General features: G+C 47.4%; 5 protein-coding genes across 6 annotated transcripts in view; 2 read left to right on the top strand and 3 right to left on the bottom strand.

The window, feature by feature from the left end:
• The window catches only part of CERCAM (cerebral endothelial cell adhesion molecule), a 19,295-nt gene extending 547 nt beyond the window's left edge, over positions 1-18,748 (top strand). The window contains exons 1-12 of one of the 2 annotated variants that reach the window (XM_073640173.1): positions 7,944-8,187; positions 8,371-8,481; positions 9,110-9,227; positions 9,356-9,490; positions 10,013-10,217; positions 10,288-10,407; positions 10,710-10,786; positions 12,520-12,626; positions 14,004-14,136; positions 15,497-15,624; positions 15,702-15,905; positions 15,985-18,748. In XM_073640173.1, coding sequence (XP_073496274.1) covers positions 8,000-8,187; positions 8,371-8,481; positions 9,110-9,227; positions 9,356-9,490; positions 10,013-10,217; positions 10,288-10,407; positions 10,710-10,786; positions 12,520-12,626; positions 14,004-14,136; positions 15,497-15,624; positions 15,702-15,905; positions 15,985-16,222 — 1,764 coding nt within the window. In that variant the 5' untranslated portion in view covers positions 7,944-7,999 and the 3' untranslated portion in view covers positions 16,223-18,748. Of the gene's footprint in view, positions 1-7,943; positions 8,188-8,370; positions 8,482-9,109; positions 9,228-9,355; positions 9,491-10,012; positions 10,218-10,287; positions 10,408-10,709; positions 10,787-12,519; positions 12,627-14,003; positions 14,137-15,496; positions 15,625-15,701; positions 15,906-15,984 lie in introns of those variants that run through there. The other variant, XM_073640174.1, reaches the window with a different exon arrangement.
• A 2,776-nt stretch (positions 18,749-21,524) lies between these two features.
• On the top strand, positions 21,525-29,995 carry CFAP157 (cilia and flagella associated protein 157). Its single transcript, XM_073640170.1, has 9 exons — positions 21,525-21,752; positions 23,115-23,386; positions 26,044-26,197; positions 26,666-26,933; positions 27,222-27,352; positions 27,672-27,822; positions 27,936-28,120; positions 29,214-29,385; positions 29,839-29,995. Exons 1-9 carry the CDS (start codon positions 21,607-21,609, stop codon positions 29,932-29,934), a joined length of 1,575 nt encoding a protein of 524 aa, XP_073496271.1. The 5' UTR covers positions 21,525-21,606; the 3' UTR covers positions 29,935-29,995.
• PTRH1 (peptidyl-tRNA hydrolase 1 homolog) lies at positions 29,719-34,225 on the bottom strand. The gene is made up of 5 exons (XM_073640171.1): positions 34,071-34,225; positions 33,658-33,877; positions 32,904-33,003; positions 32,369-32,414; positions 29,719-32,280 (listed from the first exon to the last, which is right to left on the bottom strand). The coding sequence occupies exons 1-5, from the start codon at positions 34,164-34,166 to the stop codon at positions 32,071-32,073; spliced, it is 672 nt and encodes a 223-aa protein (XP_073496272.1). The 5' UTR covers positions 34,167-34,225; the 3' UTR covers positions 29,719-32,070.
• Positions 34,226-52,848: 18,623 nt separating this feature from the next.
• On the bottom strand, positions 52,849-63,059 carry LOC141154366 (torsin-1B-like). Its single transcript, XM_073640169.1, has 5 exons — positions 62,793-63,059; positions 60,008-60,273; positions 58,584-58,759; positions 57,760-57,887; positions 52,849-54,848 (listed from the first exon to the last, which is right to left on the bottom strand). Exons 1-5 carry the CDS (start codon positions 63,004-63,006, stop codon positions 54,604-54,606), a joined length of 1,029 nt encoding a protein of 342 aa, XP_073496270.1. The 5' UTR covers positions 63,007-63,059; the 3' UTR covers positions 52,849-54,603.
• A 12,291-nt stretch (positions 63,060-75,350) lies between these two features.
• On the bottom strand, positions 75,351-122,658 carry LOC141155480 (torsin-1A-like). The gene is made up of 5 exons (XM_073642347.1): positions 122,457-122,658; positions 120,852-121,117; positions 99,525-99,700; positions 85,638-85,765; positions 75,351-75,655 (listed from the first exon to the last, which is right to left on the bottom strand). Exons 1-5 carry the CDS (start codon positions 122,656-122,658, stop codon positions 75,351-75,353), a joined length of 1,077 nt encoding a protein of 358 aa, XP_073498448.1.
• Positions 122,659-144,179: the final 21,521 nt, after the last annotated feature.

Genomic DNA, 144,179 nt, shown 5'->3' with positions numbered 1-144,179 from the left:
GTAGCATCGACGTCTCTGCCCCGTTCTAGGCAGAGACGCCGTCCCTCTCACCTCCCCGCTCCTGGCGCGGCGTCCTCCAGCGCTGCTCTCCCCGCTGCTTCCGGCGCGCGCTCCTTCCCCGGCAGTGTGCTTAGGGCGCGCGCGCTCCCCCTCTCTTAAAGGGACCGCGCGCGCCGTCCTAAGGAGTCCCCGGCCAATTGCCGGAGGACCTCCCATATAAAGGGCACCTCCTCCAAAATGGAGGTGCCCGAGCAATGTTGTTTGCACCTGTGTCTCACCTGTGCTTCAGCCCTCAGGTCCCGTTGCCAGTTACCTGCCAGTTACCTGCCAGATTCCTGCCAGCTTGCTGCCTTTGTCCTGCCTGATATCCAGTCACCTGCCTGCTAGCCTGAGGTCCGACGGTCTGCCTTCCAACTCCTGTCAGTCTGTCTATGTACCAGCTTGCCCGCTCACCTGGGAGCGCACACCTGTTACCTGCCTGCTAGCCTACCTGGAGGCTCCGCCGTCACGTGCTGTGACCATCTGCCTTTCCAGAGACTCCTGCCCGCTCACCTGGGAGCGCCCACCTGTTACCTGCCTGCTAGCCTACCTGGAGGCTTCGCCGTCACGTGCTGTGACCACCTACCATTCCAGAGACTCTCGCTTGCTCACCTGGGAGCACACATCTACCATCTGCCTGCTAGCCTACCCGGAGGCTCTGCCATCACAGGTCGTACCTACCCTTTACCCAGAGACTGCCCCGGTCACTTGCCGTAACTCCCTGCCCGTTCATCCAGAGACTGCCCCGGTCACTTGCCGTAACTCCCTGCCCGTTTATCCAGAGACTGCCCCGGTCACTTTCCGTGACCTCCAGCCCGTCCACTCAGAGACTGTCCTGGTCACCTGCTGTGACTGCCTGCCCGTCATCCCTGATTGTCACCCGCTCCCTTACAAGGACCGCCCCCTTGTATAGTAGCTCAGAGGTTCCGCCTCCCAGACCCGTTACAGTTTGCTCGGGCCATGGAACCCGGTGGCACCCAAGCTCCCTCGCTCTCGGACCTGTGTCATGAACTGTCCCGCCAGAGGTCCCAACAGGAGTCCATCCTGGGTCACCTGCGGAATGTCAATTCTCGCCTGGACACTCTGACTGCTCCGCCAACAACCTCCGCCAGCGCCATGATTCGCAATCCGACAGCTCCGCTGTCCACCAACACTATGGTATCCTACCCCGGACCCCGGCTTTCTGCACCTCCTCGCTTCGGAGGCGACTCCGCTCAGGCTCGGGGCTTCATAAATCAGTGCACCCTGCACTTTGAACTCCTGTCCCACCAGTTTAACTCCGACCGGGCCAAAATTGCCTTCATCATGTCCCATCTCACCGGAGAGGCTCTGGCCTGGCTAAATCCTCTATGGGAGAGAGGAGACCCCCTGGTGTCCAACTTGCCTGCCTTTCTCACGGCCTTCCGGAAAGTCTTCGACGAACCCGGACGGAAGACCTCATCCGCATCGTCACTGCTACGCCTCCGTCAGGGAAGCCTCACCGTGGGCCAATATGCCATACGGTTCCGTACCCTTGCCTCGGAGCTGGCCTGGGATAATGACGCTCTGGTTTCAGTCTTCTGGGAGGGTCTGTCCGGCCGTATTAAAGATGAACTTGCCGGTCGGGACATTCCTACCACCCTCGATGACCTGATAGCTCTTGCCACCCGGATTGACCTGCGGTTCCAGGAGCGTGCCAAAGAGGTCACCCGTGAGAGGAGGTTTCCACGCTTAGCTCCTACTTTTCAGCAACCCGTCACTCCCTCCGTCTCTCCTGAGCCTATGCAGGTCGACCAGACCAAGATGGTCGGTTCTCGCCAAGAATCTCGCCGAGCCGAGGGAAGCTGTTTCTATTGTGGCAGTAAGAAGCACTTCATCCGTTCCTGCCCGGAAAAGCCGGGAAACGCCAGTGTCTAGGACCACTCGGAGAGGTCGTCCTAGACAAAAGTAAGTCCTCTCCGTCTCTGACCTTACCGGTCTCTATTGCTTGGGGAGAAAACCGTCTCTTCGAACTCGCCCATCTGGATTCTGGAGCTGCTGGAAACCTCATCGCCCAGTCTCTGGTAGAGAGATACCATATTCCCACCAAGTCCCTGGCGGAGCCATTGTCAGTTGCTTCCGTGGATGGAAGACTTCTCTCGGAGAAAATCCTGCTCGTCACCGAACCTATAACCCTACAGGTGGGAATGCTGCACTCTGAGGAGATCTCATTCCATGTGCTGTCCGGACTTTCTCACTCCTTGTTGCTAGGTCTACCTTGGCTCCAGACACATGAACCCGTATTGAACTGGCGGTCGAGTGAAGTACTCCGATGGGGTCCTGACTGCCATAGGACCTGCCTGGTTCCGGTCCGTCCACTTCGCCCTCAGCCTACTCCAGCTAACTCACCTGGTCTCCCGGCTCCCTACTGGCCCTATGCGGACGTCTTCGGTAAGAAGGAAGCTGAGACGTTGCCGCCCCATAGGCCATACGATTGCCCGATCGACCTGGTACCTGGCACCACTCCTCCCCGTGGGCGTATCTACCCGTTATCTGCAGCCGAGACCCGAGCCATGTCTGAGTACATTGAAGAGAATCTGGCTAGGGGATTTATCCGAAAATCTACCTCCCCGGCTGGAGCCGGATTCTTCTTTGTCAAAAAGAAAGACGGCTCGCTACGTCCCTGTATTGACTACAGAGGACTCAATCTCATTACGGTAAAAAACAAATATCCCCTGCCACTCATCTCCGAATTGTTTGACCGGCTCAAGGGCGCCAGGATCTTCTCCAAGCTGGATCTTCGAGGAGCGTATAATCTGGTCCGTATCCGTCAAGGAGACGAGTGGAAGACGGCATTCAATACCCGGGACGGTCACTACGAGTACCTTGTGATGCCCTTCGGTCTCTGTAATGCTCCCGTGGTCTTTCAGGAACTAGTCAATGACATCTTCCGTGACCTCCTGTACTCCTGCGTAGTGGTATACCTGGACGATATCTTGGTCTTCTCTCCGGATCTCCCCACACACCGGAGGGATGTTCGTCAGGTCCTGCTTAGGCTTCGGCAGAACCACCTTTACGCCAAATACGAGAAGTGCCTCTTCGATCAGACCTCCCTTCCGTTCTTGGGCTATGTCATCTCCCAAACAGGTCTGCAAATGGATCCCGAGAAGCTCTCTTCCATTCTAAAATGGCCTCGTCCTGAAGGTTTGAAGGCGATACAGCGATTCCTGGGCTTCGCTAATTATTATCGTCTTTTCATCCCACACTTCTCGTCTCGGACTGCTCCCATATCTGCACTTACCCGTAAGGGGGCTAACCCCAGGATATGGTCGCCTGAAGCCGAGGAGGCCTTCCTTTCCCTAAAGAAAGCCTTCGCCTCTGCTCCCGTCCTGCACCGTCCGGACTGTAATAAACAATTCTACCTGGAGGTTGATGCTTCCTCCTCCGGAGCCAGAGCGGTGCTCACCCAGAAGTCTTCTACCGGGAGAATGGTAACGTGCGGCTTCTTCTCCAAAATCTTCTCCTCGTCGGAGCGCAACTACTCCATTGGAGACCGGGAATTGCTAGCCATCAAATTGGCACTAGGAGAGTGGCGCTATCTGCTTGAAGGGGCTCTCTACCCGGTAATTATCTACACGGATCACAAAAACCTGGCATATCTCCAAAATGCCCAGAGGCTCAATCCTCGCCAGGCCCGGTGGTCGTTGTTTTTTGCCCGCTTCGACTTCACTCTTCATTTCCGTCCGGCGGACAAGAACGTCAAAGCTGATGCCTTGTCTCAGTCTTTCCTGTCCTCCGATCAAGAGGAGGAACCTACGCACATCATCGACTCCTCCAAGGTGATGAATGTGGCTCCCTTGGATCTAACTCATCTTCCACCCGGTAAGACGTTCATAGCTGTGCCAGATCGGGAGAGGGTTCTTCGCTGGGGACATTCTTCTAAACTAGCTGGCCATGCTGGCCAAAAAAAGACCTTTCAACTTATTGCCCGGCATTACTGGTGGCCTACCCTACGTAAGGACGTGGTAGACTTTGTCGCGGCCTGTTCATCCTGTGCTCGTAACAAAGTTCCCCGACATCTACCTGCCGGCCATCTCCTGCCCCTTCCCGTACCTGCTGCTCCTTGGCAACACATCGCTATGGACTTTATCACCGACCTTCCAGTTTCTGCCGGTTGTACCGTCATTTGGGTTGTCGCTGACCGTTTTTCTAAGATGGCCCACTTCATTCCCCTGCCTGGTCTTCCGTCTGCACCCGAGTTGGCTAAAGACTTTATCCGCCACATCTTCCGTCTCCATGGTCTGCCCCTCCACATCGTGTCGGATCGTGGGGTTCAGTTCACCTCTCGTTTCTGGAGAGCCACTTGTAAGCTGCTGGACATTACCCTGGATTTCTCCTCCGCTTACCACCCTCAGTCCAATGGTCAAGTGGAGCGGATCAATCAGATCTTGTCCAGCTACCTCCGGCACTTCGTGGATGCTCACCACTCGGACTGGGTGGATCTTCTACCGTGGGCCGAGTTCTCTTACAACAACCATGAGAGCGAGTCCTCTTCCAAATCCCCGTTCTTTATAGTTGGTGGCCAACATCCCCGGATTCCACTTCCTGTCTCCGTTTCTGTGGACAACCCTGCTGCGGAGTCTCTTGTCAGCGAATTTTCTACTATTTGGGAGAGCACCAGGTCCGCTCTTCTTCTCTCCTCTGAGCGGATGAAGAGATATGCTGATAAGAGACGTCTGGATCCGCCCCAATTCCGTCCGGGAGACAAGGTTTGGCTCTCATCCAAACATGTGCAGCTCAAAATACCCTCCTACAAGTTGGGTCCTCGATTCATCGGCCCCTTCGAAGTCCTCAGGCAAATTAACCCTGTGGCCTACAAATTAAAACTCCCGGCCACCCTACGGATCCCCAACTCCTTCCACGTATCTCTCCTCAAACCCGTTGTCTTTAACTCTTTTTCCAAAAATCCAGGTGCCCCTCCTGCTCCGGTTTCCGCTGATGACATCTTTGAGGTAGAGAGTATTCTGGCCTCCAAGAGGGTAAGAGGAAAAACCTTTTTTCTGGTAGATTGGAAGGGGTTTGGTCCTGAGGAGAGAACTTGGGAACCCAGGGAGAACATCAACGCCCCGCTTCTCCTTGAAAAATTTCTTTCTGGCCTAAAAAAGAGGGGGCCTAAAGGGGGGGGTACTGTAGCATCGACGTCTCTGCCCCGTTCTAGGCAGAGACGCCGTCCCTCTCACCTCCCCGCTCCTGGCGCGGCGTCCTCCAGCGCTGCTCTCCCCGCTGCTTCCGGCGCGCGCTCCTTCTCCGGCAGTGTGCTTAGGGCGCGCGCGCTCCCCCTCTCTTAAAGGGACCGCGCGCGCCGTCCTAAGGAGTCCCCGGCCAATTGCCGGAGGACCTCCCATATAAAGGGCACCTCCTCCAAAATGGAGGTGCCCGAGCAATGTTGTTTGCACCTGTGTCTCACCTGTGCTTCAGCCCTCAGGTCCCGTTGCCAGTTACCTGCCAGTTACCTGCCAGATTCCTGCCAGCTTGCTGCCTTTGTCCTGCCTGATATCCAGTCACCTGCCTGCTAGCCTGAGGTCCGACGGTCTGCCTTCCAACTCCTGTCAGTCTGTCTATGGACCAGCTTGCCCGCTCACCTGGGAGCGCACACCTGTTACCTGCCTGCTAGCCTACCTGGAGGCTCCGCCATCACGTGCTGTGACCATCTGCCTTTCCAGAGACTCCTGCCCGCTCACCTGGGAGCGCCCACCTGTTACCTGCCTGCTAGCCTACCTGGAGGCTTCGCCGTCACGTGCTGTGACCACCTACCATTCCAGAGACTCTCGCTTGCTCACCTGGGAGCACACATCTACCATCTGCCTGCTAGCCTACCCGGAGGCTCTGCCATCACAGGTCGTACCTACCCTTTACCCAGAGACTGCCCCGGTCACTTGCCGTAACTCCCTGCCCGTTCATCCAGAGACTGCCCCGGTCACTTGCCGTAACTCCCTGCCCGTTTGTCCAGAGACTGCCCCGGTCACTTTCCGTGACCTCCAGCCCGTCCACTCAGAGACTGTCCTGGTCACCTGCTGTGACTGCCTGCCCGTCATCCCTGATTGCCACCCGCTCCCTTACAAGGACCGCCCCCTTGTATAGTAGCTCAGAGGTTCCGCCTCCCAGACCCGTTACAGTATATAGTGTACTCACTTATTATGTATAGCACAGTCCCTTAGTATATAGCATACTCACTTATTATGTATAGCACAGTCCCTTAGTATAGAGGGTACTCACTTATGTATAGCGCTGTCCTTAGTTATATAGTTTCCTCTTTTATTATGTATAACACCCTCCCTTATTACCTCCCATCCTCTCTAGCTCTAGGGCTCACAGTTGGGGGATCATACTGTGTTGGGGTCACCATGCTTTGCCTTGTGAGTTGAGGTGGGGTACAGTGGCGTCATTATACTGTGCATGTGGAGGAATTCACCATGGGGGTATCATACTGTGCTTAGGGGACACTTTCATTGGCATCATACTTTATGGAGGCAATGAAAGAGGAATCTAGGACAGGAGGAAAATTACTATGTAAAGGCTGGAAGGTTGTGACATCTGCTCCTCTGTGACCCCAACAATTACTTACATTTTATTTGGGGAGGGGGGCCATTTAGCACTTCTGCTATGGGGCCCCATGATTCCTATGTACGCCCCTGCCCTTAGATTACACTGGAAATTGCGACAGCGGCATTTACAGCTAAGTTCCCACGATGAGTATTTTGTGCATTTTTTTTTCTATATACGTTTTTATCACATTTTTTTTAAGCTGCGTTTTTTTGGCTCTTTTTGGTATGTCATGTTTTAAATAAACTGTTTTTGATATTTCCTGGTATTTGACAAAACTTTATTGATACAGTCATGTGCAAATTAACATGCTTTTTTTAGTCTTTTTTTTTTCATTTTTTTTTCACGATCTCAAGTGTACGGGAAAAATCTGCAAAAAAAAACTCCCAAAAAACTATTAATTACTGCAAGATTTAAAAAAACGCACCACAGGTAAAACAAAACGGTGGACATGAGATTTCTATAAATCCCATCCGCTTTACTGGAACAGTAAGACGGTGCATTTTTTTTTTTTTTGCTGAGCAGAAATATGCAGCATCCGAAAACTCATTGTAGGAACTTAGCCTTAGAAACGCCTATAATAATAGGATTGTGGGGCATTGTCATGGCAGACAGGGGACACTGAAGGCCGCTGTGCCGGCCATGCTTATACACCTATACAGCCGGTGGCAATTTTCCAATACACTGCAGGTTAAAATATATATATATATATATATATATATATATATATATATATATATATATAGAAAAGTTATTAAAAAAATAAATATATATATAAATATATATATAATAAAAAATCTATATACATAAATTTGTTCATATTTCTCTTTTCCTAGAAAAATCTAATAAAAAACCCCAAATAAATAATAACTTTGGCATCACCGCCTGTGTAATTGTCCGGACTGATAACATATCCCAATATTTATCATGGACTGAAATGGAAAAAAAAATCTTTATGGCAGAATCGCTGTTTTACGGTTCCAAAAAAAATGGAAAGTCGTACGGACCCCAAAAAGGTGATGATAAAACTACAGCCCTACCGCAAACTAAAAAACAAGCCCCAATACAAGAGTATGGGCGGAATATTACAGGAGGAGGAAAATGGAAAATTAGGTGATGCCATATTGCAATGTTTATTAGCTTTGGGGTCCAACTTTCCCCTCTCTCTGTGCTGTCTGCACCCACTTTGGTCATGCAGAGCTGCAGGAAAGCTGGGGATGGCGGCCAGGACGGTGGTCGGAGTCAGATATGGACAGGAGCTGCAGGGTGCAATGTCTCCAGGCTTTGCTACATATCACCCGGGGGCTGAGGTAGGGGGCTGAGGGGTCCATGGCCGCCCCCTGCAAGGCACAGCCCTCCCTCCTCTCCTCCTCCGCTCCCCGCCTCTGACACGTCCTCCATGGCCCCCGCCGCCGCCGCGGTCGTGCTTCTTCTCCTGCCGGGGCTGCTGCTCCCGTCCTCCGGTGAGGAGTCCTCACCTCCCGCCTTGGTCATTGCGCTCCTGGCCCGTAACGCCGCACATGCGCTGCCCTACAGCCTGGGGGCGCTAGAGAGGCTGCACTACCCCAGGGAGAGGACCTCCATCTGGTGAGAGGCCATTGTTGCAGTCACTACAACTCCCAGCATGCACAGTGCAAGCGAGTGGGGTCACATTGCTATCAGAAAGTTTAACTTTTCTGGGTGTGACCCCATTCGCTGGCTTTATATATGCAGCCATCTTTAGCTGCCCTTGACCTGTAATTTCCTATGTTTTTTTTGTCTTTTGCGCAGGAGTGTGACGGACCACAATGAGGACGGGACGCTGGAGGTGCTGCGGGGGTGGCTGGAGTCGGTGCGGCCCTCGTATCGCTCCGTGGTGTGGAGAGCGCAGGAATCGCCCAGGTGACGTCCGCACGCCCGGGCTTGTCACATACTTCGCCATATAGCTGAGGGGTCCTCGCGCCGTGCCGGAAAATTCCTTCCCTCTTGTCCTGGAGTCATTTTTTTCCAAAGTCGTAGAGGAAAAAAAAGCGTGACATGCAGCAAAACCCCAATGACTGGGTCCATTGGGCGCCATTGTTAATGGATCCGGCGCCGTTTAGTGTATGCAGGTAGCAGAGCGCAGCAGAGCCATAGACCTAGAGTGGAGCCACAGGGCACACGCTCTGCCAGCGGCTCCTATAAACCCCTCCTGCCCATGGCCTTGCACCCAAGGGGGCTGCTAGTAAATCTAAGTGACCTGCACCGATCTTACAATTATGTAGGCTGGAAGACCCTTTTAATTTTTTAATACAACTCAGTAAATCGGGGTGCATGCTCAACCACCGCTGCAAACTCACCCCCTAGCCCTGGGGGTCCTGGTGGTCAGACCCCAATCACTCTAACATCACCAACCCAATGTGACAGCTCCTATCTAACCACTTTCTTTCCCTTTGGTTCTGAGCACTGTTTGGCGGCATTATTTGGGCAATGCATGGCGGCAGTATTATAGGGCACATGTTTATTCTTGCCTCTATTCTTTGCTTTACAGATGGTATCCTGAGGAAACTGGTCCTAAACACTGGCCCGTGGAGCGCTATGAACATGTGATGCGGCTCAGACAGGAGGCCTTGGATTACGCCAGAGAGAACAAGGCCGACTATATTCTGGTAAGGCCTCATTCACACGTGGCTTTTCCCATACGTTTTCTACCAGATAGAACGTGGGGCTGTTCACAAGTCAGTAGCTTTTTGCGGACTGAAGAAAAATGGCGACTTGTCCTATTTTGATCCTCCAGTTCACAGATGCAGACAACGTCCTGACCAATGTTCAGACCTTGCAGTTGCTCATGGCTTTGAATAAGACCCTGGTGGCGCCCATGTTGGATGCCCAGACTGGATTCTCTAACTTTTGGTGCGGGATAACTCCGCAGGTACGTGACCAATAATGCAAATGTTTTCGCTTGACCCTAGTAGGGCACATGGACCTCATAAGGGGAGAGGACAACCACCTGGGACCCCCTTATGTAAACCAGAGCTGATAATCGGCTCTAGCGGAACCACCACAGCCATGGCTCCTGGGATTCAGACCTGTGGTCATCTGCAACAGGACTACCCCTTAAAAGGGGTTGTCTAAAGTTTGGAAGTTATCCCCTATCCATTCTGGGTTGATGGAGGTCCGACCACTGATCCAGAGGATCGGGGCTCTTAATCAGAGCGGTGGTTGATCACACGCATTCATCCTTAGTGGGTCTTCCGGAGATAACAGTGCAATGCTCGGCTGTTGTCGGCACTCCCATTAGAATGAATGTGCCGACCACTGCTCTGATTCAGAGCCCCTTCTAAGGATCGGTGGGGGTCCCAGCGGTCGCCCCTCCCGCAGCAATTGAGGAGTTATCCCCCCATCTCTTTGACAAATTGGTATTGTCAGTAATTATCTTCATTCCTGTTGTCAGGGCTTTTATCGCCGGACGCCAGATTATTACCCCACAAAGAACCGCCAGCGCGTCGGCTGCTTCCCTGTCCCCATGGTGCACTCCACCTTCCTGCTGGACCTGCGCAGGGAAGAGAGCAGCAGGCTGGCGTTCTACCCCCCTCACCCAAATTACACCTGGACCTTTGATGACGTCATAGTTTTTGCATACTCATGTTTGGCGTCCGGTACGTATAGGAAGACGTCGGTCTTTTCCATGGCTTTGTCCCGGTGGTTGGTAACCGTTCTTTGTTTCAGGAGTACAAGGTTACGTTAGCAATCAGCATCGTTTCGGATACATCAATGTACCACCGCTGCCGCACCACGACCTGGAGGACGACCAGCTTAATTTTGTACACCTCCTACTGGAAGCGATGGGTGAGCACCGACACATCCAAAGAGGATCGTAATAGTGTATGTGGCCATAGATACACACACATACGCCACAATAATTGTGCTATAGTAGGGAACTGCATTCACAGCTTCAGAGCTGAAATCTACCAGCATCCCCTGCTCATTCATTGTTCAGATTGTAGGGATTTGCAGCAGCGGGAATCTTTCTGAAGGAATCACCTTCTGTAATGAGGCAAAGAAGGAAAATCCTCTAAGAGCGGTCTCCTGTTATCCGCCCCGGTCATCGCTCTCTGCCGTACGTTCACCTTCAGCTTTCTGTCTTGCAGTGGAAGGCTTCACATTCACTCCGTCCACATACGTGTCCCTGCCGGAAAAGCAACCAGACAAGATGGGATTTGATGAGGTTTGTGTACATCATATATTTTGGGTGTCCATGTCCGGGAGGAGACCTCTTCCTAAGATGCTCGGTGTATTGGACATAATTTCCATTAATCTGATGTGATAAAAGGATGAAGATGACGGCCCCTGAGCTAACAGCAAGGATCTGGGTGCCTTCATCCTCTGCACGATACGCCCGTCCAGCCCCTCTCCTGTAATGCACCCTCCTCTGCACGATACCCCCGTCCATTCCCTCTCCTGTAATGCACCCCTCCTCTGCCCGATACCCCCGTCCATCCCCTCACCTGTAATGCACCCTCCTCTGCACGATACCCCCGTCCATCCCCTCTCCTGTAACGCACTGTCCTCTGCACGATACCCCCGTCCATTCCCTCTCCTGTAAAGCACCCTCCTCTGCACGATACCCCCGTCCATTCCCTCTCCTGTAATGCACCCTCCTCTGCACGATACCCCCGTCCATTCCCTCTCCTGTAATGCACCGTCCTCTGCACGATGCCTCCGTCCATCCCTTGTCCTGTAATGCACCGTCCTCTGCACGATACCCCCGTCCAGCCCCTCTCCTGTAATGCACCCTCCTCTGCACGATACCCCCGTCCAGCCCCTCTCCTGTAATGCACCGTCCTCTGCACGATACCCCCGTCCATTCCCTCTCCTGTAATGCACCCTCCTCTGCACGATACCCCCGTCCATTCCCTCTCCTGTAATGCACCGTCCTCTGCACGATGCCTCCGTCCATCCCTTGTCCTGTAATGCACCGTCCTCTGCACGATACCCCCGTCCAGCCCCTCTCCTGTAATGCACCCTCCTCTGCACGATACCCCCGTCCAGCCCCTCTCCTGTAATGCACCGTCCTCTGCACGATACCCCCGTCCATTCCCTCTCCTATAATGCACCGTCCTCTGCACGATGCCCCCGTCCATCCCCTCTCCTGTAATGTACCGTCCTCTGCACGATACCCCCGTCCATCCCCTCTCCTGTAATGCACAGTCCTCTGCACGATGCCCCCGTCCATCCCCTCTCCTGTAATGCACCGTCCTCTGCACGATGCCCCCGTCCATCCCCTCTCCTGTAATGCACCGTCCTCTGCACGATGCCCCCGTCCAGCCCCTCTCCTGTAATGCACCCTCCTCTGCACGATGCCCCCGTCCAGCCCCTCTCCTGTAATGCACCCTCCTCTGCACGATGCCCCCGTCCAGCCCCTCTCCTGTAATGCACCCTCCTCTGCACGATGCCCCCGTCCAGCCCCTCTCCTGTAATGAACCCTCCTCTGCACGATACCCCCGTCCAGCCCCTCTCCTGTAATGAACCCTCCTCTGCACGATGCCCCCGTCCAGCCCCTCTCCTGTAATGCACCCTCCTCTGCACGATGCCCCCGTCCATCCCCTCTCCTGTAATGCACCCTCCTCTGCACGATGCCCCCGTCCATCCCCTCTCCTGTAATGCACCGTCCTCTGCACGATGCCCCGTCCATCCCCTCTCCTGTAATGCACCGTCCTCTGCACGATGCCCCCGTCCATCCCCTCTCCTGTAATGCACCGTCCTCTGCATGATGCCCCCTTCCATCCCCTCTCCTGTAATGCACCGTCCTCTGCACGATGCCCCCTTCCATCCCCTCTCCTGTAATGCACCGTCCTCTGCACGATGCCCCCTACCATCCCCTCTCCTGTAATGCACCGTCCTCTGCACGATGCCCCCTTCCATCCCCTCTCCTGTAATGCACCTGTTTATCTGCTTTAGGTATTTCTCATAAATCTTCTCCGTCGCCCTGAACGTCGCGAGAGAATGCAGAGATCCCTGTATGAACAAGAAATATCCTGCCACGTGGTGGATGCCGTGGATGGAAGGTAATCTCATATCGGATCCAACACTGGGAATAAAACCTAAAAATAGCGGCTTCCTGTCCAAAATTAATTGATTAGTATTAAGCACCAATGTCCTTTCATAAAGACCGAAGCAGCTGAGGTGTATTATGAGGTTCTGCAGCAGCTGAGGTGTATTATGAGGTTCTGCAGCAGCTGAGGTGTATTATGAGGTTCTGCAGCAGCTGAGCTGTGTATGATAGTATTCTGCAGCAGCTGAGGTGTGTATTATGAGGTTCTGCAGCAGCTGAGGTGTGTTACAAGGCTCTGCAGTAGCTGACGGGTGTATTATGAGGTCCTGCAGCAGCTGAGGCATATTATGAGGTTCTGCAGCAGCCGAGGCGTATTATGAGGTTCTGCAGCAGCTGAGGTGTATTACGAGGCTCTGCAGTAGCTGACGTGTGTATTATGAGGTTCTGCAGCAGCCGAGGCGTATTATGAGGTTCTGCAGCAGCTGAGGTGTATTACGAGGCTCTGCAGTAGCTGATGTGTGTATTATGAGGTTCTGCAATAGCTGAGGTGTATTATGAGGTTCTGCAGTAGCTGACGTGTATATTTTGAGGTTCTGCAGTAGCTGAGGTGTGTATTACGAGGTTCTGCAGTAGCTGAGGTGTATTACGAGGCTCTGCAGTAGCTGACGTGTGTATTATGAGGTTCTGCAGTAGCTGACGTGTGTATTATGAGGTTCTGCAGCAGCCGAGGCGTATTATGAGGTTCTGCAGCAGCCGAGGCGTATTATGAGGTTCTGCAGCAGCCGAGGCGTATGGCGAGGTTCTGCAGCAGACGAGGCGTATGGCGAGGTTCTGCAGCAGACGAGGTGTGTAATCATGTCAATCAATGGTTGTAGAGCGCACTTTCCACACAAGTGAATGTATCTCAGGTGCCGCTTATCTCTGTACAATGGACAGAATGTGGTATTTGCACACAATTCTCGCATACGTCTATAGATATGCATCATATGAGTATTTGAAATCAAAACATTTCCTGAATTATATTCATGGCGTTCCCCTACGGTCCCCAAAGAGGCTCGGCAGCTGCTGCACAACCTGTCCATACTGGGAAACGCGGAACTTAACGTCAATCCATCAGGTTCTGCAGCAGCTGGGCTGTGCACTGTGCAATAGAGGAGTATCCCGGGGGGAAGCAAGTGTTGGACCTGATGGTGGGGGGGGCAGGGATGGATGCTGTGAGAGCTGTCAGCGGCACAGACTGAAACCTGCACTGCTCATCAGATCAGACAGCCGCGCTGCGAGGTCCTGTAGACCGCTGCAGTCTAACGTCACAGCGCAGCAGTCATGCTGATGCCACGTGTTTATATCTATGGCTGTAGATACATCGCCGGGTGTTTTACTCTTCCTATAGGGCCCTGAACAGCAGCGACATCAAGCGTTTGGGCGTGAACCTGCTGCCGGGATTCTATGATCCGTTCTCAGGTCGGACCCTCACGAAAGGGGAGGTGGGCTGTTTCCTCAGCCATTTTAAAATCTGGAAAGAGGTAACATCTAATGCTCTCTTCTGTCACAATGTCCATAGGGGCGGGGGGCTTATGGATTAACATTTGAAGTTATCACAGATCCACAGGACAGATGGATAGCTTGCAGATCGGTGGGGGTCTCAGCCCTGGGAACGATGCTCACAAATGCCCTCATCAGAATCAGTGGCTGTATATGCGTGACATTCATTCTCTATGGGATTGCTGAAGGGGAGAATTTGCAATTTTTCAGCAGTCCCAAAATGCAGAGAGACAAAAGAGCCCCCCACTCCTTTTTTTTTTAAATCGGTCAGGGACCCCCATTGATCTGCAAATTGTCATTTATCCCATTCGGTGCGAACGTGAAATGTTGGAAATAACCCTCTGAGTGATGGGGGTGCTGCCTGAGCAGAGACCTCTGATGTTGCACCACCTCTGATTGCATTGTAGCCCCCAACCCATTGGCTGCTTTGGGTGTATATTTAAAGGGGTTGACTCTTCTTGAATGGAAGCCGCCGTAGGGGGCAATAGTGTTAGATGGCAGCCTTGCAAATCACTGTTGGTACAGGCAAGTCCGTCAGAGTGGGGTACCACGAGTATCGGGCGGCTCTCTACTCTCCATGCAGGGGATATCCTGAACACGACCCCCTCCATGAAATCTGTATGGAAATGGGCTGTCATTTTCAAATTTACCCTTTTCAAAGGGGTTTTCTCAAGATATTAAGTTATCCTATAAGTAACTGTTTACTTGGGGTCTGACTGTTGGGACCCCCAGCGATTCCAAGAACAGGGCTTTGGCAGAGCTCAAGGATATTAGTTTCCGGTCAGTCATGGTCTATGGCGCTGTTGTAAGTAGTTGAAATCAATACACCCCCTACTACCAAATTACCCAAAGGGTAAATAAGCCCAAATAACGGGATGTATTAAAAAATTAACTTTTATTATATTCTCTTTTAACTTGGTAAAGATTTAAAATTACAGTAGTGAACCTGTATTTTCCTTTTCAAACTGGACTCATAGGTGTTTAGAGTCTTGTCCTTTCTGCTGATAATGCATTTGCACTATAAGATATATACTATCCTAACTATACACCATGACTGCAGTCCATGGAACAATACAGCATCATTTGGATAACTATCTTTTATAAAATACACAATAAAGCTGATAGGATCAAGACATATCCACCCCAACAAGTTTCGCCTATACAGGCTTCCTCAGGGGGGCTGGGGCTATAATATAGGCCTGTATAGGTGAATCTTGTTGGGGTGGATATGTGTTGATCCTATCAGCTTTATTGTGTATTTTATAAAAGATAGTTATAGCAGCAGAAGACAATGCACATTTGTTTTATCTCCTGCAGTAAAATCTAGCCTCCATGTTTCAGATCGCAGATCGGCGTCTAGAGGTGACTCTGGTGTTCGAGGACGACGTCCGCTTTGAATCCTATTTCAAGAGAAAGATGATTCGACTCCTGGGTGATGTCCGCAGTGCGGAGCTTGAATGGGACCTGATGTAAGGTGCCGTCGGCGTATTGCTGGTGGTCTGTGATGGCGTCTGTGGGTAAGAACTGACGACTCTTCCTATTACAGATATATAGGAAGGAAACAAGTGACCATAGATCCCGAGAATCCGGTGGAGAACGTGCGGAACCTAGTGGAGGCCGATTACTCCTATTGGACCCTGTGTTATATGATCTCCCTGCAGGGGGCGCAGAAGCTGCTGAATGCGGAGCCGCTCTCTAAGATGCTCCCAGTAGATGAGTTCCTGCCCATCATGTCAGACACGCATCCAAAGTAGGTGCCGCCATGTTGGGACCCTCGGTATCTTCTGTGTCCATTCCCCCTTGACGTCCTTTTTACCTTAATTTTGCAGCAAGGAATATAAAAGTAATTTTCCCATCCGAGACCTGAAGGTTTTCTCCGTGCATCCTCTTCTCGTTTACCCCACTCATTACACCGGGGATCCCAGCTGGGAAAGCGACACCGAGACATCCACACTCTGGGATGACGACAACGTGCGGACCGACTGGAGCGGATCCCAGAAGACCCTGAAGGATTCTCGGGGGAACGTGCCTCATGGACTGCGCTCTGCGTCACGGGATGAGCTGTGACCCTGAAGCTTTACTGCCACACTGGGCACAACCTATCACCCATGGAGCCTGAACATTGGAGAACGGCAGAGGCACACTTCACATTAGTGCCCACCTGCCAGCAGGGGGTCGGCACCATGCAGTCTTGCAGATAGGAATAGAATCCACATATTAACTCTCAGCTGTCAGAAGTGAATGTAGTATCCGTACAACAAACTGCTAATTAAAGTGCCAGTGTTATTAATGAGACCCATATGGGAAAATGGCGGACTACCCGCTACCCACTGTCCTGCTAAAATGGACGCCACAGTAAGGAAAGAGCTTCTCCTCCATAAAGCATCGGGGGTTGTCCAGGAATAAGATGGTGAGGACCTACCCTCAGACACCGATCAGCTGGGTGCAGGTCCTGATGTGCAGTGTACGGAGCACAGCGCTATGCACTGTGTAGTGGCCGTTCTTGGTACTTCAGCTCAGCTCCAATTGAAATTAAAGAGGTTTTTCGGTTTTGGAAACCCCCAAAATACAGCTTCTTTTGATTAAAAAAAAATCGAGGAAAAAGAGCCTAACTCACCCTCCCTGGGTCCAGTACTGAGTCTCCATTGCTGCTCCCAGTGTCTGTCATTATTCACAGCGCTGCATCCAATTAGAAAGCTCAGCGGCTCTTACCAGCAACTTGGGCAGAGCCTCAGCGCCCAGTCACTGGCTGCAGTGCTCTAGTGCTGCGGAGACTCTGCTGGACCCAGGAGGGTGAGTAAGGCAATATTTGATTTTTTATTTTTACTAAAAAGTTGCAGTCAGGGAACAGTGGGTTTGCAAAACAAGAAAACCAAGGTACCTAAGGATAGGTCATGAATATCTAAGTCCTGGACAACCCCTATTGACATCTTTAGGGTAGGTGGTCCGCACAGCAGGGAAAAGCTGCATATTTCACCTGGACATTTGTGCAGGTAAAATCCGCAGAGTATTACAGTATCGGGCATGAAGATGAGATTTTACTGATCCTCACGATGCAGAATTTTTCCACATGGAAACTGACCCGCGGAGCTGCTCTTAGCTCCTTCCCTGGGTAGGACGTACTGGTAAAAAAAGAAAAAAAAAATTGAAACACCAGAATTTCCATTTTTTGGGTTGTTGCCGCATCTCCCTCAATAAACATTGTACGTCGCCCAAAATGGTGCCAATAAAACAAGCTCCGCCGACGGAAAAGTAAAAGAAAAAAAATTATGGCACAAAACTATTTTTTTGCAAAGTTTTGTACCAGCCCCTATTCTGCTGTTGAGGGAAAAATAAAAAAAAAGAGGAAAAGGTTAAAATCCGATGCAGATTTTGTCCCCCTTTTTTCAATGTATGGGAGGTGAAACTTGCAATGGAAAAATCTGCAGCATGTGAACCTGCCCTTAAAGGGTCACGGTTACATGACAATGGTACTTTAAAGGGACTCCCATCTCGTATATTTATGTCGTATTCTTAGTATGGGATATAAATGTATAGTAGATGAGGATCCCACCAATGAGGCCTGGGAATATCCCTTTAATCCTACACTTTTTAACATTTCCCATTTTTTCTGGGTACAGGCCTCATAGGAGGAGATGGAGTCAGAACCACAGACCCAGACTGAACTGTTTACAAGACTCGCTGTGGCATTACTGTATATAGTAGACGGATTGTATGCGGGGTGCGGGCCGGGGGAGATCTTATTTTACTTACAGAACTTTCTAGCTCAGGGGGGGTCTGATGTGAACATTTTCTATAAATATATTTGGGAATTATTAAAAGAGCTGTTTTATAATTATATCTTATTTCTGGATGAGGCCTTCTGCCGTAAGGCTTCCTCTGTTATTCTTCCCTGGAAATGTATGAATAAATCGACAACTGGGTGTTACCACCTTCTTGTCGCTACACTGATTGAACAGTGTCAAAGTACATAAAAAAAAATATATTTCCAGGAGGAATAACAGAGGAATGACACAATGCTTTCTTCTAAGAGAAGATGATCCAGGATGATTGTATTATTTACAGGAGGAGAGAGGACCCGTCCACTTTAGGAAACGCTGGGTTTCCTTATCCTTATGGGGGATATGACACAAGTCACTCCCAGCTTTTCCAGAAACAGATGGAAATAGACTTGTAGTCAATGGTGTCTTTATTGGGGGTGCTCTAGAACACCCAAGATCTTCCAATAACATACATAGGATCGCTGATCTGCTGGGAGTGATTGTTCTTGATCTAGGATAACTACAGTATTGTCCACATTAATATAAAGGATCATCCAATTACTAATGTTAGTGTTCTGCAACCTGGGGCTGTCCAGCCATTGCAGAACTACAACTCCCAGCATGTCCTGAGACCGTTGGATGAACATTGACTTAAAAGGATCTTTTTTTTTTCTGTAAATCTAGAACACGACACGGTAAATGCTGGACTGTAAAGTGATTATCTTATGACTGGTGATTAGACCTTTCTGTAGGAGTTTGCTGGTTACATGTAACGTCTCAGGTCTGTGATATAAATAAAGTTTACGGTGCAGAATCCCGCTCTGTCTCAGTAGGAACATGTCGGATTATTGGGGAGCTGGGCAGCTCTGATTGGAGGGCAGTCTAAAATCAAACATTAAAGAGGTTTCTAGGATGACTGATAACCTCTCCTTAGGTAAAGTCATCAGTATCAGATCAGTGAGGGTCCGACTCCCTGCACCCCCTATAATCAGCTGATTTAAAGGGGTTTTTCCCATTGTCATAAATGTATATTTTTGGATAGTGCTTGTAAATATAAGTACATTTACAATTTACTGCTTATTTAAATTTTCAGCCGTTCTTGGGATATTAACTCACAGTGCATGTTTTGCTGTCTGGCAGCAGTGGTCGGTCTTCTAGGCAACCAACTGTAAACAAAAGAAAAGTGTTATTATCTCTGGAACGGCTTCAAATTTTATTAAGCAGTAAATTGCAAAAGTGCTTGTTTTTACAAGCATTATCCAACAATGTCCATCTATAAAGATGGGAATAGCCCTTTTAAGGGACTACAGTACAGGACTTTAGCAAGCCCAGCTGCCTTTTCAGGGTTTGCCAGGCTCAGCTCTGTACATTTGTTAGTGGTCGTGCCTGGAACTGCTCCTCAGTCCCATTCACTTGGACAGAGCTGCAGTACCAGGCACTGCCATTAGCAAATCTGCAGCGCTGTGCCCTGTAAACGATGAAGAGGCCACTGTACTTGTAAGAGCAGCACCACAACTCCTTCAATCAGCTGATGGGAGAGGGGGCCGGGTATCTAATATGGATGTCCTAGTCTAGAAAAAGGTCATCAATATTAGTCCTGGAAAAAAGCCCCTTTAACACAAAATCACACGTAGTGCAATTCCATTACTCCAGAGTCTTTTTTTTTTAGTACTCTACCAGAGGCAAAAGGCTTAGCAGTGATAAATTCCTCTAATTAAAAGGCTATTTCCAACTTAGCCAGTCATTGCTTGAGACCCAGTGATCCTGAGAACGAGGCCCCATTACAAGAAAATGTTTTTTCTTTTTCTATGGGGTATTTCACAGCCCCTTTCTCACGATCTGTAGGGATCCCCCCTGAGATACATTAATTATCTGGCAAAACCCCATTTGCAACAATATAACGTAAATATACATCATATAGGTACAGGCGGTGTATGGAGCGGGCTCAGGAACTAGGACAGCTCCATACATGGTGGGTATCAGCTGTGTTATACAGCCGGCACCTGCTTCCAACAGCAATGACCAGAGCTCTCCGATTGCTGCTGTTATTAAATACAGTGGCATTTAAACGGTGCAATGGCTTCTGCGCCCATCGCCACCACGCAACGCAGAACTGCAGTCTTTTGTTCCGTGAACCTATGCCTAAAAATGTACTAAAAAGCTATCAATCCATCGAAGGTACCAATAAAGACTATAGCTCACGTCGCAAAAAATAAACCCTTACACAGCTGTATTGATGGGAAAATAAAAAAGTTGAGTCTCAGAAAATGGCGACAACATAAACAAAAAATAATATAAATATATATATATTACTTTTGAAAAAAAAAAAAAAAAGGATAATTTTTTTTTTTTTTTTTTTTTTTACAAAAGTCTGAATTTTTTCTTAACCACTTAAATACAAAAAAAAAAAAAAAAAACAACTCAAGTTTGGTATTGCTGTAATCATACCGACCTGGAGAAATCATATTCCCAGATTTTTTTACTTTTTCATCCCACTTGGAATTTTTTCCCATTTTTCCTAACATTGTATGGTAAAATGAATGGCGTCATTCATAACTACAACTTGTCCTGCAAAAAATAAGCCCTCATACGGCGATGTCAGGGACATGTAAAAAAAAAGAAGTTATGGCTTTTGGAAGAAAAAAACAAAAACTGGTCGCATTGCCGAGGTGTTGTGGTTATAGCTGCAGTACCAGTCACAGCCTGTAAACAAGGGTGGCGCTGATTCTGGGGAAATAAAAACGTATCTGCCTCTATTTTCACTTGTTTTGTTTGTGAAAGTCAAAATGTTAAGAAGTTAAAAAAAAAAATTGCTGAAGCAGCGCGTTTCTGGCTGGGAAGCATTCTGCCTGGAAACGGAGCCGCTGTGCCGACGTTCATTACGGTTTACATTAATTATGTACTAATTAAAGCAGATGATAAATCTGGCCCGATTCCATTCCTCTAGAGCCACACTTGGCTACAGACACGCCATGTGCAGAAGGGAGAAGATTTACTAATTGGGGAAACCATGCGGGGCGGCCATGCTGTTCTGTATAACAAGAGGCCTGTCAGTCACTGAGAATCCCAGAACCCGGAGCTGGAGGCCGTTCTGCTCAATACTGCTGTAATCAGACCGTATAAAAATGCATGCATTAAAAAAATCAGGCTAATCATAACTGGTATATTCCAGAAACAACGCCACCTCTGACCACAGGTCGTGTCTGGTATTGCAGCTGGGCACCATTGAAGTAAATAGGGATCAGCTGCAATACCAGACACGACCTGTGAACAGGAGTGGCACTGTTCATTGCTGCATCATGGCCCTCCTGTGAAGCCCAGACATAGACTGAGGTATTTAAAGGGGAAAATTAAAGGGTCACAAAAGTGAATATTGGCTCCTATGGGAATTTTAGCAACACTTCATTCTTCAACAATATTTCCCTAAATTGTGCTCCTGTCAGTACAGAGGCGACCACTGACGTCACCACTGAGCAGATATAAGCGGTGACAGATGGAGCACACGTGTCTCCACTGCCAGCCTGGCGATCTGATGCCTGAAACCCCGCCCCGCTGCCTAGACACGCCCACTGACGCGGGACCATGGAGTGGGCGTGGCTTAACTGTGCTCCATCCAGTGGGCGTATCTCAGGGCGTGGCTTAGTTGCTAGGTAACAGGACGCTACACTCGGTGACATCGGGAGAAGCAAGATGCCGCCCAAGAAGAAAAAAGGAAAGGGAAGCGCGGCCGGTAAGAAGACGACTCTGCCGGAGACGAGCAAACCGGAGCCGGTGTCTGAGGGGAGCAAGGAGTACTACCAGCTGCAGATCCAGGACCTGGAGGGCCGAGTGGACCGGTAACTGTGACGTCGGCTTCCTGTAGTACTACAAGTCCCAGCAATGCTGTTAGTGCAACTAGTCAAGAGGTTCAGCATCAGCAGCGACCCGATATAGTCTGTCTGTATCTTTATAAGTAAAGTTATTGCATTCCTGCCAGCACTTCCCCTCCTTCTTCTAAATAACTTTATTTATAAAAGACAAAAAAAAAAGCATTAACCCCTTCCTTCCGCTTGTCAGAGTCCTAACTTTTCTTATTGTTCCGTCCCCGTAGCGTCCAGGACATCATTTATTTCACCATATAATGGACGGAAAAAAAAATTCCAAGTGTAGTAAAAGGGCGAAAAACCATTTGTGATTCCACCAGTGATTTTTGTAATAATGACCCGGTGACGTGACTCTCTGGGGCCGGGCGATTACACCCATACCCAACCTCTAGAGGCTTTTTTTATATATATATTTTAGCGGTTTAAAAAAAAATCTAAACTTCGTAAAAAAAAAAAAAAAAAGTTTTGTCGTTATTTTCCAAGACCCATAAAGTTTTGTTTTTCAGTCGATGGAGTTGAGCGAGGGTTTTTTTGGATGGCGAGTATTTTTTATTGATACATTTTATTGGATCATTGGGGGAGAGGAGCAGCAACCCTCAACCCCCCCCCCCCCCAAAAAAAAAAGACAAATTACTATTTTTTTTCGATTATTTATTTTGATAGATGTGACCCTTATGGACGCAGCGACACCACATTTTTTAATTTATTTTTTTATACATAAGAAAAGTGGGGTAATATGAACTTTTATATTATTTTTTATATTTTTCAATCCTTCACTATATAGCACCACAGTCAGGATTTCACAAGAGAACCAAGGTGGTGATAATGAGGGGCCATGGCACCTCGCGACTGCACAGACAGCTAAGGGGCAGATGGGGGCCCTTGTCAGCACATACCGCCAGGATTGCACCATTTAAAGTCAGAAATTAACAGTGACAATTTAGTGGTTAAAAAGCAGCATTTGGAGCGCGCTCTGGTCGCTGCTGATAGAGGCAGATGCAGGCTGTAGAAGACAGATGGTTCCCACCGTGTATGGAGCTCCTGAGCCCGCTACATACTTGTCTGGAAAGAGTTAAAAGGGGAATTCAAGCCCAAACTATTTATCACTAGATTGGTGTTGGATCGGTGGTGGACCCCCAATGATTTCTAGAATGGAGACCCCCATCCTTCTAAGCCACACGACTGTGATTGGAAACTATGGAGGTGATGGTAGCAGCCGAGGACTGAGCTCCATAGTCTGCGTGCCGCGCCCAGCGGGGGTCCCGGTGGTCAGATCCCCTCCTGTCTCTCATCACCTGCCCAGTTGCATCATTTTCTCTGTGGTTTCCCCGTTAGATATCAAAAGAAATGGGATGAAATTTGCGCCAAGGAGACCTTCTACCAGGCGCAGTTTGAGCAGCTGACGAACGATAAGAAGGAGATTGTGTCATTTCTGAAACGCATGCTGAACCAGCGCGTGGATGAAGTCGCCGACCTCAACGACCAGTTGTCCGGTCTGCAGCAGGCCAAGGAAGCCGAGAAGGCCGCCTACGAGACGCAGCTGGGGCAGATGAGGCACGAGTTCCAGGAGACGAAGGACAAGCTCATGGCGGAGAACATGCTACTAGGTGAATGCTCAGGGAATCTGTTACCAGGGTCTTACCGCCAAAACCAACATTACTACCGGACTGTTCTGCTTTGCAGTCCAAGGAGACACTTCATTGTAATAAAAAACAAACTTTATTGACCGTGCATACAGGAAGCTAATGGAGTCCAGGAGGTGGAGACGATTGTAAAGAGTCTAGGTGGTTGCACCCTGACTTCTGAATCTGGCAGAGTGACATCTAAGTAAAGGGAACATCAACATTGTGAAGCACGGTGCAGGCCGCGCGTGCACTAGAAGGCAGGTGCGCGCCGCGCATGCGCTAGAGGCTTTACTGTGTACACATGAGAAGTCGCCAGGGCTTGTGTCAATGGTTTTATTTTCAATAACATCAGTCAAGCCAAGTTGGGTAGAATTTGGATTACAATTAGTTTTTTTTTATCATATTTTTCAGTTACAAAGGATAACTTTGGAAAAAAACAGGTACAGACTAGTCAGTTAGTGCTGGCGGTTTTGGATGTCAAAAACCTGAGACAAGTTCCTATTGATAGACTGCACTCAAACTGCTCATTCATCAAAGCCAAGCTGCACAGCAAGGTTCCTGGGGGTGGGGGTGGGGGGGGGGGGGGGGGGAGTTAGGAGTCAGGATTACAGAAAGGATATTTCATGTCACTATGCTGGCTCTGATGAATTTCTTTAAGAGCAAGAACAAGGGTGTATAGGGCAAGTTATAGTGTAACCCACAGGTTGGCACAGTATGGGGAGATTTTTAGGACACAATGGCATCTCGTATTCAGCTTTGATTTTACAGGGGGTTGCCTCATGAAGACTACTACAACCCCTGGCAAAAATGATGGAATTACCGGGCTCGGAGGATGTTCATTTAGTTTGATAAATGTTGTTGAAAAAAAGCAGATCACAGACATGGCACAAAACTAAAGTCATTTCAAATGGCAACTTTAGGGCTTTAAGAAACACTAAAAGAAATCAAGATTAAAAATGTGGTACCCAGTAAGGGTAATTTTTTTCAGACCAAGCAGAGGGAAAAAATTATGAAATCACTCAATTCTGAGGGAAAAATTATGGAATCACCCTGTAAATTTTCATTTCCAAAACTGACACCTGCATCAAATTAGGTCTGCTCGTTAATCTGCATCTAAAAAGGAGTGATCACACCTTGGAGAGCTGTTGCACCAAGTGGACTGACAGGGATCATGGCTCCAACACGAGAGATGTCAATTGAAACAAAGGAGAGGATTATCAAACTCTTAAAAGAAGGTAAATCATCACGCAATGTTGCAAAATATGTTGGTTGTTCACAGTCAGCTGTGTCTAAAATCTGGACCAAATACAAACATGGGAAGGTTGTTAAAGGCAAATATACTGGTAGACCAAGGAAGACATCAAAGCGTCAAGACCGGAAACTTAAAGCAATATGTCACCAAAACAGGAAATGCACAACAAAACAAATGAGGAACGAATGGGAAGAAACTGGAGTCAATGTCTGTGACTGAACTGTAAGAAACCGCCTAAAGGAAATGGGATTTACATACAGAAAAGCTAAATATAAGCCATCATTAACACCTAAACAGAAAAAAACAAGGTTACAATGGGCTAAGGAAAAGCATTCGTGGACTGTGGATGACTGGATGAAAGTCATATTCAGTGATGAATCGCGAATCTGCATTGGGCAAGGTGATGATGCTGGAACTTTTGTTTGGTGCCGTTCCAATGAGATTTATAAAGATGACTGCATGAAGAGAACATGCAAATTTCCACAGTCATTGATGATATGGGGCTGCATGTCAGGTAAAGGCACTGGGGAGATGGCTGTCATTACATCTTCAATAAATGCCCAAGTTTACATTGATATTTTGGACAGTTTTCTTATCCCAGCAATTGAAAGGATGTTTGGGGATGATGACATCATTTTTCAAGATGATAATGCATCCTGCCATAGAGCAAAAACTGTGAAAACATTCCCTGAAAGAAGACACATAAGGTCAATGTCATGGCCTGCAAACAGTCCGGATCTCAATCCAATAGAAAATCTTTGGTGGAAGTTGAAGAAAATGGTCCATGACAAGGCTCCAACCTGCAAAGCTGATCTGGCAACAGCAATCAGAGAAAGTTGGAGCCAGATTGATGAAGAGTACTGTTTGTCACTCATTATGTCCATGCCTCAGAGACTGCAAGCTGTTATTAAAGCCAGAGGTGGTGCAACAAAATACTAGTGATGTATTGGAGTGTTCTTTTGTGTGTTTGTTTTTCATGATCCCATAATTTTTTCCCTGAGCTTGGTCTGAAGAAAAATTACCCTTACTGAGTACCACATTTTTAATCTTGATTTCTTTTAGTGTTTCTTAAAGCCATAAAGTTGCCATTTGAAATGACTTTAGTTTTGTGCCATGTCTGTGATCTGCTTTTTTTCAACAACATTAAACAACTGAATGAACATCCTCCGAGCCCGGTGATTCCATAATTTTTGCCAGGGGTTGTACTAATATGCTGAGGCGGTCCCTCTGCTGGGACTTCCCTTTAGGAGTCATGGAGGACTTAAACCGTCTTTGTATCCCACCGATGAGCGCCGAGTTGTGTGACCGCCGTGTACTACATTCTGTAGACTCCCCCAGCAAAAGCAGGACCCCAGGACAATGACCAATTCCTTTGCTTTGTTGCCAGCGGGTAAGTTAGCCTCTTTGGAAGAGTTCAGGGTGCAGAAAGAAAACCTGATGGCCAAGTTTGCTGCATTGGAGGAGAAGTTAAGAAACCAGGAAGAAGAACACAAGGAAACAATGTACAAGCTGGAGAAGAAGGCAGTGCTGGACAAGGACAGGTCAGTGCTCTGCCAAAAGTAACAGCACCGGAGTGGAGCAGAAAGATTCACAGGTCCTTGGTGCAGCGGCCACATCGGTAGGCCATGGCCACCGGACCAGAGCCCTGCTAACCTCCTCGTACCTGCAGGAATTTTCAGCTTCTCTTCTGATTAGTAGGCCCAGTGTAAGGTTCTCATTGCGGCATCATGCACGTGGAATGCAATGCCGGGTCTGATAATCAAAAAAGGTGCCAGAATGAGGAGGTTTGCAGGCTCCAGTCTAGCAGCTGTGGACTACCTGACGGCTCCACTGGAGCAGGCTCCTACAAATCATTTTGCTCAACCCTAAGGCAGCCATACATGTGAAATGAATGCTGGCCAAACCCGTCAACCTTCTAATGAGTAGCTGCCAGAATATGGGCAATCCCTTTAATACTCTGGACATTAGTCGCACTGGTTGTTAGTACTTTCACATCTCCTCTTCCTCAGGTTGAAGAAGGAAATGGTGCAGAAGGTTAACACCGTGGCAGCCGAATTCCGGCGAGTATCCAACGATCAGATGGCAGAGACCACAAAGCGCGCAATCAGAGAGAACGTGGCCGTCAGTTCCCAGCTGGCCAAAATGTCCGAAAAGAGTTTAGTGCTGATTCAAGAGAACGACCTGCTGAAAGAACACAAGGCCGAGCTGAGAAAACAGCTGGAGATGCTGGAGGAGAACGAGAAGGAGCTGGCGAAGAACAACGTCAGCAACCAAAAGGTAAAACGCCCACAAGGGAGGTAACGGGCAGTGGTCGGGTCATTGACTTTCATGGCGTAGGCGGGATTTATTGGCAGAAGCAATGGAATCTAGTAATAAGGGGAACCTGGGGCTCCTGTCCAGGCATATGCGATTACTTAATATTAAAGGGCTTTTCTAATCTTAAAGGGGTTTCCCCTTTCAGAAAATAAAGGTCATTGGCACTGTTTGTTATTTCCGTGGGTGCAGTGATGAGTCTCGGCCACGGGCAACCCCTTTAAGAGCTTTTCTGTTATTTCCATGTGGCAGGTGATCCGTATGTTGACCGAGCAATGTCAGCAGAAGCAGGAAATGCTGGACGAGGCGATGCAGAAGGAGCAGGAGCTGAACCATCTGCACATGGAGCATCAGTCTCTGCTAGAGGAGGCGCAGGCACTTAGGTGAGCACGGCGAGAATACAAAGAGGAGTGTTTTGTATTTCTTGATATAAAAATTTTTGACCATTTTGTGCATATAGTTCACGTTAACCTATGTGTCTCCATGGTTACAGACTACAAATAAACCCTATATGTAGGCTGATTGTGCAGTAAAGTGCTACTACATGTCACACACAAAGCAGAGAATGAGCGTGGAGTGATGTCATCCCCCACTTGTAGCCACACACCGTGGGCCACTAGTCACACAGAGCTCAATGAGGCATCCTAGACCATGTAGTAACTCTACATGACCGATGTAGACAGCGCTGCTTCTCCCCCATAGGCAGAGGATGACGTCCCTGGAGGAAGAGGTGCAAAGACTGATGGAGGGGATGAGCACAGCAAGCAGGCAGGCAGACGACGAGGTGAAGAAGAGGCAATCGGTGGAGAAAGTCCTAAGTCAGGCAGCGTCTTCTCTGAAGGACATGCTCGTGGTAAGACACCGCCATACATTTCATACACAGTCATCTGTTCATGTGAATAGGACCATGAAGCGCCACATCGCTCCTGTACTGGCCATCTATAGCCCATTCACGTGTCCTTACAGGAGAAGTCAGTGGACGAGGAAGGTGAAAGACGAGATAAGTCCCTAGAAAGACGGAGTAACATGCTGCACAGTCTCCTGCTGCTGCTGAACAGTGCAGCCGCCCTGGGACTGGGGCCCGGGCTACATGACTTCCAGAGAATAGACCCGGACTATGTGGACCACTATGTGGTACCCAAGGGAAACAGGTACATGAAGATCATCACCGAGTTCAGTATATACTTTATTTTATGGCTTCATGCTTCCACTAAGGTCCATGCATTACACAGACACCGTATATATATATAGTGTTAATGCTTCATTTTCCCTGCGGAGGCGCTGCAGGGAAATCAAACAATTGCTTTCTGATTACAGGTAATCACTGGTTTCCGACCAGAGAAACAACCTGTGATCAGCAAATCATTAGTGGATGATTTTAAAGGGTTATTCCCAGAATAGCAAGTTCTCTCTTTTTCGCTGATCTCTGATGTGACCACCCCCTTTGGGACCCCCAGTGACCTTAAAAAGGGGATTCAAGATCCATAAGAAGAGACCCATCCTGAATGCATGCTTTTTAAATTCATTGTCTATGGGGCTGCCAGAGAAAACAGAGTGCGGCGGCCCCCCTATTCCTGGCAGTCCTGTAGGCAATGAATGGAGTGGAGGTGGAGCATGGACACCTTGTCCTCCATTCAGTTAGGACCTCTGCAGAGCCCCATTTTCAGGATCGTTGAGGGTCTCCGCGATCAGCAAATTATTCCTATTTGGGTGGGGATAAAGAGTTTTTCCTTAAAAACAGTTAACAAAAAAAAAAAAAAAAAAAAGAGGATTGTCCAAAGCAGGCAGCCCATTTACCTTCATTGCAAGCAGAGGTTTGACCTCTGGGGCTCTAACCGATCTCTCGAAAGGAGGCAATATGGTGCTAGTTAAAGCAAAATGGTCCCTCAGGACTTTGTCCCACGTAGCACTGGTCAGAAACTGCAACAGAGCTCAATTTTCTTAAAGGGACTCTTAAAATACCAGCCACCAAGCCTGGCCCGGAGTGGCTCCTGAGGAAGGGGCCTGTGACACGCTACAAGTGCATTCACGGAACTTTTTCCCCTTCTATGTTATGGCTGCCAACAGCGAATCTCCTCACCTGAACCTACAACCTCATATCTGCCTATGAGGCTATTAGTGCAGGTCAGGAGATCCGCGGGGTGCAGGGGATTGCGGCCATGACACGGACAGTAAATATAAAGGTTGTGTGAATACGGCCCATGTTTAAGAATCCTGACATTTGGTGTGTGATTTCCCCTATAGGCAGACAGTCTCCCCCATCTTAAAGGGCCCTGGTGTAATCCCTCATTATTGCATTGGAGATCTGGGACTGGTGCCAAGACAAGACGTCTCCGATGCCATCCTCAGCAAGATCGGGATGCTGTCTAGAACAACAAAGCTTGGTCCAATTCAAGCCAACCCTGCCCTAGCTAAGGTAAACCTCCACCAGTGAGTCAAGAATAAATGCACCCCCATACTTCAAGGATTATATACATAAAGGGGTTGTCCACTTTTGGATGCATGCATTTGCGGCCAAAAATCATTTTTGCAATTGGGCTTCGTTAACACAATCACATAATTTCTCTTCTATAGCCTCTGTGCTGCACTGTATTATTGTAGAATGAGTTAACTGAGAATCTGTCAGAGAGCTCATAGTAAGTGACCGAAGAGTTTGTATCTCTTTATCGGTCTTTGTCTAAGCTCTCAGCTGATTTTCGACCACATTAAAGTTGACTGTAAAGCGAAATAAAGAGCCTGTAAAAGCCAAGCAGTGCAACGATTTTAATAAAACCCATTATTTTTGGTCTCAAATACTACAGATAAAAAAATAATAATAATTTCCCCCAAAGATGGACAACCCCTTTAATATAATCTTGTCTACTTTCAGGACCTTACAGGAAGCCCAGATGGAAAACTCCCAAAGCAGAAGCCATTACCCGGAATCTCCCCCTCCTCGGCCGGCAATGCTCTTCTAATAGCGTAGTGACAGTAAATGCTTCTAGATACATAAGATGAACCGACTATAATAAAGATGGACGGACGAGGCCGATCACGTAGTTCCATCCCCGCCCGCAGGAGCAGTCAGGGGTCGTGTGATCAACGTGCAAATGTCACCGCTCCCTTACCACCTTAGGAGGCACATGTAATATTGAGGTCTATTCTCAACGTATACGGTGTGAGAAAAGCGACTATAACACGACTATAAACTCTTCACATTTATTCAGAGAGAATTGAGATTATTCTTCACAAAACCGAGCAAATCTGTGATAGTGTTATGCCTGGTACAGGGCGGGCGAGACAATGTCCTGCTCCAGGCATAAGTGTTCCTTTAAAGGGGTTGTCCCGCTCCCACAAAAAATGATCTTTTCGTGTGTCAAAGATAGAAATATGTACAACTTATTAATATACTTCAATTAGGAAAGGTAAGTGATCTGGAGACATCAGTGCCGGTCCTGACACCTCCACTTCTGTCTGCATGGGAGCAATGCTGTGTGTGTGGGTGAAGGGGGCTGGCTGCCTGCTCATAGCAATAGGTAAGCCAGCTCCCTTCTTTCTCAGTCATGGCTGACTCAGACAAAAGGGAGCACGCTTAACTATTAAATTAGTCATCTAGCACTGATGATGAACAGATATAGGTCGTTCACTACTGGGTCGGGCACAAGTGGAGCTGCCGGGACCGGAGCTGGTATCTGGAGATTGGGACACGTTTATTAATACAAGTATATTGGTAACTTGTGTAAATTTCTAATTTATACATTTTTTTTCAAGCTGGACAACACCTTTAAGCATATGATGAATAATTCATAGTATCTGTGCACTGTATTATTAAAGGGGTTTCCCAGATCATTAAAGTCTTTAGGATAGGATATCGAATTTGGGAAAGGGGGGGTCCCTGCCAATCAGCTGTTTAACGGGCGAGGACCATGTCCCCATTCAATGCCGTAGGCATTGTTTAGGGTCTGGTTTCCTACAACTTTGATCCATTTAAGTGATTGGGCCTGGACTGCTTTTCCAATAGTAAAAGTATGAAGGAGTGTAACAGGTGACTACAACCCCTGGCAAAAATTATGGAATCACCGGGCTCGGAGGATGTTCATTCAGTTGTTTAATGTTGTTGAAAAAAAGCAGATCACAGACATGGCACAAAACTAAAGTCATTTCAAATGGCAACTTTAGGGCTTTAAGAAACACTAAAAGAAATCAAGTTTAAAAATGTTGGAAGTTGAAGAAAGTGGTCCATGACAAGGCTCCAACCTGCAAAGCTGATCTGGCAACAGCAATCGGAGAAAGTTGGAGCCAGATTGATGAAGAGTACTGTTTGTCACTCATTAAGTCAATGCCTCAGAGACTGCAAGCTGTTATTAAAGCCAGAGGAGGTGCAACAAAATACTAGTGATGTATTGGAGTGTTCTTTTGTGTGTTTGTTTTTCATTATTCCATAATTTTTTCCTCAGAATTGAGTGATTCCATAATTTTTTCCCTCCGCTTGGTCTGAAAAAAATTACCCTTACTGAGTACCACATTTTTAATTTTCATTTCTTTTAGTGTTTCTTAAAGCCCTAAAGTTGTTATTTGAAATGACTTTAGTTTTGTGCCATGTCTGTGATCTGCTTTTTTCAACAACATTAAACAACTGAATGAACATCCCCCGAGCTCAGTGATTCCATCATTTTTGCCAGGGGTTGTAGAAGAGGTGGCAGACTCTCACCATTATGATAGTGATGAATGAATAGGTCAACAATTTTTTTGGTAGAACAGGAAATCCCCTTTAATACATGAGGCTTATGAAGTTCAAGAGTTTAAAGGGTTGTCCACAATTTTGATATCAAAGACCTATCCAGATCAGTGAGGGTCCGACACCCCTTGCTGAGAACTGCATCCCGGCTCTTATTGAGCTGAATAGGAGCTGATCCACATTACCTATTATGGCCACTATACAGTGTGTGGCGCTGTGCTGATCCGGCTCCGTACACTGTGTGTATATGGCCTGAGCTGGTAACAGCTGATCGTGGGGGTCCATGTAATCCTGTGATTACACCAGATGAGAGGTGACGGCCCCCGCAGGTGGTGCTGTGTCGCGGTTTTCGTCTGTGCAGTTCAACATGTATTCTAGCTACCTTCATATTCTATTTTCCACCGGCCTAGCTATTGGCGTAGTGGTCGTGGCCGGAGTCCTTTTTTGGATATGTCCAAGTAACAAGTCCAGACCTTTCTCCAAAACTAAAGTCAGCGTCTCCTGCTCATTCTTCGTAAAGCGTCCTAGTACATAGGGAGTCACTGAAGACTTGTTAGCCGGGCGCCCGATGCCAATCAAGAGCCTGATCATCGTCTGCCAAGGAAGAAAGAGAAAAACACAAAGTCTTTATTACAGAATCCCGGTACATAAAAGGTGGGCATATGTCTGCTGTAGGACTTACGTCTGATTTCAAGTGGTCAATGCAGGAACGGACACCATTGTGGCCCCTAGAAAATACAGAGAGCAGCTGAGGTCAGAATACACAGCAGAGGATCTGTGATTAGCTTAGATGCTACCAATAATCACCAACTAAAACAGGGATCTGACACTTAAAATAATCAGTAAAGAGTTATTGTTTGCTGTTAGCAGCCATGTTTTACTAAAAGTTTGGAGATTAATAGATTTCAATGATTTGATTCAGTATTTTTATATAAAAATCTGCATAATTTATCAAAGAAGGCTGAGAGCCCTGCTCCTCCCACACCACACACTAACGAGTGAGCTGTCAATCACTGTCTGGGTGGGTGGAGCAATCAGGACTCACACGCTTTCTCTATCAATCCTAAAATGAAAAGTATTAATCAAATCACAGAAGAATATAAAACCTCAAGTTCAGCTTGTCTATCTCTATGCTATGCTGCCCTAAATAGGGAGCAGGAAGAGTCCTCTAAAGTTGGCCGAGTGATCAGCGTTTTACTCATTATCGGACTAGTTACCTTGCGCTCCCTCCGAGCTTCAGAGTCACCTTCCCCAGAGACTTGTCCAGTTCATCATGCAATAGATAGATATTCTCAGGGGTCAGGTGGAACTTTCCAGCTGGAAAACAAAAATCCATAGAAGATTATCCATCCGTAATTATTAAATTATCCCAAATAATAATAAATGTTGCAACCAAAAAATGTCAGATGCTGCAGAACATCAACACTTACACTAAGCCAGAACAGAGCTAGTCTATAACCATGCAGGCCGGCTGCAAGCAGGTCTGTGGAGTCGGTAAGCAAAACCTCCGACTCCTCAATTTCCATGACTCGGACTCCATGACTCTGACTACCTCATATATGGCTCATGATTAAGTAATAAATTTACTGTAGCGCTGATTCATCTCAGCTAAAAGTCTAGACCATTAGATCAGGAATAGGACATTTCATAACTTTCCCAAATTCTTATGAAAAAATATTCCCCACAAGCTGCATTGAACTACAGTACCCAATTTATTATATATTTTCGGAGTCAGTCCATTTTATACTGACTCCACCAAAATGGGCTCCGACTCCACAAGCCTGGCTGCAAAGCCCTCTATGAGAACCAACAGTGATGGATTTAAAAAAAAGAAACAGGATGCAGTGTTGCCCCGACAACTGGATCGGCCATGGGGGTGCCGTTGACGGCTCGATCGGTCATTGGGGCGCCGTTGTCTCTCATATAAGTGACAGGTACCCCCTCACATGAAGCCATTATTGCCCTCCTCACCGGCATTGGCCACACTAGTCCCATTAACATTCATAAACTGCCGAGGTTTTATCAGGACGAGATGGACGCCATCAAGTTGGGCGGTGACAAGATCGGCTCCTGTCCGTCTGTCTGTCTTCCACTGATCGGCGACATTGAGCCTCCGCGCCAGCTGGTTAATGGCAGTCATGCCCACACTGTGCCTTGTGCCTGACATGCCATGATTGCCCAGTCCGACCACCTACACATAGGAGACAGTATAAAACGTTACATTACAACAGAGTGTAAACTCACAGGTGATACAGAGATACTGAGGGTCCATGTGCCCCCCGGTACACATCACACTGGGAACAGCTTCCCATACTAATATGGCAGACAAGTTTGGTCACAGTATGTAAAACAAAAACATGGTGAATATTAATTAATGTAGTCACCATAAAGAGCCTCTCACTGGTGGGACCTGCACTGGCGGCCTGACTCATACACCGACCCAAGCGGAGACAGCACACGGCTCTCACCGACTGCAACATGCTCCTCTACCAACATGGTGGAAAAGAGCAGATAACTTCCGGGTCATGTGACTGTCAGTCAGTGATGAAGTTTCATCATGTGATCCCTGCATGCAGGACTATAGAGAAGAGTCTACTTTGCAGAGAGAACAGCGTAGTGTTGTGTGTCAGAAGGGAGAGCGAACCCTGCTGGTGGAAAATAGAATTACATCTAAAACGCATGATGTGACACAGATCAGAAATCGTGATAAACTGGAGACAGATTATTAGATAGACATAAGGATGGGGATCGGAAAGTGGAAGGAACCGCAGAAACTCAGCCACAAAGTGGAGACCCCCGTAATGTTACAGAGCAGGGAGGACCAAGTGCTGAGGAGCAGAGGGCAGAAAAGTCACCACCGCTCTGCTGACCCCATAACTGCAGAGTCCAGACCTCCTCTGGTATAACATCAGCACAAACACTGCGCCCCCACTGGGAGCTTCATGCATACCTCACAACTTTTGAAGAAGAGAAAGAGGGATAGATCATGTGCATAGCATGGCACTGCAAATTTTGGCCATGCCCCTGGCCACACTCCAATCCACACCCATTTACCATTTCTTTCTCCCCTGGCAGGAGGAGTTGTCAGAGGGGCGCTGGTAATGAGGGGCATTCAGCAGACAGCCCTCATCCCCAATCCTGGTATGCATGGGCCCCTCACCTCCAATCCTGGTATGCATGTTACCCCTCATCCCCAATCCTGGTATGCATGGGCCCCCTCACCCCCAATCTGGTATGCATGGGCCCCCTCATCTCCAAACCTGGTATGCATGGGCCCCCTCATCCCCAAACCTGGTATGCATGGGCCCCCTCATCCCCAAACCTGGTATGCATGGGCCCCCTCATCCCCAAACCTGGTATGCATGGGCCCCCCTCATCCCCAATCCTGGAATGCATGGGTCCCCTCATCCCCAATCCTGGTATGGATGGGCCCTCTCATCCCCAAACCTAGTATGCATTGGCCCCCTCATCCCCAAATCTGGTATGCATGGCCCCCTCATACCCAATTCTGGTATGCATGGCTCCCTCATCCCCATTCCTAGTATGCATGGCCCCCTCAGACCCAATCCTGGTATGCATGGCCCCTTCAGACCCAATCCTGGTATGCATGGCCCCCTCAGACCCAATCCTGGTATGCATGGCCCCCTCAGACCCAATCCTGGTATGCATGGCCCCCTCAGACCCAATCCTGGTATGCATGGCCCCTTCAGACCCAATCCTGGTATGCATGACCCCCTCATCCCCAATCCTGGTATGCATGGCCCCCTCAGACCCAATCCTGATATACATGGCCCCCCATCACTGCACACATGAAAAAAAATAAACAATTCTACTCACCTTCCTTCCTCCCCTCTGCTCTAGCGCTGCATCCTGTCTGCCAGCAGCTCATGTCAGCATCTGAGCAGCGCATGACATCACTGCCATGCTCCCTCAGACGCCGAGGTGAGCTGCGGGGATATTCACTCCTCTCCACGCCGGGACTATGGGTGAGGAGAGGAGTGACTAGTCATTCTCCTTAATAGCGCACACAGCAGCGGCCGCGCTCCTGCTGTGATTCCACGATCCTCTGTGCCCGCTACTAAAGAGAATGAATATTCTCTCTTCTCCACACCCATGGGAGTGGAGAACAGTGAATATTCATTCTCTCTAATAGCGGGCACACAGGATCGCGGAGCCACAGCAGGAAGCTGGCAGCTGCGATTCACAGTGTGAGCTATTAAGGCGAATGAATATTCACTTCTCTCCACTCCCATGGGCATGGAGAGGAGTGAATATTCATTATCTTTAGCAGCAGGCACACATGGTAGCTGCAGCTGCAGGCTACTGCCCGTGCCCGCTGCTCCACCACCGCAACCCGCCCCACCACTCTCCACAGAACTTCTGAGCCGTGACGGGACGCGGGACTCAGCCTTCAAATAGGGACAGTCCCACGGAAAACGGTTGGGAGCTATGCTTTATGGCCGAGCAGCTGCATGCAGCCTTACATCACCAAGCACAATTCCAAGCGTCGGATGGAGTGATGTAAAGCTGCCACCACTGGACTCTGGAGGAGATGTGTTCTGTGCAGTGACGGATCATACTTCTCTATCTCGCATCTGATGGAGGAGTCTGGTGAATACCCGGAGAACGTTACCCCCTGACTGCATTGTGCTCTCTGTACAGTTTGGTGGAGTAGGGACAGTGGCATACTGCCGATGGTGGCAGGCCATGCCAATGCTATGGGGCCTGTGAACTGGGGAGGTCCAGTGTCAGCGCCCGTACTGGGGCAGCCCATCCGCCCTGCAGCGCCCGCCCGCACAGAATGAGGGCTCCGGCTGTCAGAACGCAATGTTGATGGAGGAGGAAGTGTTAGCAGACTCTTCCAACCCCATCATTTTCCTCAGCGTCTGACGTGCCAGAGCAGCACTCTTCTGAGATGTGCGGCTCTTCACACCACATGCTCAGCAGACCGGAGCATAGGGTGGAATGAGGAGAGGTGAGTATTGGAGAGGAGGTGCATTATATTTTATGGAGGACCATGGGGAGAGCATTATATTTTATGGAGGACCATGGGGGTGCATTTTATGGTATGGAGGACCATGGGGGGTCCATTTTATTGTACGGAGGACCATGGGAGGTGCATTATATTGTATGGAGGACCATGGGGGGTGAATTATATTGTATAGAGGACTATGGGGGGTTAATTATATTGTATGGAGGACGATGGGGAGTGCATTATATTGTATGGAGGACCATGGGGGGTGCATTACATTGTATGGGAGGTGCATTACATTGTATGAAGGACCATGGGGGGTGCATTATATTGTATAGAAGACCATGGGGAGTGCATAATATTGTATAGAGGACAATGGAGGTGCATTATATTGTATAGAAAACAATGAGGCTGCATTACGTTGTATAGAGGACAATGGGGGTGAATTATATTGTATAGAGGACCATGGGGGTGCATTATATTGTATGGAGGACCATGGGGGTGCATTATATTGTATGGAGGACCATGGGGGGTGCATTATATTGTATAGAAGACCATGGGGAGTTCATAATATTGTATAGAGGACAATGGAGGTGCATTAAATTGTATAGAAAACAATGGGGCTGCATTATGTTGTATATAGAGGACAATGGGGGCTGCATTATGTTGTATAGAGGACAATGGGGGGTTAATTATATTGTATGGATGACCATGGGGGGTGCATTATATTGTATGAAGGACCATGGGGGGTGCATTATATTGTATAGAAGACCATGGGGAGTGCATAATATTGTATAGAGGACAATGGAGGTGCATTATATTGTATAGAAAACAATGGGGCTGCATTATGTTGTATAGAGGACAACGGGGGCTGCATTATCTTGTATAGAGGACCATGGGGGGTGCATTACATTGTATGGAGGACCATGGGGGGTGCATTATATTGTATTAAGGACCATGGGGGGTGCATTATATTGTATAGAAGACCATGGGGAGTGCATTATATTGTACAGAGGACAATGGAGGTGCATTATATTGTATGGAGGACCATGGCGAGTGCATTATGTTGTATAGAGGACAATGGGGGGTGCATTATATTATATGGAGGACCATGGCGAGTGCATTATATCCCATGGAGGACCATGGCGAGTGCATTATATCCCATGGAGGACCATGGCGAGTGCATTATATCCCATGGAGGACCATGGCGAGTGCATTATATCCCATAGAGGACCATGGTGAGTCCATTATATCCCATGGAAGACCATGGCGAGTGCATTACATCCCATGGAGGACCATGGCGCATGTATTATATCCCATGGAGGACCATGGCGCGTGCATTATATCCTATGGAGGACCATGGCGGGTGCATTATACTATATGGAGGACCAAGGCGAGTGCATTATATTCTATGGAGGTGGGGGGGCACATACTTTATCCTATATAGTGTATACTGGACTATAAGTAACACTTCATCTTCCTTGTGGGTGGCTCGGAAGCAGGTGACATCTCAGTTACATTATGACATCACAGCTCCATTCTATTCCGCACATTTCTGCTTCCTGCTCACAATGATAAGTTATGGAGGAGGAATGTGCCAATCCAGATAAGAATGAGATACGTCTGGGCCGAGATTGCCATCGTCCTCGTAATTTTAACAGTCTGGATACCAATAACTGCAAATAACATAACAACAGGTTAAAAAATTAACAAACACACAGGGGCATGATACATTATAAATTTGTCTCATCCATTGCTGTTCATGCCTCACAGGTTTAAATCATTTTTGACAATTTCTGAGGAACATATAGTAGTAACCTGTAACACCATGGCTGGCCATGTTCTTCCCATTTACCAAATTTTTTAAGTGGGGTAAAAAGTCAGACATTTTTGCACACAAATTGTGTGTAGTGAAAATTGCTATTTCTTGATGTTATTAAAGCATAAATGGCAATCATAGAATGCCTGGGGCGCCATAGCGAAGGTCTGATCTGGGTGCCATGACAACCACTTAGATGCCATGTTGGCTGGTAATCACGCCATCTAAGGGGTTTAAAGTTGCTATGATCAGGGCTACCGCCCTAGCAACAGTTACTGACGGGTGACTGCTGTGAAAAACAGCCGACTCCCACTATGTATGGAGTGGCCTCAGATTGTGAGCTTACTCCATAAAACCCTCCTGACTTTGTGGACCCCATAGCAGCTTAGTGTTCTGCCACCATTGGAGGTTGAGCGCCAGTGAACCAGCTATCATGTATTTTTTGGGATTGTCCAGGAATTTTGGAAACAGAGGTAATTTGCGATGTTCGGAACACAAACCTCACCCACAATTTTTTTGGGGGGTGACATTTGGACTAAAGCATACCTAAATTGCCAACGTCAATGTTGGTAACCATGTAAAAGGGGCCTAAAGCCCTTCATAAATTCCCGTTGTGACCCCATAAAACTAAAGAGGTTGGTAGTTGTAGGAGGACATAGACAATTACCAAAATTTCAGCCCCCAATCTTAAAGAGAATGGTCTCTACACATGGGGGAGATTTATAAAATTGCTTAGGAAGGTCATATTTGTTACCTATAGCAACCAATCACATCGCAGCTTTCATTTTTGAACAGTAGTATATTGCATAAAAGCGGAGCTTTCATTGGTTGCTATGGGCATCAAATACACTCTTTCCTTTAGGCAATTTTTATAACCTTCTCAGTAGGCGATCTTAACCCCTTCCTGACATCCACCGTACATGTCGTGCATGGAACAGGCTCAGGAGCTGAGGCCGCATCATAAATGATGGATGCCTGCTGCGTTATACAGCCGGCCACCTGCCTCGCTGCTGTTTTTGCCACAAGTGCCGCAGTCAATATCTGACAACGGCATTTAGTAGCGTTTACCTATTGTGGCTTTGGTTTAGGTGCCTGTCGCCCCCGATCTGGTTCCCCGATGTTATCTACTCCTATGAAGTCATGTCTGTGGCTGGACTTCATAGGAAAATCAATAATTTCACAATATTCTGGAATTTTGAAGTATTTACAGTATATAGTATAAGTGATCAAATCATCGCAGGCTCAAAAAAAATAAAATGAAAAAGATAATTAAAAAAAAGTTTAAGGCGGAGTTCACACGATGCGTTTTTCATGCGTTTCCGCGGCGTTTTTGCAGTTGCGGAAACGCTGCGGAAACGCATGAAAAACGCATGGTAGAAGGGCAGCAATGTTCCCCAATGGAAATCCGCATGTGCTGTGCCCATGATGCGGATTTTTCCGCAGCGTAAACGCTGCGGTCAAAAATCCGCAGCATGTCAATTAATTTTGCGGAAACGCTGCTCTTTTGCCGCCATTGACTTGCATTAGACCGCATAGAATCCGCATCACTGTATATGTTGATGCGCTTTTCATGCGGTCTAATGTGCGGATGGTACCCGGGTGTGGATGAGAGGACTCTCATCCAGACCCAGGTACCATTAAAAAAAAAAGAATAAAATAAAAAATATATATATACTCACCTTCTGACGGCCCGCGCAGCGCTCCTGCTGGCTTCCCGCGCACTTCGCGGTTGAATGAAGAAGGACCTTCGCTGACGTCAGAGTCATGTGACGGGTCACGTGACGCTGACGTCGGAAGGTCCTACAGTCTTCACTGCCGGCAGCCGGGACCGATGAAGCAGGACACCGGGGGCCATCAGAGGGTAAAGTATAGATTTATTTTTTATTTTTTTACATTTACACACTACATAAATCCATGCCGGTTGAATGGATTTATATAGTGTAAAGTTGACAAGCACTTTCCAAGTGATGCTAAAATCGCTTGGGAAGCGCTTGTCAACCCGCATGCGGAAATGAAAGTGAAGAACGCTTCACATCTGCATGTCCCTGGCAGGAAACCGCATGTACAATCCGCATGCGTTTTTTCCTGCCAGAGAGATGCAGAAACGCTCAGGAAAAAATCCTGAGCATTTCTGCATCGTGTGCACATACCCTTACAATAGTAAAAAAAAGATAAACAAAAAAAAACAGATGTCTGAGTCATCCTCTTTTCCCAATACAAAAATAATTTATTAAAAAAAAAAAAAGTAGTTTCGTCACGTCCGCAAAAGTCAGATCTGTTAAAATATAAAAGGTAAATGCCATAAAATACAAAAGAAAATAAATACACCACCATTTTTTTTTCTGCAAAAAAATGATCAAAACTTTCTTTGTATTCCAAAATTTTATCAATTAAAATGACAGCTCGCCACGCAAAGAACAAGTCCTCACACGGCTCTATCAATGGAAAAAAGTTACGAGCCTCAAAAAAACACAAACTATATAATTTTTAAAATTATAATTGTTCTATTTCATTTTTAACCGCTAAAATATAAAACAAAAGCACACAGACCTGTAGAATCATGTCACCAGGTCATTTTCACCCCACAATGAACACCGGAAAGACAAAATTGAAAAAAACAGAATAAGGTTTTTTTCACCATTTCACTTCGAATTGTTTTTTTCCTGTTTATCACTATATCATATAGTGAAGTGAATGGCGTCCTTCATTACTACAACTCGTCTTGCAAAAAAACAAGTCTACGTAGACGGCAAAATATGAAAAAAAAATATGGCTCTTGGCAGAAGGGAAGGAAAAAGCGAAAAAGTAAAAATGAAAATAGTCTTCTGCAGGAAGAGGTTAAAGGGGTATTCTGCTTCTACAAAGTTATCACCCAGATTGTAATTTATTTTTATATTCAGCTATAGATGGGGAAAATCAATCCACCATACAAGTAAATGGTGAGTGCATCCTGGGCTTAAAATATACCGTTCAGCAAAGTGATCGGTTCAAGTCATTTATTACTTTTGACCTTTTCTTAAAGGGATTTTCCAGGAAAAACATGGCTGCTTTCTCCCAAAACGTCGCCAAACTTATTCACGGGTTAATTATGGTATTGCACTGAAAAATTGAAGGACTGCAATACCACAAACAACCCCTGGAGAGGGATTACCATATTTTTGTAATTCTGTACAATCCCTTTAATTAACTAATATTTCTCTATTTTCAAAGGATCTACAGCAACTTCCCATTATCACAAATTGGTCAAGCGATGCTGGAATAAAGGTATATATTCTTTGTCTGCAATTTCCATCTTTTTATAGTGCCATAAACTCAATGGTTTATTACGGCGTAGCATCCAATATGGCTGACTATGGTTGACACTTCCTGCCCCAGCTTACAACAGAAAGGGAAGTTATGGACTGGGGCTGTCGCCAGCACGTGGCAAGCTTGGGGAAGTGCTGGGGCCCACTGGGCCGGGGGAGCTCTGTCTGCCAAAGTTTCGGTTTGCGGCATCCGACAAACAGGTGCTTGTCACAAAATTAGAATATCCGCAAAAATTTAATTTATTTCAGTTCTTCAATACAAAAAGTGAAACTCATATATTATATAGAGTCATTACAAACAGAGTGATCTATTTCAAGTGTTTATTTCTGTTATTGGTGATGATTATGGCTTACAGCCAATGAGAACACAAAAGTCATTATTTCAGTAAATTAGAATAATTAACAAAAAACACCTGCAAAGGCTTCCTAAGTGTTTAAAAATGACCATTAGTCTGCTTCAGTAGGCTCCACAATCATGAGGAAGACTGCTGACTTGACAGATGTCCAGAAGGCAGTCATTGACACACTCCACAAGGAGGGTAAGCCACAAAAAGTTATTGCTAAAGAAGCTGGCTGTTCACAGAGTGTATCCAAGCATATTAATGGAAAGTTGAGTGGAAGGAAAAAGTGTGGTAGAAAAAGGTGCACAAGCAACCGGGATAACCACAGCCTTGAAAGGATTGTTACGAAAAGGCCAATCAAAAATTTTGGGGAGATTCACAAGGAGAGGACTGCTGCTGGAGTCATTGCTTCAAGAGCCACCACACACAGACGTATCCAGGACATGGGCTACAAGTGTCACATTCCTTGTGTCAAGCCACTCATGACCAATAGACAACGCCAGAAGCGTCTTACCTGGGCCAAGGAGAAAAAGACCTGGACTGTTGCTCAATGGTCCAAGGTATTGTTTTCAGATTAAAGTAAATTTTGCATTTCATTTGGAAATCAAGGTCCCAGAGTCTGGAGGAAGAGTGGAGAGGCCACAATCCAAGCTGCTGGAGGTCTAGTGTGAAGTTTACACAATCAGTGATGGTTTGGGTAGCCATGTCATCTGCTGGTGGAGGTCCACTGTGTTTTATCAAGACCAAAGTCAGCGCAGCCGTCTACCAGGAGATTTTACAGCACTTCATGCTTCCCTCTGCCGACAAGCTTTTTGGAGATGGAAATGTCATTCTCCAGCAGGACTTGGCACCTGTCCACACTGCCAAAAGTACCAATACCTGGTTTACACACAACAGTATCACTGTGCTTGATTGGCAGCAAACTCGCCTGACCTTAACCCCATAGAGAATCTATTATAGAGAATCTATGGGGTATTGTCAAGAGGAAGATGAGAGACCCCAGACCCAACAATGCAGACGAGCTGAAGGCTGCTATCAAAGCCACCTGGGCTTCCATAACACCTCAGCAGTGCCACAGGCTGATCCCTCCATGCCACATTGCCGCATTGATGCAGTAATTGATGCACAAGGAGCCCGACCAAGTATTGAGGGCATTTACTGAACATACATTTCAGATTTTAAAAACATTTTTCAAGCTGTTGTAATAAAGTATTCTAATTTACTGAGATAATAACTGTTGTGTTTTCATTGTCTGTAATCCATAATCATCAACATTAACAGAAATAAACATTTGAAATAGATCACTCTGGTTGTAATGACTCTATATAATATGAGTTTCACTTTTTGTATTGAAGAACTGAATCAAATACAATTTTTGATGATATTCTATTTTTGTGAGAAGCACCTGAACATGTTTGGACGATATGTGCACTGCATGCATATCCTGATGGGTGTCGGCTGTGTTATACAGCCAACTACCTTGTCTAACTGCTGGGATTGGAGCAAGCTCTGATCACCGCAGTTTAAACTCTTAGGTCACGGTCCCACTATCAGTATTCGGTCAGTATTTTTTCTCAGGAGTGGGAGCCAAAACCAGGTGAGGAACAATCAGAGAAAAGGTATAATAGAAACAAGTCACCAATTCTGCATTTATCACCCACTCCTGGTTTTGGCTCCCACTCCTGAGAAAAAATACTGACCGAATACTGACCAAATACTGAGAGTGGGGCCATGGCCTTAGATGCTGCTGTGAATTGTGACAAATGCATTTAAGAGGTTGGTAATGGAGGAAAGGTGATAGTGGAGTGCAGATGGCACTGAAGACACCCATGTCTGCCTAGCTTGTGTCTGGGCTTCATAGTAGATTGGCGATTTTACAATACACTGCAATATTACAGTATGAAAACTACAAGTGATTACAGGTTCAATTCCCCAAGGAAGACCAATAAAAATGTAAAATAATTGTTTAAAAGCTCATATCCAGCAATTTGTTCTATAAAGCAGATAAAATCTAAAAAACATAGTTCAGTATATTCGGTATCTCTGAGTGCATAACTTTATATGGGCTTTTCGTTATTTTAACGCTTTTATAGTCTTTACAAGGGAGCCTGGTTCACAGGAAAATAATGCAGATCAGCCTAAAGACACGCCCCTGAGGAATATGTCACCCCGCCCCCCCTGTAAAGACTATAAAAAGACCCCCTTCCTGATTTCTTATTCTTTGGCATGTTTGTCACACTTAAAAGTTTCAGTTCACAAAACAAATGTAGATATTAGACAAAGTTAACACAGGTAATCACAAAATGCAGTTTTTAAATGAAGGTCTTTATTATTAAGGGAAAAAGAAATCCAAACCTACAGAGCCCTGTGTGAAAAAGTGATTGCCCCCTAAACCTAATAACTGGTTGGGCCTTTAGCAGCTAGAACTGCAATCAAGCGTTTGTGATAACTGGCAATGAGTCTTTTACAACTTTCTAGAGGAATTTTGGCCATTCATCTTTGCAAAATTGTTGTAATTCAGCCACACTTGACGGTTTCCGAGCATGAGCCGCCTTTTTAAGGTCATGCCACAGCATCTCAATCAGATTAAGGTCAGAACTTTGACTAGGCCACTTCTAAGTCTTAATTTTGTTTTTCCTAAGCCATTCAGAGGTGGACTTGATGGTGTATTTTGGATCATTGCCCTGCTGCATAACCCAAGTGAGCTTCAGCTTGAGGTCACAGACAGGTGGCAGGACATTCTCCTTCAGGATTTTTTGGTAGACAGCAGAATTCATGGTTCCATTTACCACAGCCAGTCTTCCAGGTCCTGAAGCAGTAAAACAGCCCCAAACCATCACACTACCACCACCATATTTTACTATTGGTGCGATGTTCCTTTTCTGAAATGCTGTGTTATTTCTAGTCCAGATGTAAGGAGACATACACCTTCCAAAAAGTTCAACTTTTGTCTCGTCAGTCCACAGAGTATTTTCCCAAAAGTCTTGGGGATCATCAAGATGTTTTGTAGCAAAAATGAGAAGAGCCTTTATGTTCTTTTTGCTCAGCAGTGGTTTTTGTCATGGAACTCTGCCACGCATGACATTTTTGCCCAGTCTCTTTTTTATTGTGGTGTCATGAACATTGACCTTAACTGAGGCCTGCAGTTCTTTGGATGTTGTTGTGGGGTCTTTTGTGACCTCTTGGATGAGTCGTCGCTGCAGTCGTGGGAAGGTTCACCACTGTTCTATGTTTTCACCATTTGTGGATAATGGCTTTCACTGTGGTTCGCTGGAGTCCTAAGCTTTAGAAATGGTTTTGTAACCTTTTCCAGACTGATAGATCTCAATTACTTTCTTTCTCATATGTTCCCGAATTTCTTTGGATCACAGCATGATGTCTAGCTTTTGAGGATCTTTTGATCTACTTCACTTTTTCAGGCAGGTCCTATTTAAGTGATTTATTGATTGAGAACAGATGTGGCAGTAATCAGGCCTGTGTGTGGCTAGGGAAATTGAACTCAGCTTCCCAAAGATGTGATAAACCATTTATGTCTTATGGGGGGTGTGGGGTGGGTTGGGAGGGAATCACTTTTTCACACAGGGCCCTGTAGGTTTGGAATTTTTTTTTCCCTTAATAATACAGACGTTAATTTAAAAACTGCATTTTGTGGTTACTTGTGTTATCTTTGTCTAAGATTTACATTTGTTTTGTGATCTGAAACATGCAAAAGAATAAGAAATCAGGAAGGGGGCAAACACTTTCACACCACTGTACTCAGGGGAACAGTGGGAATAAAATAAAAAGTGCCCACTTTTGACCTTGTGACAGGTCCTCTTTTAAAAAACAAAAGAAGTGGTAAGAAACTGATATACCAATTATGATACCAGTGACCAGGAGCCCAGTTTGTCCCCCCCACCCAATGCACGTTTCACCAAGCTTGGAGTTAGTCTGATTTTTGTATACACCCCTGAGGGGTCATGTAGCATTCATGAGAGATTAATACATAAGGCTTCTTTCCAGGTCATGGATTCTGCTTCTTCTCTTACCCCAACTACTCTCTTTATTTTCCTCACAGTGATCCCTGGACGTCCAACCTTGGCCAGAGTGGTTGTGGCAGGAACGATCTTCATATTAGCAGCTTTGATTGCTGGACTGTTTCTTTTCTTTTATATCTAGTAAGTTCTTCTCTGTGCAGTGTCTGATCACGTTAGCTGTCACACTTTACGAAGGGTCATCTCACCACTTTTACAATCCAGTTTCAGACACAAGAACGAATATGCAGACATCGAAGAAGGTCTGTTGTCACGAAGACGATGTTTTAAGCCACAGTTAGATGATGTGGAGACAGGTTTACCAACATACATGACAAGTCCAGGTAATATTAGGACAACAAGGTTCTCAAAAGGGTTGCGTGAAGTCAGAAAAAAAGTTCAGAATAAGACTGGGTGAATAAGCAAATTAATTTGATTCATTTCTATTTTGCGCAATTCTAATTTTGCTGGCAGCGGCAGCACTGCGTAGAAAAAGTCAGGCAGCGTAATAGAGTAGGGGATTTGTAGTGGAGGACCTGGCACGGTAAGGCTTGTGGGCTCGGCCTGGTGGTAGGTAGGATGATCCTGCTGTCCGTATAGTGAGGCGGTGACGTGCCAGGACACTGGTCACCTCCACATCAGTCCAGTGCAAGTTTCTGTTTTGTGTCTGTAGTCCTTCTGATGCAGTTTTTTATGTGATCAATCGCAGCAGCTTGATCTTTCATATAGACTGGATCAAGTTGAAGTCGATGAACTGACAGTGATGAAAGATGAAGAGCCACAGCAGAGCGACAACAGATACAACAAACAGGAGGCCATTGTCTGTGAGGATTAAGATTCCTGCCAGAAGCCAATGTCTTGCTATGTCTCATGTCTGCTGCAGGTCATAACAGCCAGAAGGGCTCTGCTATGTACTAAAAAGGTGAATAATTCTGAGACTGGAGTGGTCAGTAAAAGTGACATTTTGTGCTGAATTTTAGGGAAACCACTTGTTCTATTAATTATGTTGAGCTAATTACATTGTATTATTGGTTTATTGTTAGTTTGACAGATATCTCTCCTGATTCTCCTATACACTTGAGCACATGATCTTGTTTTTTTTTCAACGGGGAGAGAGGAGAGAGCTGTCGACAGACTCCTCTGAAAGCGGCTTATCTACGCTGAACACAAGAGAATAGGCTGTTGAAATTACAACAGCCCAATCCTTCTCTCCCCTGACATTATATTTGCAGGTTTGGCTGAATTTTATCTGTTTATGGGGGATCTTTACTGTGGCAATTGCTCAAATGTAACAGTAGGGATCTACCTAGCGTCCAAATATGTCTTACAACAGGTGGCCAAAGAAATTTTTAACCTAAGACGTGTCTCGGGCTATTGGGAGTTGGTGTTTCTCAACAGCAGGAGAGCCAAAAGTTGGAGACCACCTATGTTATTTTTATGGTTAATTTAAAGGGGTTGTCTTACAAGTGCAACTTACCACCATAAATCATGAGACTGGGGGTCCTGTATGCCTTGCTTGGGTGGAGAAGTATGGGACTGACGGAGATAGTCATGTACATCGCTCAGCTATCTTCATCCATCACAAAGGCAGTTATGGAGCAGCAACCAAATTCAAAACACACAGGACCCCCCTCTCCCATAATCAGTGGGATCCCCACTGATCAGACACCACTTATCACCTTAAGTTGTAATTATGGACCAACCCTTTAAAAGAAAGCTCTGCTTTACGTATACCTCTAAAACTAACCACTGTACTTTGTATAGCAGTTCGTTTCATGAAAAGTGCACTGCCAAGAACATTTTGGAGAACAGAAACAGAGGATGAGTATAGTGATGAAAGCGATGAGACTGAGGATGATGATAGTTATACTCAGAGTGAAAAGTCATTTCAAGGCCTGTCAAACATGTTGGGCAGGAAGACGAGAGCAAAAATGAGAGATGACGACGAAGATGACAGCCAGGTCGACGATGGAGACCTAAGAAAGCAGGGCAAAGTTCAGAATATGAGGAAGGCGAAGGAAGAACTGAAAACAAAAGAACAGGAGAGAAGTTTCGACATGTCAGATCCATTGAAAAAGAAAAAAACTTTGATAAATCTAAGTCTAAGAAAGAAAGAAAAAGGTGACCGCAAGAAGGAAGAAGATGGTGAGACATCGCAAAAAGACAAGAAATCCGCACAAAAGACCGTGAAACTTCAGAAAACAACTGAAGGGAAAACCAAAAGAGAGGATAAAAATGTGAAAAAGTCAAAAGAGAATAAGCAGGCGAAAACTGCAAAAAAAGGAGGGAAGGAGAAAATCCTACAGAAAATAAAGACGGTCAAGCCTTCCGAACTGAAGAAATTGAATAACAAAAAGCTGAAGAAAATGAAAATTCCAAAACTTCGCAAGAAGAAAAGATGAGGCTTCCTCTGCTTTTATTCATTCCTGAAATCTTTGGTAACAATTTCAATAAAAGTGGCTCCGGTCCGGTCCTTGCAGCCACATTATAACGGTTACATAATTTTTGCTCGTGCATGTTTACGGAGAGGTCATAGTTATTTTCGTGGGGCAGCTATAATATCCAATCACTTGCAGATGGTGGTAGCAGCGCTCGGCTCCTTCACAAACGTTGCTTCCACAAAGACAATCCTAGCCAAGTACTGTGCAGGGGAGCTACAACATAGCGGGTAGCCAGCCGCAGCAAAAGCCACATGCTGAACGGAACAGAGCCTCTACGTTTTTGTAATTGTTGGAATCCCAATGGTCAGATGACCTATTAACACCCTCTTCTTAATTGAATGGAGTCCAACCAGGAGAACTTTGCTGTACTGTTGTAGTCCCACAGTGGTTTACTAAATATATATCAAATAAACCTAAGCGGTCATATATTAGCTGGAAGCGCAAAACACAGCAAACCTACAAAGAATACTTCCATACAAAAACGCATTAAAATAGTTAATCTTTATTTGTATACAAAGAAATTCTAAAAACAGGTAAAAAAGATATACTGCAGAATGAAAACAGCTGGTATACAAAACCTGTGTGTGTCACATGCATCGAATAAATTCAGATTAAATACCATATAAATATGTTCACTTATATGCAGAGAGACATATATGTACACACATGCCCCCTTAATATATACAGGTAAATATAAATAAAGCAATATAAATACGACATCAGTAGAGAAAAAGCATGTCTATTAATGGAGATTGTAACTCCGCTATGCAGAAGAAGATCACATAAACATTTTGCCTAGGTATTTTAATTTGGTAAACAAAAATGCAAGAGCAAGTGCAAATAAATTCTAAGGCAACCACAAGTGCTTCTTGGTAAAGCAGATAAATATATATGCACACGTGAGAAGGTCCACACTACAGTTACCAGACACAGCCCTCTAACGTACGTTTCGCGTGTCTTGCTTCTTCAGAAAGGGCGTATAGATATAGCACTTGTGGTTGCCTTAGAATTTATTTGCACTTGCTCTTGCATTTTTGTTTACCAAATTAAAATACCTAGGCAAAATGTTTATGTGATCTTCTTCTGCATAGCGGAGTTACAATCTCCATTAATAGACATGCTTTTTCTCTACTGATGTCGTATTTATATTGCTTTATTTATATTTACCTGTATATATTAAGGGGGCATGTGTGTACATATATGTCTCTCTGCATATAAGTGAACATATTTATATGGTATTTAATCTGAATTTATTCGATGCATGTGACACACACAGGTTTTGTATACCAGCTGTTTTCATTCTGCAGTATATCTTTACCTGTTTTTAGAATTTCTTTGTATACAAATAAAGATTAACTATTTAAATGAGTTTTTGTATGGAAGTATTCTTTGTAGGTTTGCTAAATATATATCAAGGTTGAGATGGTCAGATACATAATAACAGTGACATGGAGCCCAACCAGGCTCATATTACAGAAACACAGATATCTGGTACCGTCCAGGAGGTACGGGTTTCTCCTCATGAAGCAATGCTTTTGTAGGCGAACGTTTCTAGATTACGGTGTGCGATGGAAGGAGCAGAACATACAGCCCAATGAAAAAAAAAAAAAAAGAGAAAAGACAATTCGCTCCATTCTAGAATGGAATTGCTGTATGGAGGCTCATGATTTCTGTGCACACAGTGGTGTCTATAGGACGCCCTCCATACAGCAACTCCAATCTAGCCGTCTCATTACAGTACTGAGTACAATGGACATGATGTATGAAAGCTTATGATTTCTGTGTTCACAATAGTATCTAAGTTGTGGATGCAAGAAAGTGCCAATGATTCCGCGCTCCTCCGGGTCAAAAGAAGGGATGTAATACCCAGTGCTTGGTTAAGAGTCCATTTATTTATAAGCTAAAATCAGACGCGTTTTGTGGACGTCCTGTCCACTTCATCAGTGCATAGCTTGTGTCAGGTATAGCAAGGAGTGGACATATACACACAAAAAAATGTGAAAAAAACTGGCGCCAAAACAAGATGGCTGTTCAGGCAGAAAAGTACAATCAATAAAAAGGCATACATTTAAGTATCCATCAATGTATATATGCGTCGGGAATAAAATATTGTTAGCATGATTAAAAAATAATTAAGAACAGATAGTTCAATGCAAAAAAAAAAAAAAAAATGTAAAAAATATATATGTATAATTTCTTAAGTGGGAATTGAACCTGTTGTATTGCGATCAACTGGATTGTGTTTAGATCCTAATCATGGTACAACCCTCTAAGCCACAGGTGCTCATGTATATTGAGACTGATCTTGTTCTGATAAGAAGTAATAAACGAATAGTAAAAGATATATCTAACTTATATGTACATCCTAAACAAAATAAAAATGTATGTCAAGATCCAAAAGACAGTGCCTAAGAAGAGAATATGTCTTATGGACGATTCGTATTAAGAAATGTACCAGTTACCCTTGTCTGTATTATACAGCCCAAATGTATGAAATGTGTACTCACATACAATCAATTGTTCCCAAAAAAATGTTTTTAATTTTTAAAAAATTCTTCTTATAATAGAATATGTGAACGTATCTGAAACCAGAATTATTTGCAGAGCATGAATGATTTCTTTAGGAGTGTGTCCGTATTATCGGTGTAGTACTAGAGAATAGTCGTGCTCATTAATGTCCTTAACCAAGCACTGGGTATTGCATCCCTTCTTTTGACCCGGAGGAGCGTGGAATCATTGGCACTTTCTCGCATCCACATCTTATGGTACTCAGACCCTTGAGGTTTGGTGTCTCCTGCAGCAGTCCACTATACCATCATATGAGTTGTGCATTTCACAACTCACCAAGGTGAGCATCCTTTTTCCTTTATACCACTACTTGTCTGGGTAACTGCACTATTGGCGCCCCCTCTCCATCTTATTGCACAATAGTATCTAAACAGACGTCATCCATACAGCAACTCCAATCTAGCCATCTCATTACAGTAATGAGTACAGTGGAGAGGAGGTATGAAGGCTCATGATTTATGTGCACACAGTGGTGTCTATAAGCCGCCCTCCATATAGCAACTCCAATCTAGCCGTCTCATTACAGTAATGAGTACAGTGGAGAGGAGGTATGAAGGCTCATGATTTATGTGCACACAGTGGTGTCTATAAGCCGCCCTCCATATAGCAACTCCAATCTAGCTGTCTCATTACAGTGATGAGTACAATGGAGATGCTGTATGGAAGCTCATGATTTCTGTTTTCACTACAGTATCTATACAGATGTCTTCCATACAGCAACTCTATTTTGACTGGCTTACTACAGGAATAACTAGAAGAGAGTTGCTTTGCTATGTTGAAGTTCATGATTTTCGTGCACAGAGTAGTGTTTGATAAAGCCACGCCCCGTTAAAAGTCCACGGAGGAGAAAAAAAAAAAAAGGAAAACATAAAAATTCTAAATCACTCCCATAAGAAAAAAAAAATAGATAAATAAGTGAAGAGATTTAAAATCGCTAAGTCTGGAAAAAGTCCAGTCTATCAAGATATAAGATTAATTAACCCATACAGAAGATTCTGTAAAGAAAAAAAAAAGTGTTTTTTTTCGGTCACACCTACTACAAAAATGCAATAAAGAAAAACGATTAAAAAAAACATTGTATGTAACCCAAATGTGCCGTCATTTTCGGAGACCCATAGCTTTTATGTTTTGTCACCAATGGAGTTGTGGCTTTCTATTGCATGGCAACTAATGTTTTGTTGATACAGTAAAGTCCCTGACACACAGTTTGAAGCACCCTAAGCCCCTAGCACAGAAACACAGTATGATGCCCCAACACAAACATTATACTTGCCTATCACAACCGATCAATCCAAAGCTGTAATCTTCAGAAAGGCAGTATGTACTTTTGTAGCAGAAATCACTGCAAAAGTCCATCATCCTCCCTAACATCATCACTGCAGTAATATAGTAGTCACCGGTTATTTCTGTAATTAAAATGGGGACTGGTATGGTGCTCGCTACTGTGACTCCCAGCAATCACCTGTGATAATCAATGAAATCTGCAGCACTCCCACAGGGTAAAGGAGGAATTACACAGTTCCTATAGAAATCAATGGGCAGTCCATGTAATGTATAAACCTGATGAGTCCTCCAGAGTAAGGGACACTCTTTGTAATGACAGATAAGTATCCTAATCTAAACGTAGGAAAGCGAATACCTACAAATGAAATTACAGCCAACTGAAATAAGAAAAACTAGAATAAATGGATTTAAAAAAAAAATTAAAATAAAAAAATATTTAATTTACTTTAGTAGGAATTTAGATTTTTAATACAAAAGATGTCAACAAATCACTTGATTGGTAACCCTGTTTAGTACTTAAACACCGTCCCTGTCTTAAAAAAAACAACAAAAACCTAAATCATTTACTAAACTTCTATATAGGAAACAAATTTACCCATTAGAGACAAGGTTGTCTGCAGCCATACAAAAATATTTAAAAACTATTGCATTTTTAAGAACGTGTATATATATATATATATATTCTCATGTATTTCATTAACTACTACAGGCAGTAGTAGTAGTTAATGAAAAATACGAGAGAAAATAAAACCCATAAAGTCCCCAAAACAAGTTCATCCTGCAGAAAAAGTGCCATATCCTACAAACATTCTCTTGCTTTTGAGCGGAAATGTGCAGCGTCCAATAATCCGTAAAAATCTGCTATTACACACATTAAAATTTCATATACATTTTCAAGTTTTGGTAACACATGATCGAAATGTAGTTACACCAAAAGTCATGCGATAATCGCACCTACCTATAGAAATATAATGATCTGCACAGGGCAGCATTTGGCCATGCCACTAGGAGTGCAACTTAAAAGGGTTGTCCTCTGGGTCCTACTGGGAAATATGGAGTTATTAAAAGATGGAGGGACGCTCCATTATACAGCTTTAATAGACCTGGCCTGTTCAGGAGTTGATTTTAGGGGGTCTCTTGAAATGCTTTTATATTGATATCCTCTCCATACTCATTACTGGAGGGGGAGAGACCTGTAAGACAAAAAGCGCAGCAAACCAATGAATAAAAATCAAGCCGCACTACCCGCTAGAACCCGGCATCGCAAGGCTGGATGGCACAGGTCAAGGATAAGAAGATCATGTTGGGTACAAATCAAATTATCCATTAAATTGTAGTGGTGTACATAAGTGGTTATTGATGCCAACCCAGATCACTGTCCAATGGTGCCGGTTCTAGCTGAAGTGCTGCAGAGGGGTCCAGGACGAGAGTCCAGGTAATGCCAATCATGCCCATCCACTGTGGATCTGAAGTAATTTAAACATCAAAAGCCATAGAGATGTTAAATCACTGTGGATCCGACCCATGTTCAGAACGGAGAGGGGGGGGGGGGGGGGAGTGAGTCTTGACCCCTTCATTCTGACTGGCTCTGGAGCTGATGTGGATAGAGAGGTGCCTGCACAGAAATGCTCTCTCTCTCTCTGTTCACTTCTATGAGAGTCACAAAAAAAATTCAAGCTCTATTTTTGCAGCTCTGAGATGATTGAATAGTGAGAGCCTCATATGTACGACCACCTCTCCATTCACAGCCGCCCTGAGGTGAACCCATCTATCCAATGGGCATGTCATAAATATCTGATGGGAACATCCCTTGAAGCACTGGTAGGATGGTCCTTGCATGTCCTGTACATGATCTGGGCAAGGAGAGGGAAAGCCGTCCAGTGATCACTCCTCTGCTCCTTCTGCGCTGTAGCTAAAGTGCATTCACCAGGGTACCAGAATCCTTCTGCTGCCAGTCCAAAGGGGCAACAAAGTAAAAGACAAGCAAACGGTAACTAATGATACCCGCAACAAGTGTAGTGTTTCCTGAGATTTGTAGGTATAAAATGCCATTCAATGTGAACAGAATCCTTCTCAGTTCCTGCCATTCATAAATGGAACGGAGGGAGAAGTGTTGGGCTGCAGTAAAGTTCTGCAAAGTTTGTGGCACCAAAGATGGCATCATGTCGGTGCAGCTAGATAATGAAGTCCAGCTTGGTCGACACGGTTTTACAGCCTTTGTCAGAAAACAGCTTTGTTTCTTTGGGTAAATACGTCATTTCTTTAGCGACCTGAGATGCCAACGTTTCATCCTCGTGAAAGCCCCTCAGTCTGAGCTCTGCCAAGACACATTGCTTCACATGACGGAACTCCAGTGGCAAAAATGGGACAAAGTAATCTATCAGGTTCTTCTCAATGAGGCCACTATGCCAGAAGCCACCTGGGTAAAAAAGAAGAAAAACACATAATTAGTCCTGCTGATGGCATTACTGATGTCCCCCATTATGTCAGTGCTCTGCACACCATGGCACACAGGTGGTCAGGTTTCATACACAGAGTTAACGTCAGGCACCTCTGTTGAGTTGTAGACAGGTCAACTATAGCGTTATGGTGCACCAGAAGGTTGATGGAGTTTTCTTCTTTCAGCTTTTTATTGCACAGACATGCTCTGTTAAAAAAATACGAAAATACGTTTGACTCTGCCCCAGACCGCTCCATTGCTGCCCACAATCTACGCTGACAAGGCCGCAGTGACCTCAGTCAATGGGACCAGCGGTGGATATCAAGGTAGACGTCTCATGCTGTCTGCCTCCGATTAACAGCAGCGGTCACCTGCTACAGTCATGAAGTCACCACTGCAGCAGTATCTGATTTTTTTTTTTTAATAGCGCATGCCTGTGTAATAAAAAAATAAATAAAGAATGAAGTTTAGATTTTTTGGCGTCATTTAAATAGTTTGTGTTTCTGTTTATTTTAAACATTAAGATCTCGGCTTGCTGTCAGCAAAGAGGCTGGTATCCTGTCCTGATCACATCCAAACAAACAGCTCTCAATATGCGTATTAAGGCCGTCAGCGGGGCGTGATCAGGAAAGGTTCCCATTCACGGAAAGTAACCGGAGATCTTGTAAACAATTAGAAACTCAAATGCAAAGCAGATCAGAAGGTTACACAAGTTTTTTTTTTTTCTTTTTTGAGGGAAGGGCATTGTGTTTAATACTGAAAACTTACCTGTAATTTCAGATGACTTTCCAAAATCAGTAGTCCTGTGTGGGTGCGCATGTGAAATAACACAATTTCTGGCCATTATAGGACTTGTATCCTGCATTTTTCACCAGTTTTCCCCCTGCAGACTATCTCTGATTATCAGTTGTCTCTGAGCTAGTGGGTAGAGATTAGCTGCTATGATGTCTCCCATACACGGCGCACACACACACACACACACACACAGGACTCCTCTCTTCTCTATGTAGTTGTCACGGGTGTGTCAGAAGTGACAGACAGTCGCTCTGCAGTTGGTTGCAGAAAATCTTTGTTTGGCATTACAGACACCTTCTTGGAGGCTGTCTCTCTAGGACCCAGCGGCTTCCTTCCTCTTGCTAATTAACACCCTGGCCTGGGTGTATAAATACCTGTTGTCTGCTAGATGAAGGTGCCGGTGATACTCACATTACCCCTTATGAAAGCTTGGAGCAAGTGCATTACTTCTTCCTCTTTGGATCTATGAGGACGGGTGTTCATCTCTCTGAAGTCGACTTAAAGCTAAGCTATCTTCCCTTGTTTGTGCCCCCTTGTTGTCTTTAGTTGTCAGTGGGGATCGACTAGTGCTCATCTCCTCCCATCCCTAGCCTTAACCATACGCCAGGGAAAGACAGGACAAGGTATATTGGTGAAGAATAGTGATGAGCGAGTATGTTTTGTTAACCCTTTCGCCGAGTATACTCGGGCGAGCACAGAGTATTTACAGCGTGCTCGGTGATATGTTTGAATCACTCCCGTGTGCATGATTTGCGATAGTTTGACAGTTTTAATAAATGTGAGGAATGTGTAAGGAGCAGACATTCCTCACATGTATTAAAGCTGTCAAACAGTCGCAAATCATGCACATGGGAGTGATTCAAACATATCACCGAGCAGCTGTAAATACTCGGTGCTCACCCGAGTATACTCGGCGAAAGGGTTAACAAAACATACTCGCTCATCACTAGTGAAGAACCAATATAGGGACGTTAGTGGAGACAGGGTGATATTAGATCAGCCTAGGAGGTCTCCACTTCCCGCTTTCCATAGTGTCTGGGCTCCCTTTCCCTCTTCCCTTTGTTTTGCACCAAGTCTTTCCCACACCTTGTGTGACAGTAGTACATGTTCAGAAGCAGCATGGGGGACATTATACAGAAGTAGTGAGTAGTGTAACTGTGAATCCATCTCTGTGGTGAGATAAAACATTTACTAGAAGGTAAGTTTGATCTCTCTCTCTCTGCCTGTTGACTCACTATTCTCGTCCTCACTGTAATTTGGACCTTCAGTGAGTTGCACATAGGGAGTGCAAAATTAACTTCAGCACCAAGCACTTTTATGAAACTATAGGTCTAATATATATTCTTCATGATAATGTGGACTATATGAAAACGTGAGAAATTTATATAGTACTTTGTACCTGCAAAACCTGTTTGCTACAAATAGAGATGCCCATTGGCTTGCTTTTTAAATTTATTTTATATGGCGAAGACTAATAAAACGTATATTTTAATTATTTCAGTGGTAGTGCCTCTTTGTACAGGGACCCATTGTCTTTGGACGTATTACTAAGATTTGTTCATAGGTGTACTTAGTATACATATCCATGACATAGTGAATTAATGAATCCATTTAAAGAAACTCTCCCATCAAAATGTTTATCCTCTTAATATATCATCATCATATTACACAGCACTGTGTTCTTACAATTGCTCATTTTTCCTTTCTACACAGTCAGACCGAATGGAAAAAGAGAGGAATTATGACATCACGTAATTAGAAAACTGACTAGCTGAATCCTTCTAATCTCTATATAGAGACAGGAAGTAAATTTTCCCTGTATGAGTCATCAGTCACTGCAAATATCCCAGGCAGGGGGAAGGAGCGGAGCAGCTCGGTCAGGAGGTGAAGTGGGAAATTATAAATGCAGGGACAAGAGACTTCCTGTTTCTACGCAGAGGAGAGAAAAGAGAAGAATTAGTTGGGTAGAAAGGCAAAATAAAAAATTGGTAGTACACAGTGCTATATAATATGGTGACTGCAATATATTAAGAGGACAGACACTTTGATGGGAGGAGGAGAATCTTTAAGATCTTGCCTGGACGCAGTCACTCACTGTTTTTATTATTGAACAGCTCGACTGACAGCACATTCTCCACATCCTTCAGCTCCAGATCTTCTCTCTTTTTTCCAGAACCCCAAAATTGCAGCATCAGTCTATTAATGAGATCACCACCAGCATTGCTGAGGGAAAAAGACACAGAAAATACCCCGATGAGGGTTATATTCCAATCTGATTTATACATTACATTTTTATATACTCGAAGAGGCTTTTGACAATGCAGTGAATACAATTCCCTGACTCTTCCCCTTTTGTCAGGTTCAGTGGCGTGCAACCTGCGGCCCTATAACTCGTGTGACACTACAACTCCCAGCATGTCCTGTCAGTCTACAGCTCCCAGGACTTGCCATTTCACAACAACTGGTGGGCTGCTCGTGACTGGTCAATATTTTAATATACTACTCAGCAATTATATCCCTTTCTGGGAAGACGGCCAGTCCACAGGGCTTGTCACCTAGTTTTATTACAGCCAAATAGCAAGTACCATGGTACAGACAAGCACAGGACCTTAGTTACAAATGACCGCCATGCCCATTATCATCCACAAATTACGAAGAAACAGCTAAACAGAAGTCATTACAATTGGCCTTTTCACCACAATCAGTGGGTCTCAAATGTCAAAAATGAAGACTAGGCCTTGTTGTCCATAGCAACCAATTACAGCGCAGCTTTCATTTTTTCAAAGCAGTCTAAGAAATGAAAGCGGTATTCTGATTGGTTGCCATGAGCAACAGAGCCTGCTTTACTGCTCTTTGGGAGGGAAAGTTTTAGTTGCTTCTATGGTAACTTGTGACACGAGGGGGGGATAAGTGGGGTACCTGAGAAAAATAAAGATGGCTTTGCGGTAGGAGACTCCGTCAATATGCTCATAGTAGTCCAGGAAGGGCTTGATGGAGTCTATGAGACCAGGGTGGAGCTTGTCCATTTCATCAAATATAAATATGGAGCGAGCACATTTACTGGTGTTTCCCCGAATCCATGACTGCAGCTGGTCCTGGGGGAGGAAGACATATTCTGCTGTATCACATCTGATTTAGCGCTGCATCCCCTCCGCTAAGAACTACAGCAGGCTTCCAGACAGGTGTTAGGCCCCAAAGAGTTGGCATGCCAACGAGGGGTCTAACATCAGTCTTTACACCTGCCATGTAGGGCACCCACCTACGGCTCTTATATAAGGCTATAACCTCTTGGACATGGACATTTTTCCTTTTTACCCTTTAGAGCCATGACTTTTTTTCCCCTATCAATACTATCGTACAAGGGCTTGTTTTTTTGTGGGACCAGTTGTACTTTTAAATGACACCATTAATTTTAACATATAATGTTTTGAATAATGGGAGGAAAAAAATCCAGGTGGGGAAAATTTAAGAGAAAAATAGTTTTTTTTTTTTTTACGTTTTGTTATTGCATCATTCATTTTGCAGTGAAAATGACCTAACCATGGTTATGGTGACAATTAAAAAAAAAAAAAAAAAAAAAAAAAAAAACGTTTTCGCCCGCCATATTCTCAGAGCCAATTTTTTTCAGTACAGTTGTATCAGAGCTAATTTTTTGCTTTCCAGGCTGTATCATCATCATTTTGGGGTCCATATATTTTTCTGATGTCTTTTACATGTTTTTTGGAAGGTGACATTTTCATTTTTTCCCCTTTTTAGTGTTCGCTGTCAAAAGATACATATTTTTATATTTTATATTTTTTTTTCAGCCAATCATGCATGCATTGATACCACTTTTTTTTTTTTTTTTTTTTTTTTTTAAATTTCACTAATTGTCTTTGGGGAAAAGGGAGGTTATTTAAGCTGCTATTTTTTATTTTATTAATCCACTTTACTTGACAGCTCATGCAATATACTGCAATACTGCAGTATTGCACAATTACCAGAAGCCGGGCTTCATAGGTGTGTTAACATGGTAGCCTCCAATATCAGAGTGTGCCCCTACTTAAAATCAAAAACACACTCTTCAGAATTGCTCTCGCATTTTCATAGTGACCTGGACAATAAAATGTTCACATTATTTGCTATGCATATTAAACATCGTATAAAAAAATAAAATAAACATTATTTTGTGGTTTTGTTTACTTTATTCTGCACCCCCACAATCCTTCTAAAAAAAAAAAATAAAAAAAAAAATAACAACAAACTATAATTTTTCCTTAAAAAAAAAAAAGCTTTTAAACTCGTAAAACTAGCACCCAAAAAAAAAAATCGCCCCCATATGAATAGAGGGTCGGTGTGCATACCTTGTACCGGGGGATCTGGCTGTTGTGTGGGAAGTGCAGGGTGGACAGAAAGAGATGGACGAAATTGCTTTTCATTCCCAAATCATAAATAGTCTCTGCGATAAGTTTGCTCATAAAGTTCTTGCCGGTGCCGCTCCAGCCGTGCAGGGATAATGCCAGGGGCTTCTTGGGGTTCTCATTATTCATAAATCCATTCAGTGCCTTGTAGATGATCTCATGTGCCAGGTGCTGCCCAAAAAGTTTCTCCTTTAAGCTGAGCTCTAGGGCTGAAACAAAGAAAAAAAAAAAGATCCTGAACCCTTTCTGCTTGTGAGATAGTCTAGGGCAGCATTCACAATTCTGACAATTCTGCAGGCTGCAGAGCTGAAATCTCTCAGCACTGCTTGCTATTAGAGTTGGGAGAATTCATCTGAGTGGGAACTAGGCAGGATTTGTAGCCGCGACTAGGCCTAAGACATCCTGGGTCTAGTCGCAACTGGAACTCCCGGCTTAGCGTGAAGATTCCCGGGGTTTCATCATGCAGTGGCAGTAGGACGAGGTCCAGAGTCCTATACAGGGCACAGAGAGCAGTGGAGGTGAGCAGGGAGGTATTTTTCTATTTCTACACATTATATTTATTATACCCTGAAGTCTCTCCACACCACAATAAAGAACATTCACTTCACGGGAGGAAAATAAAATTAACTGAACCTAATGTCCAGCAAAATCCAAACGATTTGGATAGATAGATATATAGATATATAGATATATATATATATATATATATATATATATATATATATATAACCCCCCGCCCCCCACAAAGAAAAAAAAATAAAAGTACAGGAATAGGTGTTGTTTTTTTTTCATCATTCTACCCATTTGGAATTATTTTTCCTGTACATTATATGGTGTCATTTAAAACTACAAAAAAAAAAAAAAAAAACCACAAGCCCTCGTGCAGCTACTGAACAATGAGAAAGTTATGGCTCTTCGAAGAAAGAAAGAAAGAAATAAAAGAAAGAGCAAAAATGAAAATTCACCTGGTTAGAAAAGTAAAGTGTTATCAAGACCTCCGCTTCCTGTCAGTGAACAGCAATAGACTTGGGTTACGTTCCCACGATGAGCTTTTGATTTTGCAGAATTTCTGCACAGATTATTTAAATTAGATTACTTGCGTTTCTTGTGCGTTTTTTTTAACATGCATTTCTATGGCGTTTTTTAAACTGATATTTGGCTTTGACAAAACTGACACAGTTAGGCTGTGTGCGCACAATGCGTTTTTTAAGCGTTTCCGCAGCGGCAAAAAAGCTGCAGAAACGCTTAAAAAACGCATGGTAGAAGGTCTGCCATGTTCTCCAATGATAATCCGCATGTGCTGTGCACATGCTGCCGAAATTTCCGCTGCGGATTATCATTGAGGAAAAAAATGCAGCACTACTTTGCGGAAGTGCTGCGTTTTCGCCACCATTGACTTGCATTAGACCACATGGATTACGCATCACTGTATATGTAGATGCGCATTCCATGCATTCCAATGTGCGGATGGTACCCAGGTCTAGAGGAGAGGAGACTCTCCTCCGGACGCGGGTACCATAGAAACTGTAAAAAAAAGAATAAAATAAATGCTATATTTACCGTCTGGCGGCCCCCGATGTCCTTGTCTCTGCTTGCCGGCAGATCGCGATGGACTGAAGGACCTGTGCTGACGTCATAGTCATGTGACGGGTCACGCAACGCTGACGTCAGCAGGCCCTTCAGTGTACCGTGATCTGCGGGCAGCCAGGACGGAGGGAAACAAGACACCGGGGGCCATCGGAAGGTAAGTATAGATTTATTTTTTAACATTCTTTCGGTCACACTATAGAAATCCATGCCTTTTGCATGGATTTATATAGTGTGACCAAGTTGTCAAGCACTTTCCAAAGTGATGCTAAAATCGTTTGGAAAGCGCTTGTCGACCCGCATGCGGAAATGCATGTGAAGAACGCTTCACTGCCGCATGTCCCTGGCAGGAAAAACGAATGTACAATCCGCACGTACAATCCGCATGCGTTTTTTCTGACAGGGGAGATGCAGAAAAGCTCAGGAAAAATCCGGAGCATTTCTGCATCGTGGGCACATAGCCTTAGTTGTGGATTACATGTGCCTTTGATCCTTTTTTGCCGCTGAAACACACTTTAATCCGCATGTACATTTTTTACCTGCGGACTTTCCACACCTAATGTAAGTCTATGGGGAAAATCTGCACATAAAACTCATTGTACCTGCAAGAGAGATTGACATGCTGCAAATTCAAAACACGCACTGCAGGTCAGTTTACGCTGTGTAAAAAAAGAAGCACAGTGGGCGGGAGATTTCAGTAAATCCCATCCACTTTGCTGGAACTGTAAGACGCTGTGTTTTTGATGAAGCAAAAATATGCACCAAAAGCTCATGGGAACGTAGCCTAAGATTCTGTGCACACATCAGCCTTTTCTCCAAAGTCATTAGCTGATCCATTGTAACAAACGATCAGCATAATACAGATTTGTGCTGCACCAGTAGGTAGGTGACAGGAAACGTCAGGAGACAATATTAGTAATACCTGAGCTCAGGGCCCCATTTCCAAATATGAGGGTCAGACGTGATCCCCCCCATAGTGTCAGGCTGCAGAAATGCCAGGATCACAACACTGACATGGTGCCCTGGTCTTTTGGGGGTGTAGTTACCCCATAACTCAGCAGATCCTTGCACTGCAGCATGCCATGTACTGCAGGACTACGATTCCCAGCAGAGATGTAACCCATCACTACTGCCATCTAACCTGTGCTATTAAAGGGCTTGTCCACCTGGCAGCACTCCACCAGCCGTCCGCAGTAGAACTTTGGGGAGGACAGGTAGCCTGTAAGAGCGGAGGCGGCTGCTATAGCGAGGCCCGTGGTGATAGGCTCCAAGGACACAACGACATGAAGGAGCGGAGAAGCCAGCAGCAAGAAGAGGAGCCACGTCCCGCACCAGGAGCACCTGAGAGCTGCCATGAGAGCTGGGAGTAGCGCGCATGCGCAAAGGAGCTCGGTGCTGCTGAACGGCCAGCACTGACCAATCAGCATTTGCGATTTTTTGTTCTTCTTCAAAACCACGCCCACTACAGTGTACCCATTTTACCACGCCCACAAGTGAGTGACGTCATAGAAGGGAAATTGAGCTGTGTAGTTTCACTTTCAGTTCCCTGACTTCTGGGAATATCTAATTACATTCACCCTCTTACTAATAACCCGTTACCATGGTGACAGTTACTAACTCATTAAAACCAGCACTTTCTAAATCAAACAACCAAAACTTCTCTACACTTTCAAGTGACCTATTGTTGTGTTCTTCCTCCCTCCCTTCTTAGGAAATTCATTTTTCTGTTCCTTTAACCCCTTCCTGTCCAGACGATTTTCGCACTTTCGTCTTTTCCTCTCCTAGTTCCTAGAGCCAGAAGGCAGGACGAGATTTAGTCTTATCCTGAAAACAGGAAGAAAATTCTGTGGGTGAAATGATAAAAAAAACACAATTCCGCCATTGTATTTTGACATTGTATTCAGTGCACAGTAAAAATAACCTGGAAGCAGTGACTTACCGAACCACATGGCTGCTATAGGGCCTGTGAGTTGTGGGGGGCCCGAAGCCAGCGCTGCCCCCCCTCCCCGCATCGCACTTTCAACTGTATCAGCATCCTGGATACCGGTACAGTTGACAGCAATGATGGAAGACGGGGTCATCCGCTCCAGCTCCCATCATTCCCTCTCTGCGTATGAGCTCTGTGACGTCTCAGCGAAGTGGGCGCAATGACGTCACTACAGCGCACCCCCTATATCAAACCGTACCAAGGGTCAGTAGACGCTGAGGAGACCGGAGCAGCAGGGAACAAGAAGAGGTATTTGTTTATTTTTTTCTGTATGGCGGACCATATGGGGCCATCATACTGTATGGAGGACTATGTGGGGCCATTATACTGTATGGAGGACTATGTGGGGCCATTATACTGTATGGAGGACTATGTGGGGCCATTATACTGTATGGAGGACTATGTGGGGCCATTATACTGTATGGAGGACTATGTGGGGCCCATAATACTGTATGGAGGACTATGTGGGGCCATTATTCTGTATGGAGGACTATGTGGGGCCCATTATACTGTATGAAGGACTATGTGGGGCCATTATACTGTATGGAAGACTATGTGGGGCCATTATACTGTATGGAGGACTATGTGGGGCCATTATACTGTATGGAGGACTATGTGGGGCCCTTTATACTATATGGAGGACTATGTGGGGCCATTATAGTGTATGGAGGACTATGTGGGGCCATTATAATGTATGGAGGACTATGTGGGGCCATTATACTGTATGGAGGACTATGTGGGGCCCATTATACTGTATGGAGGACTATGTGGGGCCCATTATACTGTACGGAGGACTATGTGGGGCCCATTATACTGTATGGAGGACTATGTGGGGCCTATTATTCTGTATGGAGGACTATGCGGTGCCCATTATACTGTATGGAGGACTATGTGGGGCCCATTATTCTGTATGGGGGACTATGTGGGGCCCATTATACTGTATGGAGGACTATGCGGGGCCCATTATTCTCTATGGAGCACTATGTGGTGCCCATTATTCTGTATGGAGGACTATGTGGGGCCCATTATTCTGCATGGAGGACTATATAGGAAGAAAATGACTTTGTAGGGGCTGAAAAGTTGTGAGATATATTAAGGTTCTGTTTTTTTTGTGGTTTTTTTTTGGGGGGGGGGGGCAAATAGAACTTCTGCTATGGTGCCCCATGATTTCTATGTACGCCCCTGCCTGGAAGCATGCTTTTCCAGGTCACTATGATTATAGCCATGACTCACTTATATAATATAGCTTTTTTTTTTTTTACATATTTAGGTGCTAAATGGGTTGGTCAGTCTAAATCGATAAGTCTGCTGTCACTCTGTGTAACTGCAGACTTATGAATCCCCACAGCACACACACTGTGCACTGTAGGGATTCGCCTGTTTCTGAGCCAGGACCGGAGAGTATGTATGAGTTATACACAGGGTCAGACTGGGGCATCAGGACACCGGAAAATTCTCCGGTGGGCCTGGGTCCTCGGCGGGCCCTCAAGCAGGACGCGCAGGGGCCTGCTGGTTAACATGGCTGCCGGTGCACCTGCACCAGGGCCCGGAGGTGGAAGGGGCCCTTGCAGTACGACTGATAATGAGGGAAATCTGGCCTGCTTCTCGGACCCCTATGCTATGGGGGGCCCATGGCCAGATTGCCCTCATCATGTGCGGCAGGCAGGGAGCGATCCCTCCAGCTCCACTGCTGACAGGAGAAAATGGCAGCGGAGCTGAGGGATCCATCCTCTGCTTCCGGCCCGCCGCTTTCTCCCTGGCACATGTTCACACGGCTTGATGACATCATCATGCAGCGCGCCTGGTTCAGGGAGAAAGTTGCCGGCAACAAGGATGCTGGGGGAACGAGAAGAGAGGTAAGTGTTTTTTTTTTTTTTTTTTTTAACACACTGGGGATGAGTTAGAGCGATAATAATGGAGGAGGTGGGGGGAGATATGGCAATGATGATGGGGGAGATGGGGGGAGTTATGGCAATGATGATGGAGGAGGTGGGGGAGATATGGCAATGATGATGGAGGAGGTGGGGGGGAGATATGGCAATGATGATGGAGGAGGTGGGGGGCATATGGCATGGCAATGATGGTGGTATAGGTGGGGGGAGATATGGCAATAATGATGGAGGAGGTAGGGGGAGATATGGCAATGATGATGGAGGAGGTGGGGGGAGATATGGCATGATGATGGAGGAGGTGGGGGAGATATGGCAATGATGATGGAGGAGGTGGGGAGATATGGCAATGATGATGGAGGAGGTAGGGGAGATATGGCAATGATGATGGGGGAGGTGGGGGGAGATATGGCAATGATGATGTAGGAGGTGGGGGAGATATGGCAATTATGATGGAGGAGGTGGGGGAGATATGGCATGGCAATGATGATGGAGGAGGTGGGGAGAGATATGGCAATAATGATGGAGGAGGTGGGGAGAGATATGGCAATAATGATGGAGGAGGTGAGGGAGATATGGCAATGATGATGGAGGAGGTGGGGGGAGATATGGCAATGATGATGGAGGAGGTGGGGGGGAGATATGGCATGGCAATGATGAATGGTATAGGTGGGGGGAGATATGGCAATAATGATGGAGGAGGTGAGGGAGATATGGCAATAATGATGGAGGAGGTGGGGGGTGATATGGCAATAATGATGGGGGAGGTGGGGGAGATATGGCAATGATGATGTAGGAGGTGGGGGAGATATGGCAATGATGATGGAGGAGGTGGGGGAGATATGGCATGGCAATGATGATGGAGGAGGTGGGGAGAGATATGGCATGGCAAAGATGGTGGAGGAGGTGGGAAGAGATATGGCAATAATGATGGAGGAGGTGAGGGAGATATGGCAATGATGATGGAGGAGGTGGGGGAGATATGGCAATGATGGAGGAGGTGGGAGGAGATATGGCAATGATGGAGGAGGTGGGGGGAGATATGGCAATGATGATGGAGGAGGTGGGGAGATATGACAATGATGATGGAGGAGGTAGGGGAGATATGGCAATGATGATGGGGAGGTGGGGGGAGATATGGCAATGATGATGGAGGAGGTGGGGGGGAGATATGGCATGGCAATGATGATGGTATAGGTGGGGGGAGATATGGCAATAATGATGGCGGAGGTGAGGGAGATGGCAATAATGATTGAGGAGGTGGGGTAGATATGGCAATGATGATGTAGGAGGTGGGGGAGATATGGCAATGATGATGGAGGTGGTGGGGGAGATATGGCAATGATGATGGAGGAGGTGGGGGGCAGATATGGCAATGATGATGGAGGAGGTGGGGGAGATTTGACAATGATGGTGGAGGTGGGGGGAGGTATGGAAATGATGGAGGAGGTGAGTGAGATATGGCAATGATGATGGAGGAGGTGGGGGGAGATATGGTAATGATGGAGGAAGTGAGGGAGATATGGCAATGATGATGGAGGAGGTGGGGGGAGATATGGCAATGATGGAGGAGGTGGGGGGAGATATGGAAATGATGGAGGAAGTGGGAGAGATATGGTGATGGAGGAGGTGGGGGGGGAAATGGCAATGATGATGGAGGAGGTGGGGGAGATATGGCAATGATGGAGGAGGTGGGAGGAGATATGGCTATGATGGATGAGGTGGGTGGGAGATATGGCAATGATGTAGGAGGTGGGAGATATGTCAATGATGATGGAGGAGGTAGGGGAGATATGGCAATGATGATAGGGGAGGTGGGGGGAGATATGGCAATGATAATGGAGGAGGTGGGGGAGATATGGCAATGATGATGGCGGAGGTGGGGGGAGATAAGGCAATAATGATGGAGGAGGTAGGGGAGATATGGCAATGATGATGGAGGAGGTGGGGGAGATATGGCAATGATGGAGGAGGTGGGGGAGATATGGCAATGATGATGGAGGAGGTGGGGGGAGATATGGCAATGATGATGGAGGAGGTGGGGGGAGATAAGGCAATAATGATGGAGGAGGTAGGGGAGATATGGCAATGATGATGGAGGAGGTGGGGGGAGATATGGCAATGATGGAGGAGGAGTGGGGAGATAGGGCAATGATGGAGGAAGTGGGGGGAGATACGGAAATGATGGAGGAGGTGAGGGAGATATGGCGATGATGGAGGAGGTGGGGGGAGATATGGCAATGATGATGGAGGAGATGGGGGGGGATATGGTAGTGATGGAAGAGGTGGGAGGAGATATGGCAATGATGAAGGGTGTGGGGGGAGATATGAAAATAATGGAGGAGGTGAGGGAAATATGGCAATGATGATGGAGGAGGTGGGGGAGATATGGCAATGATGGAGGAGGTGGGAGAGATATGACAATGATGGAGAAGGTGGAGGAGAGCAATGATGGGGATGGGGGAGAGCAATGATGGAGGTGGAGGAGAGCAATGATAGGAAATTATTTGGACGCTATATGCTGTTAATATCTGGTCTGGTCACGGAGTGGCGGTATTCCTCCCTTGTATGTGGTATTATTCGGTCACTATGTGGTGGAAATATGTGGTCTGGTCATGGTGTAGTGGTATTTCTCCCTTGTATGTGGTATTATTCGGTCACTATGTGGTGGTAATATGTGGTCTGGTCATGGTGTGGTGGTATTTCTCCCTTGTATGTGGTATTATTCGTCACTATGTGGTGGTAATATGTGGTCTGGTCATGGCATGGAGGTATTTCTCCCTTGCATGTGGTATTATTTGGTCACTATGTGGTGGTAATATGTGGTCTGGTCATAGTGTGGCAGTATTTCTCCCTTGTATGTGGTATTATTTGGTCACTATGTGGTCATAATATGTGGTCTGGTCATGGTGTGGCAGTATTTTTCCCTTGTGGTACTATTGGTGTTGGTATAGTGGAATTTGTTGTGTTTGGCGGTCATTTTGTTCTCTCTGATATTAATTAGAAGAAGATTCTTTATTTCCATTAGTGATTAAATACTTGGAACAAGATGCACTTACAGGGGTTCTCCGGGGAAAACAATTAATCACCTCTCCACAGGATAAGTGATAAGTTATTGATTAGTGGTGATCTGAATGCTAGGACCTGCACCGATGGTAGAATGTGGAGCTCTTATCCCCATTAGACTGGAGCTCATGTGCGACTTGACCACTGATCCATTCATTCCCTCAGTGGCTGTTCTTGTTTTTGTCTGGAAGCCCCCAAAGAGAATGAATGGAGCTGCGGTCAGACGTCCCACCTGCCACTGCATTTTAAAATGGGGATAAGTGTCCTGTCAGGGATAAAACTTCCCCATTCTTCCAATCAGTGCGTTTTCCAATGTTCGGACCCAAATGATCAATAGGTTATCACCGATCCTGTGGAGCCCATGGATCGGTGATAACTTGTTTTAACCAAAGAAGCCCTTTAATGCAAACTACCGAAATTGTACATCCCAGTTATAGTATGTGCACAGTAGATGTGCAGGAGCCGCCTGTGTCTTACAGTCGACGCTCAACTATAAAAGGGATAACGACTATCAGGTATTTGCATATAGCTGTAGAGTGGGCCCTGAGGGTCAATTCCCCCTGTGGGCCCCAGACACCCCCGTCTGACACTGGTTATACATACTCCCGGGCCAGTGGACGTGGCCTCGCTCTCCATACACTTGTACTGAGCGAGGCCGCACCCCATCTAGAGATGCAGCCGTCCAGTGAGAGGAGCCAATAGAGGGCACAGCCTCCCTCCATATAAATATATGGAGGGAGGCCGCGCCCACTAGCCCGGAGTATATATGTAGCGCCCCGAGGGTTCGGTCGCTACAGAGGTATTGCATCTCACCCAGAGGTGTGATATCTCACTTCCAGGTAAGGATGGAGTGTGGTTCAGGACCCTAACACCCACATGCACTACACCACATTTCCGGGGGGCAGGGCGACAATGCTCCCAAGAGTGAGCACAACTGCCCCTGTCCCTGGCTGGAGTGGGGGGAGGGAACACCTAGAAAGGGGGAACCCGGTAGTGTGTGGGTGGGGAGAGTAGATCCCGGGTGCACTGTATAGGGGAGTATATATGGTGGGCACCATCTTAGAGTCAGAGTAGAGAAAGTGGTAGAGAGCAGAGAGAGGAGAAGGCTGGGAGCAGGGGCTTTGCACGGGCTCTGCTCCGCAGGCAGGCCAAATTTTAAGGCCTGGGCCTGGAGGAGAAGAAAGGAAGAGAGAGGAACGGAGGAGGCTCCAGGAGTGGAGTGAAGGGACCCCAGGGGTGCGGACCGGCCAGCCGCCACCGCACGCCTGCCGCTACCAGAGTAGGGGGGTCAGGCCAAGAAAGGGAACCGGATCCCTCATCTAGTGGAGGAGAGCAACTACCCTCAGTTAGTAACCGGAGGCCGTGGCATTGCACGTGTACGGCCCCTCACTACACCCATTAGAAAGGCACCATATAAGACCCAGGGAAACGGAACATACGTTTGCCCGCCAAGGCCCGAGGCTGCTGGACAGAAACGTGGTCAATTGTGGGGTACGACAGGCCAGAGAAAGGACACACGAGGGGGGTCCTGAAAAGCATTCCAAAGGTACCTGGGAGTTGGCCGAGCCCCTCACCTGGTGAGCACAGTAAGATGTGGGCAGCCATTACCTGCAGAAGTGGCTTGGAGTGTAAAACTGTGAGTAAAGACCCTGGACTGCATCACTGGACTCTGAGTCATTACTGTTGCTCCCGCGCACTATCACCCCCACCATCTGCACTCACTGCCCTGAGGCTATACTCCTCCCGTGGGGAGTTATACTACCCTCTGCTGCGCACACAACATCAGCCTCATCGGTCTGCCCGTAGCGGCGGTTCTCAGTGACCGCAATCCACGGGTGGCGTAGTTGGACATTTAAACATTAAAAACCAAGTAAACAGATCCGCCACTGGTTTGACCACCCTGAGCCACGGGACCGGGTCGCCGCCACGGAGACTACAACCCCTAGCATTACACAGAGACCCGGCTCCGGGTATTCCCCCACACACACGGCCCAGGGGGCGCGTCATATATATCTCATATATACCCTCCAATCATGTCTCAGAAACTGGCGAATTCTGGTAGCGCGCAGTGTAACGCACGGATCCATCTCGTTAGTCAGTCCTCTATCAGATGCTCCAAAATGCTGACCAGATTACTCCTTAACTCACCAGACTTCTTAGGGTATATGTGCACACGGCGTCTTATTCAGGCGGGTACACTCTGTAACCTGCTCGAAAAAGCACCAAATAAATGTTAAAGAGAATGAACCTATGCACTCCAATGTAAAATCCACTCTCTGTGAATATGTTCAGTCTTCTGAGCTTCTTTATACAGCTTCACGTTTGTAAAGACATAAAGCAGTTAAAAGAAATAACCATTCTTTAGGCGGCTTCCAAAGCTGCTCCCTACTTTATACATAGAAGTAAAATAAACGGCAAATAAAAAAAATAAAAGATGCCGAAAAATACCCTTCAGGAAAAACACTGCCGACATTTTCTTGAAGTGTCATCAGCTTACAAAACTCAGCGGACATGCTGCTGGTGTCTAAAAGTCTGCAGTGTACTTATTCTACTTCCAAGAGATTCTTTAAAAACTAGTATTAAAACATTTAACCCCTTTCTGACGTGAAGCGTAATAATACGTCCCTGTGCCCTGGGCTTTAATGACCAGGTACGTATTATTAAGTCTCAGAGATCGCGCCCGCACATGCTGGGTGTCAGCTGTCAGAATCAGCTGACACCCAGCACTCAGTGCCAGTAGCATTGGCTGCACCGCTCCCGGAACTTTAACCCACTAAATGCTGCAAACGTAGCATTTAGCGAGTGAGCAGAGGGACAAAAGCCCCTCTGCTCTTGGCATCGTGGGGTCCCGATCGTTGCCATGGTTACCCGATGTCGTCATCCGGGTCACCAGGCACAAGCAAGGTAGTTTGATCATGCGCAATGCATGATCTAACTATCTTGTGTCTGCAGGGATGACAGCTATAAGGCATAGCTGTGATCCTGCACTGCTGTGCCTTATAGCAGTAATCAGATTGCAGAAAGTGAAAGTCCCATAATGTGAAAAAGTAAAAAAGTTTAAAAAAAAAGTAAAAAAAAAGAGTTGTAAAAATATTTAAAAAAATCACAAAATAATAATAATAATAAAAAATATATATATTGTACCCATAAATAAATATTATTATGAAAATAAATAAACAATAAAGGTACACATATTTGGTATCGCCGTGTCCGGAACGACCTGACCTATAAAACTGTCACATTAGTTAACCGCTTTAGTGAACACAGTAAAAAAAAAAAACGAAGCAAAAAACAATGCTTTATCATCATACCGCCGAACAAAAAGTGGAATAAAACACAATCAAAAAGACGAATGCAAATAAAAAAGGTAGTGCTGAAACGTCATCTTGTCCCACCAAAAAACAAGCCGCCATACAGCTCCATCAGCCGAAAAATAAAAAAAGTTATAGCTTTCAGAATAAAGCGATGCAAAAAAAAAAAGTTTTTTTCTATAAAATAGTTTTTATTGTGTAAAAGCGCCAAAACATAAAAAAATATATAAATGCTGTACCGCTGTAATCGTACTGATCCGAAGAATAAAGCTGCCTTATCAATTTTACCACACGCGGAACGGCATTAAGGAAAAAAAAAAAAAACAGTTCCTGAATTGTTAGTTTTTGTTTATTCTGTCTCCCAAAAATCGGAATAGAAAGTGATCAAAAAATGGCACGTGCCCGAAAATGGTACCAATAAAAACGTCAACTTGTCCCGCAAAAAACAAGCCATCACATGACTCTGTCGGCTGAAATATGGAAAAAATTATAGCTCTCAAAATATGGCGATGCAAAAACTAGTCTTTGCAAAAAAAGTGTATTTAGTGCGTGACAGCTGCCAAACATAAAAACCCGATATAAATCTAGTATCGCTGTAATCACACTAACCTGAAGAATAAAGCCGTATAATCACTTATACCGCATGAGGAACGGCGTAAAAAAATCAATAAAACCAATTCTTCTCCTGCTGCGGATTTTTTCATTCTGCCTCCCAAAGATCGTAGTATGGCTCGGACCAGCTCACATTTATCCTGCGCTCTGCGCTGAGCGCTTACACCGCGGTTTCCGTGTAAATCTCTGAAATACGTGTGGCTGTGAAATTGTGTGGCGATCTCTTCTGTTGTGTGTAAAATATAGCCTGCAACATTTTTTATTTTGGGAATATGGTTTTGGGATTGTTGAGCTTTATTCTTTTTATTTTCATTCTGCCTCCCAAAGATCGTAGTATGGCTCGGACCAGCTCACATTTATCCTGCGCTCTGCGCTGAGCGCTTACACCGCGGTTTCCGTGTAAATCTCTGAAATACATGTGGCTGTGAAATTGTGTGGCGATCTCTTCTGTTGTGTGTAAAATATAGCCTGCAACATTTTTTATTTTGGGAATATGGTTTTGGGATTGTTGAGCTTTATTCTTTTTATGTTTTAGTTGGACAGTCCCAGGTGTCACCATCGTCTGCTCGGACAGGACTGTCTTATGGAGGCACAAGACATAGTTGCACGCCAATACTGACTATTACAATCACCATTTACTGTACCTTATCACACAATATATCATTATAATCTTTTAAATCTGTTTCTCCAATATATATATATATTTTTCCACCAAAATGTGAAAAAAAAATTCTTTCCAAATCAGACAATGTGATTTTCAGAATTTGTTTTCTCATTTTGTCTCTCATAGTTGAGGTCGACCTATGATGTCAATTACAGGCCCCTCTCATCTTTTTAAGTGGGAGAACTTGCACAATTGCTGGCTGACTAAATACTTTTTTTCCCCACTGTATCTTAGGTTAAATGACTATTTACTTTGGCAATGATTAACATGGATAGATTCTAACATAGAATTGGTGGAGTGGCATGCCAGCAGTTTCTAATTGTGTCCCTAAGTTTGTGAGCAGTATGATCTATGTCTGTTGTAACATGACAGCCATGCTCTGTGAGATTAAGATCATTCAGGGTTATTGGGACAACAATCAGAGAGAATCCTTGGTGATTAGTGGAAACTCAGGAGCAGATCCGTCAGCCTGCTGTTTTAGCTGCTTGAGTGTTAGTTGAGGTAGAAGCCAGATAGAGTTCTTCTACCATTCTGCATTCACCTGTATATATGTAAGGGATAGACAGTTGCAATCAAAATTATTTACCCCCATTGCAAGTTCGGGCAATTAGCAAAATGTATGAACTGTCTGCGGTTTGAAATAAACCAATGAAACAAGAACAACGTAAATAAAACTAATATAACAAGTAGTTTCTTCAAATTCAGCACAAAATTCTTCTTTTACTAACTACTGCAGTCTTAGGATTTTTACCCCCTTCATGACAAGCCTCTTTAGTACTTTGTAGAACCCCTCTAGCTGTTATGACCTGCTGTAAAGCATGGTGTATAGCCAGACACAGGCTTCTGGCATTGTTCCTGAGGAATCTTAGCCCGTTCTTCATGGGTGATGGCCTCCAGGTCACTAATATTCTTGGATTTGCTGCGGCAACCACCTTCTTCGAATCCCACCAAGATTTTCTATGTAGTTTAATTCAGGGAATTGTGATGCACGCTCCAGAATTTTACAGAAACTGAGCCTAAGTGGACCTTAAGGTATGCTTAGGATCATTGTCCTGATGGAAATTCGAATTCTGCCCAAGCTGCAGCGTCCAGAAGCCGGTGTCTGGCTATGCATCACGCTTGCAGATCATAACAGCCAGAGGAGCACTACTAAGTACTAAAGACTCTTTTCATAAACAGGGTTAATAATTCTGAGACTGTAGTAGTCAGTAAAAGGTGCATTTCTTATTTGATTTGGAAAAACACTTGTATTAGTTGTATTCAGCTATTTACATTGTTCTTGTTTCAGTGGTTTATTATACAGCCGTAATTTTGTAAATTTTGCCAATGAACACAATTTACAATGGGGGGGAGGATAATTTTGATTGACACTGTAAAATACAAAAGAGCTGTCAGGACAGCAAATGCATTTTGAAAGTTTCTCCATCCTCCTTTATCCCAGTGGCCTTTGCCCTTTGGAGGCAGGTTTGCATCACCAACCTGAAATGTAAGGAAGTTATATAATGAGAAGTGTAATTGCAGATTAGCTTCCCTTTCATGTTGACTCAGGTGGGAAGGGTCAGTGACACCTGGTATGGGCTGGAAAATCAGGGTTTCAGATGTTTCCTCACTAGAGATGCTGAAGATTGATTTGTTTTATCCAGTTCAGTGTCAAGGTCAGTGATTTGTGGCTGTGGGACAGGAGCCCTGAGAACTACTTCCTACCTCCTGGCATCCGCGGTTCTTCTTTTGATTATCCGGCCTGGCACAATGTCAGGTCGGCTAATCAAAAGAAGAGCTGAGGATGCCAGAAGGTAGGAGGTCATTCCTCAGGACAACTGTCCGACGGCCACAAACTACTTCCCTGGATGTTGGACAGGATCCTGCAAATCGATTTACACCATCTCTACGCCTCATGTATCTTCTTATTACCACCCAATCTCCAGGCTGTAGGTGGAGATTTTCAGTTGTGTTTTGTAGATCTGGTTAAGAGAAGAAAACTTTGCTTTGCAAATTACTGTTTTTTTGGTAAACAGGACCAGATATAGGGCTTGCACCCAGCTGTATTATGTTTGCTCACAGATCTTAGCTATTTTATTTTTTAAGACACCATTTACATATGTCATGCAATGTGAATAAAACCCTCCTCAATTCCTGACATTCATAAGTGGACCGGTGGGAGGAGAAGTTCTTAGGCACAGTCAATGTCTGCAGAGTTTGTGACACCACAGGTGTCTTCATGTTGCTGCAGCCAAGGAGTAAGGTAAAGCTGACTCTGCACAGTTTTACAGCCTTTTGTAGAAAATAACTTTGTCTCTTCTGGGAAATATGACATGTTTTTAGCAACCCGAGATGCCAAATTTTCATCTTTTTGAAGGCCCCTCAGTCTGAGCTCCTCCAAGACACATTGCTTCACGTGATGGAACTCCAGTGGCAAAAAGGGGACAAAGTAATCTATCAGGTTCTTCTCAATGAGGCCACTATGCCAGAAGCCACCTGGGCAAAGAAGAAGGAAAACACATAATTAATTATCTTATAAGAAGGTGGTAAGGCTTTAGTTGACCTATTGCTGGTGTTCTTTACTATGTTATGATTTTGATGTTTGAGGTCTAGATTATTTCCCCTTGTAACCAATAAAGTGATTGTAGCGCCGGCGTCCCTGCCCTCTGCTAGGCAGGGACGCTGTTCCCCTCACCCCTCTGCTCCGAGCCCGGCGTCCTCCTCCCGCTCTGCTGGCAGCGCGCGCTCCTTCCCGGCCACTGTGCTTAGGGCGCGCGCGCTCCCTCCCTCTTAAAGGGACCACGCGCGCCGTCCTAAGGAGTCCCCGGCCAATGGCCGGAGGACTTCACCATATATAAGGCACCTCCTCCAAAATGGAGGTGCCCGAGCAATGTTGTTGCACTGTTCACTACTCTGCTTCAGCCCTCAGGTCCCGTTGCCAGTTACCTGCCAGATTCCTGCCAGTTTGCTGTCTGATTCCTGCCTGATATTCTGCTTACCTGCCTGCTAGCCTGAGGTCCGACGGTCTGCCTACCGACTCCTGTCAGTCTGTCTAAGGACCAGCTTGCCCGCTCACCTGGGAGCGCTCCTCTGCTACCTGCCTGCTAGCCTGAGGTCCGACGGTCTGCCCTCCAACTCCTGTCAGTCTGTCTATGGACCAGCTTGCCCGCTCACCTGAGAGCGCACATCTGCTACCTGCCTGCTAGCCTACCTGGAGGCTCCGCCGTCACGTGCTGTGACCACCTGCCATTCCAGAGACTCCTGCCCGCTCACCTGGGAGCGCACACCTGCTACCTGCCTGCTAGCCTACCTGGAGGCTCCGCCGTCACGTGCTGTGACCACCTGCCATTCCAGAGACTCCTACCCGCTCACCTGGGAGCGCACACCTGTTACCTGCCTGCTAGCCTACCTGGAGGCTCCTCCGTCACGTGCTGTGACCACCTGGGATTCCAGAGACTCTCGCTTGCTCACCTGGGAGCACACATCTACCATCTGCCTGCTAGCCTACCTGGAGGCTCTGCCATCACAGGTCGTACCTACCCTTTACCCAGAGACTGCCCCGGTCACTTGCCGTGACCTCCTACCCGTTCATCCAGAGACTGCCCCGGTCACTTGCCGTGACCTCCTGCCCGTTCATCCAGAGACTGCCCCGGTCACTTGCCGTGACCTCCTGCCCGTTCATCCAGAGACTGCCCCGGTCACTTGCCGTGACCTCCAGCCCGTTCACTCAGAGACTGTCCCGGTCACCTGCTGTGACTGCCTGCCCGTCTTCCCTGGTTGCCACCCACTCCCTTACAAGGACCGCCCCCTTGTATAGTAGCTCAGAGGTTCCGCCTCCCAGACCCGTTACAGTTTGCTCGGGCCATGGAACCCGGTGGCACCCAAGCTCCCTCACTCTCGGACCTGTGTCATGAACTGTCCCGTCAGAGGTCCCAACAGGAGTCCATCCTGGGTCACCTGCGGAATGTCAATACTCGCCTGGACACTCTGACTGCTCCACCAGCAACCACCGCCAGAGCCATGACTCGCAATCCGGCAGCTCCGCTGCCCACCAATACTATGGTATCCTACCCCGGACCCCGGCTTTCTGCACCTCCTCGCTTCGGAGGCGACTCCGCTCAGGCTCGGGGCTTTATAAATCAGTGCACCCTGCACTTTGAACTCCTGTCCCACCAGTTTAACTCCGACCGGGCCAAAATTGCCTTCATCATGTCCCATCTCACCGGGGAGGCCCTGGCCTGGCTAAATCCTCTATGGGAGAGAGGAGACCACCTGGTGTCCGACTTGCCTGCCTTTCTCACGGCTTTCCGGAAAGTCTTCGACGAACCTGGACGGAAGACCTCATCCGCATCATCTCTGCTACGCCTCCGTCAGGGAAGTCTCACCGTGGGCCAATATGCCATACGGTTCCGTACCCTTGCCTCGGAGCTGGCCTGGGATAACGACGCTCTGGTATCTGTCTTCTGGGAGGGTCTGTCCGGCCGTATTAAAGATGAACTTGCCGGTCGAGACATTCCTACCACTCTCGATGACCTAATAACTCTTGCCACCCGGATTGACCTACGGTTCCAGGAGCGTGCCAAAGAAGTCACCCGTGAGAGGAGGTTTCCACGTCTAGCTCCTACTTTTCAGAAATCCGTCACTCCCTCCGTTTCTCCCCAGGTACACTCTCCTGAGCCTATGCAGGTCGACCAGACCAAGATGGTCAAAACCCGTCAGGACTTACGCCGTGCCGAGGGGAGCTGCTTCTACTGTGGCAGTAAGGAGCACCGGATCCGTACCTGCCCGGAGAGGTCGTGAAACGCCTGTGTCTAGGTTCGCTCAGAGAGGTCGACCTAGACAAGAATAAATCCTCTCCATCTCTGCTGCTGTCACTCTCAATTATCTGCGGGGAGAATCGTTATTTCGAACTAGCCCAACTTGATTCTGGAGCGGCCAGGAATCTTATTTCACAGTCCCTGGTAGAAAAATACCGCATTCCCACCAAACCTCTGGCTATACCATTATCTGTCGCTGCTGTGGATGGGGGCCTCTTACCACGTCCCATCCAACTCATCACCGAATCCGTAACTCTGCAGGTGGGAATGCTGCATTCTGAGAGCATCTCTTTTCATGTTCTGCCTGGACTCTCTCACGCCCTCTTACTAGGTCTACCTTGGCTCCAGAGACATGCACCCGTGCTTGACTGGCAGACCGGAGAAGTCCTTCGCTGGGGACAGGACTGTCATAAGACTTGTTTGGTTCCTGTTCATCCCGCCCGTCCTTCTCCTACCCCAACTAATCTACCTGGACTTCCGATTCCCTATTGGTCATTTGCTGATGTCTGTAATAAAAAGGAGGCAGAGACATTACCCCCTCATAGACCATACGACTGTCCTATCGACCTGTTACCCGGTACTACGCCTCCCCGTGGGCGTATTTACCCATTGTCCGCTGCTGAGACCCGGTCGATGTCCGAATATATTGAGGAGAATTTGGCCAGGGGATTCATCCGGAAATCTACCTCCCCGGCGGGAGCAGGCTTCTTTTTCGTAAAAAAGAAGGACGGCTCTCTCCGTCCCTGTATAGACTATAGAGGCCTTAACCAGATCACGGTGAAGAATAAGTACCCCCTTCCGCTCATTCCAGAATTATTTGATCGTCTGAGGGGGGCTAGAATCTTCACCAAACTGGACCTCCGTGGGGCGTACAACCTGGTCCGTATCCGTCAAGGGGATGAATGGAAGACTGCATTCAACACCCGGGACGGCCACTATGAATATCTGGTAATGCCCTTTGGTCTCTGTAACGCTCCTGCCGTCTTTCAAGAGTTGGTCAATGACATCTTCCGGGACCTTCTCTACTCCTGCGTAGTGGTGTACCTGGACGACATCTTGGTCTTCTCTCCGGATCTCCAGACTCACCGGAGAGACGTTCGTCAGGTCCTGCTCAGGCTCAGGCAGAATCACCTCTTCGCTAAATATGAGAAGTGCCTCTTTGAGCAGACCTCGCTTCCGTTTTTGGGCTACATTATTTCTCAGACCGGCCTTCGAATGGATCCAGAGAAGCTGTCTGCCATCGAGAAATGGCCCCGACCGGAGGGGTTGAAGGCCATCCAGCGGTTCCTGGGCTTCGCCAACTACTACCGCCTCTTCATACCGCACTTCTCTTCCCGGACTGCCCCAATTTCCGCGCTCACCCGTAAGGGCACTAATCCCAGAGAGTGGCCGCCCGAAGCAGAGGAGGCCTTTCTTTCCTTAAAACAGGCCTTCTCTTCCGCCCCGGTGCTGCATCGCCCAGATGGCAACAAGCAGTTCTTCCTGGAGGTTGACGCCTCCTCCTCTGGAGCCGGAGCGGTACTTACCCAAAAATCATCTTCCGGGAGAATGGTAACTTGTGGCTTCTTCTCCAATCTCTTCTCCTCTTCTGAGCGCAACTATTCCATAGGAGATCGAGAGTTATTGGCCATCAAGCTGGCGTTGGAGGAGTGGCGTTACCTGCTCGAAGGGGCTCTTCACCAGGGAATAATTTACACTGACCACAAGAACTTGGCTTACCTCCAGCATGCCCAGAGACTTAACCCGCGCCAAGCTCGGTGGTCCTTGTTTTTTGCTCGCTTTGATTTTATTCTTCATTTTCGCCCGGCTGACAAAAACATCAAGGCGGACGCCTTGTCCCGATCCTTTCTGGTGTCTGATCTCGAGGAGGAACCGAAACACATCATCGATCCCGCCAGAGTAATGCAGGTGGCTCCCGTGAGTCTAAATCGTCTCCCTCCTGGTAAGACGTTCGTATCAGTACCTGATCGGGAGAAGATCCTACACTGTGGTCACTCGTCTAAACTAGCTGGCCACGCCGGTCAGAAAAAGACCCTCCAGCTTATTACCCGGCACTACTGGTGGCCTACCCTGCACAAGGACGTAATAGACTGTTTCTGCCTGTGTGTCCTGCGCCCGCAACAAGGTTCCGAGACATCTGCCAGCCGGTCGCCTCCTTCCGCTCCCAGTACCTGCTGCCCCCTGGCAGCATATAGCAATGGACTTTATAACTGATCTCCCCGTCTCTGCCGGTTGTACGGTCATTTGGGTGGTCGCTGACCGCTTTTCCAAGATGGCTCATTTCGTTCCCCTGCCAGGCCTCCCGTCTGCACTCGAGCTGGCTAAAGACTTTATCCGCCACATCTTCTGTCTTCATGGCCTGCCCCTCCACATCGTGTCGGATCGTGGGGTACAGTTCACCTCACGCTTCTGGAGAGCCACTTGTAAACTGCTAGACGTCACCCTGGACTTCTCCTCTGCTTACCACCCACAGTCTAATGGTCAAGTGGAGCGGATCAATCAGATCCTGACCAGTTACCTCCGGCACTTCGTTAATGCCCACCATTCAGACTGGGTGGATCTCCTGCCATGGGCCGAATTTTCTTACAACAATCACGAGAGCGAATCTTCCTCCAAATCCCCGTTTTTTGTTGTCTTCGGTCAGCATCCTCGGATCCCATTTCCCGTCTCCACCTCGGTGGACAATCCGGCTGCGGGATCTCTTGTTAACAAATTTTCCTCCATATGGGAGAGTACCCGATCCGCACTCCTTCTGTCATCCGAGCGTATGAAAAGACATGCTGACAAAAAACGTCTGGATCCTCCTCAATTCCGTCCAGGGGATAAGGTCTGGCTCTCGTCCAAGTATGTCCGGCTCAAGATTCCTTCCTATAAGTTAGGGCCTCGGTTCATCGGTCCTCTGGAGGTCATCAGTCAGATCAACCCGGTGGCCTATAAATTGAAACTCCCGGCCAACTTGCGGATCCCTAACTCCTTCCATGTATCTCTCCTCAAACCTGTGGTACTTAACTCTTTTTCCAAGTCTACAGGTACGCCTCCTGCTCCGGTTTCCGCTGAAAACGAGTTTGAGGTAGAGAACATTCTGGCCACCAAAAGGGTAAGAGGGAAGACCTTTTTTCTAGTAGATTGGAAGGGGTTTGGTCCTGAGGAGAGAACGTGGGAGCCCCGGGAGAACATCCATGCCCCTCTCATCCTAGCTAAATTTCTCTCTGGCCTAAAAAAGGGGGGGCCTAAAGGGGGGGCTACTGTAGCGCCGGCGTCCCTGCCCTCTGCTAGGCAGGGACGCTGTTCCCCTCACCCCTCTGCTCCGAGCCCGGCGTCCTCCTCCCGCTCTGCTGGCAGCGCGCGCTCCTTCCCGGCCACTGTGCTTAGGGCGCGCGCGCGCGCGCTCCCTCCCTCTTAAAGGGGCCGCGCGCGCCGTCCTAAGGAGTCCCCGGCCAATGGCCGGAGGACTTCACCATATATAAGGCACCTCCTCCAAAATGGAGGTGCCCGAGCAATGTTGTTGCACTGTTCACTACTCTGCTTCAGCCCTCAGGTCCCGTTGCCAGTTACCTGCCAGATTCCTGCCAGTTTGCTGTCTGATTCCTGCCTGATATTCTGCTTACCTGCCTGCTAGCCTGAGGTCCGACGGTCTGCCTACCGACTCCTGTCAGTCTGTCTAAGGACCAGCTTGCCCGCTCACCTGGGAGCGCTCCTCTGCTACCTGCCTGCTAGCCTGAGGTCCGACGGTCTGCCCTACAACTCCTGTCAGTCTGTCTATGGACCAGCTTGCCCGCTCACCTGGGAGCGCACATCTGCTACCTGCCTGCTAGCCTACCTGGAGGCTCCGCCGTCACGTGCTGTGACCACCTGCCATTCCAGAGACTCCTGCCCGCTCACCTGGGAGCGCACACCTGCTACCTGCCTGCTAGCCTACCTGGAGGCTCCGCCGTCACGTGCTGTGACCACCTGCCATTCCAGAGACTCCTGCCCGCTCACCTGGGAGCGCACACCTGTTACCTGCCTGCTAGCCTACCTGGAGGCTCCGCCGTCACGTGCTGTGACCACCTGCCATTCCAGAGACTCTCGCTTGCTCATCTGGGAGCACACATCTATCATCTGCCTGCTAGCCTACCTGGAGGCTCTGCCATCACAGGTTGTACCTACCCTTTACCCAGAGACTGCCCCGGTCACTTGCCGTGACCTCCTACCCGTTCATCCAGAGACTGCCCCGGTCACTTGCCGTGACCTCCGGCCCGTTCATCCAGAGACTGCCCCGGTCACTTGCCGTGACCTCCTGCCCGTTCATCCAGAGACTGCCCCGGTCACTTGCCGTGACCTCCTGCCCGTTCATCCAGAGACTGCCCCGGTCACTTGCCGTGACCTCCAGCCCGTTCACTCAGAGACTGTCCCGGTCACCTGCTGTGACTGCCTGCCCGTCTTCCCTGGTCGCCACCCGCTCCCTTACAAGGACCGCCCCCTTGTATAGTAGCTCAGAGGTTCCACCTCCCAGTGATGTTTGGGGCGCCATGTTGTGTAATATGTTGTACTGTTCCTTCTTTACATAAAGATGTGTTATTTATGCAAGTTGGTACTGAATCTTAAAAGCAAGTGCAATAACAATAGGTTCACTATAGAATTGATTAAAGACTAGTGTGTTGGACTTTTCCTACCGTAGTGGTGCACTTTAAGAAATATGTTCTGTAGGCCGGAAAATCTTGTTTTTGTTCCAAGGATTGTGGAGTTGGGGATTTGTATTGTCTGTGTTTCTTTAATAAAATTCTTAAAGCTTTCAATAAAAAAAAACGCAATTTAAGAAAAAAAGATGAGTGTGTGGCATGTGTGGAAGATAAAGGAAGAAATTTTCCAGCTAAGAGAAGAGTAGCGATGGCGAATGGTAGCATTGGAAATGAGTAGGGGTGGCGTAAAGTAGGGGTGGCGTAGAGTAGGGGTGGGGTAGAGTAGGGGTGGCGTAGAGTAAGGGTGGGGAAGGGTAGGGGTAGGGGAAGGGTAGGGGTGGGGTAGATGAGTAGCAGTGAAGATTAGTTTCCTGAAAAGACCATGGACTACTGTACTGGAGGAAGATGGACAGTGGGGATCTTGAATAGGAGAGCCAGGTAGTCTGCTTAAGAGTGGTAGGAGACAGAAGCCCAGGAGAGGACTGCCCTGAGACCGTTTGATATTGGGACTATCGAGAGATGCCAGTGGAGAAAGAAGGCCTGAGTTGTGTGTGAGACTACCGGAGAATCAACTGACATGAGCATGGGTCTCAATGTCCTGTAATGCGTATCAGTAGGCACTCAGTGTACTGCACTGACCATAACAGTTTCAGTACAATAAGGGCTTGTTCACATGTTGCATTTTTTTTTCTGCTCACTTTTACCACAAAAAAGTATTATTGCTTATTTTTTCCTTGCAGATTTGAACCATCAAAGTGTTTTTGGAAATCTGCAGCATGTCAAGTCTTTCCGTGTTTTTGCAGTGTTTTTCACCCATTCAAATGAATTGTAAAAAATGCAAGTACAAATGCAGCAAAAACGCAGCTATTTTATGCAGTAATTTTCCTGCCAAGTATTCGCAGCAGATTTATCTGCACCAAATACCAAATGTGTGCACATAACCCAAGGCTCCATACACTTTTAGAGGTCCCATAAATGCCGCATACAAAGATTGTACAAATTCCAATTATTGCAATATGGTGTGTCATGGCGCACTAGTTGTTTGTGTGTGTGTGTGTCATGTAAGTTAGTGTTTGTTTGAATTTATTCCAGATTTTCAAAATCTCTTCTTGCTGTCAGCTAAGAAGCTGGAAACATTTACTGATCAAATAGGAGTAAAAAGAAAAACAAACACACAGCTCATGTATAGAAACTGTGTTTTGTTGCAGAATATTCAGGTGAATCAGCAGGGTGTGATCAGTTAGTATTCACTAACAGTAACCATTCTCTAAGGCACTTAGCGGAAACTTGTAGAACTTTTCATTATATACAGTCATGGTCAAAAGTGTTGGCACCCTTGAAATTATTCCAGAAAATGAAGTATTTCTCCCAGAAAATTATTACAATTCCACATGTTTTGTTATACACATGTTTATTTCCCTTGTGTGTATTGGAACAACACAACAAAACAGAGAAATAAAGGCAAAGTGGACATAATTTCACACAAACCCCCAAAATTGTTGACACCCTCAAGTTAATATTTGGTTTCACACCCTTTGGAATAAATACCTGCAATCAATCGCTTCCTATAACCATCCACAAGCTTCTTACACCTATGAGCTGGAATTTTAGACTGCTCTTCTTTTGTAAACTGCTCCCGTTCTCTCATATTAGAAGGTGTCTTCTCTTCTCCCAACAGCAATTTTAAGATCTCCCCACAGATGATCAATGGGATTAGGTCTGGACTCATTGCTGCAACTTCAGAACTCTCCATCGCTTTGTTTCCATGCATATGTGGGTGCTTCTTGAAGTATGTTTGGGTCATTATCCTGCTGAAAGACCCATGACCTAGGACGCAAACCCAGGTTTCTGACACTGGGCACTACATTGCGACCCAAAACTCTTTGGTAATCTTCATATTTCATGAAGCCTTGCACACAGTCCAGGCACCCAGTGACAGAGGCAGCAAAACAACACCACAACATCTTTGAACCTCCACCATATTTGACTGTAGGTATTGTGTTCTTTTTTTTGTAGGTTTCATTCCGTTTTCGGTAAACAGTAGAATGATGGGCTTTACCAAAATGCACTTGCTTGGTCTCAACTGTCCACAAGACGCTTTCCCAGAAGGATTTTGGCTTACTCACGTACATTTTGGCAAACTGCAGTCTAGCCTTTTTATGTTTGTTTGTCAGCAGTGGGGTCCTCCTGGGTCTCCTGTCATAGCATTTAATTTCATTCAAATGTCAGTGGATAGTTTGCGCTGACACTGATGCACCCTGAGCCTGCAGGATAGCTTGAATTTTTTTGGTACTTGATTGGGGCTGCTTATCCACCATCCGGACTATCCTGCGTTGCAACCTTTCATCAATTTTTCTCTGCCGTCCACATCCAAGGAGATTAGCTACAGTGCCATGGGTTGTAAACTTCCTGATTATTTTGTGTACCATGGACAAAAAAATCAAGATCTCTGGGAATGGACTGGTAACCTTGATATAGTTCCACAATTTTGGCTCACAAGTTCTCAGACAGTTCTTTTCTCCTCTTTCTGTTCTCCATGCTTAGTGTGGCACACACAGACACACAATGCAAAGATTATGTCAAATTCTCTCCTTTTTATCTGGTTTCATGTGTGATTTTCATATTGCCCGCACCTGTTACTTGCCACAGGTGAGTTTGAACAAGCATCACATGCTTGAAACAAAGTTGTCAACAATTCTGTACGACCCATTTTTGGGGTTTGTGTGTGAAATTATGTCCAATTTGCCTTTCTCCTCTGTGATTTTTTTTGTGTTGTTTCAATACACACAAACGAAATAAACATGTGTATAACAAAACATGTGTAATTGCAATAATTTTCTGGGATAAATACTTAATTTTCTAGAACAATTTCAAGAGTGCCAACACTTTTCGCCATGACTGTGAACAATTAACATTAAGTACACTTTTTCCCCAGGTAAATTGACATTCCCTTCGATACATAAGATCCTAAATTTGCCAAAATACAACATAGTCACTCACTATTATTGTTATTGAACAATTCACTAGACAGCTTGTCCTCCACTTCTTTCAGCTCCAGATCTTCTCTCCTTTTCCCCAAATTCCAAAATTGTAGCATCAGTCTATTGATCAGATTACCACCAGCATTGCTGAGGAAAAAAAACACAGATCTTACACTGGAAATTGCCCCAATGGGGGTTATATTCTAATCTTAATTATACATTGATCTCACACGTGGAGACGTTCTGATCTAGAAGAATACAGGTTCTCAGGGGCCTGACATGACAAAACAAGGAGTGCCTATGGGTGTGTATTACAGACCTCAGGGGCGGGGTGGGCCAGGTGGCAGAGGGGCAATTGCCCCCCAGGTCGGTCCTCCAGCAGCGGTTTTTGGCCGCCCGGCCGTCAGCCATCGCCTCGACGGGCGGCCCATACTGTGCCACCTGACGTCAAAACAGCCGTGGCCACTCTCCTCTGCACGTGCCCTCCCATCATGGCGCACAGCCTGATTGGAGGACATGCGGCCTGATGGGAGGGCACGCGCGCGGCCTGGTGGGAGGGCACGCGGCCTGACGGAAGGGTGCGCGGCCTGAAGGGAGCCGCGGCGCTAGTGAAAGGGGGATGGCTCCTGGGCCCACAGCTAAGTAGGGATCAGCGCTGGAATGGCAGAGGTGAGTATTTGTTTATTTATTTTTAATCTGGGGCCATTATACTGTGAGGATCACTATGCAGGGCCATATATACAATACGGATCACTATGCAGGGCCATATATACAATACGGATCACTATGCAGGGCCATATATACAATACGGATAACTATGCAGGGCCATATATACAATACGGATCACTATGCAGGGCCATATATACAATACGGATCACTATGCAGGGCCATATATACAATATGGATCACTATGCAGGGCCATATATACAGTACGGATCACTATGCAGGGCCATATTGTCACGGGTGTGTCGCCACGAAGATCGTCACGATTACACAGCCTGACTTCTCGCAGCTGAGTTTTTGGTGTTTTGTGTTTTTCGGCAGTGAGGGAGTTAACTCTCTCTCTCTGTGCTAGACGAGGTCCAGCCTCGCCCAGCTGCAATCAATGCTGCAGTAGTGGGACTCCTTCAAATGCCTGCCGGTCTGTTAGGGAAGTGTCGGTGAAAGCATTTCATACAGACAAACAGAGCGGATCGTGGTATTTTGGAGTTCTGAGCTAAGTGTATTTGGTGTGGTTTTTCCCTTCCTCGCTTTATCATTTATCTCCTTTCCCGTTGGTGTTCCCTCTGTAGTTGTGGTGTAGTTTTTGTATGCAAGGTGGTTTTTGGTTTGACCCTTGTACTGTCTCGTTCGTCTAAGTACTGAGTGTTGGCATATTATTTCCTGTCCCCTATTGTTGTGATCGGGGTCCTTCTCAGGACTAGATTACTGAGGTGCAGGGATCCTCAGGAGGTAGGGGTTACGCTGGCGGCCTGGACCTCTGTACCTTTAACAGTACCTCCAGGTAGAGGGATTAGTCAGGGCCCCAGCTTAGGGTCAGCTTAGGCCCCTGACCTCCTGTACGCAGAGTCAGTGTGACACATATATACAATACGGATCACTATGCAGGGCCATATATACAGTACGGAGAGCTATGCAGGGCCATTTATACAATATGGACCATGGAGGACTATGTGGGGCCATTACACTGTATGGAAGATTATGTGGGGCCATTCTTCTGTATGGAGGACTATGTGGGGCCCATTATTCTCTATGGAGGACTGTGTGGGGCCCATTATTCTGTATGGAGGACGATGTGGGGCCCATTATACTGTATGGAGGACTATGTAGGACCCATTATACTGTATGGAAGATTATGTGGGGCCATTATTCTGTATGGAGGACTATGTGGGCCCATTATTCTCTATGGAGGACTGTGTGGGGCCCATTATTCTCTATGGAGGACTGTGTGGGGCCCATTATACTGTATGGAGGACTATGTGGGGCCCATTATACTGTATGGAAAATTATGTGAGGCCATTATACTGTATGGAGCACTATGTGGGGGTCATTATTCTGTATGGAGGACTATGTGGGGCCCATTATTCTGTATGGAGGACTATGTGAGGCCATTATACTGTATGGAGGACTATGTGAGGCCATTATACTGTATGGAGGACTATGTGGGCCCATTATTCTCTATGGAGGACTGTGTGGGGCCCATTATTCTCTATGGAGGACTGTGTGGGGCCCATTATACTGTATGGAGGACTATGTGGGGCCCATTATACTGTATGGAAAATTATGTGAGGCCATTATACTGTATGGAGCACTATGTGGGGGTCATTATTCTGTATGGAGGACTATGTGGGGCCCATTATTCTGTATGGAGGACTATGTGAGGCCATTATACTGTATGGAGGACTATGTGAGGCCATTATACTGTATGGAGGACTATGTGGGGGTCATTATTGTCTATGGAGGACTGTGTGGGGTCCATTATACTGTATGGAGGACTATGTGGGGTCCATTATACTGTATGGAGGACTAAGTGGGGCCATTATACTGTATGGAGGGAGGACTCTTTATGGCCATTATACAATACTGTATGGAGGGCTGTGTGGAGATTACAGTTGGAGAATCATACTGTGATGGGGTCACCATACTGTGAGTGTGGCGGAATTCACTGTGGGGGCATCATACTGTGTTTGGGGGCACTTTTGTTTGCATCATACATTATTATCTGTTTCATTCAAGGATTTTTATCCTGTGTCAAATTACATATTTAAATTAGGCTTTAGGGCCATATGTTTTTTACTGCTTTTACATAACATATTATAATATTCCACTATAATTTTTAAATTAATCGTTATATTTAATAAAGAAAAACTTCCTCAATTGTAGACATACTTTTTAATAAATATCAAGGTTGGTGCGCGACTTTGTCCAAGCTTTGAACTTTGGCCCTGTGTGTATTTGAGTTTGACATCCCTGCCTTTAAAGGGAACCTGTCACATCCTAGCTACTATCTACACTGCCCCCATTGCTTTGTTAGTGATGCAATGTGCATCACTAACAAGCTTTTTTCATTAAAATTGGTGGTATTATAATGAGTTTATAACATTATATATACTTTGTCCCACCTGCTCGTTTTCAGACATAGGGGTGTGATCCTGATATTCAGTCAGGGGCGGCGCTGCATACAGTCACTGCTGAATATTGCTCCCGGTTAGCGCTGATATTTGCGGGACGCATGCGCATTTCTACATGTCCAGCGCTGGTCCCTCTCCTGCGCAGTGAGGCTGTGCCGCTGCTCATGGACCACTGCTGTATGCTTGCCCCCTAGGCCAACATTTGCCAGCCAGCCCCTGCTTACAGTACTAGAAGAATCATCGGGCCTCTTTGCTAAGACTTACAGTTCATACTACCAAGGGTTCACATGTGGATTAACCCTATTCAATGGGGCAACTCTCCATGCAGTTTCCTGCCATGGTTTCTGGGAGGAAATGGCTTTAATAATAATAATAATAATAGTAATAATAGCACATAAAGTGCCTACAGCATCATGGCACCGATGCTATAGACCACTATATATGGGCTTCTTTTGCTAAAAATGAAGAACAACCCTCATTGCCCACAGCAGCCAATTACAGAACAACTTTAATTTTTCCAGAGCAGTTTAGAAAAGGAAAGTTTTGCTCTAATTGGTTTCTCAATTTCCATTATTATCACTATTTATTTTAGAAATCGTTATTGGAAAATTGAACTTTTTCTCTTGTAACTTGTGACTGTTATAGATTTCAGCTTTCAGCAGAATTATTTGCACTCTTGTAATAGTGGGGAAGGACGTAGCCTTCCCTTGGCACTGAGGTAGTTAAAAGAAGTGTTCCTGTAGTTAGACCTCTCTGGACTGTTGGTAGGCCAAGCTAAGGGGTTAGCTTCAGTGGTCCAGTCAGTAGAGTAGAGGGGGGAACTTAGTGCCCTGATCAAGCCTTGAGTGATATAGAGCTTGTTCCTGGCATAATTCCTTGTGGGCTGCAGTACCTGTAAACAGCCACAAGATGCCACTGTCCTGGGTGCAGATGTCAGGTTGAGTCTACTAGCAGTGTTACAGACAGTGATGGGGTTAATGCTGAGTGATGACAGCTCACAGAGGGTGGGCACTTTAGGAAAATCCCTGCTTAGTTTCCAGAAGCAGGAAGAGATGTTCAGTTAGAGATAGAACAGTGAACCGTACGGGCAGCCTGAATATATGGTGGCTGCTAGGGTAGACGGGAGCTCCATACCCTCATAAAGTGGGATCACCAGTGTGAAAGTCTCCCTACGCAAGAGCAAGAGTCCTGTTAGCCGGCCGGAGAAACTCAAAGGAAGTATTGAGGACCCGGGGCACTTCTAGTCTGCAGGAAGCAGAGGAAGATACATAGGACTCCAGGCTAAGACGTGGGGAAGATATCGGATCTAGATCACTGTTGGTATTGCAGAAGAGTCTCTTGGGCTAGAGATTAGAGTCACAGAGATGCTTCACTTAAAGAGGGAACCAGGGCTGAAGATGTTGCCAGCGCCTGTGAGAGAGATAATAACCTGTCGGGCCTTATCCATTATATCTGCCTGTAAATACTGTACATATTCCTCTTCCCCAAGTAAAGTCCAAGTTATGGTTAAGAACCTCGTGTCCTCTGAGTTTATTGCTGCCCTGGTCCCAGAAGAGAAATGCCTGGAGACAGCCGCGATCAGATGGTTTAAAGTAAGTGGATAGCACCACATACACAGCCACACATAAGAGGGAGGATACAAATTGTCTGTAGGGTGCCAGAGCGAGAGGGGGCTACAGCTCGCCCACGACTACCTCGCTGGGGCACCTTACACTCTGTCCGTTTTTTTTATCCCATTCCTGACTAGTACAACTCCTGGCAAAAATTATGGAATCACCGGGCTCGGAGGATGTTCATTCAGTTGTTTAATGTTGTTGAAAAAAAGCAGATCACAGACATGGCACAAAACTAAAGTCATTTCAAATGGCAACTTTAGGGCTTTAAGAAACTCTAAAAGAAGTCAAGATTAAAAATGTGGTACTCCGTAAGGGTAATTTTTTTCAGACCAAGCAGAGGGAAAAAATTATGGAATCACTCAATTCTGAGGAAAAAATTATGGAATCATGAAAAACAAACACACAAAAGAACACTCCAATACATCACTAGTATTTTGTTGCACCATCTCTGGCTTTAATAACAGCTTGCAGTCTCTGAGGCATGGACATAATGAGTGACAAACAGTACTCTTCATCAATCTGGCTCCAACTTTCCCTGATTGCTGTTGCCAGATCATCTTTGCAGGTTGGAGCCTTGTCATGGACCATTTTCTTCAACTTCCACCAAAGATTTTCAATTGGATTGAGATCCGGACTATTTGCAGGCCATGACATTGACCTTATGTGTCTTCTTTCAAGGAATGTTTTCACAGTTTTTGCTCTATGGCAGGATGCATTATCATCTTGAAAAATGATGTCATCATCCCCAAACATCCTTTCAATTGATGGGATAAGAAAACTGTCCAAAATATCAATGTAAACTTGGGCATTTATTGAAGATGTAATGACAGCCATCTCCCCAGTGCCTTTACCTGACATGCAGCCCCATATCATCAATGACTGTGGAAATTTGCATGTTCTCTTCATGCAGTCATCTTTATAAATCTCATTGGAACGGCACCAAACAAAAGTTCCAGCATCATCAACTTGCCCAATGCAGATTCGCGATTCATCACTGAATATGACTTTCATCCAGTCATCCACAGTCCACGATTGCTTTTCCTTAGCCCATTGTAACCTTGTTTTTTTTTCTGTTTAGGTGTTAATGATGGCTTATGTTTAGCTTTTCTGTATGTAAATCCCATTTCCTTTAGGCGGTTTCTTACAGTTCGGTCACAGACATTGACTCCAGTTTCCTCCCATTCGTTCCTCATTTGTTTTGTTGTGCATTTCCTGTTTTGGAGACATATTGCTTTAAGTTTCCGGTCTTGACGCTTTGATGTCTTCCTTGGTCTACCAGTATGTTTGCCTTTAACAACCTTGCCATGTTGTTTGTATTTGGTCCAGATTTTTGACACAGCTGAATGTGAACAACCAAGATCTTTTGCAACATTGTGTAACGGGTCTGGGAGGCGGAACCTCTGAGCAACTATACAAGGGGGCGGTCCTTGTAAGGAAGCGGGTGGCTCCCAAGGAAGACGGGCAGGTAATCACGGCAAGTGACAGGGACAGTCTCTGGGTAGAAGGGCAGGTAGTCACGGCAAGTGACAGGGACAGTCTCTGGGTAGAAGGGCAGGTAGTCACGGCAAGTGACAGGGACAGTCTTTGGGTAGAAGGACGGGTACTCACGGCAAGTGACAGGGACAGTCTCTGGGTAGAAGGACAGCAGGCAGGTGACTGGTGAGCGCTCCTAGGTGAGCTGGCGAGAGTCTCTGGACAGGCAGGTGGTCACGGCAAGTGACGGCGGAGCCTCCAGGTAGGCTAGCAGGCAGGTAGCAGATGAGCGCTCCCAGATGAGCAGACAAGAGTCTCTGGACAGGCAGGTGGTCACGGCAAGTGACGGCGGAGCCTCCACGTAGGCTAGCAGGCAGGTAGCAGATGAGCGCTCCCAGGTGAGCAGACAAGAGTCTCTGGACAGGCAGGTGGTCACGGCAAGTGACGGCGGAGCCTCCAGGTAGGCTAGCAGGCAGGTAGCAGATGAGCGCTCCCAGGAGAGCAGGCAGGCTGGTCCATAGACAGACTGACATGTGTTGGAAGGCAGACCGTCGGACCGCAGGCTTGCAAGCAGGTAAACGGATATCTGGCAGGTATCAAGCAGGAATCTGGCAGGTGACTGGCAGGTAACAGGCAGGAATCTGGCAGGTGACTGGCAGGTAACAGGCAGGAATCTGGCAGGTGACTGGCAGGTAACTGGAAACGGGACCTGAGGGCTGAAGCAGAGTGAAGGCTTTGCAACAACATTGCTCGGGCACCTCCATTTTGGAGGAGGTGCCTTATATATGGTGAAGTCCTCCGGCCATTGGCCGGGGACTCCTTAGGACGGCACGCGCGGCCCCTTTAAGAGAGGGGGAGCGCGCGCGCGCCCTAAGCACCGTGGCCGGGAAGCAGCGCGCGCTGCCAGCAGAGCGGGAGGAAGACGCCGGGCACAGAGCGGAGAGGTGAGGGGAACAGCGTCCCTGCCTAGCAGGAGGCAGGGACGCCGACGCTACAGTACCCCCCCTTTAGGCCCCCCTTTTTTAGGCCAGAGAGAAATTTATCAAGGATGAGAGGGGCATGGATGTTCTCCCGGGGCTTCCACGTTCTCTCCAAACCCCTTCCAATCTACCAGAAAAAAGGTTTTTCCTCTTACCCTTTTGGTGGCCAGAATGTTCTCTACCTCAAACTTGTTCTCAGCGGAAACCGGAGCAGGAGGCGTACCTGTAGACTTGGAAAAAGAGTTAAGTACCACGGGTTTGAGGAGAGATACATGGAAGGAGTTAGGGATCCGTAAGTTGGCCGGGAGTTTTAATTTATAGGCCACCGGGTTGATCTGTTTGATAACCTCCAGTGGGCCGATGAACCGAGGCCCTAACTTGTAGGAGGGAATCTTGAGCCGGACATATTTGGACGAGAGCCAGACTTTATCTCCAGGACGGAATTGTGGAGGATCCAGGCGTTTCTTGTCAGCGTGTTTTTTCATCCGTTCGGACGACTGAAGGACTGCGGATCGGGTACTCTCCCAAATGGAGGAGAATTCGCGAACGAGAGATTCCGCAGCCGGATTGTCCACCGAGGTGGAGACGGGAAATGGGATCCGAGGATGCTGACCGAAGACTACAAAAAACGGGGATTTGGAGGAAGATTCGCTCTCGTGATTATTGTAAGAGAACTCGGCCCATGGTAGGAGATCCACCCAGTCCGAATGGTGGGCATTAACGAAGTGCCGGAGGTAACTGGTCAGGTTCTGATTGATCCGCTCCACTTGACCATTGGACTGTGGATGGTAAGCAGAGGAGAAGTCCAGAGTGACGTCAAGCAACTTACATGTGGCTCTCCAGAAGCGTGAGGTGAACTGAACCCCACGATCTGACACAATGTGGAGGGGCAGGCCATGGAGACGGAAGATGTGACGGATAAAGTCTTTAGCCAGTTCGGGTGCAGACGGGAGACCCGGCAGAGGAATGAAGTGCGCCATCTTGGAGAAGCGATCAGCGACCACCCAAATGACCGTACAACCGGCAGAGACAGGAAGATCCGTTATAAAGTCCATAGCAATATGCTGCCACGGGGCAGCAGGTACTGGAAGAGGAAGAAGGCGACCGGCTGGCAGGTGTCTCGGAACTTTGTTGCAGGCGCAGGACACACAGGCAGAAACAAAGTCTATTACATCCTTGTGCAGGGTAGGCCACCAGTAATGCCGGGTAATGAGCTGGAGGGTCTTTTTCTGACCGGCGTGGCCAGCTAGCTTAGACGAGTGACCCCAGAGTAGGACCTTCTTCCGATCAGGTACAGTTACAAACGTCTTACCGGGAGGGAGACGATTTAGATTCACGGGAGCCACTTGCATTACTCTGGCGGGATCAATGATGTGCTTAGGTTCCTCCTCGAGATCAGATACCAGGAAGGATCGGGACAAGGCGTCAGCTTTGATGTTTTTGTCTGCCGGGCGAAAATGAAGAACAAAATCAAAGCGGGCAAAAAACAAGGACCACCGGGCTTGGCGCGGGTTAAGTCTCTGGGCGCTCTGAAGGTAAGCCAAGTTCTTGTGGTCCGTGTAAATTATTACCGGGTGAAGAGCCCCCTCGAGCAGGTAACGCCACTCCTCCAGTGCCAGCTTAATGGCTAACAATTCACGGTCTCCAATAGAATAGTTGTGCTCAGAAGAGGAGAAGAGTTTGGAGAAAAAAACGCAGGTTACCATTCTTCCGGAAGATGACTTTTGGGTAAGTACCACCCCGGCTCCGGAGGAGGAAGCGTCAACTTCTAGGAAGAATTGTTTGTTGCCGTCTGGACGATGCAGCACCGGGGCGGAGGAGAAGGCCTGTTTTAAGGAAAGAAAGGCCTCCTCAGCTTCGGGTGGCCATCTTCTGGGATTAGTACCCTTACGGGTGAGCGCAGAGATAGGGGCAGTCCGGGAAGAGAAGTGCGGTATGAAGAGGCGGTAATAGTTGGCGAAGCCCAGGAACCGCTGAATAGCCTTCAACCCCTCTGGTCGGGGCCACTTCTGGATGGCAGACAGTTTCTCAGGATCCATTTGTAGGCCGGTCTGAGAGATTATGTAGCCTAGAAATGGAAGAGAGGTCTGCTCAAAGATGCACTTCTCATATTTAGCGTAGAGGTGGTTCTGCCTGAGCCTGAGCAGGACCTGACGAACATCCCTCCGGTGAGTAGGAAGGTCCGGAGAGAAGACCAGGATGTCGTCCAGGTACACCACCACGCAGGAGTAGAGAAGGTCACGGAAGATGTCATTGACCAACTCTTGAAAGACGGCAGGAGCGTTACAGAGACCGAAGGGCATTACAAGGTACTCATAGTGGCCGTCCCGGGTGTTGAATGCCGTCTTCCACTCATCCCCCTGACGGATATGGACCAGGTTATACGCCCCACGGAGATCCAGTTTGGTGAAGATTCTAGCCCCCCTCAGGCGGTCAAATAATTCAGGAATGAGCAGGAGGGGGTATTTATTCTTCACTGTAATCTGGTTAAGGCCTCTATAATCTATACATGGACGGAGTGAGCCGTCCTTCTTTTTGACGAAGAAGAAGCCTGCTCCCGCCGGGGAGGTAGATTTCCGGATAAATCCCCGGGCCAGATTCTCCTCAATATATTCTGACATGGACCGGGTCTCCGCTGCGGACAAAGGGTAGATACGCCCACGGGGAGGAGTAGAGCCGGGTATCAGGTCGATTGGACAATCGTATGGTCTATGAGGGGGTAATGTCTCTGCTTCTTTTTTATTGAAGACATCCGCATAAGACCAATAGGGAACCGGTAGACCGGGTAGACTGACTGGGGTAGGAGAGGGACGAGCAGGATGAACGGGAACTAGACAAGTCCTATGGCAGTCCTGTCCCCAGCGAAGGACTTCTCCGGTCTGCCAGTCAAGCACGGGTGCGTGTTTCTGGAGCCAAGGTAGGCCTAACAAGAGTGCGTGAGAGAGTCCAGGCAAAACATGAAAGGAGATGCTCTCAGAATGCAGCATTCCCACCTGCAGAGTTATGGATTCGGTGATGAGTGGGATGGGATGTGGTAAGAGGCCCCCATCCACGGCGGCGACAGATAAAGGTACGGCCAGAGGTTTGGTGGGAATGCGGTATCTCTCTACCAGAGACTGAGAAATGAGATTTCCAGCAGCTCCTGAGTCAAGTTGAGCCAGTTCGAAATAGCGGTTCTCTCCGCAGGTGATAGAGACTGACAGCATCAGAGATGGAGAGGGTTTACTTTTGTCTAGGGCGACCTCTCTGAGCGATCCTAGACACAGGCGTTTCCCGACCTCTCTGGGCAGGAACGGATCCGGTGCTCCTTACTGCCACAGTAGAAGCAGCTCCCCTCGGCACGGCGTAAGTCTTGACGGGTTTTGACCATCTTGGTCTGGTCGACCTGCATAGGCTCAGGTGAGTGTGCCTGGGGAGTAACGGAGGGAGTGACGGGTTTCTGGAAGGTGGGGGCTAGACGTGGAAACCTCCTCTCACGGGTGACCTCTTTGGCGCGCTCCTGGAATCGGATGTCAATCCGGGTGGCAAGTGTTATTAAGTCGTCAAGAGTGGTAGGAATGTCCCGACCTGCGAGTTCATCTTTAATACGGCCGGACAGACCCTCCCAGAAGACAGACACCAGAGCGTCGTTATCCCAGGCCAGCTCCGAAGCAAGGGTACGGAACCGTATGGCATATTGGCCCACGGTGAGATCTCCTTGACGGAGGCGTAGCAGAGATGATGCGGATGAGGTCTTCCATCCGGGTTCGTCGAAGACTTTCCGGAAAGCCGTGAGGCTGGCAGGTCGGACACCAGGGGATCTCCTCTCTCCCACAGAGGATTTAGCCAAGCCAGAGCCTCCCCCATGAGGTGGGACATGATAAAGGCTACTTTGGACCGGTCGGAGATAAACTGGTGGGACAAGAGTTCAAAGTGCAGGGTGCACTGGTTTATGAAGCCCCGAGCTTGAGCGGAGTCACCTCCGAAACGAGGAGGTGCAGAAAACCGGGGTCTGGGACAGGATACCATGGTATTGGTGGGCAGCGGTGCTGCCGGGTTTCGAGTCATGACACTAGCGGTGGTTGCAGGTGGAGCAGACAGAGTGTCCAGGCGAGAGTTGACACTCCGCAGGTGACTCAGGATGGACTCCTGTTGGGACCTCTGACGGGACAGTTCATGACATAGGTCCGAGAGCGAGGGAGCTTGGGTGCCACCGGATTCCATGGCCCGAGCAAACTGTAACGGGTCTGGGAGGCGGAACCTCTGAGCAACTATACAAGGGGGCGGTCCTTGTAAGGAAGCGGGTGGCTCCCAGGGAAGACGGGCAGGTAATCACGGCAAGTGACAGGGACAGTCTCTGGGTAGAAGGGCAGGTAGTCACGGCAAGTGACAGGGACAGTCTCTGGGTAGAAGGGCAGGTAGTCACGGCAAGTGACAGGGACAGTCTTTGGGTAGAAGGACGGCTACTCACGGCAAGTGACAAGGACAGTCTCTGGGTAGAAGGACAGCAGGCAGGTGACTGGTGAGCGCTCCTAGGTGAGCTGGCGAGAGTCTCTGGACAGGCAGGTGGTCACGGCAAGTGACGGCGGAGCCTCCAGGTAGGCTAGCAGGCAGGTAGCAGATGAGCGCTCCCAGATGAGCAGACAAGAGTCTCTGGATAGGCAGGTGGTCACGGCAAGTGACGGTGGAGCCTCCAGGTAGGCTAGCAGGCAGGTAGCAGATGAGCGCTCCCAGGTGAGCAGACAAGAGTCTCTGGACAGGCAGTTGGACACGGCAAGTGACGGCGGAGCCTCCAGGTAGGCTAGCAGGCAGGTAGCAGATGAGCGCTCCCAGGAGAGCAGGCAGGCTGGTCCATAGACAGACTGACAGGTGTCGGAAGGCAGACCGTCGGACCGCAGGCTTGCAAGCAGGTAAACGGATATCTGGCAGGTATCAAGCAGGAATCTGGCAGGTGACTGGCAGGTAACAGGCAGGAATCTGGCAGATGACTGGCAGGTAACAGGCAGGAATCTGGCAGGTGACTGGCAGGTAACTGGAAACGGGACCTGAGGGCTGAAGCAGAGTGAAGGCTTTGCAACAACATTGCTCGGGCACCTCCATTTTGGAGGAGGTGCCTCATATATGGTGAAGTCCTCCGGCCATTGGCCGGGGACTCCTTAGGACGGCGCTGCCAGCAGAGCGGGAGGAAGACGCCGGGCACAGAGCGGAGAGGTGAGGGGAACAGCGTCCCTGCCTAACAGGAGGCAGGGACGCCGAAGCTACACATTGCATGATGATTTACCTTCTTTTAAGAGTTTGATAATCCTCTCCTTTGCTTCAATTGGCATCTCTCGTGTTGGAGCCATGATTCATGTCAGTCCACTTGGTGTAACAGCTCTCCAAGGTGTGATCACTCCTTTTTAGATGCAAACTAACAAGCAGATCTAATTTGATGCAGGTGCTAGTTTTGGAAATTAAAATTCACAGGGTGATTCCATAATTTTTTCCTCAGAATTGAGTGATTCCATAATTTTTTTCCCTCTGCTTGGTCTGAAAAAAATTACCCTTACTGAGTACCCCATTTGTAATCTTGATTTCTTTTAGTGTTTCTTAAAGCCCTAAAGTTGCCATTTGACATGACTTTAGTTTTGTGCCATGTCTGTGCTCTGCTTTTTTTCCACAACATTAAACAACTGAATGAACATCCTCCAAGCCCAGTGATTCCATAATTTTTGCCAGGGGTTGTAATTTGTGGTCTTTCCCTGTAGTAATAAGCTCCCACAACTCTTCTATGCACAGTAACATTTACACTTTCAAACTTTCATAGCTAGTAATTGTCATTATTCAATTTGCCAGCTGTAAATGTAAACTCTCAGCTTCTGGCTGTTTTTTCTTCTCTCCCTTAAATGTATATACTGAGTTTCTTACTTGTACACAGGACAAATGAACCTATGGAAGAGTCCTTGTAACAGTCTGTTAATCAAGCTGTGTTGTGCTGTGCTCTTTGCTCGGTCTATGTGTATGAGCCCATAACCTATTGAAGATTTCAGATTTCAGCAGAATCAACAAGCACTCAGACATTGTGGGAGAATTTCTCCCACAATGTCTGAGAATGAACTGTTTTACTTAGGATATACAGCAACTAATATCTGTATCATCACAACATGGAGAATTACAAGAGAAAACATACACATAAAACTGAGAGGTCATACTATACAGTCTTGAGGAACTACATGCACATACACAAGCTAGTGCCATCCGCTGTCTGCTTAAAATAAGCACAGCTATACTCATACTCACCTCCCGTGCCGGCACCGTTCCGGTGGTGTTGGTACTCACGTTCCCGATGCTCACGTGAGGTTGTTATGTCACGTGATCCCTGCACCCAATCAGCTGGTGTCTTGTCCCCGCCTTAGGACATGTAAGTAATCAAGGGGCAGTGAGCGGCAGCCGCAGCCCTGACTTCCTCTTGATTACTTATATGTCCAGAGGAGGGGACAGTGACACCAGCTGATTGGGTGCAGGGATCACGTGACATAACCTCACGTGAGCACCGGGAACACAAGAGCCAACACTGCTGGAAAGGTGCCAGCCCCAAGGTGACTATAGGGATTTTTATTTTAATGGGGGACAAACATTCAGATTGAAAATGGGTTGTCCTACTGGTGGACAACCACTTTAACACAGTCCCTCCAAGTTGAGCTGTAACTATTGCTATTACTCCAAGAGTGACATGTAGAGGTGGTACCTGATAAAAATGAAGATTGCTTTGCGATAGGAGACTCCGTCAATATGCTCATAGTAGTCCAGGAAAGGCTTGATGGAATCAATAAGACCAGGGTGGAGCTTGTCCATTTCATCAAATATAAATATGGAGTGAGGACATTCACTGGTGTTTCCTCTAATCCATGACTGCAGCTGGTCCTGAGAAAAGAAGACATTTTCCGCTATGTCAGACCCGTAATGCAAACAGTAAGGACAATCCTCTATTACGAGGCAGTTACCTAAAAGTGCCCACACAACAGCATAAAGGGGATTTCTAAGTACCCTCTGTGTGCCTTACAGACACAGGATGGCTTACAACAGACATTAGTTCAGAATACTGGTGTGACGCTAGTCACTATTCATGGACAGACGGAAGTCAGACGTTTTCAGGATCAGTACCAAGAGAGCACGGAGAAAGCCAAGGGAAAAGAGAAAGGCATAAATCAGGTCACACTCAGGGGTCAAAATACCAGGAGATAGGGGATCAAAGCAAAAGGGCAAGATGAAGGGATAGTCAGAACACGGTCCAAAGGGTCAGGCAGCGGAAGGTCAGAACTCAGTACAACAGAATCAGGCAAATGCCAGGAAGCACAAACTATGTCTGGCAGGGATTAGAGGCAAACAGCTCAGTTAAATAGCTTGGCAATCTCCTGAACAGAGAACACCTGGAGAAAGTCCCGCACATCCCAGTCACAGATTGAACAGCCGAGCTGTCAATCAAAGCACCGACAGCTCAGCAACCCCATCACAAGATTGGAACTCAGCATGACCCAGTTTCCATAGGAAAACAATCACTCACTGAGTGGAGGAATCGTGACAGTACCCCCTCTTCTGGGGGTGGGGGGGCACCGGACCCCCAGGTTTCCCAGGAAACCTGCGATGGAAGGCACTGACCAGACGATCACTGTTTACAGCTCGAGCCAGGACCTTCGGTCCGTAACCTCTCCAATGAATGAGGTACTGGAGGGAATTACAGACTTTCTGAGAATCTACAATCTTTTGCACTTCAAAGTCCAAACTGTCATTGACAGAAACTGGTGGAGGCGGATGTGAAAGGACAAACTGTTTTAGCAGTGATTTATGGAACACATTTGGAATGCAAAAAGATGTAGGGAGTTGTAATCTGAAAGCCACCGGGTTAACTACCTCTAAAATCTCATACGTACCAATAAACTTAGGACCCAACTTTGTTGATGGTACTTTCAATTTAATATTTTTGGAAGATACCCAGACCTTATCACCGACTTTAAATATGGGACCCCCTGAACGTTTCCTATTGGCCTTCCGTTTCTCGCAACTCTGAGCCACCCAAATATTCTTGTGAACCTCTCTCCAGACATCCCCAATTTCCGTATGGCAACCTCTGCTCTGTGATCTGATGAATAGCTCCCTCCAAAAAATGTCTCCATTCTTCAAAAGCTAACTTGACCGCGAGCAGCTCATGATTTCCAACATCATAATTTCTCTGAGCAGTCGAAAATTTCCTAGAAAAAAAATGGACATGGCCGTAAGTTAGTCAGAGTTTTGGGACCTTAAGACAAAACATCCCCTACCCCAACCTCTTAGGCATCCGCCTCTACGATAAACGGTTTCTGAAGATCGGGTTAAATCAAAACTGGAGCAGACATGAAGCACTCTTTTAGTTTATTAAAGGCCCCAATGTCATCCGATGACCAAACCTTAAGATTCGCCCCCTGACACGTGAAATCGGTGAGAGGTTTAACGATCTACGAAAATCCCCTAATAAATTTTCTATAATAATTGGTGAATCCTAAAAAAATGCTGTAGTGCTTTAAGGTCGTGAAGTTGGACCCAATAAATTATAGCCTGCACCTTCCCAGGATCCATCTTAAACCCTTCAGCAGATACAATGAACCCCATTAACAATATTTCTTAAACAGAGTACACTATTGTAATTTGGCAAACAAAGAATTTTGTCTTTGTAAAACATAACAAACATGGTCATAGTGTGAAAAGATTAGAATGTCATCAAGGTATATCACAATAAACCTTCCAATAATATCAGAAAAAAATGTCATTCATAAAGTTCTGAAAGACGGCAGGTGCATTAGTTAACCCAAAAGGCATGACAAGATTATCAAATAGACCCTCATACGTTAAAAGCATCGTCTTCCACTCATCACCCTTCCGTATGCATAACAGACTATAAGCCCCTCTAAGATCAAGTTTAGAAAACCATTTAGCCCCAGTAAGCTGATTATATAGGTCAGGGATGAGTGGAAGTGGGTAAGTATTTTTAACCGTAATTTTGTTTAGTTCACAGAAATTGAGGCAAGTACGGAGACCCCATCTTTTTCACAAAAAAGAAACCAGCAGCTACAGGGAGGAGGAAGGACGGATAGGACCCTCCCGTAAACTTTTGTTAACATATTCTTTCATGACGGTCCGTTCAGGTCCCAACAAATTGTACAGGTGATGTCACGGGTGTGTCAGATGTGACAGACAGTCGCCCTGCAGCTGGTTGCAGAAGATCTCTTCATTTAGCATTACATACCCTCTAGCTGTTTCACTCTAGGACCCAGCGGCTACGTCCTTCCTGCTAATTGACACCCTGGCCTGGGTGTTTAAATAGTTTCACTCTGCAGCAGGAAGGGGCTGGTGATACTCAGGTTTCCTTGTGAATTCTTGGAGCACTGCTATCTTCCTCTGTGGTGCTAGGTGGACGCTTGTGTGGCGCCCCTGCAGCGCATGAGTGCCACAGATCCTAGAGGGGTGCATGAATGGATTCCTCCACAAGAGGCCCTCATAGCTTTCACACACCTCCACCTTCCACCTCAGACCACCAGAGGGAGCCCGGATAGGGATATAAATAGGGAAGGTGGAGCTAGGCAGTACAGCCTAGTCTGTGAGGTAGTTCCTCTGGAGAGTTCAGCAAGTACAGGTCTGAATACAGAGTCAAGCTCAGTCTAGTCTAGAGAACACAGCTAATAGTTCAGCAGTGGAGCACGAGGCTCCTGCAAGCTAGACTCAGGGAGCTCAGTTAGAGTCCAAGGCGTGCCGACGCCATAAGAGCGGTGAAGCGCGGCAAGCTGCCGCTAGTATGTATAGCCTAGTGAGGGCCTTGAGTGCGGCCGAAGACTAGAGGAGTGAGTAGCATTGGGGGCAGAGGAGCTGTACAAGCTCACCCCAGAAAACATATACCGGACACCGGGTCCGTGTCTACAGGGCCGTATGCCCCCCTGTAGAGACAACTGGAGACCCCTAGAAGACTTCATTTCCCAGGATCACCTAAGAGCTGATACGTACCAGAGCCAGGAGTCACGGAGGCCCCGCAAGCTGGGAGCGCGTACTCCAAGAGAAGGCCCTACCACAAAGTCAGCCGGCGCAGGACAGAGACAAAGTTAGGCCTAGCTCCAGCAGGTCAGAAACTTACTACACAAAGGCAAAAAACAGGAGGCCCTATACCCGCTCACTAGGGAGAATCTTGATATGCACCTGTGGCGCCCCTGAGGGTTCGGTCACCACAGAGGTATTGCATCTCATCCAGAGGTGTGGTATCTCACTCTCAGGTAAGGAAGGAGTATGGCTCAGGACCATAACACTACATCCACTACACCACATTTCCGGGGGACAGGGCGAGATTGCTCCTACGGAAGAGCACAGTCCCTGATCCCTGGCTGGAGTGGGAAGGAACCACTTAGAGAGGGGGAACTAAGTAGTGGATGGGTGGAGGACGTAGATCCTGGGAGCACTGGAGTAGAAGATATAAAAAGAAGGAACCATCTTGGTTCAAGAGAGAGTGAGTTCAGTCAGAAGAGACAGGAGCAGGGGCTCGGCATGAGCTCTGCTCCACAGGCGGGCCTAGTCAGGAGACCTGAGCCTGGAAGAGAGAGGAGAGAGAAGGGGAGCAGGAGAGGCTCCAGGACGAGAAGAAAAGGGACCCCAGGGGTACGGACCGTGCAGCAAGCCACCCTTACGCCCGCCGCTGCCAGGAGGTAGGGGGGTCAGGCCGTAAAAAGGGAACCGGTCCCTTAACTAGCCAAGAGCTACAAAGCCTAACTAGAGAACCGGAAGCTGCAGCATTTCAAATACCGCAGACCATAAGTCCATACCAGTGTGCTAGGAAGGTAGCCGCATAGGACCACGGGGACGGAACACACGTCACCCACCAAGGCCCAAGGACACCGGACAGGAGTGCTACTAGGTGTGAGGTGCAGGGAGAAGGCCAGAAAGGACACACAGAAGGGGGTCCTGATAAATACTCTGGAGGTATCTGGGAGTCGTCCGAGCCCCTCACTGCGTGAGCACAGGACGCCGTGGGCTCTTACACTGGCCCTGTAACTGGAACTGCTTAAACCGTGAGTAAAGGATCTGGGACTGCATCGTTTGGACTCTGTGATTATTCTTGCACCGTGACACCTTGCACCATCACCACCATCATCCATACTGCCCTGAAGCTACACTCTTCCTGTGGGGAGTTGCATCACCTTGCTGCACATACCACCAGCTTCAGCGGACTGCTCCGCAGCGGCGGTTCCCAATAACCGCATTCCACAGGTGGCGTAGTCGGACTATACATAACGGACACACATAGACTACCCTGCTTTGACCGCCCTGGGTCACGGACGGGGTCACCGCCACGGTGACTACAACCCCCAGCATCTACAGGCCCGGCTCCGGGTACCCCACGGCCCAGGGGGTGTGTCACACCCTTCACCCTACAGTGCTCCGGAATGTGCCTGAACTTCCATCAGTAAAAGGTACTGAAGTGAACTGTGTGTTTGCCTATCCTTCTTCAGACCCGGCTGGGTCCCTTCTGTCCCGCATCCCTACATCCATGCTGCCCTGAGGCCTAGCTCCACCTGTGGGGAGCTATACCACCCAAGCTGCCTTTACACCGGCCACAGTGGGCTGCCGCAGCGCTGGTGAACCTCACCAGACACCACAGGTGGCGTCACGAACTTTCACATAATTATCCACCCTTTTAAAGAGAGGCCCAGGGTACGGGCCCGGGAGCCGACTACCGCAACATCCCCAAAACTAACAAGGCCCGGGCGCCGAGTCCTCCCCATCCCCTGGGCGCGTCATCTCTTTCCTGGCGTCACGAACAGGATTCCGTGCCCGTTGCAACGACGGAGTGTTGTGCCCGTTGCCACCGGGTACTGTGCGCCTTTAATCAAAAGGGAGCGGGAAGTAGAAACCTGGTCGGCCGCAGACCAGCAGTCAGAGTCCACAATCTTTAAAAAGTTACAGACTATCTTTGAAAATCGTACTGAGACAGACCTCCGGATGAGGTTCTACAGCTGCTCTCAGCAACCGGAGGACAGTGTTCGGGACTATGCCTGGCGTTTGCAAGGGGCCCTGCGGGCTCTGAAACAGGTTAGTCCAACCAGCATCAATGATGAAAATAAAATGCTGAAAGAACAGTTTATCCGGGGACTGAGGTCCCAAGAGGAGAGCAGGACTGTGCGTTGGTGGTCCCTGGATCATCCAGATGCCACCTTTGACACCCTTAAGGACATGGCTATAAAAGGACTGCAGCCCCTGGAAACAACTGCTATCCAATGTTACCAGGGTGGGGCCACCCCAATACCTCCAGTGTCCACCTTTTCCCCAGTGGCTGCTGAAGCCAAGGTGCAAGCAACGTCCCCTAGTGAGCTGGACAGCCTGCGCTCTGAAGTGCATCAGTTGAGCAAAACCCTGACCACTGTATTGAGTGCCCTGCAGCTGCGGACGGAGCCCGAGGAGGAAGAAAGGATCCTGCTAGCCGATAGCCCTGAGGATGTCCCCTGGATGAGAAGGAGGAAGAGGACAACGCCACCCCCTGGGAGGATCAGCGACCAACGCCGTCCACCGAGTGACCCTGTCTGCCACAAGTCAAGTCACACCATCCAGAGCTGTCCTTTAAACGAGAAGACCCTGGGTCCGAAGGCCAACACCCAGGAATAGACTCAGCAGGCCCCTCAGACTGGCACAGCAGGTACGTGGGAGGAAGACCTTTCCTGTCTATAATCCTGGACGGAATTGTGGTACCTGCCCTGCTGGACACTGGATCTCAGGTAACAATTATGCCTGATGTCCTTTACAAGAGATACTGGTCCATGGACAGTCTCCAACCCCCGAACTCAGATTTTTCAGTATATGCCTCTAACGGCCTCCCTCTTAACCTAGTCGGGGTTAAGGATGTGACGGTAAAGGTGGGGAGAGTGGAGCTGAAGGACCAGGGACTCATCGTGGTAGAGACTGTCTCTGATGACGCAGGACAGAATATGGTACTAGGCACTAACATTGTTGGTAACTGTTTGGAGGAAGTGGTGTTTTTGCTCCAACAGCTCGCTAACGCTGCCAGACCGGGGCAGAGAACAGCGATCCAGAAGGAGATCCGAGCCCTGATGTACCAGCAGCAAGTAAAGCTATCCGGTGGTGAGATTGGTAATGTGCGGGTAACAGACCCCATACCCATTGTGATTCCCGCAATGAGTGAAATGCTTATCTGGTGTAGAGCAGCAATAGGTCTTAAAGCACAGAGCTACCAGGCGGTAGTAGAACCCCTTAGCTCAGAGCACAGACCTACACTCTTAACCGCCAGGGGGGTAGAAGATGTACGCAATGGGAGGGTGCCAGTCCGTCTTCTCAACTATGGGGAAGAGGAGGTCAGGTTACCACGCTATGCCACTGTTGCCAAGTTACACGCTGTAAATAACAACTCTATACACACGGCGGAGTCCTTAACCTCACCAGACGAAGTGGAGGATAATGACCCGGCAACCCAGGTGGAGGATTGGTGTCAACAGCTCCATGTTGGGACAGACACCACTCCTGCCCATCAAAAGCAGGGTATACACCGGGTGGTTCAGGAATACGTGCAGGTATTCAGCAAGCACCCACTTGACTTTGGGAGGATTAAGGAGGTTCAACATCACATCCCCACAGGTGACCATCCACCCATCAAAGAACGTTACAGGCCTATACCACCAGCACACTACCAGAAAGCCAAGGAGATGTTGCATGACATGAAGAAGGCAGGGGTAGTAAGGGATAGTTGTTGTCCCTGGGCAGCTCCCCTAGTTCTAGTCAGGAGAAAGGACGGAAGCATGAGAATGTGTGTAGATTACAGACAAGTAAATCGCATTACACATAAAGATGCATACCCTTTATGTAGCGCTGGCGTCCCTGCCCTCTGCTAGGCAGGGACGCTGCTCCCCTCACCGCTCTGCTCCGTGCCCGGCGTCCTCTCCCCGCTCTGCTGTCAGCGCGCGCTCCTTCCCGGCGTCCTCCTCCCGCTCTGCTCTCAGCGCGCGCTCCTTCCCGGCCCCTGTGCTTAGGGCGCGCGCGCGCGCGCTCCCCTCCTCTTAAAGGGGCCGCGCGCGCCGTCCTAAGGAGTCCCCGGCCAATGGCCGGAGGACTTCATCATATATAAGGCACCTCCTCCAAAATGGAGGTGCCCGAGCAATGTTGTTTGCACCTGTGTCTCACCTGTGCTTCAGCCCTCAGGTCCCGTTGCCAGTTACCTGCCAGTTTCCTGCTAGTTACCTGCCAGTTACCTGCCTGATTCCTGCCTGAATACTTGTTACCTGTCTGCCAGTCTGAGGTCCGACGGTCTGCCTTACTACTCCTGTCAGTCTGTCTAAAGGACCAGCCTGCCCGCTCACCTGGGAGCACATATCAGCTACCTGCCTGCTTGCCTGAGGTCCGACGGTCTGCCTTACTACTCCGGTCAGTCTGTCTATGGACCAGCTTGCCCGCTCACCTGGGAGCGCTTCTCCGTTATCTGCCTGCTTGCCAGCCCGGAGGCTCCGTTGTCACGTGCTGTGACCACCAGCTATCTCAGAGACTCCTGCCCGCTCACCTGGGAGCGCATCTCCGCTACCTGCCTGCTTGCCAGCCCGGAGGTCCCGTTGTCACGTGCGGTGACCACCAGCTATTCCAGAGACTCTTGCCCGCTCACCTGGGAGCGCTTCTCCGTTACCTACCTGCCTGCCAGCCCGGAGGTTCCGCCGTCACGTGCCGTGACCACCTGCTATTCCAGAGACTCTCGCTTGCTCACCTGGGAGCACACATCTACCATCTGCCTGCTAGCCTACCCGGAGGCTCTGCCATCACAGGTCGTACCTACCCCTTACCCAGAGACTGCCCGGATCACTTGCCGTAACTCCCTGTCCGTTCACCCAGAGACTGCCACCCGCTCCCTTACAAGGGCCGCCCCCTTGTATAGTAGCTCAGAGGTTCCGCCTCCCGGACCCGTTACAGTTTGCTCGGGCCATGGAACCCGGTGGCACCCAAGCTCCCTCGCTCACGGACCTGTGTCATGAACTGTCCCGTCAAAGGTCCCAACAGGAGTCCATCCTGGGTCACCTGCGGAATGTCAATACTCGCCTGGACACTCTGACTGCACCACCTGCAGCCACTGCCAGTACCATGACTCGCAACCCGGCAGCTCCGCTACCCACTAATACCATGGTAACCTATCCCGGTCCCCGGCTGTCTGCACCTCCTCGCTTCGGAGGCGACTCCGTCCAGGCTCGGGGCTTCATAAATCAGTGCACCCTGCACTTTGAACTTTTGTCCCATCAGTTTAATTCCGACCGGGCCAAAATTGCCTTTATCATGTCCCATCTCACCGGGGAGGCCCTGGCCTGGCTAAATCCTCTATGGGAGAGAGGAGACCCCCTGGTGTCCAACTTGCCTGCTTTTCTCTCGGCTTTCCGGAAAGTCTTCGACGAACCCGAACGGAAGACCTCATCCGCATCCTCTCTGCTACGCCTCCGTCAGGAGGGTCTCACCGTGGGCCAATATGCCATACGGTTCCGCACCCTTGCCTCGGAGCTGGCCTGGGATAACGACGCTCTGGTATCCGTCTTCTGGGAGGGTCTGTCCGGTCGTATTAAAGATGAACTTGCTGGTCGGGACATTCCTACCTCTCTCGATGATCTAATAACCCTTGCCACCCGGATTGACCTACGGTTCCAGGAGCGTGCCAAAGAGGTCACCCGTGAGAGAAGGATTCCACGTTTAGCTCCTACTTTCCAGAAACCCGTCATTCCCTCCATCTCTCCCCAGGTACACTCTCCTGAGCCTATGCAGGTCGACCAGACCAAGATGGTCAAAACCCGTCAGGACTCACGCCGTGCCGAGGGGAGCTGCTTCTACTGTGGCAGTAAGGAGCACCGGATCCGTGCCTGCCCGGAGAGGTCGGGAAACGCCTGTGTCTAGGTTCGCTCAGAGAGGTCCACCTAGACAAGAATAAATCCTCTCCATCCCTGCTGTTGTCAGTTTCGATCATCTACGGGGAGAACCGTTATTTCGAACTAGCCCAACTTGACTCTGGAGCAGCCGGGAACCTTATTTCACAGTCCCTGGTTGAGAAATACCGCATCCCCACCAAACCTCTGGCTGTACCCTTGTCTGTCGCTGCCGTGGATGGGGGCCTCTTACCTCGCCCCATTCAACTCATCACCGAATCCATTACCCTGCAGGTGGGAATGCTGCATTCTGAAAGTATCTCCTTTCATGTTCTGCCTGGACTCTCTCACGCCCTCTTGCTAGGTCTGCCCTGGCTCCAGAGACATGCACCCGTGCTAGACTGGCAAACCGGAGAGGTCCTTCGCTGGGGACAAGACTGTCATAAAACCTGCCTGGTTCCCGTCCATCCCGTCCGTCTCTCTCCTACCCCAGCTAATCTACCCGGACTTCCGATTCCTTATTGGTCTTATGCAGATGTCTTTAATAAAAAGGAGGCAGAGACATTACCACCACATAGACCATACGACTGTCCCATCGATCTGCTACCCGGTACTACTCCTCCCCGTGGGCGTATCTATCCTTTATCCGCTGCTGAGACCCGGTCAATGTCCGAATATATTGAGGAGAATCTGGCCAGAGGATTCATCCGGAAATCTACCTCCCCGGCGGGAGCAGGCTTCTTTTTCGTCAAAAAGAAGGACGGCTCTCTCCGTCCCTGTATAGACTATACAGGCCTAAACCTGATCACGGTGAAGAATAAGTACCCCCTTCCGCTCATTCCAGAATTATTTGATCGTCTGAGGGGGGCTAGGATCTTCACCAAACTGGACCTTCGTGGGGCGTACAACCTGGTTCGTATTCGTCAGGGGGATGAATGGAAGACGGCATTCAACACCCGGGACGGCCACTATGAATACCTGGTAATGCCCTTTGGTCTCTGTAACGCTCCTGCCGTCTTTCAAGAGTTGGTCAATGACATCTTCCGGGACCTTCTCTACTCCTGCGTAGTGGTGTACCTGGACGACATCTTGGTCTTCTCTCCGGATCTCCAGACTCACCGGAGGGACGTTCGTCAGGTCCTGCTCAGGCTAAGGCAGAACCATCTCTACGCTAAATTTGAGAAGTGCCTCTTTGAGCAGACCTTGCTTCCGTTTCTGGGCTACATTATCTCTCAGACCGGCCTACAAATGGATCCTGAGAAACTGTCTGCCATCGAGAAATGGCCCCGACCGGAGGGGTTGAAGGCCATTCAGCGATTCCTGGGCTTCGCCAACTACTACCGCCTCTTCATACCACACTTCTCTTCCCGGACGGCCCCAATTTCTGCGCTCACCCGTAAAGGTACTAATCCCAAAGAGTGGCCACCCGAAGCAGAGGAGGCCTTTCTTTCCCTTAAACAGGCCTTCTCTTCCGCCCCGGTGCTGCATCGCCCAGATGGCAACAAGCAGTTCTTCCTGGAAGTTGACGCCTCCTCCTCTGGAGCCGGAGCGGTACTTACTCAAAAATCATCTTCCGGGAGGATGGTAACTTGTGGCTTCTTCTCTAAACTCTTCTCCTCCTCTGAGCGCAACTATTCCATAGGAGACCGAGAGTTATTGGCCATCAAACTGGCATTGGAGGAGTGGCGTTACCTGCTCGAGGGGGCTCTTCACCCGGTAATAATTTACACTGACCACAAGAACTTGGCTTACCTCCAGCATGCCCAGAGACTTAACCCGCGCCAAGCCCGGTGGTCCTTGTTTTTTGCTCGTTTTGATTTTGTCCTTCATTTTCGCCCGGCTGACAAAAACGTCAAGGCGGACGCCTTGTCTCGGTCCTTTCTGGTGTCTGATCTCGAGGAGGATCCGAAACATATCATCGATCCCGCCAGAGTAATGCAGGTGGCTCCCGTGAGTCTAAATCGTCTTCCTCCTGGTAAGACGTTCGTACCAGTACCTGATCGGGAGAAGATCCTACACTGGGGTCATTCGTCTAAACTAGCTGGCCACGCCGGTCAGAAAAAGACCCTCCAGCTTATTACCCGGCACTACTGGTGGCCTAACCTGCACAAGGATGTAATAGACTTTGTTTCTGCCTGTGTGTCCTGCGCCCGCAACAAAGTTCCGAGACACCTGCCGGCCGGCCGCCTCCTACCTCTGCCAGTACCTGCTGCCCCCTGGCAGCATATAGCGATGGACTTCATTACTGATCTGCCCGTCTCTGCCGGTTGTACGGTCATTTGGGTGGTCGCTGACCGCTTCTCCAAGATGGCTCACTTCATTCCACTGCCAGGTCTTCCGTCTGCACCCGAGCTGGCTAAAGACTTTATCCGCCACATCTTCCGTCTTCATGGCCTGCCCCGTCACATCGTGTCGGATCGTGGGGTACAGTTCACTTCCCGTTTCTGGAGAGCCACTTGTAAATTGCTGGACGTCACCCTGGACTTCTCCTCCGCTTACCACCCACAGTCTAATGGTCAAGTGGAGCGGATCAATCAGAACCTGACCAGTTACCTTCGGCACTTCGTTAATGCCCACCATTCTGACTGGGTGGATCTCCTGCCATGGGCCGAATTCTCGTACAACAATCACGAGAGCGAGTCTTCCTCCAAATCCCCGTTTTTTGTAGTCTACGGTCAGCATCCTCGGATCCCGTTTCCCGTCTCCACCTCGGCGGACAATCCGGCTGCGGAATCTCTTGTTAACAAATTTTCCTCCATATGGGAGAGTACCCGGTCCGCACTCCTTCTGTCATCCGAGCGTATGAAAAGACACGCTGACAAAAAACGTCTGGACCCTCCTCAATTCCGCCCTGGGGATAAAGTCTGGCTCTCGTCCAAATATGTCCGGCTCAAGATCCCTTCCTATAAGTTAGGGCCTCGGTTCATCGGCCCACTGGAGGTCATCAGTCAGATCAACCCGGTGGCCTATAAATTGAAACTCCCGGCCAACTTACGGATCCCTAACTCCTTCCATGTGTCTCTCCTCAAACCTGTGGTGCTTAACTCTTTTTCCAAGTCTACAGGTACGCCTCCTGCTCCGGTTTCTGCTGAGGACGAGTTTGAGGTAGAGAACATTCTTGCCACCAAAAGGGTAAGAGGAAGGACCTTTTTTCTGGTAGATTGGAAGGGGTTTGGTCCTGAGGAGAGAACGTGGGAGCCCCGGGAGAACATCCATGCCCCTCTCATCCTAGCTAAATTTCTGTCTGGCCTAAAAAAGGGGGGGCCTAAAGGGGGGGGTACTGTAGCGCTGGCGTCCCTGCCCTCTGCTAGGCAGGGACGCTGCTCCCCTCACCGCTCTGGTCCGTGCCCGGCGTCCTCTCCCCGCTCTGCTGTCAGCGCGCGCTCCTTCCCGGCGTCCTCCTCCCGCTCTGCTCTCAGCGCGCGCTCCTTCCCGGCCCCTGTGCTTAGGGCGCGCGCGCGCGCGCTCCCCTCCTCTTAAAGGGGCCGCGCGCGCCGTCCTAAGGAGTCCCCGGCCAATGGCCGGAGGACTTCATCATATATAAGGCACCTCCTCCAAAATGGAGGTGCCCGAGCAATGTTGTTTGCACCTGTGTCTCACCTGTGCTTCAGCCCTCAGGTCCCGTTGCCAGTTACCTGCCAGTTTCCTGCTAGTTACCTGCCAGTTACCTGCCTGATTCCTGCCTGAATACTTGTTACCTGTCTGCCAGTCTGAGGTCCGACGGTCTGCCTTACTACTCCTGTCAGTCTGTCTAAAGGACCAGCCTGCCCGCTCACCTGGGAGCGCATATCAGCTACCTGCCTGCTTGCCTGAGGTCCGACGGTCTGCCTTACTACTCCGGTCAGTCTGTCTATGGACCAGCTTGCCCGCTCACCTGGGAGCGCTTCTCCGTTATCTGCCTGCTTGCCAGCCCGGAGGCTCCGTTGTCACGTGCTGTGACCACCAGCTATCTCAGAGACTCCTGTCCGCTCACCTGGGAGCGCATCTCCGCTACCTGCCTGCTTGCCAGCCCGGAGGTCCCGTTGTCACGTGCGGTGACCACCAGCTATTCCAGAGACTCTTGCCCGCTCACCTGGGAGCGCTTCTCCGTTACCTACCTGCCTGCCAGCCCGGAGGTTCCGCCGTCACGTGCCGTGACCACCTGCTATTCCAGAGACTCTCGCTTGCTCACCTGGGAGCACACATCTACCATCTGCCTGCTAGCCTACCCGGAGGCTCTGCCATCACAGGTCGTACCTACCCCTTACCCAGAGACTGCCCTGATCACTTGCCGTAACTCCCTGTCCGTTCACCCAGAGACTGCCACCCGCTCCCTTACAAGGGCCGCCCCCTTGTATAGTAGCTCAGAGGTTCCGCCTCCCGGACCCGTTACACTTTACCCCATATAGAGGAATCCCTGGCTGCCTTAAAGTCTGCAAATTACTTCTCCACCCTTGATCTCACTAGTGGGTACTGGCAAGTAGCTGTTGCTGAGGAGGATCGGGAGAAGACGGCCTTCACCACCCCGATGGGACTCTGCGAGTTCAATAGTATGCCGTTTGGACTCTGCAACGCCCCCGGAACGTTCCAGAGAGTGATGGAGTGCTGCTTGGGACACCGCAACTTCGAGACTGTACTACTATACCTGGACGACGTGATAGTGTACTCCAAAACGTATGAGGACCACTTGAAGCACCTGGCGAAGGTATTTGAGTCACTGTCCCGGTATGGGATGAAGCTGAAGCCCTCAAAGTGCCACCTGCTCAAGAGAAAGGTACAGTACCTGGGGCATATTGTCAGTCCAGAAGGGGGTAGCACCGGACCCGGAGAAGGTCACTGCCATCCAGAAATGGCTGGAGCCGAAGAACCTCAAGGAGGTGCGTCAGTTCCTGGGACTAGTAGGATACTACCGGAGGTTTGTAAAAGACTACACTAAGAAAGCAGCCCCTCTGCAAGACCTCCTGGTAGGACAGTCCCCCAAAGACAGAAATCCCCCATTCCACTGGGGTAAGGAGGAAGCCGAGTCATTCCAGGAGATGAAGGAGATCCTGACAGGCAATGAGATCCTAGCCTACCCTGACTACAGCCAACCATTCCTGCTGTATACTGATGCCAGCAGCGAAGGACTGGGAGCTGTCCTAAGTCAGAAGCAGAATGGCCAAGAGAAAGTGATCACATACGCAAGCAGGAAGCTCCGCCCGACTGAGAGCAACCCAGAGAACTATAGCAGCTTCAAATTGGAGTTCCTGGCCTTGGTCTGGGCCATCACTGAAAGGTTCAAGCACTACTTAGCCTCCAGCAAGTTCACTGCCTACACTGACAATAACCCCTTGACCCATCTTGAAACAGCCAAGCTAGGAGCCATGGAGCAGCGATGGATGGCTCGGCTGTCAAACTACCAATTTACAATTAAATACCGGGCGGGCCGCAAGAACGCCGATGCCCTGTCCAGGATGCCTCACCAGTCAGACACAGAAGAAGAAGTGGATGACCTGGAAGAGATTGAGCTACCTGTCTTTCACCGGAATGGGATGATCCACGAGCAACGAGCCTCCAGGAGGCAGCGTGGGAAGACGTTAAACCCTTTGCCTCACCACAGCTGGAAAGAGACCCAGGACAGTGACCCGGTTGTCAGCTGTATCAAGGAGCTGATAACCCAAGAAGGTTCCTCCCTGGAGAAGGATGCGTCTCTGCAAGCAAAGCAGCTGTGGAACGAGAGAAGCCGGCTGTTTATCTACCGTGAGAAGCTGTGCCGGAGGTACGTCAATCCAAGAACCCATGAGATGGTATGGCACAGAGTGGTCCCCAAGACAGACATCCAAATGGTGTTGGAGGCCTACCACGATCAGGCGGGGTACTTTGGCTGGAAGAAGCTAGAGACCCTGCTGAAGTGTCGATTCTACTGGGTAGGAATGCGCAGCTCCATTGATGGTGCCGAAACTGTGGACCCTGTAGCCTCCGAAGAAAGACAGAAGGCACCCTTGCAACCCATCAAGACGACTCGACCCCTGGAGATCGTGGCCCTGGACCATGTCAAGCTGTCACCCAGCAGGTCAGGGTACTCCTATGCCCTGACCATGGTGGATCACTACTCCAGGTTCCTGGTGGTCACCCCCGTCAAAGACCTGATGGCAGAGACAGCAGCAAAAACGTTCCATGCGTGTTTCTGCAGACCCCATGGATACCCTGAGCAGGTGCTGACGGACCAAGGCCTGGCCTTTGAGGCTGAGTTGTTCAAAGAGTTCTGCCATCTCTACAGGTGTAAAAAGATCAGAACTACACCGTACCACCCACAAACCAATGGTCTCTGTGAAAAGATGAACAACATCGTCATCGACCTGCTGAAGACCTTACCACTTGAGGAGAGAAACCAGTGGCCAGACCTACTACCTGACCTGGTAGATCTGTACAATCACATACCTGTGAGTTCCACCAATTGCACTCCAGCATATCTCATGTGAGTAAGACCAGGAAAGTTGCCTATGGACCTGGAGCTCGGTGTTGTAGAACCAGAAGCAGATGTGACCACTGAGGACTGGGACACAACCAGACAGGAGCAGTACAGAAGAGTACAGGCCTGTGTCGAAGACAGTCTCACTCGGGTGAGGGACAAGCAGGAAGCTCAATACAACAGAGGTGCCCCAGCAGAACCCTTCACACCTGGTGAAGTAGTGTTAAAAAGGAAAAGGAGAAACCACAAACTTGATGACCAGTGGGAGAGAGAACCCTACACTGTGTTGAATTCAAGATTTGATAATAAGAAAACCTGCCTAATTAGTAAAGACGGAGGAATAACGACTGCAACGGTATCTAGAGACCATCTGAAGTTGTGTCCAGACCTGCTAAAGCCCCAAGAAGAAGTGCCTCTCATTATCCCGGAGGAACCTAAAGAAGCAGTAATCCATACTGACTTAGGAGACTTCCCGGCAGATTGGCCTCAACTAGGAGGAGCAGTAATAATACCTGTGATCCACTTCTTTCAACAGCCAGACGACCCTCCACAGCAAGTAGAGCCTGTAAGTGCTTCAGAAGAGCCTGCTCAAGAAGAATCCCTGGAAGAAGGATCCCCGGTTGGAGCAGAGCAAGAAGGCCCAGCCAATGGTATACTTGCCAGTCCTGTAGCGAGGTTAAGGCAGCCCTGCAGTCCCTCCACACCTAGTACTGACAGAATGGGAGGTAGTGCAAATACTAGTGCCTCACGCATCCCAGTACCACGTAGGTCTACACGTAGTACACTAGGTCAACCCCCTGTCAGATGCAGAGAGTAAAATAGTTAAACTTCTGACAGTGTAAATAGTTACCCCTGGGGTATTATATAGCATTGTATTGTATATTACTGTATTGTCTTGTATATTGCCATGTATTCATTGCCTTTTATATGCATTTAACTTATATTTTTGCCTTCATTAATGGACAATTCAAGTGATATGGACACTTTACCAATTTATTTCTCATTACCCGAATGGGTACCTAAGAACTCTGTGGCTGAGGACTATGTGCAGCCCAAAGACTTTTCTTTGTAAATATTTGCACTCCTTGGAGTGCCCCTTTGCGCAACCTCTCCGGAAGAGACTTGGACTTCTAGGTTGCTCATTCCAATGCATATATCTATTTATTACTTATTAATGTTATATGCAACGTTTAAGTATGTGCCTCCCATAAAGGGAAGATTGTTGTAGTTCATGCAATATTGTTGTTTCAAAATGTACTGCAGCCCGGGAGCGCTGAGCTTTGCTAGGGGGGAATGTGGCGCCCCTGCTGCGCATGAGTGCCACAGATCCTAGAGGGGTGCATGAATGGATTCCTCCACAAGAGGCCCTCATAGAATTCACACACCTCCACCTTCCACCTCAGACCACCAGAGGGAGCCCGGATAGGGATGTAAATAGGGAAAGTGGAGCTAGGCAGTTCAGTCTAGTCTGGGAGGTAGTTCCTCTGGAGAGTTCAGCAAGTACAGGTCTGAATACAGAGTCGAGCTCAGTCTAGTCTAGTCTAGAGAACACAGCTAATAGTTCAGCAGTGGAGCACGAGGCTCCTGCAAGCTAGACTCAGGGAGCTCAGTTAGAGCCCAAGGCGTGGCGACGCCATAAGAGCGGTGAAGCGCGGCCAGCTGCCGCTAGTGTGTATAGCCTAGTGAGGGCCTCGAGTGCGGCCGAAGGCTAGAGGAGTGAGTAGCATTGGGGGCAGAGGAGCTGTACAAGCTTACCCCAGAAAACATATACCAGACACCGAGTCCGTGTCTACAGGGCCGTATACCCCCTGTAGAGACAACCGGAGACCCCTGGAAGACTTCATGTCCCAGAATCACCCAAGAGCTGATATGTACCAGAGCCAGGAGTCACGGAGGCCCCGCAAGCTGGGAGCGCGTACTCCAAGAGAAGGCCCTACCACAAAGTCAGCCGGTGCAGGACAGAGACAAAGTTAGGCCAAGCTCCAGGCAGGTCAGAAACTTACTACACAAAGGCAAGAAACAGGAGGCCCTATACCCGCTCATTGGGGAGAATCCTGATATGCACCCTTCACCCTACATTGCTCCGGAATGTGCCTGAACTTCCATCAGTAAAAGGTACTGAAGTGAACTGTGTGTTTGCCTATCCTTCTTCAGACCCGGCTGGGTCACTTCTGTCCTGCATCCCTACATCCACGCTGCCCTGAGGCCTAGCTCCACCTGTGGGGAGCTATACCACCCAAGCTGCCTTTACACCTGCCTCAGTGGGCTGCCACAGCGCTGGTGAACCTCACCAGACACCACAGGTGGCGTCACAAACTTTCACATAATTATCCACCCTTTTAAAGAGAGGCCCAGGGTACGGGCTCGGGAGCCGACTACCGCGACATCCCCAAAACTAACAACAAGGCCCGGGCTCCGAGTCCTCCCCATCCCCTGGGCGCATCACTTGGAGTTATCTCTCTGAAGTCGGCTAAAGCTAAGCTACTTCCACCATGTTGGTCTCCCTTGTTGTCTTTAGTCGTTAGTGGGGATCGACTAGTACTCATCCTCCCCTTCCCTATACAGGGCCATGCGCTAGGGAAATACAGGATTTAGGTTTGCATGCGGCGATTGGTGAGGAACCAATATAGGGACGTTAGTGGAGACAGGGTGAAATCAGATCAGCCTAGGAGGTCGCCACTTCCCCCTTTCCCTAGAGTCTGGGCTCCCTTTCCCCGTTCTCTTTGTGTTGCTCTTAGTCTTTCACACACCTTGCGTCACAGGTGAGATTGAGGCCATTTGGCACTTGGAATAAGATCAATAGCACAATCATAAGGATGATGGGGAGGTAGTATCTCGGCCTCTTTCTCCGAGAACACATCTCCGAAGTCTTTCAGGTGCACCGGAAGACCTTCAAGACTAGCAGAGCATACTTGTACAGAACAAAGACATTTCTTATGGCAGTTAGGGCTCCACTTAACAATATCCTTTTGACACCAATCAATAGCTGTCACGGGTGTGTAAGAGTTGACAGACAGTCGCTCTGCAGTTGGTTGGAGGAGATCTCTACGTTTGGCATTACAGGCATCTTCCTAGAGGCCGGCTGTCTTTAAGACCCAGCAGCTACCTCCCTTTGGCTAATTAGCTCTCTTGCCTGGGTGTATAAATACCTGGTGTGTCTGAGAGGGAGGTGCCGGCTATATTCATTTCTACTTGTGAGGCTTTAGTAAGAGCAGAACTTTGTCCTCTCTGGAGCTTGAGGCTGTGTGCCCATTTGGATTCGTCTAAATAAAAGCAATTTCCCCGTTTGTCTACCCTTGTTGTCTATAGAGATTTGTGGAGATTTACTAGTGCTCATTTCCATCCATCCCTAGCCTTAGCCATACTTCAGGTAAAGACAGGGCAAGCCATACATGCGGCGATTGCTGAAGAGGCAATATAGGGACGATAGTTGAGACAGGGTGACACTAGACCAGACTAGGAGGTCTCCACTTCTCCCCTTTCCCTAGAGTCTAAGCTCCCTTTCCCTCTTCCCTCTTTGTTACACTAAGACTTTCCCACAACTGGTGTGACAATAGTCTCCGCTACCTGCACCCTGTCAGGTTCATCATAAATCATCCCTAAGGTGTCAAAAAAAGGCATCAACAGAAGACCATTCTGGAGCTAGTGGGGACAAAGAGAATGCCCAAGTCTGAGGACCCCCATGCAATAGGGACATGATTATACCCACCCGCTGGGACTCATCCCCAGAAGACTGGGGTCATAGTGTAAAAAATAATTTACATATCTCCCTGAATACCCAGACTGGTCCCTCTCCCCCAAAAATCTGTCAGGAAGTGCCACAACTGGTTTGGGGGCGGTCAACTGTATGTCAATGGGTCCAGAAGATATTACTACTGTCGAAAGCGGAGAGCTTTGGGAAGCATCCAGAGTACTAAACTGACCCTGCAGCTGGGACTGTGATTATTCTAGCCTCTGGTGATCCCTGGACAGATCCTGAACCATCTGGGTCAGATTCGTCACTGAGTGCAAAAAACTGGATCCATTGGTAAGAAAAAAATATATATATGGCCAGACGTTATGTGACCTAGTCACTACTCATTGACAGACCGTGAGGCTGAGAAGTCAGATGTTCCGGGGTCAATACCAAGAGAGAACACAGAAAACCAAGGAAAAAGACAAAGGTGTAAGTCAGGTCTCTCTCCTGGGTCAAAATACCAGGAGATAGCGGATCAAAGCAAAAGGACAAGATGAAGGGATAGTCAGAACACGATCCAAAGGGTCAGGCAGCGGAAGGTCAGAACTTAGTACAACAGAATCAGGCAAACACTCACCAGGAAGCACAAACTATGTCTGGCAGGGATTAGAGGCAAACATCTCAGTTAAGTAGCTTGGGCAATCTCCAGAACAGAGAACACCTGGAGAAAGTCCCGCACATCTCAGTCATAGATTGAACCGCCGAGCTGTCAATCAAAACACTGACAACTCAGCATGACCCAGTTTCCATAGGAATAATGACAACTGGCTTCTATACATTTATACATGGCAATCTACTGTAGATTCTGTTGGCTGCCCATTGATGGTGGCATGTTCTAGCCACATGACACTTCATTCTATAGATCGAGATCATATTAACTTTGATCTCAGATGCTTAATCCCTTAGATGCAGAGGTTGATTTTGACTGCTGCATCTAAGTGGTTAGAAAGAGGGAAGGCTGCATGGCAACCAAGGGTTACATGATCCACACAGAGGTGCGCTCAAAGAAGCACCGCCGGTGAATAAAGTATACTAGAAAACTGATCTTTAAAAAGTTGTAGGAAATATTAAAGGGGGTCAAATAGTAGTGGAAACCCCCTTTAAAACAGGATGCAGCCCCTTCATTATTAGGTTTGATAGGAGATACAATGTTGGCAACCCTAATGCCCATGAAATGGTGGCATTTTCTAGTGATAGAAATAACCTTTTAACCTATTTTTGATCCTGACTGTTTAAAGGGGTTATCTACTTCTCGGACAACCCATTTTCAACTACAATATTCTTCCATGTAGAATAAAAACACCTTATACTCACCTCCGATGCCAGCGCCGTTCCAGCGACGTCGGGTCTCCTGGGGCTCGTGTGATATTGTTATGTCACACGAGCCCTGCAGATAATCAGCGGCTGCTTCACTCTCACTTCCTTCAGACGTAACCGTGTTTGAGTGGTTGTCACGTCACCATTCACATGTGATTTCCATAACTGTGGTCGTGTCCCGACTGTTTTCCTATTTCTGTGATAGACCAGGATACTTCGGGGATTCGGCATGATACAGTCCCTGACAAAAAATTCTGCCTGACCTGGAATATTCTCTCAAATTGCTTTTCTAATTGCTTACTAAAATAATTAAACAAACAAAAAGTGATAAAAAATATATATATTTTTTTACACTTACGATTTGCTAGACATAATGTTTATCGTGCATCTGTAACGACCCATACAATAAAGTTATCACATTATTTATCCTGTGCTGAAAAGAAAAGCAAAATTGATGTTTTTTGATAAATTTACCCTCCACCCCCATACAAATAATAGACAATAAAAAGTGATAAAAAAAGTCATATGTACCTCAAAATGGCACCAATGAGAACTGCAACTCTTTATGCAAAAAAAGCTGTCACAGCTCAATCAACTGAAATACTATACATAGAAAAAAAATTATGTTGGTAAAACTAGCGCTGAAAAATATTTCCTGTGTGAATGGAGGGTCGGTGTGCGTACCTTGTACCGGGGGATCAGGCCCTCGTGTGGGAAGTGCAGCTCAGACGAAAAGAGATGAACGAATTTGCTTCTCATTCCCAATTCATAAATATTCTCTACTATAATTTTGCTCACAAAACTCTTGCCGGTGCCGCTCCAGCCATGCAGGGATAACACCAGGGGCTTCCTGGGGTCCTTATCGCTCATAAATCTGGTCACTGACTTGTAGATGATTTTGTGTGCCAGGTGCTGTCCGAAAAGTTTCTCCCTCAAGTCCACATCTAGGCCTGAAAGAGGAAAAAAAATCCTGAACTGATTTTGTATTCCAGCCAGTACCATATTCTAAGACAGCACACACAATTCTGCAGGCTTCAGAGCTGAAATCTCCCAGCACTGCTTGCTATTTTTTGCACATCTAATTTTGGTGATTTGCAATCTGGGAAATGTAGTCTTTAGACTAGACAGGTTATATGCTACTGTATTAGGAAAAAATGAATGTGGACTTCAGAGCTGAAATCTCCCAGCATTCTTTGCTCATTCAATGTTTGCACAGAACTTGTACTGATGGTATGAATTTTGCATCTATCAGCATGCTTGTTGACTGTTTCCAATGACAATTATCAGGATTATGACTACTTAAATCAGATGAATGGAGCCCTATGGATATGTGTTAGGGCTCAGGCAGAGTGTGCACAGGGCCTTTTATTCATCTGTACAGACCTAGTACATCTCACAGCTGAAAGGATGTTACAATTGTATCAAGCACTATATAAGTTGCACTTCACATTTCTTCCATATTTCAGGGATACATTGTAGCAAACTATCAGTGCACTGGAGATGTACAGCAGAAATACTGTGCTCACTGCAGATTTCCTACAAACCTCCAGAAAGAGACATATAAGATCTGTCCAGGTTATCACCCCCTGGATGTAACCAATAAGGCTCCTATTCACTGACAGCAAGCAGAGATCCTGACAATGGGGAGGAATTGAAACACAAAGTATATTAGAAAGGTGCAGACGATTCAGCTTCAGTTACTTAGCACTGACCAAGGCATGTAGAAATGTCTAATGGAGTTTAGTTAAAGGAGTTATTATCTCTCACTTTCGCCTTGGGAGGTTCATGGTGCTGGTGATGAGGCGTCCATTACCAGCTTTCCAGATACTGGGACCATCCAGAAAGCATTATGGACCTGTCCTATTACATAGGAAGTGTGCAGTATACTGGCAGGCTGCCTATGGGCACTAGATCAGCCCTGTGGCTGCCCTTACTTTCCAACACAAAAGTGAGAGGCGCTGTATGTAATAATACAGGTTCTCCTGTTTGAGGTCCCGCTGTGACCCAATGTGCTCATTTCAATGGTTTGCATGCAATGAGGCCACCCAATACCTGAAAGAACGGCCAGATGTGCTTTATATGGCCCTTAAACAGTGCTATGATTACAATGGTACTGACGTCTGAGCATTGGCCAGGTGCCCTGGGTCTCCTGAGGTAGCGTTACCCTATAACTTTCCACATGAGCCCAATGTCCGACCCTTGCACAGCAGCATGTCATATGGTGCCGGACTATAAATCCCAGCAGATCACCAGCAGAGCCCATGTAACCCATCACTATCCCCATCTAACCTGTACTATTGAAGGGCTTGTCCACCTGGCAGCACTCCGACAGCCACCCGCAGTAGATCTCAGAGTACAGGTAGCCTGTAATGGCCGAGGCGGCAGCACTCATGGTGATAGGTTCCAGGGACACGGCGACATGGAGTGGTGGAAACGCCAGCAGTAAGAACAGGAGCCAAGTCCTGGGACCGGACCCCCTGACAGCAGCCATGAGAGCGGGAGCAGGAGAGCTCTGTGGTCCTGTGAGGCTCGCTGTACCTTTTTTTTGTCCAAATCTTCACCCACTATAGATCAGGTGCTTTTACCACGTCCACATTTGTGATGTGACGTAGAAGAAGCGAAATCCAGACTGTGCAGTTTCAGTTTGGATTCTGGATATATCATGGTGCGAGTCACGTCACTAATGTCACCATCACACTGCCGACAGCTATATATACATTACATACATTCCAACCAACACACCCTAAAATGTGCTCTAATCCTTCAGGTGATGGTTTTTGCATTCACGTCCTCAGTCGCAGATTTTGCCAATAAACTCATCACATCTGTACTGGGAATTCTGTTATAGGAACGGAAAAACAATACATGATGAACGCAAATGTCGCCGACTGCAGTCAGTGGGGTCTGTAGGATTTCCATCACGCCTGGCACTATTTTATTCACATTGTATTCTTGGCTTCTATTTAATATATATATGGCGGTAAAAGCTCCTGACATAAACTGTATGGAGAAAAGTATGCGCCCCCCACATTACACTACAGAAGTTTCTCTGACCTCCCATCGAACATCCATAGACACAATATGGTGTCGGCCGCTCTACAGATATAACGGCTCCCGCTTGTCTGGAAAGGATTTCTACAAGATTTTGGAGGCATTTGGGGTAACTTTTGTGAGGTCAGAAGAGAGGGCTAACTCCCCCAACCATGCCCTTATAGAACTTGCTTTGTGCACTTGGCACATTCATGAGGAATAGAAAAGGGGCTTCTCTAAACTGGTATGACAATTGTCCAAAATGTCTTGGGACCGAAGCCGTAAAACAAGTCCATAGTGTTATCCTCCTCCACCAAACTGTACAGCGGGCACAATGCAGACAAGCAGGTAACGTCCTCCTGGCATTCACATCAGACACAGAGAAGTGTGATCAGTCACTGCATAGAACACGTCTCCTCCAGAGTCCAGTGGTGGCGGCTTTACACCACTCCATCCGACGCTCAGCATTGTGCTTGGTGGTGTAAGGCTGCATGCTAATGACTAAACTCTACTCAACTATTTTCATCAATATTTGGAGCCTTTGTTAATTTTCCCTACAACTAATGGGACTTTCCCTACCATACAGCACCCAAATTGAAGCTCATCAAGAGAATGCCAAGAGTGTGCAAAGCAGCGATCAAAGCAAAAGGTGGCTACTTTGAAGAACCTAGAATATAAGACATATTTTCAGTTGTTTCACACTTTTTTGTTAAGTATATAATTCCACATGTGTTAATTCATAGTTTTGATGCCTTCAGTGTGAATGTACAATTTTCATAGTCATGAAAATACAGAAAAATCTTTAAATGAGAAGGTGTCCAAACTTTTGGTCTGTACTGTATATATAGTTCTCAACAAAAATAAGTACACGCCCTTTGAAAAGTAAGCTTTTAATCAATATCTCAATGAACACAAGGACAATTTCCACAATTTTGTCAAGACTGAGTTTCATAGAACATTTTTTAAACCCATACTATGAAAGTAAGGTTAATAATAACTTTCATTACAAAATCTTCAGTTTTACTCAAATTAATTGATGCAGAAATGAATACACCCCACATAAAAAAAGACTCCATCTTGTATTTTGTATGACTTCCATGATTTTCAAGGACAGCACTGAGTCTTCTAGGCAGGGAATAAACATATTGCAGCATTTATCTTTTTCCATTCTTCAGGAACAACCTCTTTTAGAGCTTGTATGATGGATGGAGAGTGAGGACAACTTGTCTCTTCAGAATTCCTGATAGGTGTTTGGTTGGGGTCAGATCAGGAGACACTTGGCCACTGAATGATTTTCAACCTTTTCTTCTTCAGAAATGCAGCAGATGTGTGTCTTGTATTATTGTCATGTTGGAAAAGTGCACGTCTACCAAGGGCATGGAGTGATGGCAGCATCTTCTCTTTCCATACAGAGCAGCACATCTGTGAATTCATGATACCACCAATGACATGTAGACCTCTAACACCAAAAGCACTCATTCAACCCCGCATAAGGACACGGCCACCACCGGGTTTCACTGTAGGCACCCTAAATAAATTTTTCAAAATGTGATTATTAAAGCCAATCCAGATTACTCCTGTAAATTGGTGCCAGATGTTGCTCAAATGTCCACAGAAAATTAGTTCTGATTCAGATATATACAGAATAATCTGCTGTAACAGTAAGGCTATGTGCGCACAATGCGTATTTGAAGCAGAAATTTCCTGAGCGTTTCTGCATCTCCTTGGCAGAAAAAATGCATGGAGATTTTACATGTGTTTTTGAAGCGTTTTTGTACATCAGTGGATGCTTTTTGGAGCTAAATAAAGTTATTTGGTGGGACATTGCTTAAACCCTTGGATTACCGTCTGAACTGGGGTGAGTATATTGGTTCATTTAAATGATTAAAGAATGTGTCTGTTGTATTTCAAATAAAGTGTTTACTCTGTCTGTGTGTTTATTTAACTCTTTACTTTACTTTAATTGGGTTTGGTCATGAAAATGTCTGATTGACACCTTGACATAACCAAACAAAAGAGCTGGGTGTCAGCTAGTCCCATTCTCCCATTCAACCAATCTTCATTAGCATTTCTATTCATGTAATTTATGCGGCAGCTGTGAGCTGCTAATTTTAGCCTGGGAAGGTACCATTAGGCAAACATGGTCCCTGACCATCATTAACATCTCACAGTTGGTTCATTAGCCATTACGTCAAACCGATCAGCACTCAGCAGCGCTTTGAGCACAACGTATTTTTGTTGCATCCAAAACGCGGTGTTCTAATGCCGCACGTTTGTTGTCGGTACATGTGAATCCACCGCATATAATGACACTTCAATCGGTCAAAATCTGCAGCGGAGACTGGCGTGTCCGCAACAGAAATTGACATGCTGCGGGTGAGATGGGGTACGTGGCCAAGGTCAGGAGCCGCTGCAGGTTTGAGGCTGCGTGTTTATAAAGTGTCAAACCCGCAGCGTCCAAATGTTACAGCATAGTGAATGGGATCTCTAGAAATCCCATGTCCACTATGCGTGCATCAGAGGCTGCGAATCACCTGCGGACACTGAGATGCGGCGCGTCTTTAAGGACCGCTGCATGTCAAATTCTCTTGCGAAGTCGCTAGTGTCTGCAACAGAAATTTGACCACTAGAAAGTATTGAATGCGGTAAATCCGCATGGTTCAGTAAACACATGTGGATTTACCTGCGTTCAATAGAATGCAACGTTTTGGACGCAGCAAAAAATATGCATCCAAAGCGCTGCTACATCCGGATCGTGGGCACAGAGTCTGAAATTGAAAAAAAAAATGGCGTGGGCTCCTACGTCATTTTTATAACCAGCAGAGGGAAAGCTGACCGCTGGGGGCTGATATTAGTAGCCGGGGAAGGGGCCATTAGCCAACAATGTTCCCTGGATATTAATATCAGCCCACAGCTGTTGGTTTAGCCTTTACTGCCTAGATTACAGGGGGACCCCAGAAAAAAATTGATGTGGGGTCCCCCTATAAAATCTAACCAGCAAAGGCTAAACTAGACAGCTGCGGACTGATATTAATAGCCAGGGAAGGGATCATGGATACTAGCCTCCTCCGCGGCTATTAATATCACCCCCCAGTAGTCCCAAAAATGGAGCATCCATAAGATGCGCCAAACCTAGCGCTTAGCCTCCACTCTTCCCACTGCCCTTTAGCGGTGGCGAGTGGGGGGTTCACGTCAGCCTTGTGTTGGTGGCTGACATGAAGCCCAGGTTAGTAATGGAGGGCGTCTATAAGTTGTCGTCGCTTTTTCAATAAATACACAGCTAGATTAAAGTATTTTAATGAAATAAGAAACACATGTTTTTTTTAAAAAAAATAAAACCTTATTATACGCCCCGACAAAGTCATCGATCTTCTGAAAAAAAAGTAAAAAAACAAACAACCATATTCCTCACCTGTCCGCTGTCACGACGCAGTCCACAATCACCGCTGATTGTCCCTCGACGATCCTTGTCACTTCTACAGCAGTGACATCAGCAATCACTGATGTCACTGCTGTAGAAGCCAGCAATGTATACTTTCAAGGAGTGTGACTCTTGTCAGCAGTGGCGTACCGCCAATGGCGGCAGACCACGCAACTGCTATGGGGCCCGTGAGCTGCGGGGGCCCCATAGCAGTCCATGGGTGGACATACCGCCGCCGGTGCAGCTGCGCCGGGTCCCCACCATTCAGCTGCACCAAGGGGCCCGCAAGGTGCAGCTGCTCCCTGCACGCGGCGGTCAGGGAGCGATCCCTGCAGCTCCGCTGTTGTCAGGAGGAGAATAGCAGCGGAGCTGGAGGGTTCGACCTCTGCTTCCTCCCTGACCCAGGCGCGCGCAGCTTGATGACGTCATCATGCAGCGCGCGCCTGGGTCAGGAAGAAAGCTGCCGGCAACCAGGAGGATGCTGCTGCAGGGGAGCGAGCTGAGGTAAGTTGTTTTTTTTTTTTTTACTGAAATGCTGGGGAGGGGAGGTGGGGGGAGAGAAATGGTGGGATGGTGGGGCTGGGAAGAGCAATAATGGGGCTGATGGGACTGGGGAGAACAATGATGGGGCTGGGGAGAGAAATATTGGGGCTGGAGAGAGGTCTGATGGGGCTGGGGAGAGGAATAATGGGGTTGATGGGGCTGGGGAGAGCAATAATGGGGCTGATGGGGCTGGGGAGAGGAATAATGGGGTTGATGGGGCTGGGGAGAGGAATGATGGGGCTTGGGATAGGAATAATGGGACTAATGGGGCTGGGAAGAGGAATAATGGGATGGTAGGGCTAGGGAGAGCAATGATGGGGCTGGGGAGAGGAATGATGGGATGGTAGGGCTAGGGAGAGCAATGATGGGGCTGGGGAGAGGAATGATGGGGCTGGGGAGAGCAATGATGGGGATGGTGGGACTGGGGAGAGGAAAAATGGGGTTGATGGGGCTGGGGAGAGGAATATTTGGATGGTAGGGCTAGGGAGAGCAATGATGGGGCTGGGGAGAGGAATGATGGGGCTGGAGAGAGCAATGATGGGGATGGTGGGGCTGGGGAGAGGAATAATGGAGTTGATGGGGCTGGGGAGAGGAATGATGGGATGATGGGGCTGGGGAGAGCAATAATGGGGCTGATGGGGCTGGGGAGAGGAATGATGGGGATGGGGAGAGCAATAATGGGGCTGATGGGGCTGGGGAGAGGAATGATGGGGCTTGGGATAGGAATAATGTGACTAATGGGGCTGGGAAGAGGAATAATGGGATGGTAGGGCTAGGGAGAGCAATGATGGGGCTGGGGAGAGGAATGATGAGATGGTAGGGCTAGGGAGAGCAATGATGGGTCTGGGGAGAGGAATGATGGGGCTGGTGAGAGCAATGATGGGGATGGTGGGACTGGGGAGAGGAATAATGGAGTTGATGGGGCTGGGGAGAGGAATAATGGAGTTGATGGGGCTGGGGAGAGGAATGATGGGATGATGGGGCTGGGGAGAGCAATAATGGGGCTGATGGGGCTGGGGAGAGGAATGATGGGGCTGGGAAGAGCAATAATGGGGCTGATGGGGCTGGGGAGAGGAATGATGGGGCTGGGAAGAGCAATAATGGGACAGATAGGGCTGGGGAGAGCAATGATGGGGATGGTGGGGAAGGGGAGAGCAATGACGTGTTGCTGGGAGAGAGCAATGATGGGGTGCTGGGAGAGAGCAATGATGGGGGTGCTGGGACAGAGCAATGGTGGGGGGCTGGGAGAGAGCAATGATGTGGGGCTGGGAGAGAGCAATGATGGAGGTGCTGGGACAGAGTAATGATGGGGGTGCTGAGAGGAAATGATGGGGGTGCTGGGAGAGCGCAATGATGGGGGTGCTGGGAGAGAGCAATGATGGGAGTGCTGGGAGAAGCAATGATGGAGGTGCTGGGACAGAGCAATGATGGGGGGCTGGGAGAGAGCAATGATGGAGGTGCTGGCACAGAGCAATGATGGGGGCTGGGAGAGAGCAATGATGGGGGTGGTGGGACAGAGCAATGATGCGGGTGCTGAGAGAGAGCATTGATGCTGGTGCTGGGAGAGAGCAATGATGGGGGTGCTGGGAGAGAGCAACGATGAGGGTGCTGGGACAGAGCAATGATGGGGTGCTGGGACAGAGCAATGACAGGGGTGCTGGGAGAGAGTAATGATGGGGGTGCTGGGAGAGAGCAATGACGAGGGTGCTGGGAGAGAGCAATTATGGGGGTTTCACTTTGCTTGTACTGTGAAGCCTTGTATGTTTGCCGTGTGCACATAGCCTTACAGTTAATTGGGGAGAGTCACAGAGACTGAATAATTTATATTATTGGCCGGTGCAAATTATAGTTAATGGGGGGCACAGTGCTGCTTATCACTTTATATTTTGATTACTAAGTGGCTAATAGTATATTAATGGGGGGGTTACATATCTGTATTCGAGGACGCAGAGCGGGGGAGACACATGTATACATATAATATATGTGACCTTGTTTTTTTGTAGGCTGGAGATCATCGTGACAAGACGAGTTGTGGCTGGGAGATGTCGACATGAAGGTCTGACAAGATGGAGAAGAAACAGCAGAAACCGACTCTCATCAGATGAGACGCCAGCGGTAAGTGCCTGGATGTAAATATTATTCTGTATCTGCACTGTGTGACTTGGAGCGATAATGTTATCTGTAAAATCCCTTAGGCCACATTCTCACATTTGTGTGAAATGTCCGTGTGCTGCCAGATCTTTTTATCGGATGGTCCACGGACTCGTACAGTTTTATAGATCCATTCACACATCCATGAAAATCACGGATCTGAGAATGAAATCTAAGAGGGTCAGAGAATGTCCTATTCTGATCCGATTTTGAGGATTAGAATAGGACATGCTCAATGCGTCAGTAAAACAGGGCAGCACACTGACACTGCACACAGATGCACGAATGTAGCCTTATTATGTATAGCACAGTCCCTTAGTATATAGTGTACTCACTTATTATGTATAGCGCCATCCTTAGTTATATAGTTTCCTCTTTTATTATGTATAACACCCTCCCTTATTATGTACCATCCTCTCTAGCGGCTCACAGTTGGGGGATCATACTGTGTTGGGGTCAGCATACTTTACCCTGGGAGTTGAGGTGGGGTACAGTAGGGTAATTATACTGTGCATGTGGAGGAATTCACCATGGGGGTTTCATACTGTGTTTGGGGGGCCCTTTTATTGGTATCACACTTTATGGGGCAATGAAAGAGAGATCTAGGACGTCAGCAGGAGGAAAATTACTATGTAAAGGATGGAAAGTTGTGAGATCTGATCTTTGGTGACCCCGACAATTATTGAAATTTTTTTTGGTGGGGGGGGGGCCCAATTAGAGCTTCTGCTATGGGGCCCCATGATTCCTATGTACGCCCCTGCTTGTCAGTATACATGCTGCAGGAGGCCACTGGAGTTCATCAGCTGAAGCTCCTCCAAGACACATTTCCTCACATGACGGAACTCCAGGGGCAGAATGGGACAATAAAATCTATCAGGTTCTTTTCAATGAGGCCACTATGCCATAAGCCACCTGGGAAAGAAAAAAAGAAAATGCATAATTAGTCCCGCTGATACCCAAGTACAGTGGGGATATGTGCTCATGGCATGATATGGGCATCACTGTGATTCAATTAAAGCTGCCCCCCATTATGTCTGTTCTCTTGTATCTAGTACTTAGAAGTAGGCACTCTATGTACCGCTTTATGACAGAAAAAGCCTCAGTAAAGTAGGGCCCTAAGGGTTAAAGGGGGTTGTACCAAGTTTGGAAGTTCTGATCGCTGGGAATCTGACTGTTGGAACCCCCAATAATCCCAAGAATTGGGGTTTTGAAGAGCCTCATGTGAATGGAGTGGTGGTCAAGCATGGGCTCCTCCGCTCCATTCATTCTTAATGGAAAGCCAAAGACCGGTCAAGCGCAGCACTTAGTCTCATAGATAATAAATGTAGTGGAGGTGCACCTCATCGACCACGGCTCCATTCACGTGGAGCTTTTCAGAGCACCATTCAGGTCAGACCCTCAGCAATTGGGAGGTTATTTACTATCCCATGTATAAGAGATAATTTCCAAGCTTGGTACAACTCCTTTAAAGTTTTTTATTTGGTGTCATGTAAGATAATGTATGTTTCAATTTACTATAGATTTTCAAAATCTCTGCTTGCTGTCAGTGAAGAAGCTGGAATCCTGTACTGATCTAATCCGAGTAAAAAGGGACATGCAGTCCCTGACTTTTTCTGTTATTGTACAGGTCGTCAGACAGCTTGTCCTCCATATCACTCAGCTTCAGATCTTCTCTCCTTTACAAATTTTAAATTAGCTTCTTCAGTCTGTTGATCAGATCAACACCGGCATTATTGTGGGAATATGGCAGAGATTATATGCGGGAAAATTCTCCATCAGGGGCTATATTCCAATCTGAATTATATATAAAAACCCTTATTATGGAGGCACTCTGATCTTGAATAATAACATTCATCGTGGATACAACAGACAGTAGTGGACCACCAATAGTGGCAGACCAAGCGACTGCTATGGGACTCGTGAGCCAGAGGGTCTTGATGCTGGCATCTCAATTTCATTGCTATCTGCATCCTCATGACGCAGATACATTTGAATCCGGTAGTGGAACGGGGAGCGGTCATCAGTGAGGCAGGCGCGATGACATTACTACATTGTGTCTGCTGGTCGGAGCCTCAGTCCACATGCTGTTCAGACTGGAGCAGCACATCAGGGGTGCTGGGGCGAGGTGATTCGGTTTTTTATCCACTTTTCATCAGTCAGTACTTCATGGGGCTGTGGAATCTTATAATGTGTGATGGGGTTTTGGGTGTCATCATACTGTGTGGTTGGCTGTGGGGCCATCATACTGTGTGGTTGGTTGTGGGGCCATCATACTGTGTGGTTGGTTGTGGGGTCCATCATACTGTGTGGTTGGTTGTGGGGCCATCATACTGTGTGGTTGGTTGTGGGGCCATCATACCGTGTGGAGGGAGCTTTTGGGGGGCATAATACTGTGGGGGAGGATCATGCTGTCCGTGTGAAGGATCTGTGGGGGATATCATATTGTCGGGGCCATCAGACTCTGGGAGTAAGGCTAATGGGGCCATCATACTGTATGGGGAGTCAATGGTGTTCATCATAGTATGTAGTGGGATTGTTGGAGGCATTATACTGTGGTGGGGGTTATACGTGCCATAATACTGTATGTGAGGGCATCATACTGTTTGGGGTTTTGTTGGGGCAGTATACTGTGGGGGGATCACATTTTGTTGAGAGAAGTGGGGGCATCATATTGAGCGGAGGCACTTTTTGGACTACATAATGTTGGGGGCACTGTCGTTGCATCAAACTTTGCATGGGGGTCACTGCTGGGGTTTCGTAATGTGTGTGGGGAAACTGTGGGGATATATTGTGGAGGCATCATACTGTGTGGAGTGCTGGAACCATACTGTGTGGGGACTGGGGAGCTTTGGGGGCATCATACTGTGTGTGGCGGGACACGGCGTGACTATGCTTATTTTTCAAATGTGTCAATAGTCCTGGCGTTTCTTATGCCAAAAATGTTACTCCAGTCTCTAACTGTAGTAAGATTTCTGGCGAGGTGCACAGAGACGCACACCGCTAATAAGATGCATCAAATTCATTAAGTGGCGTACACTTCTTAATGAATTTGGCACATCTTATTCCTGCAAGCACGGCCCTCATTAAGACCAAATGCCAGTCTTAATTAATAGGCCCCGTAGTATGGAAACACTCTCGCAAGTTATCTCCTATCCATAAAGCCTCTTCTTGAATGGAGTTGAGATGGGAGGACAAAAAAAAAATAGATGTTCCTAGACAATGGCCCCTGAAGTGCTTACATCGTTGTGACACAGATTCCGTTCATAGGCCTCATTTGTTAAAAATTGGGAACAGGCCTTGTTGGCCATAGCAACCAATCAAAGTACAGCTTTCATTTTTTAAGAGCAGTTTAGGAAATGAAGTCAGCGCTATGATTGGTTGCTATGGGCAACAAAGCCAGGCATTATCTATTTTTTTTTCTCCCAAGAAAATTCTGCTGTATCAGACCCATATTGCAACCGTGAGAACCATTATCAACTATAAAGCAGTTATCTAACATCACCTGCAAAACAGCATTTTTTGTTCATCCTACAGCCAGAGTAGGATGACGTAGGATAAAACTAAAAGGGCTTTTCTGGTGTTATACTCCCCGTCATCGAGTCTCCACCGCTGCTCCTGGTATCTGTTATTGTCTGCAGCGGTCACGTCGACAGCGCTGCAGCCGATTAGTGAGTTCAGCAGTACTGCCCGGAGTTGATAGTACGAGCGGATCACAAAGCAGTATTTTATGGCAACTGCATTATCTTGTACTTTAGACTGAAAAGGGATGGCAATAGGTGTTTCCATAGATGTGAGAAGAAGCTCTGGAGCCATTATTGATACAGCAACCTAGTACGCACCTGCTTAAAGAGAAAAGGAATTGACGCGTGTTCCCTTCATAAAGCTTTTTCTTTAGAAAAAGTGGAAAAACTGCTACCCTACTCTAGACAACGCTTCTATAAATACAGTGTCATGTAAAAGTTTGGGCACCCCTGGTGAAAATTACTGTTATTGTGAACAGTTAAGCAAGTTGAAGATGATATGATCTCTAAAAGGCCTAAAGTTAAAAATGACACATTTCCTTAGGCAAAAAAAAAAAAAAATTGTCATTTTTTTTTATTTTAAAAATTACACAAAGGAAAATGGGCCGATGCAAAAGTTTGGGCACCCTTGGAGGTTTGACCAAGGTTTCAGATCTTAATTAGCCTATAAAGGTTATGGCTTGTTCACTATCATCGTTAAGAAAGGCCAGGTGATGCAAATTTCCCATCTTTATAAAAACCCAGCCTCCTCTAACCTTGTGCCAAAAAAACAGCAGCCATGGGTTCTTCTAAGCAGCTGCCTAGCACTCTGAAAATGAAAATTATGGAGGCCCACAAAGCAGGAGAAGGCTATAAGAAGATAGCAAAGCATTTTCAAGTTGCCCTTTCCTCAGTTCAAAATGTAATAAAGAAACAACATTTAACAGGAACAGTGGAGGTCAAGATAAGGTCTGTAAGACCAAGCTAAATTTCAATGAGAGATGATTGTAGGATTGCTAGAGAGGCAAATCAGAACCCCCGCTTGACTGCAAAAGACCTACAGAAAGCAGAAAGATTTACCAGACTCTGGAGTTGTGGTACATTGTTCTACTGTTCAGAGACACCTGTTCAAACATGGCCTTCATGGAAGAGTCATCAGAAGAAAACCTCTCCTGCGTCCTCACCAACAACAATTCTGGAGGCTTCAGAGCTGAAATCTCCTGGCGCAGCTTGCTATTTTGCAGGTGATTGGCATTCTGGCAAATGTAGTCTTTGTACCAGACACTCTGCAGTATATTTGGAGAACATTTCCCAAAGTATTCCACCAGATAAGCATTCAGGGTGAGGGGCATACATCGCTCATAGGTCCACTGCATTTTCATATACTGTACAATAAAAGGTCTCCTGGCATATAACAGTATTCTTATAACCTTGTTCAAATCAATAGAGTCCTATAGATATGTTTTATGCTTACGCCATACATAGGGCTTGGGCGCAGTGTGCACAGGGTCTTGTAGGCGTGCAGGTGCCACCTTTGTTTTTCCAGCCAACCCTAATAATGAGGGGACTGCGACCTGTTTTACGTTTCGGCTTCCATCTTTAAAGCTGACAGGCGGCCTAGTAGGCTTTGCCTTTCGCTCTACTGAGCTTCCATGCATGGCAGGACAAAAGGCCATTTTTAGCCCCCCTTCTGCCATATCACCCCATTGGCATGGAGACATGAACGGTTCCTATTGACTGACAGCAAGCAGAGGTCTTGAAAATGGAAAGAAACTGACGCACAAAGTATATTAAAAAGTTGCAGATAATTTATATCCAGTCATATAGCACTGACCAAACCATTTGGAAATATCCTACAGGTTTAGTTAGAGGGGTATTCTCCTCTCACTTTCTCTTAGTGTGGTAGGAGGCACTGGTGATGTGGCATCATTTGTCAGCTCACCAGATACTGTCAGAACCTACAAACGGACGGAAGTCAAAAAGCCATCAACATCTATAAAATTATTTCAATCTATATTAGCATCAAAAAAAGTAAAAAAGGGGAATAACTAGTAATCAGAAAAAATCCAAACGCTGGTCATATCACATTACTTCACTGGGGGGAGGGGAGGCATAATGAAATCCCATAGGATAAGGGATTCAAAATCCTCAATCAGATAAATATATGTATATAAAAAAGCCACGCCACCCCCGGAAGAAGCTGCCATAAAACGCGCGTCGGAGACAAACCAGCGTACAGATCGTACACTTTGCTCCTATTGATAGTTTCTTTAACTCTGGTCTGGTATCTGCTGTGAGCCTCATCCATTTACTTACTCTGATTGTATCTGTTTATATTATGACTTTACTCTATGCAGGTATTTCCTGATATAACTATAGGCTCTTCAGCCATTTAATACTGTGTAAACTGTCTCTGAGCACTAAGATTGGTGCCATTTATCTCAGTGGGGAAATTAAAAACCTTCTGATAAGGTATGACACCCAGTAGAATTTGAATACGTATTTATCAATGGTTTGCTGGTGAACATAATAAGCATAGTTGCACTTTACTCTCAACCGGGCCCCAAGTGTTTGTGCAACAAATTGATTGCCCCATTGTAATTTTCTGGCTATAATCTTGCATTAAGCACCGCAGCACCTTGTATATTTTATTAGGCCTAAAAGGATGTGTATGTGGCGCCCTTGCGGGCGCCACAGAGGTACTGCATCTCACCAAGAGGTGTGGTACCCCACTCTCAGGTAAGGAGGGAGTACTGCCCGGGACCCCAACACCTGCATCCAACACTACACTACCCCAGGCCAGCAGGAGGGGCAAGATGCGTGCGTACAATGCTGAGCCCTGTCCCTGGTTGGAAGTGGGAGGAACCGAGTGAGGGGGAACCAAGTAGTGGGTGTGGCTGGAGGAAGAAGACAGGGGAGCACTTCAGTAGGAGTATAAGAAAGCAAGGAACCATCTAGTAAGGGTTCAGTCTGAGGAGGAAGTCTGAGAGGAGCAGGAGCTCTGTAAGAGCTCTGCTCAGAGGAGAGGGCCTAGATTGAGAGGTCCAGGAGGACAGGCTGGCAGAGGACGGGAGCAGAGGGAAGGCTCCAAGAGGAACAGACGGGATCCCAGGGGGACGGGAAGTGCGGATGCCACCCGTGAGCCCGAATCTACACGGACGTGAAGGGATCAGACCGCAAAGGGGACCGGCCCCTAACTAGTGGAGAACTACAAGGCTCAGCTAGAAACCGGAGGCTACTGCACTTTCAGGGTGCAGCTGCTCACAACCGCAACTAAATCGCTAAAAAGGTGGCCACATAGGATTCAGGGGACTGCAGGTTGCTCGCCAAAATCCGAGGCTACCGGCTTGGGACACTGGTTGCGAGGCGCAGGGCAGGAGGGTGAGAGCCAGCGCAGGAAGACAACTGAGAAAGGCACATATAGTGGTGGCCAAAAGTATTGGCACCCCTGCAATTCTGTCAGATAATACTCAGTTTCTTCCTGAAAGTGATTGCAATCACAAATTCTTTGGTATTATTATCTTCATTTAATTTGTCTTCAATGAAAAAACACAAAAAGAATTGTCCTAAAGCCAAATTGGAAATAATTCCACACCAAACCTAAAAAAGGGGGTGGACAAAAGTATTGACACTGTTTGAAAAATCATGTGATGCTTCTCTAATTCGTGTAATTAACAGCACCTGTAACTTACCTGTGGCACCTAACAGGTGTTGGCAATAACTAAATCACACTTGCAGCCAGTTAACATGGATTAAAGTTGACTCAACCTCTGTCCTGTGTCCTTGTGTGTACCACATTGAGCATGGAGAAAAGAAAGAAGACCAAAGAACTGTCTGAGGACTTGAGAAACCAAATTGTGAGGAAGCATGAGCAATCTCAAGGCTACAAGTCCATCTCCAAAGACCTGAATGTTCCTGTGTCTTCCGTGCGCAGTGTCATCAAGAAGTTTAAAGCCCATGGCACTGTGGCTAACCTCCCTAGATGTGGACGGAAAAGAAAAATTGACGAGAGATTTCAACGCAAGATTGTGCGGATGGTGGATAAAGAACCTCGACTAACATCCAAACAAGTTCAAGCTGCCCTGCAGTCCGAGGGTACAACAGTGTCAACCCGTACTATCCGTCGGCGTCTGAATGAAAAGGGACTGTATGGTAGGATACCCAGGAAGACCCCACTTACCCCGAGACATAAAAAAGCCAGGCTGGAGTTTGCCAAAACTTACCTGAGAAAGCCTAAAACGTTTTGGAAGAATGTTCTCTGGTCAGATGAGACAAAAGTAGAGCTTTTTGGGAAAAAGCATCAACATAGAGTGTACAGGAAAAAAAAGAGGCATTCAAAGAAAAGAACATGGTCCCTACAGTCAAACATGGCGAAGGTTCCCTGATGTTTTGGGGTTGCTTTGCTGCCTCTGGCACTGGACTGCTTGACCGTGTGCATGGCATTATGAAGTCTGAAGACTACCAACAAATTTTGCAGCATAATGTAGGGCCCAGTGTGAGAAAGCTGGGTCTCCCTCAGAGGTCATGGGTCTTCCAGCAGGACAATGACCCAAAACACACTTCCAAAAGCACTATAAAATGGTTTGAGAGAAAGCACTGGAGACTTCTAAGGTGGCCAGCAATGAGTCCAGACCTGAATCCCATAGAACACCTGTGGAGAGATCTCAAAATGGCAGTTTGGAGAAGGCACCCTTCAAATATCAGGGACCTGGAGCAGTTTGCCAAAGAAGAATGGTCTACAATTCCAGCAGAGCATTGTAAGAAACTCATTGATGGTTACCGGAAGCGGTTGTTCGCAGTTATTTTGGCTAAAGGTTGTGCAACCAAGTATTAGGCTGAGGGTGCCAATACTTTTGTCTGGCCCATTTTGGAGTTTTGTGTGAAATGATCAATGATTTGATTTTTGCTTCATTCTCTTTTGTGTTTTTTTTCTTGCAAGTTAATTAAATGAAGAGAATAATACCAAAGAATTTGTGATTGCAATCATTTTCAGGAAGAAACTGAGTGTTATCTGACAGAATTGCAGGGGTGCCAATACTTTTGGCCACCACTGTAGAACGGGGTCCCGTTAAGTGCTCTGGAATTACCTGAGGGATTGCTGAACACCTCCCGTGGTGAACACAGGACGACGCAGGAGGTTACCCTGGCGCTGGGAACCTGGAGTCTGACAACTGTGAGTAAATCTGGAAGACTGCACCCCCACTGTGTCCTAGAATTATTATCTGCGCCATCACCTGCACTACACTGCACAGCAACATCTACCTCATCTATAACATCACTGCACCGCCCTGGAGCTTAGCTCTGCCTGTGGAGAGCTGAACCAACTCTGCTGCGTCACCATCAGCTCCAGGTGATCTGCACCGCAGCGGCGGCCCCATATAACTGCATACCACAGGTGACGTCACAAACATTAACTATAAAAACTTTATTCCCCTTTTACAAAACCCCCTTTTATTGACCGCCCTGGGTCACGGACCAGGTCACTGCGACTGTGACATCCCCCAGCATCGACCGGCCCAGCTACCGAGTACCCCACGGCCCAGGAGGTGCGTCATGTGCAATATACTTATTTCTGTCCACTTGGTATATGCTTTCTTTTGACATTTAGCACATCAGCACTTTACATATATCACCAGGTTAGATCAACGTTTTTATATGCATATATTCAACTGATTGAGCATTTTGAATCCCTTATCCTATGGGATGTCATTATGGCCCCTCCTAGTGGAGTAATGTGATATGACCAGCATTTTGATTTTTTCTGTCTACTAGTTATTCCCCCTTTTTAAGTGATTTTACTCTTTTTGATGCTAATAAAGTTTGAAATAATTTTATAAACGTTGATGGCTTTTGGACTTCCGTGTGTTTGTAGGTTTTGATTATTAATGGAAGTGCCTTACAGATTTTTGGCTCTATATAGGTTGAATTACCAGATACTGTGCCCAACCAAATATTATGCACCAGTCCAATTAATTAGGAAGTATGCACTACACCTGGCAGGCCGCCCCCGGACACTAAATCACCAGTGCCCCTTATATCTCAATGAGAGGCGCTGGGTAACCCCCTTAACACCAGAGGTCCCTCTCTATTAGCCATAAGAGTCTCCATAAGAAAATGACCTAATGCGCCGATTTCAACGGGGTCTTGTAAGGTTAGTGTGGTACATGAGCTAAGACTCCCCCATTTCCATAACAAAGGACCAGATGTAGTCCCTGAACATTTTCCTTAGAGCTCCATGATTATAATGGTGCCAGGCTGGTGCCAATGGTTCCCCTGCAGTGGTCATCCCATTATTTTACACATCAGACCTAGTTCTCTTACACTGCAGCTTGCCATATGCTGAAGGACTATAAATCCCAGCAGATTACCAGCAGCAGCAGCCCATTTAACCCTTTATTACCCCATCAAACCTGTACTATTGAAGGGCTTGTCCACCTGGCAGCACTCCGACAGCAACCCGCAGTAGATCTCAGAGGACAGGTAGGCTGTAATGGCCGAGGCGGCTGCTATAGTGAGGCTCGTGGTGATAGGCTCCAGGGACACAACGACATGGAGGAGCGGAGGCGCCACCAGCAAGAAGAGGAGCCACGTCCTAGGTCAAGACCCCCTGACAGCAGCCATGAGAGCGGGAGCAGCGCAGGAGCAGGAGAGCTCTGCGGTCCTGTGAGGTTCACACTACATTGTTTGTCCAAACCTTCACCCACTATAGATCAGGTGCTTTTACCACGTCCACATTTATAATGAGATGCAATAAAAGGAAAGTCCGGACTGTTTGGCTTCAGTTTGGATTTTGGATATATCATGGTGTAAGTCATGTCACTAATGCCACCATCACACTACCCATAGTTATATAATCATTCCAACCAACACGCCCTAAAAAGTTCTCTAATCCTTCAGGTGACGGTTTTTGCATTCACGTTCTCGGTCGCAGATTTTGCCAATAAACTCATCACATCTGTACTGGGAATTCTGCTATAGGAACGGAAAAACAATACATGATGGACGCAAATGTCGCCGACTGCAGTCAGTGGGGTCTGTACATAGGCGGATTATAATGAGGGCAATCCGGGCTACCGCCCGGAGCCTCGGATCTCCAGGGGGCCCGGGGCTCCGGGGGGGCTATGGCCAGGTTGCCCTCATTATATGTGTGGCCGCGCGGCACATACCGGTAGCAGTGGCGGGGGGGGGCCCCGGACCACTCCCCCAGCAGCGGTGCACGGCCGCTACTTCTTCTTCGGCCGGGCCAGCGCTGCAGCAGTTAACTTCCTTGTGTGCTGGCCCGGCCGCGTCACTGCTAGGAGACACGGCTGTGTGCGCGGCCGTGTCTCCTAGCTGTGACGTCACACCGTGCGCGCCCGGCCTGGACTGCTACTTACCACCGGAGAGAAGCAGGAGCCAGGAGGACTGAAGCCGAGCCGGGGGATGGTGAGTGTGTGTGTGTGTGTGTGTGTGTGTATGTATGTATGTATGTATGTATGTATAGGCAGATATCATTGTGTGATGTCTGTTTATATGTATTTTTGTGTTTCAAATGTGTTTATGCGTGTATGTATATGTTTGTGTGCGTGACTGCGTGCCTGACTGCGTGCGGCCTCCTGCTGAGTATAGATGGCGCCGTGTGACCTCCCGCTGTCTCTGGAGGGGGGGCCGTGCGGCCTCCCGCTGTGTCTAGATGGCTCCATGCGGCCTCCCGCTGTGTTTAGATGGCTCCGTGCGGCCTCCCGCTGTGTCTAGATGGCTCCGTGCGGCCTCCCGCTGTGTCTAGATGGCTCCATGCGGCCTCCCGCTGTGTCTAGATGGCTCCGTGCGGCCTCCCGCTGTGTCTAGATGGCTCCGTGCGGCCTCCCGCTGTGTCTAGATGGCTCCGTGCAGCCTCCCGCTGTGTCTAGATGGCTCCGTGCGGCTCCCTGCTGTGTCTAGATGGCTCCGTGCGGCTCCCTGCTGTGTCTAGATGGCTCCATGCGACCTCCCGCTGTGTCTAGATGGCTCCGTGCAGCCTCCCGCTGTGTCTAGATGGCTACGTGCGGCCTCCCGCTGTGTATAGATGGCTACGTGCGGCCTCCCGCTGTGTATAGATGGCTACGTGTGCTCAATATTGAGTCATACAATTAATGTAAGGCTATGTGCCCAAGATGCAGAAATGCTCCGGATTTTTTTGAGAGTTTCTGCATCTCCCTGGCAGAAAAAACGCATGCGGATTGTACATGCGGATTGTACATGCGGATTGTACATGCGTTTTTCCTGCCAGGGACATGCGGATGTGAAGCGTTCTTCACATGCATTTCCGCATGCGGGTTGATAAGCGCTTTCCAAGTGATTTTAGCATCACTTGGAAAGTGCTTGACAACTTAGTCACACTATATAAATCCATTCAACCACCTTCTGATGGCCTGTCGACGTCAGCGGTCGCGTGACCCGTCACATGACCCGTCACATGACTAAATGACGTCATGGCCGGTCCTTTTTAGACCATCGCGAGCTGCCTGCAAGCCAGGACGCATCGGATAAAGACACCGGGGGCCATCAGAAGGTAAGTATAATATTTATTTAATTCTTTTTTTTCCAGGTTCTATGGTACCCGGGTCCGGAGGAGAGTCTCCTCTTCTCCAAACCCGGGTACCATCCGCACAATGAAACGCATGGATTCTGCATGTACAGATGCAGTGATGCGGATTACATGCGTTCCAATGCAAGTCAATGGCGGCGAAAACGCTGCGCTTCCGCAAAATAATTTAGTGCTGCGGATTTTTCCGCAATGATAATCCGCAGCGGAAATTTCCGCAGCATGTGCACAGCACATGCGGATTATCATTGGGGAACATGGCAGACCTTTTACCAAGCGTTTTTTAAGCGTTTCTGCAGCGGAATTGCCGCTGCGGAAACGCTTAAAAAACGCGTAGTGGGCACACAGCCTAAAAAAAATTATTATAATTAATATTGTGCCAAATTAATTTCACGTGAACTATCACATGATCTATCACAGGGGATCATGTGACATGTCACGTGATACATCAGGTGTTTGTGTGTGGGGTGGGGGGCCCGTGCCTTCTAAACTGCCCGGGGCCCTTGCTACTCTTAATCCACCCCTGGGTCTGTAGGATTTCCATCGCGCCTGGCACTATTTTATTCACATTGTATTATTAGCTTCTAGTTAACGTAGGAATGGCAGTAAAAGCTCCTGACATAAACTATATGGAGAAAAGTATGTGCCCCCCACATCCCACCTACAGGAACTTTTATGACCTCCAATTCTACACCCATAGACATAATATGGAGTCGCCCCTCTGTAGATATAATGGCTCCCGCTCTTCTGGGAAGGATTTCTACAAGATTTTTGGAGGCGTCTATGGGAATTTCTGCCCCTTAATCCAAAAGAGCATTTGTGAGGTCAGACCCTGATGTTGGGGAGAGGATGGGGTCACAATCTCAGGTTTAGTTCATTCTAAAGGTGTTGGATGAAGTTGGCATCCGGGCTCTGTGCGGTCGGTCATGTTCTTCCACTAAACTCCCCCTCCATATTTGTATGGACCTTGTGCACTGGGCACAGTCAATGTGTGCGCATGTTGAAGACATGGTTCTTGCTACCTTCTGGAGAGGAGTGTGGGACTGGAAGAAACCATGTACTGCAGGTTGGAAATGTGTATAGAGGGGCTGACAGGAGTGATGTACCGCACAATCAGGCTGTGAATAACGATGTACTGCAGGATGGGGCTGTATATAGAGTGCTGATGGGAGTGTTGTTCAGCATGATGGTGCTGTAGCTACAGGGGCTGAGGAGTGATATATTGCATGATGGGAATGAGAGAAATGTACTGCAGGATGGGGTTGTATATAGAGGGGCACAGAGGAGTATGTACTGCAGGTTGGGGTTGTATATAGACGGGCACAGAGGAGTATGTACTGCAGGATGGGGTTGTATATGGAGGGGCACAGAGGAGTATGTACTGCAGGATGGGGCTATATATAGAGTGGTTGAAAGAAGTGATGTAATGCTGAATAGGACTATATTTAGAGGGACTGAGAAGAGTTATGTACTTTAAGATGGTATTTTATGTAGAGAGGTCTGAGAGGAATGATATGCTGCTTCCAGTGTCAGTCCAGTCATGCAGGGATAACACCAGGGGCTTCCGGGGGTTAGTATTGTTCATAAATCTGGTCAGAGACTTAAGCTTCTCCATCAAATCAACCTCTAGGGCTGAGACAAAAAATAAAAATATATACCGGTATATATATCCCAAACTGATCCGGTCTTACAGCCTGTAATATTTATTAGGACGGCATACACAATTCTGCCCTGCTTGCTATTTTTACAGAGCTTATTCTGGTGAGTTGCATTTTGGGAAATGTAGTCTTTATGCCAGGCACTGTGCTATAGGATCAGGGAACTGTGGTAGATATAGTATATCTTGACTTCAGCAAAGCATTTGATATAGCTCATACCATCCTTTGAAAAAAATGACCAAGTATGGGATTGACAAGACTATGGTTTGGTGGATTCATAACTGTCTTAGTGATCACACTTAAAGAGTGGTAATAAATGGTGGCACATCCAATTGGAAGAGTATTTCAAGTGGGGTACCACAAGGCTCTGTCCAGGCCCTAGCGTTGTTTGACATTTTTCTAAATGATCTAGATAAGGGAACTGAAGGAAAACTAATCAAATTTGCAGAGGATGCAAAGCTAGGAGGGATAGCTAACTCTAGAGAAGACAGAAAGAATTCAGAAGGATCTACATAAGCTTGAACCATGGGCAGCAACTAATAGAATGGTATTTAACAGGGAAAATGCAAGATTCTACATCTGGGCAAGAAAAACTAAAATGACATCTACGGAATGGGAGGAATAGAACTAAGCAACAGCATGTGTGAAAAAGACTTGGGTATACTAATGGATCACAGACTGCACATGAGTCAACAGTGTGATGCAGCAGCAAAAAAAGGCAAACACAGTTCTGGGATGTATTAAGAGAAGCATAGAGTCTAGATCATGTGAAGTAATTATCCCCCTCTACTCCTCCTTGGTCAGACCTCATCTTTCATACTGTCTCCAGTTCTGGGCACCACATTTTAAAAAATAAATTGAAATACTGGAGCAAGTTCAGAGAAGAGCGACTAGGGTGGTGAGTGGACTGCAAACTATGTTCTACGAGGAACAGTTAAAGGATCTGGGAATGTTTAGCTTGCAAAAAAGAAGGCTAAGAGGAGACTTAATAGTGGTCTACAAATGTCTGGAGGAATTTCACCGTGTAGAGGGATCATCCTTGTTCTCATTTGCACATTGAAACACGAGAAGCAATGGAATGAAACTGAAAGGGAGAAGATACAAATTAGATATTAGCAAAAACATTTTGACAGTAAGGGTGATCAA

Source organism: Phyllobates terribilis, unplaced genomic scaffold, assembly GCF_046119375.1.
Source record: "Phyllobates terribilis strain yellow unplaced genomic scaffold, ASM4611937v1 Scaffold_7__3_contigs__length_470593459, whole genome shotgun sequence".
Taxonomy (NCBI): Eukaryota; Metazoa; Chordata; class Amphibia; order Anura; family Dendrobatidae; genus Phyllobates; species Phyllobates terribilis.
This window is presented reverse-complemented; position numbering and strand designations above follow the sequence as displayed.

Bases quoted from the DNA above. Each gene is read 5' to 3' on its own strand.
- LOC141154366 (XM_073640169.1), bottom strand. From the start codon at position 63,006: ATGGCAGCTCTCAGGTGCTCCTGGTGCGGGACGTGGCTCCTCTTCTTG. The intron at 58,760-60,007 runs GTATGCACACCG...TTCCTCCCCCAG, and splicing joins GCCAGATCCCCCGGTACAAG to GACCAGCTGCAGTCATGGAT. The intron at 57,888-58,583 runs GTACCCCACTTA...TTTTTCCCTCAG, and splicing joins GCCATCTTTATTTTTCTCAG to CAATGCTGGTGGTGATCTCA.
- PTRH1 (XM_073640171.1), bottom strand. From the start codon at position 34,166: ATGTTGCAGTCGGTGAGAGCCGTGTGCTGTCTCCGCTTGGGTCGGTGT. The intron at 32,415-32,903 runs GTAACTAGTCCG...TGTATTTTCTAG, and splicing joins AAGCTCGGAGGGAGCGCAAG to GGGCCACAATGGTGTCCGTT. The intron at 32,281-32,368 runs GTAAGTCCTACA...CTTCCTTGGCAG, and splicing joins TTGACCACTTGAAATCAGAC to ACGATGATCAGGCTCTTGAT.
- CFAP157 (XM_073640170.1), top strand. From the start codon at position 21,607: ATGCCGCCCAAGAAGAAAAAAGGAAAGGGAAGCGCGGCCGGTAAGAAG. The intron at 26,934-27,221 runs GTAAAACGCCCA...TCCATGTGGCAG, and splicing joins ACAACGTCAGCAACCAAAAG to GTGATCCGTATGTTGACCGA. The intron at 27,823-27,935 runs GTAAGACACCGC...GTGTCCTTACAG, and splicing joins CTCTGAAGGACATGCTCGTG to GAGAAGTCAGTGGACGAGGA.
- LOC141155480 (XM_073642347.1), bottom strand. From the start codon at position 122,658: ATGGCTGCTGTCAGGGGGTCCGGTCCCAGGACTTGGCTCCTGTTCTTA. The intron at 121,118-122,456 runs GTTAGATGGGGA...TTCCTCTTTCAG, and splicing joins CAAGCCCTTCAATAGTACAG to GCCTAGATGTGGACTTGAGG. The intron at 85,766-99,524 runs GTACCACCTCTA...TTTTTTCCTCAG, and splicing joins GCAATCTTCATTTTTATCAG to CAATGCTGGTGGTAATCTGA.